At 53.3% G+C, this 121,896-nt stretch overlaps 4 protein-coding genes across 7 annotated transcripts; 2 read left to right on the top strand and 2 right to left on the bottom strand.

Annotated features, from left to right (window-relative positions):
* Nucleotides 1–869: 869 nt before the first annotated feature.
* Nucleotides 870–17,723, bottom strand: PPP1R9B (protein phosphatase 1 regulatory subunit 9B). Its single transcript, XM_033091049.1, has 10 exons — nucleotides 15,786–17,723; nucleotides 11,434–11,566; nucleotides 9,934–10,054; nucleotides 8,052–8,156; nucleotides 6,911–7,046; nucleotides 6,138–6,290; nucleotides 5,974–6,027; nucleotides 3,141–3,370; nucleotides 2,712–2,808; nucleotides 870–2,504 (listed from the first exon to the last, which is right to left on the bottom strand). The coding sequence occupies exons 1-10, from the start codon at nucleotides 17,157–17,159 to the stop codon at nucleotides 2,451–2,453; spliced, it is 2,457 nt and encodes an 818-aa protein (XP_032946940.1). The 5' UTR covers nucleotides 17,160–17,723; the 3' UTR covers nucleotides 870–2,450.
* Nucleotides 17,724–30,768: 13,045 nt separating this feature from the next.
* SGCA (sarcoglycan alpha) lies at nucleotides 30,769–41,184 on the top strand. Of its 4 annotated transcripts, none has more exons than XM_033091869.1 (11): nucleotides 30,769–30,927; nucleotides 31,857–31,976; nucleotides 32,080–32,234; nucleotides 32,399–32,471; nucleotides 32,785–32,983; nucleotides 34,226–34,388; nucleotides 35,078–35,101; nucleotides 35,392–35,600; nucleotides 35,828–35,854; nucleotides 40,529–40,725; nucleotides 41,051–41,184. In XM_033091869.1, the coding sequence occupies exons 1-10, from the start codon at nucleotides 30,891–30,893 to the stop codon at nucleotides 40,707–40,709; spliced, it is 1,188 nt and encodes a 395-aa protein (XP_032947760.1). In that variant the 5' UTR covers nucleotides 30,769–30,890; the 3' UTR covers nucleotides 40,710–40,725; nucleotides 41,051–41,184. The 4 variants fall into 4 exon arrangements, with proteins under 4 accessions (XP_032947760.1, XP_032947759.1, XP_032947761.1 ...); XM_033091868.1 differs by having other exon boundaries at nucleotides 30,770–30,927; nucleotides 41,009–41,178; XM_033091871.1 differs by lacking the exon at nucleotides 30,769–30,927 and adding an exon at nucleotides 31,237–31,369 and having other exon boundaries at nucleotides 41,009–41,178.
* Nucleotides 41,185–50,833: 9,649 nt separating this feature from the next.
* COL1A1 (collagen type I alpha 1 chain) lies at nucleotides 50,834–67,163 on the bottom strand. Its single transcript, XM_033090789.1, has 51 exons — nucleotides 66,945–67,163; nucleotides 65,258–65,452; nucleotides 65,098–65,132; nucleotides 64,958–64,993; nucleotides 64,769–64,870; nucleotides 63,913–63,984; nucleotides 63,610–63,654; nucleotides 63,415–63,468; nucleotides 63,190–63,243; nucleotides 62,622–62,675; nucleotides 62,436–62,489; nucleotides 62,050–62,103; nucleotides 61,917–61,961; nucleotides 61,747–61,800; nucleotides 61,587–61,631; nucleotides 61,349–61,402; nucleotides 60,995–61,093; nucleotides 60,864–60,908; nucleotides 60,668–60,766; nucleotides 60,486–60,539; nucleotides 60,213–60,320; nucleotides 60,081–60,134; nucleotides 59,708–59,806; nucleotides 59,458–59,511; nucleotides 59,271–59,369; nucleotides 58,635–58,688; nucleotides 58,423–58,476; nucleotides 58,254–58,307; nucleotides 58,096–58,149; nucleotides 57,564–57,608; nucleotides 57,370–57,468; nucleotides 56,989–57,096; nucleotides 56,437–56,544; nucleotides 56,178–56,231; nucleotides 55,906–55,959; nucleotides 55,577–55,684; nucleotides 55,435–55,488; nucleotides 55,260–55,313; nucleotides 54,967–55,128; nucleotides 54,774–54,881; nucleotides 54,518–54,625; nucleotides 54,358–54,411; nucleotides 54,131–54,238; nucleotides 53,659–53,712; nucleotides 53,439–53,546; nucleotides 53,046–53,099; nucleotides 52,611–52,718; nucleotides 52,236–52,518; nucleotides 51,911–52,101; nucleotides 51,371–51,613; nucleotides 50,834–51,249 (listed from the first exon to the last, which is right to left on the bottom strand). Exons 1-51 carry the CDS (start codon nucleotides 67,033–67,035, stop codon nucleotides 51,103–51,105), a joined length of 4,383 nt encoding a protein of 1,460 aa, XP_032946680.1. The 5' UTR covers nucleotides 67,036–67,163; the 3' UTR covers nucleotides 50,834–51,102.
* A 45,737-nt stretch (nucleotides 67,164–112,900) lies between these two features.
* TMEM92 (transmembrane protein 92) lies at nucleotides 112,901–120,569 on the top strand. The gene is made up of 5 exons (XM_033089180.1): nucleotides 112,901–113,047; nucleotides 116,446–116,471; nucleotides 117,312–117,386; nucleotides 117,519–117,714; nucleotides 117,921–120,569. The coding sequence occupies exons 1-5, from the start codon at nucleotides 112,979–112,981 to the stop codon at nucleotides 118,032–118,034; spliced, it is 480 nt and encodes a 159-aa protein (XP_032945071.1). The 5' UTR covers nucleotides 112,901–112,978; the 3' UTR covers nucleotides 118,035–120,569.
* The last annotated feature ends 1,327 nt before the right edge of the window (nucleotides 120,570–121,896 follow it).

Here is a 121,896-nt window from a genome sequence, read left to right as displayed (position 1 = left end):
ACTGCCACTGGGGGGTCTGGTAGAGGCCACTCATCTCAAGGTGTTGTCAGGGACCCATCAAGGTAACCTTGAAAGTCCCTGATGTTGGAACTTCCATTCCTTAGGGCAAAGGAGAATATGAGAATCTCCTTGGGTGCCAATCCACTGAACACAAGTGGCTTGTGCCTCAGTGCTCACACACACACACCAGCACTCTGAGCAAGGAGACGCTGGTGCTGGAAATGGCCACAAGCCTTGGCTCGCACTCCCTCCGCTTTCACCTCTGGGACTTTACCAAGGCTTATATTTGGAACCCTGGCATCTAGATTCCCAGACCCATTTGTGTCAGAGCCAGTGAGTTAGCAACCAGACCTGTTGGCACACAGCAGGGGGCTCGAACTATTTAAGGCCTCTCTAGTGGTCCCCTGAGGGATTCTCCAGGACCCTGGGAACAAAACTGCTCTGACATGTCATCTCCCACCCCAAATGCCACCTCAGGGAAACCTTAGATCCTTCATGTGCCTCCAAAGGATGCCTTGTGAGAGGAGGGCTGGATATCCCCATCAGGTTAGAGGATTTCTCCGGGGAGGGACTTGGGATTCACCTTCCCATATCTAACCCATCCTCGAATTCCATCAGAGGCCTTGTAAAAAGAGGAATGCAATACATCTAAGGAACTATCTAGAAACCCCAGTTAGAATGGAGAGAAAGCATGGGTGCTGATGAGGGCAATGGGAGCCGAGAGGGAGTGTGGTGGAACCGGAAGAGGGGATTTCTTATAAGGATCCTCAGGAAGAGCAGCACTAGTGCCAGGGATCACTGGGCACACAGACTGGCATCCCTGTCCCTCCCCCAACCCTCCTGCGAATCAAGAAACCAGGCAGCGAGGCTCTGGGGGCTGCTTTTATGGGGACGACCTGACAGAGGGCATGGTCCGTACAAAACCGGGAACAATACATACATATATATATATTATATACAGAGACGCAGTCCTGCGGAGGGCGGGGCAGGGGCAGCCACTGGCCCGACAAACCGGAAGCGCCCCGCAGTCCCGCCCACCTGGCTCCACCCCCTCCATCTGCCGGGGTGGAGGAGGTGAAGTGTCTGGGCTGGGGCGCTGAAATAGCCAGCTCTTTCAAAGGGGTAGGGACATGTCTGGGGACAGGAGGAGGGTGGAGAAATACTGATTGATGGCATGGTCTATTTACAGGGGACGAGGAGAAGCCAAAACAGATGGGACCGGGGTTGTGTGTTTAAAAAAACGAACAAAAACCCAGGTGAGGGAGGGGTAAGAGGAAAGGGCGAAATGAGAAATGGAGTCTGAAAGGGGAGGGGATCTGAAGGTGGGGGGGGGTGTGGGGCGGTCGGGGTCGGGTCTCACCTCCCTTGGTCAAAGCCCCAATTTGGGGTTAAAGTGGGGAAATGGAGTCGACTTCACTTAGAAAGCAGGCTGTCAGCAGGGCAGCCCTGGTCTCCAGAAAGATGAATAGTAAAATTTTGCCCTCCAGTCAAAACATTGGAAAACAGCGTGGGTGTGGGTGGGGTGAAGCTGAATCTGTGGTGTTAGTACAAGGCTTCCAGGTGTGGCCCAGGGCAGGGCAGGGCCTGGCTCTCAGAAATGTTCCCCTTGCCTAAGTCCAGGGTCTCTGCAGCCAGGCCCGCTAAGCTGACATCCTCTCCTCCCCGGCATTCCCAGGCTTAGCCAGGAAACTGGACCCCAAGAGGCCAGAGAACAGTTCCTGGGAGAGGTTATGGCTATTTGGCACCAGGGAAAGGCGGGGTCGGGGGGAGGCACAAGGAGAAATTGAGGGCTGCTGCCTCCCTTTTCCTACTCTCACTCCCCTTTTCCCGAAGGATACATGAGAAATCAGTGCAGGGCCAGACCCAGTTTCCAGGTTCTAGGGTGGACTCTCTCCCTCCAGGGAGGGGGAACAGCGATGAGAGGAGGTGTGGAGGCAACTCCTCCCAGAAGGAGGTTCAGAATGCAACAGAGACAGCACAAGATGAGGGAGGGAGAAGGGCCAAGAAGGTAGAATCTGAAGTTAAGAGGCCCCGGGGTCACCCAGGAGCCAGATGGGCAGGGAGCAGCCTCCAGGTGGTGAGATGTTGGGAGAGCCCCCAGCCCCATTCCAGTCCAGAGACAAAGGCTGGAGGTTGTAAAGTCTGGCAGTTTGGTCTGCAGGTCCTTGTGTCCATCCATCACCCAAGCCAGCCCTTGGCATCCCTCGGCCTCTGTGCCTCAGCCCCATGGTGCAAAACGGAGGCCATCTTTCCAGCCACCTCTGTCTGCCCAAGCCACCATAAGGGGGCCTGTGATATGGGCCCTCTGGTCCCTGAAGCTGGGAAAAGTGGGGCGGAGGGGTGGGGGAGTGGGGCACCTGTCCCCAGGCTGGTAGGGGGCGGGGTGGAGGACAGGGGAGAGAGGACAATGGGAGGGGATTAATTATTGTCTGGTCAAGGAATGATTCCTGTTAAGTAGAATTGGAATTCCTCAGTGTTTGCAGGTTTCCTTCCAGTTCTGAGATCTGGAAAACAAAGGGGAGAGGGGGTGAGGCCTGGGTAAAAGGCATGGGCCCTGTCCCTTCTGTCCCACTGGTGAGAAGATGACCCTGAGCTCTCAGCCAGCAGCATGACTCCCCCTCTCTCCCACCAGGATCCACAGAGTAGGTGCTAGATGGGGGCTTACCTGCTGCTTCTATCGGGTCCTCCCCCCAGGGCACCCCTGGGCCTACCTTGTCCAAGAGCTTGTCCATCTCCTCCTTCCTAGCCAGCTCCGACTCCTCTAGAACCCGGCGCTGTGCAGTCTCCTTTTTCAGGAACTCAATCTCCCTGGGATCAGCAGGGGAAAGACAGTGAGTGGGTACTGGTGTGTGGCCTGGCTCCCATCCAGGGCGTGTCAGGGCCCTCAGCCTTGCCCTCAGCTCCCCTTGGGCAGCTCTGCCCTCTCCTTGTTCTCAGGGCAGGGGGGCTCAGGTACTCCCAAAGCCTCGGGGTCTGGCTGTGCTGGCTCTGGTGCCCAGGTGCCCCCAACACCATGGGGCCCCCAGCTTCTGTGTTCCTCACCTCCCTACTCAGCTGGGGGTGGAAAGGGACTACCACAAAAGGCCTCTCAATCCTCCCTGGGCCCAGGACCCCCAGCCCTCAGCCCTCTGGCTACATACTTCTGCTGGTAGTCCTTGATGAGGCGCTTGGCCTTGCTGTACTTGCGCTCCAGGGCCTGGTACTGGGCCTGGGTCTCCCGTAAGTGCTCATCCACAGCCTGGCACAGGCTCTGGGCCTCACCCCAGTAGCCTTCCAGCTTCTCCATGCGCTCCTTGTTCTCCTCCACACTCTGCTCCAGCTGGGCCTTCTCTACCCGCCATCGCCCCTTCTCCTGCTCCAAGCTCTGCAGCTGAGAGAGGAAGGAGCAACCCTGGGTTGGTGGGTTGGTGGGGGCCAGAGGGAGCCCAGGAGTACCCCCATCCTGTACTGGGAGCAGTCTCTGAGTGATTCCTGCAGGGCCCACTGCCCCTCACCCCCACTACTACCTCCTTGGCTGAGCCTGAGACCTGAAACTGGAGAGGGACCTCAGCCTCAAAGCTCCCCAGGGGCCAGAGTCCCTGACACTGTACCACACTCCTAGAAGGCAGGAGGCCTGGGTTAGTTATTTACTGACTAGCTCTGTGACGTGAGGCAAGGCAACTTCTACCTTAAGCCTCAATCCTCTGATCTGTAAAATGGGAGTGATTCCTGCTTTGCCAAACTAACAAGGGCTATAGTGAGATAACAGAGGTTAAAGAGCCGGGCAGGTGAGGGCCACCACTGCCCTCTGTTCCCTCTCTGCAGCTCTGGCTTTACTGACCAGTCCCTGCTTCTGTGGCTTCCTGAACACTCCTGGCTCTCCTCCTAGCTCCCAGACCACCCCAGTGCAGACCTCCAAGCCCCAACAGCTCAGTTCTAGAGCCTCTGTTCTCTCTACTCACTTCCCAGCCCCCCTCTATGCACTCAAAGCCCCGAGTCCCAAGCTCTAGCCCAGCCTTGCTCCCACCTTCTCATAGGCACCATGCCCTAAACCCGACCCCGACCCACACAGACCTCTCCCTCCTTTCCTGTCTAGCCCACCTCTGTTCAAAGCTACCATCGTCTCACTGCCCCCCCAGTGCTCAGCCCCTGCCCGCCCCTTCAACCCTGTTGGCTGCAAATACCGCTTGTTCCCTGTGCCCCACCTACACAGGCCTTCCTGCAGATGCTCAGACTTGCCAGGTGCCCTCCTGGCACAGGGCATTTGCCTGTGCTGTTCCCTCTGCCCGGAATGCTCCCATCTTCCCACCCCTTGCGTCACCATTTCCCACTAGCTCACCCTGTGGCTCTCTGCTCAGAATGTCCCTTTCCCAGAGAAGTCTCCTACGAGTCCCTCTAACAGCACAGCACCCCCACCCCACAACCCGGATCACGTCCTGATGCTCTAGGAGCTCAGTAACCCTGTCCTCGCCCGCAGAGCCCTGTGTCAGTGTGGAACGGCCCATTGCAGAGACTGGAACAGTGCGTCACCTAGGAGGCACCTGAGATATATGTTTATAGACTGAAAGCATGAACGACCTTTCACCTGCCCCTTCCCTTCATGCTCTGCACCCACCCAGGAGCATGGCTTGTCATCAGGACCTCAGAAATGCAGCTCCAACCTGCTCTTCCCTTCCATACCCTCTGCCACACTCTGGGCAGCCCTGGCCCGGCCCTGCCACGATACCACCTCTAAATTAGCTGGCCTCCAGGTCCTGCCCACCCACCCCTGTGCCCTCCCACTTCATAGGCAGTGTGACTTTCCCCCTAATGGCCCCAGGTCCAAGGCTAGAGTCCTTAGGGGAGAGTCAGGACACTGCAGCTACAGCCCCCCCCAGCAGTCCAGCCCTGCTCACACTTGTCCCCCACAGGAACAGCTGCCACAGCACACGGGCCTTCTTCCAAAGCCAGCCTCCGAGCTCGAGCTTGTCTCCCTGCCAGCAATACCTTTCCTCTGCCTCAGTCATCTAATTTCTGCCTTCCCGAGGCTCAGCTTCACACTCTCCTCTCTCCATGCATGCTGGGTGTAAACCCACATGTGGGTGTGCACACACGCCTGTACCTGAGTGTACCGTGTTTGCACGGCCCCTGTGTACACCTGCCTTTCCCCACCATACTGGCCCAGCAGGGGCCCAATACAGACTTTTAATGTGAAATCTGTGCATCTCCATGCCCGCGCGAGTGTTGGCACCCAATGTGCTTGTCTGGGTGTCTGTGCATGGTACATATACGTGATTATGTATGTCATGTTTGTGTCACCATCTGGTAGCGTTAACATCAGCAGCACTGGGAGAAGGCACGTGTCCTATGACACTCTTCCTGTGTGATGGCCAACAGAGCAATCAGAGGGGGATCCACATTGCAGGATGATGCAGTGGGTGTGATGTCGTGTGATGCATGGGGGTCTCCGTGGTCTGTGTAGAGTGGGTGTCTGCGTGTGTGCCTGAGTGGCTTTGTGAGTACTATGTGCCTGAGGCCCAAGCCGGTGTGTGCCTGTGTGTATATCTCTGGACAGTTTGCATTTATTGCTGGGCTTGCATGTAGAGGACACAGGTGGAACAATATGAAAGTGAAGACATCTAGAGTGTAACTTAATGTGCTTCAGTATAATAGCTAGTAATTCAAGTTTGTATTGCACACCTGTGATGTGTCAGACCCCGTGCTGAGAACTTTCCATGTATTACCTCACTTAATCCTTACAACGATCCTATGGTGTTGGCACTATTATTACCCCATTTTTTAGGTGAGGAGACTGAGGCACAGAATAGCAACTGAGTGGTGAAGCAGATGGGTCCAGAGCTTGAGCTCCTAACACTACCCTCAGAGTAGCTTGTTTTGTACGTGCCTGTGGGTGGCGGGTGGTGGACAAGTGTCAGCATGTGCAGGTTTGAGAGTGGGGGATTGTCCCCCCAGCCCTCAGACCCCGTCCCTCCCCCACCCCATACACCCCCTCACCTTTCTTTTCAGCTGCTGGATCTCTGCCTCAGTCACAGCATGCTTGATCTGGAGCTGTGAGGAAGAGAGGCAGGGGCTCAGGGCCAGCGGGGGCAGGCAGTGCTCCAGGGCCGCATGCTGGCCTGCCTTTGCCCTCTACCACCCCAGAGACTCCCTCCTCCCACCTCCTTGAACTTGTGCACCAGCTTCTCGGGCTCCATGTCCACAGGGGACAACGCATCCTCATTCTCTGCCAGCTCGAACACCTCGATGGCCATCTCGCTACCCGGAAACGTGGGGCTCAGCTCCTCATCCTCATCGGTCGCATACTCGCCTGTCTGCGAAGGAGACAGGAGGCTGTGCTCTGTACCCATCCCAGCCTCCCTCAGGCCTGATGGCCAGGGCTTAGACTGGCAGCAGTCTGCTCGTGTCAGACTGGGAGCGAGCGACGCAGGGCTGTGGTTCATGCTTCCCCATCAGACCGGGGGCCATACCAGACTCATGGTTTGTGTCTTCTACTGAAGACGTGGCTAGCTCCCCTATAAGACTGAGACCCCTGAAGAAACAGCCTGTGCTTCCCCCCGCCCCCCCCCACACACACTGTGGGTCCCCTGAGGTCCGGAGCTGTCTCCTTCTTCAGATTATGTCCCCTGAGTTTAGGGGCTATGCCTTCCCCTTGGAGTGGGGGCTCTTTGAGAAACTGTGTTTTCCTTGTAGGACTAGAAAGCCTCTCTGAACACAGAGAATGTGACTCCTCCATCAGACTCAAGGTTCCTGGAGAGAAGGGTCTGCATCACCTCCCTCAGACTGGGAGCCAGGCCGGGGTTCCCCTAGGACTGGGAAAGGTGCTCTGGGCTTCTTTATAAGGCCTGGGAAAGCAGCAGACAGTGGATGGATGTAAAGCTCCATCCAGCCACCAGGGGGCGATGATGCTGGCAGCCAGGCCAGGTGTCCCTACCTCCTCGTCATCCTCCCCGTACTGGGCATATCTCTGTTCCATCATCTCCCGCTGCCATCGCTCCTGTTCCAGGGTCTGCTGAATTAGCTGGGCCACCTCGCTCTGCTCACCTGGTCGCTCCCGGCCAATCATAAACCTGTAGGGGCACCAGTGTCATCCCTTTTGCCTCTGTCCTCAGCTGGGTAATGCCACCATCCTCCCTGCTGGTGCTCCTCCCTCCACACCCAGGCCCTCCCAGGGGAGGTGAAATGAGAGGGCTGAGTCCAGAGGCTGCAGAATGTTAATAATGAATGGGGGAGCTGGGGGCCCTTATTGGGTTTCCTTCCCAGGAGAGGCAGAGGCCCACTAGCCCTCCTGGTCAGTTTTGGAGGAGGAGGTGATGGGGTTAGGGCTAGGGACGTGAGTTCAGGAGCTGCCAGTGTAGAGGCTCTGACCCCACCGCGGGTCAGGAGAAAATGAGGCAGGGGATGGCAAAGCTGACCCAGCCCGGCCAGGCCGGGGCTGTGGAGGGGTGTCTCGTGTGTGCTCCAAGGTCCTGAGCTTCAGGAAGGGGCGGGATGATGGTGACTGGAGATTAGGATGGAGAGGAAACAGTGGAACTTCCAGGCACCAGCCCCTCCTCTCCGTGGCCACCCACATCCTGTTTCTCTCCACCACCCTTTCCTGGGGGCAGTGCCCCTCTTGGAGGGGGCAGGGAGTGGTCCCTGAATGTTATGCCAGAGAGAGACACAGGGAGCTTCTAACACAACCCCCTTAGTGACAGGCCCAGGGAAGAGAGTGCTCCCAGGATTACACAGGGCAGGTGAGGAATAAGGGATGAAATGCCCTCGATGAATGAGTCAGGACAGGCAGAGGGAAGGAGGAGGAACCCCAGAGGCCAGTTTGGAGGTGCTGTGGACAGTGGGCCTTGCAGCCCGAGTGCTAGTGACCAGCAGTGGTCAGGCGCGTAGGATGGGAAGGCAGACCTGGGGCAAAGGATATCGGCATAGCAACTCCTGCGGGCAGAGAGGCAGTGGGACATCCATTATAAGTTGGGCCACCCAGAACCTTAACTGCATGTGGGCACTGGGCAGTGTCTGGATGGGGGCCGAGCCTCCCGCCTGCTCCCACTCGCCACTAGCCCTACCCTCCTGGCCCTTACCGCACTCGGCCCTTCGTGTTCCGGAGCACGGAGGCTGCAAAACTCTGGGTCACTCCCACCAGACTGGTTCCATCCACCTCCACCAGGAGATCGTTCACCTGGATCCTAGGGGAGGTGATACTGGTTAGGGGTTCATGAGGGGACTGTGGAGCTGGGGTAGAGGTGGCTCCCTTCCTATCAGAACCTCGAGGCTCAGTCCTCACAGGGACCTGGTCCTTTGTCTCCCTACATAAAATGCACGAGGCATGAGGATCAGATATCAGCCAGACCCACCTGTGGGCAGTGTGACATCCACAGAGCTCGTCACCGCCATGGAGCTGGGCACGGGCCCATAGCCCTCTAACCTGTACCCATCTGCACAGATCTGAGTCTGAAGATTTCCTCCCAATGCCTGAGAACCACATAACACACTCTCTCGTGTTCACACTGTCCCTCACGTTCCCTTCACCCTGACACAGGTGCACAGCCCCCAACATGCCCCAGCTGTGGCACTGGACGCCCTGTTCTCCACCAGAGAGAGAGATGGAGGTGGTCCAGCCTGGCCTGCCGAGGGGGGTGAAGTAGTTGGGGGACCTTTGGTCACCGCCTTCCTCCACTCCTACCTCCCTGGGAGCTCCAGGCCTTCTCTCAGGGCTCCCATGTGCAAAGGGCCTTTTGTAAGCAGCTGACCCCTACATGCCCCATGTGTGGGCACCAGCTCGTGGACACTCTCCACGTGCACACACACTCCCCAAATCACCACCATGGGACTATGAGAAAGGCTCTGCAAAGTCCAAACGAGGGAAGTACGTGACAGACCAGGGACTGTCATCTTCCTTTGCCCCGCCATGCCACCGAGGCTGCAGCAGGCAGACACTCCCTGAATGAGGCAACCCCACCTCTAGCAACATGACCCCAAAGTCACCCAGCTCTCACAGGGACACCCACTCACCTCTGGCACATGAAAGGGGTCTGGGTTGGGAGGTACCACCACAAGGGTCTCTGATGTCAACCTCCAACTTACAACCCTGAGGCGCCCTAAAGCCCGTCCCACTTCTCCCCTGTAATACACATACACAGTGGAGCAGCCCATAGAAGCACCAATGGCTGCCCAGGAGTACAGGAGGCCCTCCCAGAACCTTTTGACCGACACATACCTCCTCTAGCCTCAGATGCCAAACACAGGCACGCACGCGCGCACACACACACACGCAAGCAGCAGCTTCCACTAGAGGCACACCCCAACCTCTTTCTAGCCACACCACACACCTGGATCTCCTTTGCTCACGAGGCTCCAGCCATACCTGCCCACTACTGGTCCCCTGCCTGGAACCTCCTGCATATAAAAATCCTTTGGCCTAGCGAATTTCTAGTCATCCTTCAGGGCTCAGCTCCAAGATCACTTCATCCAGGAGGACTTCCCTGATACCTTTTTGTGCCTTCATGGCACTCTATACTTTTCCTCCATTTCATCATTTTCTGTGTGTCCATTTGAATGTCTGTCTGCCCTAGCACACCACATGCTTCCTCAGGGCAAGGCCCCAGCACTGACTGCCCAGGACCTGGCACCAGCCCTGTGACAGAATCCGGGACTGGATATTTGCTGAATGAAGAAAAGAATGCTCAGCTGTACTCCACCAGGCATACAGAATTCCACACCCATGCTCTCCCGACCACAGCCCCAGGACATACCCCACACCAGCCCCTGCCCTCGGCCTCCCTAGAACGTAAGTGCCGTGAGGCGGGAGGTTCCATCTGTCTTGTTCACTGCTGTCACCTCAGGCCTGGCCTGCACCTGCACAGGAGTGCTCCACGAACACCTGTTGTGGACAGGTTGTGAACACTCCACACAGGTGGTGGCCACCCCAGCGATGACAGCTGGTGGGGAGGGGGGAGGTGGTACCTGCCATCCCGGTGGGCTGCGCCGCCCTCAGTCACCGTCTTGACGAAGATGCCCAGCTTCTCTAGGCCCATGTCCGCCCCGGCCCCCATGCCAATGATGCTGATGCCCAGGCCCTCGGAGTCTGCGGAACAGAGGCTGTTAGAGGCTGGTGGCAGTGATGGTGGTGGTGAAGGGGGGCAGGGGGCAAGGAGCTCTAGCCTGGGGCTTGCAAGGGACAGAGTGAGACCCACCCTATCCCCCATTCTCACCTCAGGAACAGTCCCCATGCTTGGGGTGTCCCACAACTGGGCAAGGAATGAAGTTCTGTCCACCCCCTCTTTGCTGAGCCAATTAGGACGCTCCTGGGTCACTCCCTGCCCTTTGTCCACCCAAAGAACCGACAGGCAGGAGGACCTGCTGAGGGTGGCCTGGACAGCTGGGCCCGAGATGTGTGTATGCAGATGAGGGTGTTTGCAGGTACCACCCACAAGGGTCCCTGATGTCAACCTCCAACTTACAACCCTGAGGCGCCCTCAAGCCCGTCCCACTTCTCCCCTGCAATACACATACACAGTGGCGGCAGCAATGGGCTCAGTCTCTTCCTTCTCTAAGCATTCTCATCCATATTCACAGCCTAATGACCAAAGACCTCCTGCTCTTCTCAACCCAAGGTCCACTCCACTCGATAGCTGTCCCTGCCGGTCCCATGGGCCTCTGACACCCAAACTCACCTTCCCCCACAAACAGGCTCTTCCTGTCCGCCAGCCCCTCAAGGGGCCTGGGAGTCACCTGGATTCCTTCCTCCCCCTCGGAGCCTTTGCCCAAGCCAGATAACCACCAGACCTTGTGGATTCCACCCGCCAGGCTCTCTCAAGGCCACCTACTTCCCACATGGCCATCCTCTTGTCATACCACAGGGGTGTCTCCTCATACACTTAGGACGCTTCTCCCCACATCACAGCCTGGTGTGATCTTTCTAGAATACCTTTCCCACACCTTGTGATGGCTTCCAGCCCCTCGTAGAAAAAAGACAGTGTCCTTCATGTAGTCTCGAAGGGCTTGCTTACACACCCTTCTCCCTTGCACTGTCCAAATCCAGTCAAACCTGTCTTCTCTCTTTCCCTCCCCAGAATTCCTCCTCTTCAGACCTCAACTCGAGCATCACTTCCTTGGGGAGCCCCCTCACCCCCCAAGTCTGGTCAGGTCTCCCGTAAAATGCTGTTATAGCAGCCCCTCCCGTCCCTCCCTAGCACCTATTACAGCACATAAGGAGGTAGTGAGATGCAACTGTTCCATCAATGTCTGCCATCCCCATCCATTTCCCATCATCGGAGGGCCAACACACAGCCCAGGATGCAGCCTGCAGTGCTTTTGGGAACCTGGCAACTGAAGGAGCACACAGGAACGGTGGTGGGAGCTTGGGGCTGGACAGGAGTCCCTGTGGCTGTGGGGTGCTGACGGGCCCAGGGCTGAAGCTAGCACCAGAGAGGAGACCTACGCGGCCTGGCCCTGGCCTCTCACCCTTCTCCAGCTCCACAGGGAACAGCTCCAACCTCTCTACCCGCTTCTCCAGCTCGTACTCAGCAGAGGCCGCCATGGGATCCACGTCCTCATTGCGACGATCGTAGTCCTCGTTGGAGTAGGTGCTGAACACCTGGGGAAGGGAGCACTTGTCAGAGGGCCTGGCAGAACTGGTGTGAGGAGGCCGAGGGCAGGTTGTGCCACCCAGCGATGCTCCCTACCGACCACAGGCCTCCTCCGCCCCCCAGAGAGGTTCAGATAAGGCCTCCCTCAAGGCCTGCAATGATCCCAGCTTAGAGTGAAGGCCCTTGACCGTGGGGCAGGAGAGAAAAAGGGCCCCAACAGCTTTGCCCCACCCACACCGTTATTCTCTCCTGCAGCCCTGATGGCACACGCATGGCCTGCTGGAGAAGGAAAGGAAGGGCCACGCTGGAGAAATTGTCAGATTCCAGAACGCAGGTCAGAGAGAGACCAACAGACGGACAGAGAAACTTTCATGAAAGATGAGGACCCAGAGAGCCAAACAGAGGCAAGGATGGACCCGGACCGGACAGCAGGACAGCGACAGGAACAGGCTGAGCAGGAGGAGAGGAGAAGAGGAGGGGGGGAGAAAGAACGGAGATGCTGGAGGATGCCAGATGGGGAGAGAGGAGGGATCGGGTGTGAGACACAGGGAGGGGGAGGGGAGCAGGAGAGACAGGGATAGAGAGGCAGAGGGGCACAGCTGACCTGAACTTGAAGTTGAGGCCAGGGTGGAGAGAGGCAGGAAGTACCACCTCCAACCCCAATGGAGGAAGGGCAGGCCCTCCACCTGAGGTGCCCCTCAGGTGGCAGGAGCAGGGGAGAACACCAGACCTCTGTGGCCTTGCCTGCCCAGCCAGGCCTCGGTCTCCTAGCACCGCAGCTCTCTGAGGTTGGCCCCTACCTTCAGTGCACTGGGCCCTGGTGGGACGAGGATGTGGGGACCTGTCAGTCTCTCTGACACTGTCCACAGCCATCTCAGCCTCTGTGGGGGCCCCAAGGCCAGTCTTGCCTTGTTGTCCCATTCCCCTCCACTGTCTCCCTCTTCCTGTGTCTTTCAGCAAAATGGGGGATTCTCCAGCCCAATCCTCCTCCAAAGAACAGAGAAGATAGGGCAGGGACTCTGTGGGAGTGCCTAATTCTGGGCCCAGGCAGAGGTGCCCCCCCCAGTGGGAGGTTAATTAGCACCATTTGGGGTACCATGACGTGTTTGTGCTTCAATGCCTGCAGCGACAGGTTGGCACCACTTGGAGCCAAGTGGGGGCGAGGAAAGGTGGGAGCAGCTCTGTCAGATGGCTGGGCCTGAGGCCTGAGGAGCTGGAGTGGGGCCCCTCCTGCAGCCCCTGCCAGGGGCCCCTCTCCTCCAGGAGCGGGCCCCATGGGCACCTAGCAAGCAAAGCAGCACTCTGGTGTCCCAGGCTTTGTTTGGGCTCCTCTGTTTCTCCCCCCTCCTTTGCCCCCCAGGCTTACTCCAGGGTGAGGTTCACAGGATTAGAAGCACGGCTGTGGGGAGGGGGCTATGTGACCACTTAACTCATTACCCTCCGTTTCACAGTATCAGAGAAAACTCAGGCTCTTAAAGCTCGTTGTCAATTGTGCAGCGGTTGGACTGCTCTCCTGACATCTGGCCAGCAGCCTCCACGCCCCCTGGAGGGATGGGTCGCCCAGTCTGCACATGGTGCAAGATATCAGGTCCACTGCCCTGTGTTAGCCAGTGTCAGGCCAGGATGAGACTGCGCCCAGCTGGGCTCTGGTGAGCGGATCACCTGTGACTTTATCCCCATTGTACACATACCCCAGGCCCTAGGTCAGGAGCTGGCATGAGCCCGGACCTGACAAATTGGCTTTGGCCCACTTTCTGCATCTGAGTCCCCTGATCCTCCAGAAGATAGGGTTCCTTCATCCCTCAGTCTTTGTGGTGGCCTGAGTCACCAAACCCCTCCCCCCATCCACGTGTGCGCATGCGTGCACACACACACACACACACACACACACACACACACACACTGACCTCCAAAACACCCTCACAGACTGTCCTGGGTTTTGCCCTCCCCTCTCTTCTCGGCCTATTAAATCCTGCCCCCTGCAGGACACCCAGGCCTCAGGCTCAGAGGCCCGAGGACCCTTCACATTGCCCATCACTATGTGCCCAGCCTGTCAGAGGGACCAGTCCCCCTCCCCCAGGTGATAATCTGGAATTGGGTTCTCTATCCTTAGTAGAAACCTCCATAAAGGCAACAATGGGGTCATCAGGGGGACGCAAGGCCCTGGACTTACCGTGTTTCCCTGAAAATAAGACCTAACTGGAAAATAAGCCGTAGCATAATTTTTCAGGATGACATCCCCTGAACATAAGCCCTGATGCGTCTTTTGGAGCAAAAATTAATATAAGACCAGGTCTTATTTTCGGGGAAACACGATAGCATCAATGAGGGTGGGGGCAGGCAGGGAGAGGGAAAAGATGGGGACCTACTATCCAGGGCAGGGACTAGGAAATCCCTAGCAAGGTCAAAAGTCAGACACAACAAGGTGGCACCACAGGCCACTGGCTCCCACACTCGAGCAAGCGACAGTCACCAGGGAGTCAGGGAGCACTGCTCCAAATCATGCGCTATTTTTTACCTAAAAATCAGGGTAAGGTGTCAAATATAGACAGTCAGCGACTCAGGAATAAATGACCAAACTCCATCACTGAGGGGATCAGGTGGTTCAAAAAACTGGTGGTGGTGTGGGTAGGGGTCCTGACTCCCTCGGTGGTCCCCATCCTCTTCCTCAGCATCCCAAGAAACACCATAATACTCGGTTCCCTTCAGGATCTCATTGCTTCAGGAGGGGAGAAGGGTTGGGTAAGGACTTGTAAGGTGGTAGCTGGGAAAGCGGCTGGCCTGGCAGGAGTAGCACCTTGCAGGCCTCTTGCTGGGTGGGAGGTGGGCGAGGGCCAGAGGTTAAGATACTCAGGGGTGGGTGAGAGGAAGACTGGGCAGCTTCAGTGTCCAGGAGTAGTTATGGAAACTGCATGTAAACAGATGAGTTGGCTAGGGAGGGTTAAGGCAGGGTCCAGGCCAAGGACAGTCCAGGAGCCTGGCACCCCCTGCAGTGGACCTGGCGCTGGGCACCACTGATTCTGGAGTGGTGAGAAAAGGCCATCTAGGCTGAATGTGCTAGCCAAGAGCGGAGGGTGGAAGGAAGTGTGTGTGTGTGTGGGGGGGTGGCCTGGGGTTCTTTCCTCTCCCCAGGGCATATCCCTTCCCTACCACACACACCAGCACTGTTCTGAGGATCTCAGGGCACTGGCACAATCCACAAACCAATCCACAAACCCAGAGTAGTGGTGGGGATGGGAGGGGGGAAAACTTAGATCCACAAAGGGGGCAGCCCCCATCCCTCTTTCAGGGCACCCAGAGAATGTGGCAAGAACACTTGGGGCCTGCCAAGGCCATGAAATTCTGTCATATTGAGCAGCCAAGAGCAAAGGCACGCAGGCTGCTGCCAGGCCCTGTGGGGGGGTGGGGAGGAGGTTTTCCCAGCCCCACCCTGTGTCCTCCCAGCCCTGCTGAAGGCCTCACACTCTCAAGAGCCACACGAAGTGCGTGCACCAGGTGGAACCCAACACCTCCACCTGGCCCACACAGACCTCAGAGAACAGAGTCCCAGCACCTTCCTTCCCACAATGCCCAGTCACATGCCCCCAGCCCTGCTCACCCTCACAGAACTGCTTCCCTCTTTCACTTCTGCAAAGTTGAGGTGGGGGCTACAGACAGGATGAAGGAAGGGCTACAGTCCCCTGCACCTTCGTTTTGGGAAGTTCCTGGCTCCTCCCTCCCACACTCTATGCAGCTCCTATATAGGGGGAAAGCGGGGGATGTTTCTGAGCTCCCCTGACCCCTCAAGCCCAGAGTGGGATAAGGACCAACGTGGGGACGCTGTCCTGAAGGGACACACACATACACACACACACACCACACACACACACACCCTTCCCACCACCCCAGCCCTCGCTTCTGACACCTCTTGAGGAAGAATGTATGGGAAAGGAAGGGAAAGCAGGTGTCCCAGGACCCGTGGGTCGGGTGCGGCCGAGCTCTGGGCGGGGCAGCAGGCAGAGGAACCTGAGGGCAGGTCCGGGCAGGCCACCCACGTCTCAGGACTGAAAGTCGTCCTCCTCTGACAAACAGCTGGAACTCCCCCACGTCCCCCTCAGGGTGGTAACTTCTGCGAAGGGGGCTGGGTGGCAGGGGCTGACTCAGCCTGCCAAACTAGGCTGGCGAGGCGGGGGCGACAGCGTGCACGTGGCAGGGGCGGCGCGGGGGCGGGGAGGGGGGCTCACTTACTTGGATGGGTGCCGTACTGAAATGGATCTTCCGGCTCGGGGCCGGGTCCTCTTCCTCCGAGAGCCCGGGAATCTCTACGCACCCCGACTCCGGCTCGTAGGGGGGCTCCCCATCCTCCTCGTCGTCTTCGTCGTCCTCCTCCAGGGCACTGCCCCCAGAGTCCTCCCCCAGCCCACTGTAGGCGCTCACGTCCACCAAGTCTGCCTCCGAGAAGTCCTCCTTCTTGGACTCATCAGCCTCCTCCGGAGCCACGTCCGGGGCCCGGCCATTGCCCACCCCTCTCTCCGGCGCCGCCACGGTCGCCGCCTCCTCTTCGGAGGCCACTTGGGCCTTCTGCTCCTCCAATGCGGGGCTGGCTGTGGTTGCCAAGGTACTGCCATTCTCCAGGGCTGCGTGGACTGTCACCTCCGCCTGGATCACTTCCCCTGGTGCCGCCTCGGCCTCTGACTCCCCGCTCTCCTCCACCTCCACCGGCTTAATCTTGCGCACCTCCCGGGGTTTGGGGGGCGGTCGGGCGGGGGCCACTCGGTGCTGCGGGGTCTGCTGACCTCCGGGGCCGCGCTCTTTCTCCGCTGGGGCATCCCCCGACGGGGCAGGCGGTGGCGGCGGCGGCTGGAACACCCGGGACCGCTTACTGACCAGCTTCGAGTTGACCTGGGGAGCCCCGGCGGCCGCGGCCCTGGGGAGCCCGGGCCCGCGGTGAAGGCCGGTCCTCGAATCCGCCTTCTCAAAGACCGCGCTGAGCTGGCTGACGGTCGGCGACACGGCGTCGGCGTCCAGCTTGTCCAGCGCCTCGGTGCTGCCGTTGAAGCGCACCACGACGTCCAGCTTCCGGTCCTGCAGGCCCGCGCGCTCCTGCCTTAGCAGCCGCCGCGTCGCCGCCTCCTTGTCGCCGCCCGCGGCCGCCGGGACGCTCCGTTCGAACAGCTTCCGCGTCTCCTGTAGCCGGGACGGCGGGTGCGGCGGCGGCGCGGGCTGCGCGGAGGGCGCGGGCTTGGAGTCGAAGCGGCTCACGCGCTCGGACACGCTGGTGCCCAGCTTGAGCAAGGCGCTGTGGTCCACGTTCTCGTTCAGGCTACTAGCCCTTGGCAGCGACAAACGCACGCCGCGCTCGGGCGCCCGCGGGGCCTCAGTAGGGCCCGCGCCGCCGCCCGCCTCGCCCGGCGGCCCCGCCGTGGTGCCCATCTGCAGAAACATACTTTTGATGCGGTGGACGTTGGAGCCATATTTCTTGTGGTGGGCCGCCTTGGGTGCCTCGTCGGGCCCGGGCGCGTCGGGCGGCTTCAGTGCCTGGATGCCTGCCTCGTAGGCGCTGCGGTGTGGGGAAGCGCTCCGGAGGGGACCCCCGGGCCCCCGCGGCTCGGTCTTCATCATGGTGGGGGGAGCCGGGTTCGCATACCCCCGCTTCCCGCTCCCCCCCTCCAACAGGCGGCTGGCCAAGTCGGGACCACCGCCCCCTCCCCCGAAAAAAGAAACCCCGAAAGGCCTTTTATAGGCTCCTAGCAAAACCAAGCTGCCAAAGACAGTTAACCCCTCTTAAAAAAAAAAAAAAAAAAGAAAAAGAAAAAAAAAGATCTCCGAGCGCCCTGTGTGGGTCGCCTCCCCCAGTCAAGCTGCCAAAGACAGCCAGCCCCTCTTCCAAAGCCCGAGTGACTTGGTCCGGTCGCCCCCACCCAAATTAGAAAAGCGGCGGCGGGGCGGGTTGGACCGCGCGCCCTGCCCGCGAAGCAGAGGCGGAGGCGCCGGCTCACATCGTCCGAGGCGGTGTCAGTGGGGCTGGCAGCCCGGACGCCCCCAACCCCGGCCGGGGACCTTGGCTCTCGGGGGGCCCGGCACCCCGGCGCCCATGGCTGCTCGGCCGGCCCGGGCCGTTCCGCCGCCGCGCCACCCTCCCTCCCTCCCTCCCCCCCGCGCCCCGAGCTCCGGTCTTTCTCTGGCTCTGCCCGAGCGACCGCTGCCGGAGACCGAGCGGCTGCCCTTCTCGCCGCCGCCGCTGGGGAACTGGCACCTCTGGGTCCTAGAGGAATCGGATTTCCGGGGCCGGCGTCTGTGAGCCCTCCCCTTCCCCTTCACCGAGTGTATCCCCTCCCGGTCCCTCGCCAACAGCCTTCCGCTGACCCCAGACCCTGGCCAGTCCTCTTCAGTGCTTCCTTCCTAACCTCTGACTGCAGTTTATCACAGCCCACATAACGGCATCCCCACTAAATGCTGGGAGGAGGCAATCCAGCCACAGTGGTCTCAGTGAGACCCCTCTCCACCCCAAATGTAAAGGAAGATGAGCGGGGAGGGGCAAAGGATCATTTCCTTGAAGGTCTCTCGAGCTCCTTAGTATGGTTCAAGGCCATCAGCATCAAAATCGCTCTGCGCTTTAAAAATTTTTTAAATTCAGATTTCTGGGCCCTCCCCAAACTTTGTGAAGCAGAATCTCAGGGGCTAGGCCCAGGAATCTGCATTTTAACAATTTCCCACAGGGAAACTTTTGCACCCGTCCTCTAAGATGAGAAACCTTGGCCCAGTGTTGCTGGCCTTGTGGTGGAGGAGGAAGCGGACCGGAAAAAGGAGAAGGTCCTCATCACTCAAGCTGGCCTTTGCCCTTTGGAAGTCTGAAGAGGGTGTCCTGCCACCTGCAAGCTCTGCACCTAGGCTGGATGGGAGGGGACAGAAGTTGTCTTCCTGCCAGAGTAGGCACTCCTGCTTGTCAAACAGAAGAAGGAGTTTTGGAGGAGGAATTCTGGAGGCCTGGGGCCAAAATTTCAGTAGCTTGGGTCTCTGATCTAAAGGATCCTGGCTACTGTGTGCAAATGTGTACAGGAAAGAAGGGCAAAGGCGGCAGTGACCTACACATCCTCTGTCTTGGCAACTCAGAAAGCTGTTTTGATGCTCCCCCCACTCCCACGTACAGGGGCCTGGGGCTGCCCTCTACCCCTCCTCAGCTGCCCGGGCCTGGAAGTAGAGGTCCACACTCTAGACCCTGACAGGTCCCGATGCCCTGCTTCACTCCACAGATCCCAGAAAATGGTGAACAATGTGGACCCTAGGACCCAGAGAACAACTCAGGCACAAAGCCTCCCCCCACTCCCAGCTGCTTCCTGCATCTCAGGCCTTCCTGCAGCCTCAGCCTCCTCCCCCGCCCTCTTCCCTTCCATCCTCTTCCTCTTTTTCCCAATCTTCCACTCTCTACCCCACCCCCCAGAAGGGTGGTCGGAGGGAATCCTCCCACCCCTCCACTGTAGGGATGTGTGTGGGTTTTGTGGAATATACACCAGTTAGCACGTGCAACAGTGTATGGGGGATGGGGTGTGGGAAGCCGCCTGGGAACCCTGAATATTGGGACAGGGAGGGGCCAGGAACCACAAGACTGGATCCAGAAGCTGGCTTGCCAGAGGCTAAGGGAGAGGGAAGATTTGGGTTCTGAGCTGGAGCCGGAAATGAACCCAGCCCTTAGGCTTTCCAAGGCCACCTGCCTCTTCTTTGCCCAGCTGCCCAGGAAACTTACCCCTCCCCAATTTTTTGCTTTGGGATAGGACGGAGTGAAGACGCCAACCTCATTCTCCCCTCCCTCCGAACCCTTCTTAGATGACTGCTTTCAGGAATAAGAGTTAGGACTTGGATTTCCAATCTCAAGTCTGGGGCTTCACCCCCCCCCCCCCCCCAGGCCTTACAACCGCACTATGGAAGTGGGTGAGACAAATCTCACCTAGCTGGGGGTTGGGGGTTTGGGCAGAGAGTCCTCAGAAGCTCCGTGTGGATTGTAGGAGGGCGCAGGCCCCTGGGTGTTCTGCCCAGAATCTCCCACACCCTTTGGTGAGTCATCTTAACTGGTCCCAGCCCAAGGGGTCTGTGCCCACGCTTCTGGCCAGGTGGGAAAGCCAACTCCTAAAGGTGGGAGGAGGAGCTGAGAACCAGCCTTCAGGCCCAGGGACCCTGGGAACCCCAATAACATCTCCAGCAGCTCTTTGGAATGAACTAGAATTCTTGGGATGCTTGGGTCTCCCTTATCCTGAGACTTCCAGGAGTGAAACCCCTTTAATGGCTCTGGGATGCAGGGTGCTGGAGCCAGCCCAGAATTTGGATAACTGAGGCCAATGAGTGGGATTATTTTTTCATAGGCTCCTGATTAGCTCAGTGACACCCCTAGCCAGAATTCCCAAAGAAGCTTTTATGGAGCAATAAGTGCTTTGCTCCTTCCCAAGCTGGCTGGCCTGGGAAATGGGTGGGGAATGGTGTTATCTCCTCCATCCCTTCCCCGCCTCCCTGCAGCAGTAAATTTTTGGCCACACCTCACCACATCTGTGAGGGTAAGGAGGGAGGTTACTTTGGGGAGGATTACCAACCAAACTGCAGGGTTTAAACCTAGTTTTCATTCGCAGGCTGTGATCCTCACCTATCTGCTCAGGTTCAGAATCCCAGAGTAATTTAACTATTCTTTCTCTTTCCATTGTCCTTTGTGGAGGAGGCTTTGATGGCCAAGTTACCTGGTAGTCTCTGACTGCAAGTTCCTTCCTTACCTTTGCCCTGGAATAAAGGGTGGAGTGATTCCCAAAGTTGAGCCAGGAGATAAGCTGTCAGAGTTCAAATCTTGGCTCCACCACTTACTGGCTGTACGATCTTGGACAAGTCACTTTGCCTCTCTGTGCTCTGAGAGGATAAACTGAGGTGAAAGTGGCTGGAACACAGAAGACAGGGTATGTGAGGAAGGAGATGCTTTTCCCAGTCCTTGCTGAAAAGGCTAGAGGCTTCTATAGGAAGAGATAATCCTCCCCCAACCCTCTTCCAGAAAAAGCCTCTCCCTGTATTACCACCTACCCCCAAATCCGATGAGGGTCCTCAGTTACTGTTCCTTGAGTCTTGCTAGTTTCAAACACCAAGTGTAACTGTAAAGATGGGTGATGAAGTCAGGGAGAGACCTGATTTGTGATAAGTCCCAAACCCTCAGCACCCTGGGCTTAGGCCCCGGCTGGGTGCCAAGGCTGGCTTTTCTTCCTAGTCCTGGGGCCTTGAGACTCAGCCTCTGAAAGTGGTGTTTCCCTGGCCACGGTCATCTGAGCAGAGGCTGGCCTTCAGCCATTCTGTGTTGAGCCAGTGGTTCCTGCCCCAATCACTCTCCTTTATCTGCCTTCCTCTGCCAGGGACTTGGGCTGATACAAGGAGGCTGGAAAGTGTGTGTGTTTGTACACGCTTTATGTACCGAACTCAAATCCAAGATGTCCATATTGGAGGGCCTTTAGTAGCCCTTGGCTAATGCCTTGCCTTCCCTGGGGGAATGAGGAAGGCTGAGATGTGGAGAAGGAAGTAAATTACCCCGTTTTGGAGGAAAGAGAAACCAGGCTAGGGTTCACAAGGTCTGAAGTGAGTCCTAGTTCCACCTATTTGCTAGGTGACTGTGGACTAGTTCTTTCCACACCCTAACCTCAAATTCCTCAAAATGCTCAGTTTGGATGTCTGAGTGTGTTTCCTGAGCCTGGGCAATCCTGGACCTCCCCCACTCTGTGTGGAGTAGAGCAAACATAAGCTTTGAAGCTAGATGGTCTTTGCTAGAATCCCCAACCTGCCACTTCCCAGTTAGGGGACTTCAACAAATTCCGCATCTGTCAAATGGAAATAATATATTGACCTCATAGTGTTGTGAGGATTAAATGAGTTTGAAATGCATAAAGCATTTAGAACAGCTCCTGGCACCAAGTAGGAGCTTGGTGTTGGCTATTACTGATTGCATGCGTGTCTGAACATATGTGAGTGCGTGTGTACATGTGCACATGTGTGGGAGGCGTGGCTGAAAATGGGCATCAGTGTTTGCGTCTCTCTGTGTGTCTTCGTAGGCAGACCTGGGCCTCTTGTTTCCTTCTAAGGTCTATTATAGGAAATTCTGCAATATAAGCACCCCCTGCTTGCAGCTCCTCCAAATCTTTGGAATCATCCCTGGAGTGAATGTGACCTCCCTTCTCTACCTCCCAAAGGGTTTTTCATTCCTGATTCTTGGTTTCTCAGTCCCCCATTGCACCTGCAGGGAGAGGGGTTCTTTGAGGTCATCCTACAGTCGGGAGATTGCCTTACTGCCTGTGTCCTTCTGCTCTGCCCCGCTTTCTTTCATTTACCCTCCATACGTCACTCTAGTGCCACTGGGAAAGTTCCTATGCATATTGGAGATCCAGGAGGGAGACCAAGGAGGAATCAGGCTGTGAATGTGTGTGTTGGGGGTAGGGAAGGGGTGGGACAGAGGAAAGATTTCTCCAAATCATCAGTTGCTTTAAAAGAAAGCCTATATTTAGCCAGTCTTAGAGGGCCTGTAAATATGTATTTTGCAATGCAGACAGCCATAGCTGGGGGAGCTCCAGAGATATGCAGAGAGGTCAAAAGAAAAAAAAGAAATAACCGGAAAGATTGGGCAATATATTTTGTCATCAGCAGATTCGAAGAACTCTTTCTACTGCCTGCTCCAACTGCTAATAATACACATTCCTGAGTTTTGATGGTAGTTTCTGTTTTTCCTCTGTTTTCTGGATCTTGTGCAGTGGGTGCTGGAGGAGGAGATTGACTCTCAGAGTCACCTTCCTCCACCAGCCTTTGCCTCACCTGCCCTGGGTCAAGGGAAAAAGCATCCTGTCCCTGCCAGCTCCCCTCCTGACTTGCTCTGCCAGGCTCAGCGAGGCTGGCATGGCACCTGGCACAGGTGCAGCCTCTGTAAGGCCAGATCTCCAATCTCCCACATTCAACCTCTTGTACTTCACGTGGTTTTGGGGGTGAGGGATGGGGGAACAAATCCTGCCACTTCAGGGCAGTTCTACTTCAGAGAACTCTTCTTTCTAAAAAAAAATATTTATTTTTTACTTTATTATATTATTAATTTTTATATTATTATTATATTTTTACTTTTAGTTGGAAAAGTTTCTTTAAAAACAAGAAAAGTTCAGAGAATCACATAACAAACAGAATTTACAAATGCTAGCTAGCATTATGTCATTTTTGCTTCAGTTTCTTTCACATAAAAGAAACAGGACATGAGAGTTTAAACTGAAGCCCCGTTCTCCCTAGTCCCGTTGCCCACCCTACCCACTCTCACAAATTTGGAATGCATCCTTTAGAGCCCATACTTTCAAAATTATTACTTTTAATTGTAAAATATATAGAACATTTACGATTTTTACCATTGTAAGTGCACAATTCATTGGCATTAAGTATGTTCATTTTATCATGCAACTATCACTACTATCCATCTCTGGAACTTTTTCCCTCTTTCGATACGGAAACCCTATACCCATTAAACACTAACTGTCTATGTCCCTACCCCATAGCCCCTGGCAACCACCATTCTCTTTCCTGTCTCGATGAATGTAACTATGCTATGTGCCTCATACACGGGGAATCATCAGCATTTGTCCTTTTGTAGCTGGCTTATTTTGCTTAGCATAATTTCTTCAAGGTTCATCCATGTTGTACCATACATCATAATTTGCTTCCTTCTCAAGTCTAGCCATAATTTAATATTTTCCCTACACATTTAAGTATTCATAAAGTAGCACATAGTAATGTTTTCTGTATTATTAAAATGTATATAACGGCCATGATACTGTACGTATCATTTGTGTCTTTTTCTTCCCCATTGACATACTTTTCACAGTGGAGCCACATTGATACATACGGCTTTGGTTCCTTCATTTCAACTTCTGTTTATTATTTCATCATGTGAATACACCACAATTTATTTGTCATTTCTTTTACTGAAGGGCATTTGAGTTGTTTCTATGTTTTGCTATTATAAGTAGGACTGCAATGAACACCCTGGTACTTTTCTGAACCATCTTTAGAGTGCATACACAGGAGCAGAAAGCTGGGAGTATAGGGCAGATACACTTCCAACTTGACTGACAAACTGCTCTCTACAGTGACTGAACCAATTTATGTTCTCGCCACCAGCATTTGTACAAGACGTCTTGTCTGACCACATCCTTGCCAACATCTGCTCTTGTCAGACTATATTTTTGCCAATCTGATGGGTGTGAGGTAGTATCTCATTTGAATCTGCATTCCCTGTCTATGAGGTCAAGTGTCTTATGCTCATTGGCCATCTGGGTTTCCTCCAGGCAAATTACTTATGTCCGTATCCTTGGCTGTCTCTTGCAGCTTTTGATACAAGTTACAGAAAGCCCAACTAGACGTTGTTTAAGCCAAAAAAGAATTTCACTATTTCACACAACAAGTCCTACAGTCGGTTAATTCAGAGGCCCAACTGTGACCTCAAAGACCAGGTTCTTTCCATTTTTCTACCATACCTTCCTCAGCATGTGGGCTTGTCTCTTATACTGGCCCCATCATGGTCCAATAGGGCTGCCTCAGCCCCGGGTGTCTCCTGCAGACAACAACGTCCAGAGGCAGAGGAAAGTGAATTTCTTCTTAGTGTCTCTTTCCCAGAGGGCCCTCAGGAGATCTCCTTTCCAGTCTTGGTAGACAGAATTGTGTACATGTCCACACCTCAACCAATCATTGACCAGAGGAACTGAACTATCATGCTATGTTTAGACCAGTCACCATCAACCCCACAGGACTAGGGAAGGCCTAGCCTCCCCCAAAGCCTAGACCCTTAATTCTTGAATCACACCAGCGTTCTATTAGCAAGAAAGCAGGGGAAAGAACACCATTGGGGTGGTACTCAAAAGGTCTGTGCTTTCCTTATTGATCTGTAGGAGGTCTTTATATACTGGATACTAATCTTTATCTGTTTTATGTGCTGCTAACGTTGTCACCCAGGCTGTTGCTTGTCTTTTAACTTTGTTTATAATGTCATTGTCATAGCAGAAAGCTTTTTTTTTTTTTTTGGTAATGTAGTAAAATTGTTCAATCTTTTGTGAAGTGTATTCTTATCTAAGAAGTCTTTTCCTACCCTGAGATCTCCTACATTTTTTTCTAATTATTTTAAGGTCTTTCACTTTTAGGTCTTTAATCCATCTGGAATTAATATTTACGGATGGTGTGAAGATTTTTCATTTGAAAAGCCAAATGTCACAACACTTTTTGTTGAATAGTTTATTCTCTCTCACTGAATTGCAGTGCCACTGCCATCATAAATCAAATTCCCACATACACTTGGAACTGTTTCTGGGTACTCTATTCTATTGATCTCTTTGTCTAGCCCTGCACCAATACCACATTGTTTTAATTACTATCGCTTTCAAGTAAGTCTTAGGGACTTATTCTTTTTTGGAATTGTCTAGTCTCTTCTTGGTCCTTTGCTCTTCCATATGAATTTTAGAATCAGTTTTACTAGCTCTCTGAAAAATCCTGTTAGAATGGTTAGTGGACTTGCACTGAGTCGCTAGATTAACATGGAGAAATTGTCTTCATGATATGGAGGTTTCTTATCCCTAAAATTAATACATCTCTCCATTGCTCAACTTATTCCTTTTATAGCCTATAGTTTTTCTTCCCAAATATCTTTAAATGTCTTTTCTACGTTTTTTTTTTTCTGGGTTCTGCACAATTTTAATTTTATTGTGAATGATTTCTTTTTAAAAAGGTATTAGTTTCTAATCAATTATTGCTCGTGTATAGAGACACTGTTGAATTTTATCTGTACTGGGATGTTGATCTCTGTCCAGAAACTTTGCTGATCTCTCTTAATAATAACATGCCTAAGAATCTATTGGATTTTCTATGTAAATAATCACACTGTCTGCAAAAAATGTCCAAATTGTGCTTCTTTTATTTTCCTAATCCTTCTATTACTGAGTGGTGGCTTCTCAATCTGACTTCTCCCAGCCCTCAGGCTGTACCAGTGGGCAGGCCCTCGGCAACTATTGCCTTGCACTGTCAATTATAAATAAATAAAATAACCTTTTACTTTCTCCAGGGCTTTACAGTCTACAAAGCACTTTGGCGTCGGAATCTCATCCATCCCTATTACCCCCTCTTTACAGAGAGGTGTCCCAGTGGAAAGGGCATCTGGGCCCCAGAGACCTAGATGTGCAGAATATTGTTCTGTGGGACCTCGGACAGGCCCTCATGTTCTCTGTGTCTCCTGTAAGTTAAAAACTTTGGCCAGGGATGATCTGGTATTATCACTCATGACTGATGGCTTTGGGCGGCCACCAGGCTCAAGGAACCCCTTTGAGGGCTGAAGTCAACCAATAAGGAGGAGGAGGAGTCTGGGTACACTTAGGTCTTCAGGCTGGTGCTCCCAAATGTCGTGGGGGAAGGTGGGGAAATATAGAAATGTCCCTGGAAATCGGAGGGTTGAGATAGATGACGGGGAGGGTGAGGAAGAGGGCATTGTGTCCAGCCTCCGGTCTCCACGCGAGTTCTCCTCCCCGTTTGGAAGAACATCCTCTGGACCCGGAAGAGGAGGACGAGGAACAGCTAGAGTCTGCGGGTCCCCTCCTCCGTCGCCCCCTCGAGTCGCCTCTTCAGCACGCATCTCTGACGCGAATCCCCAACTCTGGGCGGGGCGCTCCGCGGCCACCCAGCCTCTCCACTCCCCCGCTCCGCCCCAATATTGCGCAGGCGCAGGTCCTAGCTGGGAACCAGCGAACGCGCCCTCTCGTGGCCGATTGACAGATCGCACTCTTTGTTGTTGCGCGGGTGGGGGGACGGAGAATGATGTGGGTGGAGTCTGGGAAGCAGATGCAGCAAGCAGATCACCATGTCGAGAATCCCTTTCCTTTGTCCCTGATGACAACATATAATCCCATGATTTAGATGCAGAAGACGAAAATATGGTCCTCAGAGATCAAGAGACAGGTCTAAACAGACCGAAGTGGGAAGAGAGAGTTGGGGAAAAGAGGTATTTATTCAATCACTCGCTCATATTCATTCTGCAAACATTCTTTGAGATGGGGAGAGACAGTGACAAAGGACCAGAGGAATTAAACTGAGACACTGACGGGCTGAGATCCGACAGAAAGCTGAGGAGACAGGTGTGGATGGCAAAATAGCAGGGACAGAGACCCAGCTAGCTGAGGGCAAGACTAGGATAATAGAAATAAAGCAGAAGCACGGAAACCCGGGCTGGGTTTGTGGGGACAAGGCTGAGAGAGGCCAAGATGCAGAGACCTGACCCTCCAGTACCCCACACGGATGCTCCAACTGGTGGGGACCAAATCGGGAGCTGAAGATTGGACAGCTTAGCACCAGCAGGGATATTGGTTGCAATAGATTGAAGAAGTCAAATATATGTAAAGCCATAAATTCATAATTATACTACTAATTTTAAAAAGTTAATTGGCCACTAGGGAACTAATTGGATGCTAGGGAACCAATTCATTATTTGGAAATTGGTAAATACAGGAACAGAGTCAAGCATTTGTCTTGTCTTTCCCACATGAGCTGTATGCCACTCAGTAACCAAATAGTAAGTGAGGGGCAGTTTTTCTGTCTAGAATTATTCCAGCTAATAAAGGAGGGAGTGATTGAATTTGAATGTCACCATTTAAAAAAACCCGAGGCACTGAGCATCAATGGCTGCTATGCTTCTGGATGGAAGAAGCAACACCACCTATGAAGTGGTCTTGCAGAAGAAAATGGAAACTATACCTGATCAGGACCCTTGATCCAATGGCAGTTTATGGGAAATAACAATTTACAAGACGTATAGAGGTCAGAGGAACACGTGAGAGAACACCATAGAGAGGCAATCAGCAAAACCCAGACTGTGGAAAACTACACAACAAATAACCTGGTCCTCTCAAGGCGAGAGAGAGAGAGAGAGAGAGAGAGAGAGAGAGAGAGAGAGAAAGAGAGAGAGAGAGAGAGAGAGAGAGAGAGAGAGAGAGAGAGAGAGAGAGAGGGAGGGAGAGAGAGAAGAGAGAGTTGGAGCAGGAATCTATAGATTTAAAGAGATTTAAAAGGGGCCTGTCAATCAGTTGCCACATGTGCACCTGATTTGAATCCAGTTGCCACATGTGCACCTGATTTGAATCCTGATTCAAATTGCAAAAACAAAACAAAAAATTTATGAGAAATTGGAAATTTGAACACTATAGATCTGACATTAAGGAATTATTAACTTTAAGGTCTATCATGTAATTAGGTATAATAATTGTGATTATGTTTAAAAAATAATTATTCTCTTTCAAAGATACACACTGAAATATTGACAGAGGCAATGAAATAGGAGGGGAAAATTGAGAGAGGTATAGGTGAAAGGAGATTGGTCATGAGTTGATGATTGTTGAAGCTGGGTGATGGATATATGGGGCCTTGTTATGTTATTCTGTATACTTTTGTTTTATTTAAAATTTTATAAAATCCATTTAAAGACGTTGTGACCCTCCTCCCTACCTCCAGGCCCCTATGAATAGAAGGTGCTGAGTGTTACAGCAGCAGGTTGTGATCCAGACTGCTCTGAGATGGGGAGGTCCCCTGGTCGGCCAGAGGAGACTTTCAGGGGACTTCCAGCTGGCTTCTGGCACAGTCTCTGGTTCCCCTGCTTTGGGGGAGGGGGAGAAGGATCAGTAAGGAAGGCTGGCTTCTGTGTGCCTGGTGGTACTGGGTTTGGGCACTGCCACCTTAAGACAGCTGAGGGTATGAGTGGGTGGCTCCAAAAATAGCATGGGAAGCAGCAGGGGGCAGGGAGGGAGTCACACGGAGCTGCTGAGGGGCTGAGGCCTGAGCAGCTGGCCGGGCTAAGGCACCTCTGCCGACTTCCCCAGAGCCCGCTGACTCTCCCTCTGCCTCCAGAACCTTTCTCCCTCTCATCTTCCATCTCTGAGAAGGCACAGAGGTGCCAAGGTGACTCTGGTACAAACACCACCCTGCCTAAGAGCCTGAGTGGACGCTGACTCTGGGATTTGTTGGCTCTCCAGGGACAGGTGGGGCTGTCAGGTGCGGAGAGAGAGGAAGGGACAGGGACTAAGTAACCTGCTTCTCAGGCACCCCAATCTATAGGCCAACACCCGCCCCTTCAGGCCCGACCCCGGGCAGGTCCCAGATGTCCTTGCCTGGGGCTGTTTGTTTATGGGGGTGAAGTGGCAAGGCCCTTTGTCTCAAGGCCAGGAGGGATGCTCACACAGGCACCAGGAAGTTTGGAACCCTGCACCTATGGGCTCCTGACTCCTTCTCAGAGCATCTTGGGAGTGTGCTCCTGAGCCTGCTCTGAGTGGGAAGTCCCCAGAGAGAAGGGCACCCTTCCCAGTTCATAACTGGGCTAAGACCCTTTGGCAAATGAGAGAAAGAAGGGGAAATGGTGCTGTGGATTGAGTCAGAACTGGGCTGAGTGCTTTACATGCATTCAGCTGGTCAGTAGTGTGGCCTTGGGGAAGTTATACATCCCTTGTGCCTCAGTTTTCTTGTCTGTGAAATGGGGACAATAATAATACTTGCTTCATGGAACTGCTGTGGGGTGGAATGAGTTACTCTATGTAAATACAGAGGATGCCACAATAATGTATACACATTTTAATAAAGGAAAAAACTATTAAAATTGTAATACAATGAATGATGCTAGCATTCATTTGATTAACACCGTCTTTTGAGCGAATGTCATATTACACATTGCTACCGTAACTCATTCAACTTCAAAAAGTAATACATAGATAACATCTGTTAAAATGTGTACATCTTTTTTTGGCACCCCAGGTATATGTCAAACCTTCAGCACGTAGCAGGCAGGGACTAGCTGTCATTATCCACCAGCATGCAAGCCCCACACTATCAGGGGTCTGCTCACCTCTGTATCATTGGGACCTGTTACACAGTAGGTGCATCGTTAATGTACTGACTTCATGATTTTGTGGATTCCACACACAAGAACACCAAGAGGTGAGGACTATTCTTGCCAGTTCATAGTTGTGGAAACAGAGCTTAGAGAGGGCAATTAACTTTCTTTTTTTTTTTTTTTTTAAGATTTTATTGGGGAAGGGGAACAGGACTTTATTGGGGAACAGTGTGTACTTCCGGGACTTTTCCAAGTCAAGTTGTTGTTCCTTCAATCTTAGTTGTGGAGGTGCAGCTCAGCTCCAGGTCCAGTTGCCGTTGTTAGTTGCAGGGGGCACAGCCCACCCTCCCTTGCAGGAGTCGAGGAATTGAACTGACAACCTTGTGGTTGAGAGCCCGCGCTCCAACCAACGGAGCCATCTGGCACTGGCCCATGTGGGAATCGAACCGGCAGCCTTTGGCATTAGGGGCACGGAGCTCCAACCGCCTGAGCCACCGGGCCAGCCAGGCAATTGACTTTTTCAAGGCCACATCTCCAGTAAGTGGTCAAGGTGGAGTCATTTCCAGGCCTGCAGGCCTCCAAACCTATGCCCCCAACTCGTCTGTCTCTTCCTGGCTGGTCCTGTCCAGGTCTCTCTCTCTTCTCATACCTGAGGTACACGCTGGGGGTGCTTGGTCTGTGGATGAGGGCTGGGTGAACGGGCACCCTCAAGTGCTGTTGAGGAAGCTGTCACCTAGCCCCGTGTACCTACTAATTGCCAGGCCCTGGGCAAAGTTTAGGGATCCAAAGATAATCAGAGCCTAGTCCCCGCAAAAAGCTGGGTGGTTGGGGTCACAGGGGCTAGGGGCCCCCCAGCTAGGCCTAGAGGAGAACAGAAAGGCTTCAGGGAGGAGAGGATGCCTATGCTGAGTCTTGAAAGGTGAGTGAAAATTTGCCTGATGGACAAGGGCAAGAGGGGAATTCCAGGCAGAGGGCACAGCTTGGGCAAAGCTGTGTAGACTAAAGAATGCATATCAGGCTGGAGGGCAGCAGAGTGAGGCCGGGCTGAAGCCTGGGGTAGTGTGTGTGTGTGTGTGTGTGTGTGTGTGTGTGTGTGTGTGTGTATAGTGGGGGGTAGAGGAGGGGATTCTAGGCAGGACGGCCATGTATAAGAAGTGCCTGAAAGCCACCAGCAGCTAGGGGACTCAGGGCAATGGGAGCCATTCGGGTTTTAAGGGGGCCCGGAGGTTGTCAGGCTGGTGGTTTAGAAAACACACTCTGGCCGCCAGGATTGGAAGGCCCTTGTCATGTGAGGAGGGTGTCCACCCTAGATTCAGTGTCTGCTCTGAGTGGGGGTGGCGGGGAGGGAAGGCCCCACTGGCTGAAGCTGGGCAGCTCTGGGGCACCTCCCCATTCCTCTCCCCACCCTCCCCCCTGCTTCTGTCTCTGTCATTCACAGGGCCAGCCAGGCTGAGGCAGCCATGGCAGCAGCACTGATCTGGATTCCTCTCCTTTCGGGCAAGTTGGGGCTTTCTTCAGGGAGAGGCCCAGGATGAGGGGGTGGGATTTAGCCGTGATGACATGGAAGTAAAGGAAGTTCCTCAGGGGACAGGTCTGGGGTGAGGCAGGGGTCAGAAGAACTTTGGGGTGTTAATGCTGCAGCTGGTGGGGAGGTGCAGAGAACTGGGGCTAGGAGCTGGGCCCTGGGTTGTGGGGCTGGGGGCCCTGAAGGATGAGGTGTTCTAGTCCAGAGTGGGCCTGACAGCACAGGCCCGGAGCATCATGGGCCTTTAATGGGCTGACTGGGCCGGCTTCTTTCTAGGCCCAGGCTAAATTTGGCCCTGGAAGGGTGCAGGGCCGGCTGGGGCAGGCCCTCTCCCTGGGCCTCAGGATCCCTTTTGCTCAGCTCCTGTTGGCCTCTGGCGCGGGCCCTGATCCCTCTGTATATTAGGCGAGATGGGTGAGTGGTCCCAGAACGGCTACCCTCCTCCAAAGGTTCCTTCCCTCTCCCTCACCCTTCCAGGCTTCCAGACACTCAGCATGGGAGTTCTTTTCCAAGTGCTCTTCTCTCTCTCTCTCTCTCTCTCTCTCACACACACACACACACACACCACCACCACCACCACCACCACCACCACCACCACCATACCCCTCCCAGTCAAACATCAGTTCCTGCTCACTGTGACCCCCAACTGGGGCCTAAAATGAGGAGTGGGGAGCTCCTGTGTATCCAAACCAAACTGAGCTCTGGGTCTCATCACTGATTACAGTGTGTGGCACCACCAGGGCCCCACCCTGTTTATTCCTGAGAGCGAGCAAAGGAACCCCTCCTCTCACACTATTCTCTTGGCCTCTCAAGGGCACGAAGGACGTGGTGGGGAAAGGGAGTGTATCCCGTGCCCAGGACTGAGGCTAGTCTGTGTTTGGGGGCTGTGGGGTCCTCTTAGGTCTCCTGACAGAGCTGGGGGTCACCAAGGCCCAGCAGACCACCCTGCACCCACTTGTGGGCCGCATATTTGTGCACACCTTGGACCACGAAACCTTCCTGCGCCTTCCTGAGCATGTCGGTGAGAGGGGCCTGATGGACCCTGGGATGGGCTGGGGGTGCCCGGCCCAGGGCTGGTAAAAGCTCCTATTGTGTCTTCAATCCCTTTTCCTCCCTTCCACCAGCTGTCCCACCCACCGTCCCTGTCACCTACCAAGCTCACCTCCAGGGACACCCAGACCTGCCTCGGTGGCTCCGCTACACCCAGCGAAGCCCCCACCATCCTGGCTTCCTTTATGGCACCCCCACCCCGGGAGATCGTGGACGGCAGGTCATAGAGGTACCAGCAGGGACCCCAGTGGGCGGTGTCATCTGTGGGTGTTCATTCACATTCGTTTACATGCCTCTAATTTGGTAGTATCTCAGTCCCCTTCTGCCAGGCCCCAGCTGGACCACTTTTCTCCCCTAATCCCACCTCCTGGTCCAATTCCCCATCCCCTCCAGGTCATAGCCTACAACCGGGACAACTTCGACACCACCCGGCAGAGGCTGGTGCTGTTGATTGGGGACCCAGAAGGTATCACCTATCCCGACCCACCCCCACCCTACCAGTCTTGGGGGATCTCCCCCGGAAGGGTGTGTGTGGAAGGGAAGGCTTGGAAAGTAGTGGGGTGCAGAGCATCCTCGAAAGCCTCTGGAGTTGTATTCTTGGCTGCTCTGCTGATAGTCTATGAGTGTTGCGGAAGGGCATTTGGGGCCTGTGATGTATGGGGTATTAGGGAGGAAGGAAGGTGTCTGAGAGGATTTGGGAGGAGCTTGGATCAGCGGAAGCTTGGGAAGGATCCGTGCAGGGCTAGGTGCGGCCTGAGGTACCAACCTGGTCCTTCTAGGCCCCCTGATACCATACCAGGCTGAATTCCTGGTGCGCAGCCATGATGTGGAGGAGGTGCTGCCCTCAACACTTGCCAGTCGCTTCCTCACAGCCTTGGGGGGCCTCTGGGAGCCGGGGGAGCTCCAGCTGCTTAACATCACCTCCGCCTTGGACCGTGGGGGCCGTGTTCCCCTTCCCATCGAGGGCCGCAAGGAAGGGTAAGCGTGCAACCCAGGAGGGCTTCGTGAAGGAGGAGGCGGCACCCTGCCTTCTATCTGGGTGCTGGGCACAGAACACGGGTCTCCTTAATTTCCAGGTGGGGCTTTACCTGCCTTTACATCTCCTCCCCACAGTTCTAGGTAGTTTTGCAGAAAACATCTCTGCTGCAAGTATTTTTTGCTGCAAATATTTTCGCCACATAACTAATTGGCCATAAGGCAATTTTCCCTTAAAAGATAAAAGAACAAAAAAGAGGGACATTAAAAAGGACATAATGAAACATGAAAAATTAATAACAAGAAAAGACTTGATTGTGAAAAATGAAAATACATTGTTTTTGAAGTCTTTGTTCTTAATATTATATAAGGAATTTTTATTTGTTGTTTCATCTTATTTGACACCACACATTTTCCTTATCTGCTAAAATTTCTCCTTCATTTAAGAGAAGTATCAGTTTCCAACTAAAGAATTGATAATTAATGCTCTTGAAGACTTGTGAATGTTATATTCTGCCTCTTTTACATTTGCATAGCTTGGTAAACTTTTGGTTTTGATGGGTGGGAGGGATGACTGCTCACCGAAGGATTTGCAAACTGAGATGTGGTCATTTTTTAGTAGAGTAAGCACTCTGGCTTTACACGTACCTTTGCAATTCGGTTCTCCACGTAGTTGTTATCATCCACGATTTTCAGACCACCACGTCTGCCTGACACTGTATGGACCATTATGAGGTTTAAGAGTTATATAACATAAAAATGGGAGTTCTGTGAGAACTTTGTCAATGGAGAAAAGAAACCAAACTAACAAAATTCATTAAGTCTCCCAGATGTAAACCAAACTGTCATCCAGTTAAATTGCCTTCAGGTCAATTAGTTATGCAGTGAAAATGCTTTCAGCAAAGATGTTTACTAGGAAACTTGCGGACACGCCTCACCACACCCATCTACACCTCCAAGCTTCACTCTCCTGTCCACTTCCTTCCAGCCACCCCTTCATCTCCTTCTTGCCCTTCCTGCACCCAAAACCTTTTCCTGAGCACCATACTTCCTGTGCCTCACGAGGACATAAAAGGTCCATCCTTCAAAGGACATTCCTGGGGGCATAAGGCCCCCCAGAAGACTAGACTGCTCTGTGTGCTCTCACCATAACTCCAGCTCTCAGGGCAGCCTTGTAACCCTCAAATCTCCAGTGCCCAATGACACCCTCCCAATTTGCTACTGGTGGTTTCTATCTGGACCCAGGGTGTACATCAAGGTGGGCTCTGCCTCCCCCTTCTCCACCTGCCTGAAGATGGTGGCGTCACCTGACAGCCATGCTCGCTGTGCCCAGGGCCAGCCTCCACTTCTGTCCTGCTATGACACCTTGGCACCTCACTTCCGTGTTGACTGGTGTAATGTGTCCCTGGTAAGGAGGGACCCTGGCTCCGGTGTGGGGGAGGAGGGGCACGGGCCTATCATAGTCTCCTCCCTCTCCCGTCTCAATCCAGTCCCTCTAGTTCTAGTTCTTTCTCTGGTTATCTGCATTCTCTCTCTGTCTTCCTCCCTCCCTCCCTCTCTCCCTGTCTCTCTTTCTTTCTCTTTCTCTCTTCTCTCTCTCTCTCTCTCTCTCTCTCTCTCTCTCTCTCTCTCTCTCTCTCTCTCCACCTCCACCTTCTCCCACAAGAGGGCGAAAGAGTCCATAACCCAGACAAGCACTCGCTCCTGAAGTCCCAGGGGTACCCAACCTAACAGCTAGAAAAATCACTCCCGCAGAGCAGTTCCAAAACTTTTTCCCCACCAAGGGCCTCTGTGTCACAGCTCTGTCGGCTTCCTTCTAAAGTGTCACCTAGCTAACCTGCCTACAGTAAGGAACAGATAGCTGTCACTCCCGTGTTATAAACCAGAGATGCTTACCACTGCTCTTTGGTTATTGAGCCGAGCTTTCTAGGGTCCCGAGTGTACTCTGTTCCTGTGAATTCACAAACAGCACAGACAGGGACTGGTAATCAACATTCGTGAGCAGTTGCTATATGCTCGGCACTATACATTCAACCTATTTTATCCTTATGACCACCTCGGGAGACAGGTTCCACTATTAACATTCCGACTTTACAGGTGAGGAAACTGAGGCACCTAGAGGTAAGTTATCCCAGCAAAGCACTTGTCTGAGTCAGGATTCAAACCCAGGCAGTCAGACCGTAGAGCTGTGCTCTAACCATTGTTCAGTCCTGCCTCTCTGAGAATTTCTCCCTGGCTCCTAGTCCAGTGCTTGTCCTGCTGGGTCCCCCGAGCTGGGAGAGGCAGGCAGGAGGAAACCCTGTGGTTGCATGGGGCAGTAGGTAGCGGCGCTCCAGAACCCCTGCCCTGTTTCCCTGGGGTCTCTGTGTCCAGCCAGTTGCTCGTGGGTCAGCCCTGGGCTCTCTGAGCAGGTGGATAAGTCAGTGCCGGAGCCTGCAGATGAGGTACCCACCCCAGGTGATGGGATCCTGGAGCATGACCCGTTCTTCTGCCCACCCACCGAGGCCCCAGACAGAGACTTCCTGACTGACGCATTGGTCACCCTCCTGGTGCCTCTCCTGGTAGCCCTGCTGCTCACCCTGCTCCTGGCCTACGTCATGTGCTGCCGGCGGGAGGGACGGTGAGTGTGGGGGGCAGAGGGCCAGGAAGGCAGTGTGGCTGATGTTCAATCTGTGGGATTCTTTGTGGCACTTGTGCTGTGTGGGGACCCAGACCCTTCAGGGAGTGGGGCACTCAGCTGGGAAAGGAGTGAGGGGCCCCTTTCTCGGTGGCTCAGGGCTTGGGTCCTCCCTGGCACCGGGAGAGGATTGTGGATAACAGTTAATCCCTTCCATTGCTTTTCCACAGACTGAAGAGAGACCTGGCCACCTCTGAGTGAGTAGGGGAAAACTGGGGGCTGGGTGGGAGCCCCCGTACACTGTCAAGCTGGACCCTCCATGAGTAGCATAGACAAACCAGATTATTCTGGGATGATTATTTTGGGGCCATCCTTGGCCTCTAAACTCCAGCCCTGGGATGGCTGGATGCTGGATGCCTGACCTAGCCTGGCCTGGCCTTCTCATTTTTTGGTCTCCATGGAAGAGCCTAATATGGGATGGGACGGGGAGGGGACCTACCCAAGCTTCATAGGTCTGCTGCCCCTGTGGGGGAAAGAATTTGAGAAGCAACTTAAGAGCCTTTCAGCATACACACACCCCCACACACACTTTGCTGTGAGTCAGGCACTTGGGTTCCAGGCCAGGTTCTGTCACACAGTTACTATGACCTTTTCTGGCCTTGGTTTGTTCACCCGTGATGTGGTTGGACTAGCTAACGCACGTGGATGCTTTCAAGTCCCGCCATCGCTTCCCAAATCCATCTCACCCTTATTTTGCCTAGGTTTCCCCCACTCCTGGCTTTACCGCTTCTCCGTGCTCCAGCCCTTTTCCTTTCCCACTCCCTTGAACCCCAGCGATTCCAGGAGGCAGGCGTTAAATAAGTTAGGCTCCTTTAATTCCCACTGCGCAGAGCCTGTGGTGGGCCTGGCCCCGCTGCCTGCTTGCCGAGCCTGCCTCATTAATTGCGGTGGCATTTGGCCACCCTGTGAGCCTCCTTGATTAGCCACTTGTGTCCCTGTTTGTGGCTCCGTGTCAACCTGCGCTGCCTAGGCCAGCACTGCCCAGACCAGTGCTGTCTAGACCGATGCTGCTTCTGCTGCCGTCTCTTGGTCTTGAGCTTGACGTTGAACTTGGAGGCGTGCTTCTTGCACATGCAGAAGGAGCCCCACGTCCCCCTGCCGGTCACCCGTTTGAGTATGCCCTTGTCCACCAGCCCTTTGACCACTCGCTTGAAGCGCCTCTTGTTGCGGGTCATATTGTAGCCTGCGGTGGTGAGCGCATTCCTCAGGAAGGTCAGGGACACGCGGCTGTTCACCCCCTTGTCTGCCATAACCCCCAGGATCACCTTGGATATGCTGGGCTTCCGGGGGCCTTTGGGGCAGGCATGGCACCCAGTCTCACTCTTGCTAGGGACTTCCAACCCACTGGCCTGCAGACGTGCACCCAGGGCGCTGTTTGAGGCTGAGGGCACCGTTGGGGGTGGCAGTGAAGTGTCTTCCTGCATCTCTCCCTGGGGAGGGTGAAGGGAACTGGACGCAAGGACCTCCAGGATGGCGGCTAGAAGTCTCCACTGGGTTGCTCCTCGGTGGGTGAGGTGGGTGAGGTGCGTCTCAGATCCTGGTTTTCCTCAGAGGCTTCCTCGTAGGGCGCTGGCCCAAGCCTTCCCCTGGGTGGCCAGGAGGAGGAGCAAGGATGATCACCCACAGCAGGCCTCCGCAGACTTGTGACTCAGGTGCAGAGGGTGGTCAGGTTATCTCTGTGTTGACCTCAGGGGGACATTGTGAGGCCACCAGAATCCTGTGAGAGTCACAGTGGCCCCATTGTTCCTGGGGAGACGCCAGATAGTGTGGGCATCTGACATGTCAGGTATGCTGGGAAGAAGAGCTGTGGCCGTGTGGGCCAGATGTGTGGTCCCACAGGTGTGTGCATGCACATGCGTTCTCGTATATGCATGAGGGCCACGTTTCAGGTTGTTCTGAGACCCCAGTTTTAAACCCACAATGTCCACCTCACCATCTCAACCCACCGTGTTGAGGAATAGAAACATTTTTAGAATCAGAATTATGCCAATATTTATGAATTTTTAGGGGGAATAAATTTCCAGAGTGAATACAATATAATTCCTTGATCTACCTAAGTTCATTTAATTCCTCAATCAACTTTCTATACAAAGCAATGAACAGGCTTTTTTTTTTTTCTGTTTTCATTTTTTTTTTTTGATAGAATTTTTTCCCATAGAGGATCAGTGATTTTTCTATGTAAATTTTACAAGGGAGATTTTTTCCTCCATTTTTTTGGCCTCTGCCAAATTTGATCAATTATATCTTCTGCCATTGAGATTGTGGATATTCTTTTCTGTTATTTCCACCACATCCAGCTTTCTTGGGTCAGTTTTCTAGTTCTGATGGAGTCAGGGATCTGCTTCCTCTCTCAATTTTGAATCAATAACCAATTTTACCATGTGTGACATTAGCTCTCGTTGGTTTAGATTTTGTGTTGTTATTTCTACAAATTCCCTTTTTTTTTTTGCTTCAAGACCTACCAGTTTTTAAATTATCTACAACTTGTGATTCTGCTGCCCTCTTTTCACTTAATGTCAGAATTTACTGTCTGGAAAGTCCCGCAGGCTCAGCAGCCCTTTCCTGTGGTCCGTGTGCCAGAGCAGGACTCCAGGGGCTGTGTGCTGGTGGCGGTGTGTGTGTGTGTGTGTGTGTGTGTGTGTGTGTGTGTGTGCGCGCGCGCGCGCCTGCCCATTCCTTCATTTGCCCAAGTGCTGATGTGGAAGGACTGTGAAGGAAGGCACCTTGGTTCTGGCTTCTGCTCCTGCTCTGGAAAAACATCCCAGAACATTTCTCCACCTGTGTGTGTTGCCAGAGTAATGAGACCCAGATGTGGGGCTGGTGGTGGGGGGGCCCATTAACTAAGGCCCTTCACGCACAGGGGCATTACCTGCCTGGCTGCACCCAGCCTTCAGCATTCACACATTTCTTGCTTCCTTTGCCCTCGGTCTCCCTTTTCCTGGGAATGGAAAAATTGCTTTTTGGAAAACCTGCTTGCCAAATTCCAGGCTCAAAAGCTCATTTTGACCCTCCCCTAGCCTTAGAGGGTGACTCTACCTCCTCCTGCCTGCCAGACAGGACTGGGTGCTACACCCCCCAGGAGGAGTGTGGCCCATTCAGCATGAAGCTGGGAAGTGCTTCCTGTACTCTAATCTCTCAGGCTCTACCTGGAGCCTGTGTCCCCTAGAGGTTTGGACATGGATGACGATCACTTGTCCTCACCCAGTTGATCTCATAACCTAGATGCAGGTAGGGTTGCTTCTAGCCTACCTGAAGCCCCACTCCTTTAAGAAAACCAATTCTTATTTGTAATGAAAAGTCTGGGCTGTGTCAGACCTGGCAACCAGGTGGTCTGGAAAGATGTCTCCAGGCTGCCAGGCTGGGCCCTACAAATGTGGGTGGGTTCATGTAAAAGGGCTGGGAATCGTGCTTCCACTGGAGCCCAAGTGGGCCTACCATAAAAAATAAAACCAGTGCTAAGAATAGCAATTAAAGGCTCCCTATACTAATAGCTACTATTTGCTTCATGCTGACCAGGAGACACATTCCAAGTGTTTTTCCTCTATTAACTCATTTAACTCATACAACAACTGCATTGTACTTGAGGAACCAGCACAACAGAGAGGTTAAGTAACTTGCACAAAGTCACACAGCCCGTAAGCAGTGGAACTCATATTCAAACCCAAAGCAACCACTGTACTACCCTACTCCTCAGAATGAACTAAAACTTGCCTCTGGACAGCAAAAAGCAAGCCCATGAAAATACCAAATGAGAATGAGTCTGAGCCTTCTGAGGAAAAACTAGAGCCAGAGTTCAGGAAGGACTTCCCAAGGAGTGGGCTGTCAGTTCGCTCAGCTGCTGGGATTTTAGGCCTGTTGAGGGTGGAGCCTGGTGCAGGCCTCAAGAAGACTTGGTCTCTAGGGGCAGCCAGTTACCTCAGTTGGTTATAGCAGGATGCTGATAACACCAGGGTTGCCAGTTCGATCCCCGCATGGACCAGTGTGAACTGTGCCCTCCACAACTAGATTGAAACAACTACTTGACTTGGAGCTGATGGGTCCTGGAAAAACACACTTAAAAAAATTTAAAAAGTTAAAAGTTTTTTTTTGAAAAAAGAAGCCTTGGTCTGAAACAAAGACAGGGAAACAAGACTCATTGTCTGGAGTTAATCTATGCCAGGGGCTGACGAGGGTGGGGTGGGAGGGCTCAAGGTACAAAAGGTGCAAAGGAAAGGTCTGAGAGCCAAAGGATGAGATGGTCAAGACCTGGCAGGACATGGGCAAACAGCTTGGGCAAGAGCTAGGAGGTAGGAAAAGGTGGAAGGAAAATGTGGAGGGTATAGGTTTGCCAGACTAAGACAGGGTTGGGGGAGGGGAAGAGAATTGGATGATCAGTAGTGGAAGAGAGCATTAGGAGAGGAAGCTGAGTGTTAGAAATGACCTAGAGGATCTTCAGAATATAAAAACAGAAAATAAAGCCCAGTGAATGCTGGCCTCTGGAAATACATATCCACTACGGGTATCTTAGTATCTCAAGAGCTCTTACCATGTACCAGGCACTTTTCTAAACACCCACTTAATCCCCACAACAATCCTGTGAGGTAGGATTGTTAGCCCCATTTTACAGGAAACTGAGGCATAGAGTGGTTAAGCAACTTGTAAAGGACACACAGCTTTGAATCCAGGCGATTTGCACCCAGAGCCCATGCCTCAGTCACTGGGCATTGAGCTGGCACTGTTTGTCCTCCCTTCACCCATCAGGTGTGTGAGTCTCCTCCCACATAACAGGTGGGGAAGACTGTAGGGTGGCTCGGAGGCAGTGCCAGGCTGCACCCCAAAGCAGTGGGGGCTGACTCCCAGAGCTGATGACTCTGCCGGCCATGTGCCCTCAGCATCCAGATGGTCCACCATGACACCATTCGTGGGAACACAGAGGAGCTGCGACAGATGGCAGCCAGCCGAGAAGTGCCCAGGCCACTCTCCACCCTGCCCATGTTCAACGTACGCACAGGCGAACGGCTGCCTCCCCAAGTGGACAGTGCCCAGGTGCCCCTCATCCTGGACCAGCACTGAGGGTCCAGGTGCCCAGGTGGGTCCAGCTGGGCAGTGTCAGCCTCATTTTGGGGAACAAGGTGGCCTCTGTCTCAAGGCTGGAGCAGGTAGTGGGGGTTGGGGAAAGTCAAGGGAAGGGCACACAGACCGGCCCACCCTACTAAGGAAGCAGTGTGGGGTGGGGCTGTACTCAGCTGAGCCAGGGCTATATCCCCCAATGCCAAGCACTCAGGGTCAGGCGTCCGGTCAGGGTGGGGAAGGAAGAGGAACCAGGGCCTGGACCTACAGCCCCCAACTCTCTCTTTTCCCTGCTGTTCCAGCTCCAGCCCTGGCCTCATCCTCCCCTCTGCCCCCATCACCAGGACCACGTCCTTCCTCCTGATTCTGGCTCCTGGCCTGATGGACCCTAGGATTGGAAGAAGCCGAGATGGAAGGGGAGCAGTGTGAGGGTATCTGGGGTAAGGACCCCCAGAATAAATACCTGCCGGTTTGTTCATCGATTGCTACCAGCGCCTTTGTCTCAGCAACCTCCCCCAGCACTCATTGCCTCTGTTGCCCCTTCTGTCTCCTGAGGAGCCCTTAGGGGCAGCCTGCGACTGCCATCCTGCCCTTTGGACTCGGCGTTTGGCCGTTTTCTCAAATTCTCTGGAAGAAAGAGGCACCTGCTGTATGTGGCCCTGATCTAAGTCCTCACATGAACCTGACAGCGGGGGATTACTGGATCATTTTATAAGGATACTGAGGCCTAGGGAGAATAAGTGACAAGGTCACAGAGCAAGCAAGTGACAGAGCTTGGATTCAAACCTGGCATGCCTGCCTCCACACTGCCTTCTGGAGGGTTGAGAGGTTCTGGAAGCAGGAGATCCAGGTTACCTGCCCAGATCCCCTGGAAGGAGAGCTCCTTTGATAGTTGTGTAGGGAGAGAATCCAATCTAGACAGGGAGAGAGAGGTTGGGTTACAGGACCCTGACTGCCCAGTCTCAATGCCCCCTTCCTGGTGGGCTCCTCCAGGGACAGGATGGAAGTGTCACCAGCTTGCCTTGGTCCCCATGTGAGCCCTGGACAGCTCAGCTGGCCAGGAAGGGACCTGAGTTTGTTTTTCTCATATGGCTACAACCAAAGCAGGCTGCGCCACACTCAGTTTCACGTCTGACTGCTCCCTTGGAAGGACAAGCTGAGAAGGGACACAGAGAAAGGAGGGAGTGAAAGAGCAAGGACTTATGGCCCAGGCCCCACGCCCTGGCTCCAGGTGGTAATTCCAAGAGAACCCAAACTAGAGCAGGCCATCAGCCAGATGTCCCTGGGCCTCTAAATCCCTTTTTGAGTTCTACAAACCATGCTTGGGACCGTCCACCGTGCTCGAGCTGACTCTCAATCATCCTTCCCCAACGCCCCACTCTCCACCTGGGCCTGGGGGGCTGGGAGATGGGAGCATGTGCAGGGAGTTCTCCCTCATCTGAGACGGGGGCCAGGCTTGGGGATAATGGGTTGGGTGGACCAAGTGGGGTAGCCCCCTGTCTCATGGTGGTCGCTCCTAGGCCAAGGATCCCTGAGGAGGGCTGAGTCTCTGAATACTATGTCCCTGTGTTCAGAAATGGATAGGCAAGGGGGTCACGAAGCCCCAAATTATCCTTAGACCCCTTTCCCTTTTCTCTCACTCCCCAGAATCCCCACCTTCACAATATGTCTTGAATTCATCCCCTTCTCACAGCCTCCACTCTAACCTTCCCAGTCCTGCACCAAGATCTCATTCCTGGGTCGGCGTGGGCTGCTGTGTGCTGCCGTGTGCTGCCAGGAGCGCTGGTGGCCAGCGTGAGTGGCCGGCAGCCGGCGAGAGCTGCCAGGGGCTGCTGTGAGTGGCCAACCAATGACCGGCAACCGACTGCCTCAGCCCGGGGAAGAGCGCAAGGCTCATAATACCAGCGTAGGCCAGGGAGCTGTGTCCTACACAACTAGACTGAGAAACAGTGGCTTGAACTGGAGTGGTTTTGGGGGGAGGGGAGTCAGGTAAAGGGGGAGAAGCTGAAGAAGGGAAAAAAAAAAAATCTTTCTGCTGGACCCTGCAACAGTGTCCCCATGCCTCCCTGCCTCTTCCCTGCCCTGCCAGTCTCCTCTCCAATAACAGCTGAGCCCATTCTTTAAGAGGGAAAATCAGGGGGTCTCACCCCCCTGCTCTCAACTCTGACCAGGTGCACTGACCGCATCCACCTCTCTGACCTCAGTACCCTGCTCTCCCTCACTCGCCTGCTCCAGCCACACTGCCTCCTAACACTCTCCTGTTTCAGGCCTTAGCCTTGGCTCTTCCCTCTGCCAGGAACCCCAGCCCCCCCAAATCCACACAACTCCCTCCTCACTGTGATCATTTTGGTCTCTGCCCAGATGGCAGTTCCTCAGAAATGCCATCCCCCTCCCCAGAGAGCCCCCTCTGCTGGGCCTGGGGCACCCTGCAGACCACTCCTCGCTCTGAGAAGATATGAGGTCTGACAATTAAGTTCGCGAAGTCATCCTAGAAAAAGCGCTACATACCTCATTGCTGCATATCACTATGGTCACCTTCGAAGTACTCCCCTTGGGAGGCTATGCACTGACGTCAGCAACTAGTCCACCCTTCAAAGCAATTTTGGAACTCTTTTTCTGGAATGGCCATCAGAGCTGTTGTCCTGAATGTCACCAAAACGTCTTCCTTTCAATATTTCCTTTCTCTTTGGGTAAAGAAAGAAGTCATTGGGGACCAGATCAGGTGAGTAGGGAGGGTGTTCCAATACAGTTATTTGTTTATTGGCTAAAAACTCCCCCACAGACAGTGCCGTGTGAGCTGGTGCATTGTCGTGATGCAAGAGCCATGAATTGTTGGCGAAAATTTCAGGTCGTCTAACTTTTTCACGTAGCCTTTTCAGCACTTCTGAATAGTAAACTTGGTTAACTGTTTGTCCAGTTGGTACAAATCCATAATGACTAATCCCTCTGATATCAAAAAAAGGTTAGTCACATCGTTGCAACAAGTTCATGAACTTAATTGTCAAACCTCATATGCTTCCTGCCCTAGATTTAAGTTCCAGGAGGGTAGGATTCTGTGTACCCCCAGAGGCTGCAGTGCCTGTACCCAGCAGGCACTCTGGAAAGATGTTCTGAAGGAATGTGTGAAGGGAGGCCGTCAGTCTGGGTTGCTGAGAGCTCTTAAGGAGATCGCTCCTCTCTGGGCAAAGAGGATGAGCAAAGGCCATTATTAACCAGTACGTTCTGGTCGCTTCCTGCTGGGTGTCCCGTACCCATTAGTTAGTTAGTTAGGGAATCCCATAAACATCTGTGGAGGCCAGCAGGGCCTCAGTGTTGGCACGGTGTATGTGCTCAACAGACAGTTGTTGCCGGAGTGGTTCTTTGGGTACCCACACCCTGCAACCACATGGGTTCTCTGGCAAGCGGGTGCCTCTGACTTCTCATTTGCAATTTCCTCCTTTCCCTGGGGGCTCCTCATCTGGCCGAAACCAGGAGTTGCACAGAGTCTGCCCAGCCAGCCTGCAGTCTGCTGGTGGCTCCTCCTTGATCCCTGCCCCCTGGAGGAGGGGTCTGCCTGCTCCCTGTCTCTGTGCTCTCATCTCAGGCCTCCTGCTCTTATTGTGCTGGCAAAGGTTGGGAGAGTTCAAGGCCAGTCCCTCTCTTCCCTCTGCTTCCCAGCGTTGCCTTGGGATCTTGGCAGTGCCTTCCTCCCAGATCAACTCCAAGGAGCACACGGGAGCCTGGCGGCCGGCCTGGGAGGAAGTGGCCCAGACAAGTAGCTGGGAGGATGGCGTGAGTGTAGAGGACAGCGAGCCGTGCCTGGGCACACATGCACGCACACTCAGCCGTCCCTGGCAGCACAGGGGAGGGCATGGAAACACTCAGCCCCACCCTATCACTGAAGGGTAAGATTCCATCTGGCAGTCATAGCCCCACCCCCACTCCCAGCCAAGGACAAAAAGCCAAAATGTTCCCCTACCTCCACCCTGAGATTCTACCTCACACCCCACTCCACCCTTTGCTCCTGTGGTCCCACAGCCAGCACTGTCCACAAGGCCCAGTGAGTGGCCTCCACCTTCACCCTAAAAAGAGCATCCACACATGGCCTGACTCTAGACATTTCCTTACCACCTCTCAATCGGTGAGGAGGATCCCTGCCAGACATGGGGACACGGGACACCGCCTACAGCTGGACGCAGCCCCCCGCAGGCACGCTCCTGCCTTATTCTTGAAACACACACAGCCCGTTTCACAGAGAGCGCCTTTGGTGCATTTGTTGGGGTTTGGGGTCAGATTGAGCAGGGCTCAAATTGCAGCTCTACCACTTAGTTTACTCATAGACTATGAATCATAACTGCTTCGGGCCATTGTAAGAATCTATGAGGACCTGGGGAGTGTCAGGTACCTAGCAGCTCCCAAACACAGAGACATGATTACACACAAGCTCTTGCGTGATCATCCCCAAAGCAGAGGTCCGTGGGGTCTCCCTGTCTCCTAAGATCCAGGTTTAAGTTTGCTTAGTTTCCATGGTGAGCCTTGTGAAGAGTTCAAGCTCTCCCTGTGAGTTTGGGGTGGGGGCTGAAATTCTCATGCTCCTGGGGACTGGTCTTCTGCCTAGCGCTGTGCTGTCCGGTGAGGCGGCTGCTGGCCACCTGAGGCCACTGAGCACTTGAAAAGTGGCTGGCTCAAATCGAGATGGGCTGCAAATATAAGGAGAATGGTAATATTGGGGCATATATTGGGTTAAATCAAGTATACTATTAAAATTAACTTCACCTGTTTTATTTTACATTTTTATTATGGCTGCTCGAAAATGAAAATTACAGCTGTGGCTCATGTTATATTTTTATCGGGCAGCACTGGTTTCATGGCTTTTCCTTTATGTCCACTCCAGATTGACCCAAACCCAGAAGTCAGCCCCTTTCCTTGCTTCCTCCAGAGCACCTGCTCACACCAGGCTTTTGTGTTGCGTATCAGAGTTTTCAGAAGCCTTGGGGAGTGGGAGGGATTTGCCCCACAGCCGTGAAGTCACCTAAAACTTGATTATGTGGTCTCCGTGTTCTAAAACGTGCTTTGATCTCCATTCACCCCATCTTTCTCTTCCTCCCACTGCCTCATGCAGAGAAAACCCCACTTTCTGCAGCACCTGCGTGCACCAAACTCACCTCCCTCTGGGCCTTGCCATGTGCCTCCTCTCCAAAGCATTGAAATCTCCTTGTGTGTAAGGGTTCGATTACCCTCCTAGACAAGGGCCAGCCTTCTTCCAGGGTCTTGCTTCCTGGTCCGTGGACATCGCGCAGCTCTACTTGGTACCCTCCGGAGCACACACCAGGAAGGGGACACAGAGGCACACTCGCTCACCAGCACGAGGACCCCACTGGCCCTAGAACTTCAGGATGGTTGTCCCCCTGCCATGCAGACTCTCCTAACACTTCCCACACTCCTCCCTGTTCCACGCACCCTCACTCATCCTCACCACACTGACAGACCTTCTGTCCTCTCTCATGCCTGTGCACTCACATCCTGAATGCTAGACCCATACATTCTCAGTTCACGCAGCGTCTTTTCTGCCGCCATGTGTGTGGGGAAGCTGTCCCCACATTTACAGACCCCCGGACCATCCTCAACACACTCATACATGTTTAGGGCCCCTGTGAACACAGACACATTTACTCACAGGTGGGTGGACCCCCAAACAGTGAGACATTCTCACCCACACAGACGGCTGGGTGGGAACCACCTCACTCAGTCACACAGCCTCCCCGGCTCACGGCCACCGTGCAGCCTCCTCCTTTGGCTCCTGGCTTTGAGAGCAGCCCCACACGTTGTTCTGCGTGCCCCTCACCCGAGGCTCTTACTCTCCAACCAGGAAGTTCTCTCTCAACCTTTCCCTTCTTTAACCTCACCCAGCTCCACCCAGGTAAGCCTTGGAGGCATCTGGGAGGCTGAGGGGTAAGGAGGGGAAAAAAAAAAGGAGGGAAAAATCCACCGTATTTCAGTCCTAGAAAATCCTGCCAGGAGATGGGATTACCTCACAAATGGGACCGAGGATTCTGAGAGAGCAGCAAAAATGAAAAATCCAAAGGGACCGAGGATTCTGAGAGAGCAGCAAAAATGAAAAATCCAAACGAAGCCTCATTCCTTTTTAGAATTTTCCATCTTGATCTGACTGAAAAATCATCGATAGGAAGTGGCTCATCTCCTCACAGAGAAGCAAATCTGTGTCCCTCAGAGAAGCTTTGGGAACGGCCGGCGCTCTGCCACCTCGCAGGGGGCAGCAGGGTCTGGGGGAGCGGGTCTGGGCGGCTGTATTTAGGGCAGCTGTGATGTCAGCAGAAAGGAAGGCTGGAGTTAGGAATGTGGTACAATGGCCCCTTTGTCCCCCTCCTCTCCCATCCTGCAGCCCTGCGCACACACGGGAACCACATTCTGGCTTCATGTCACGTGATACACCACGGAGCTGCACAGCAGGGCACAGCCACCACCGCAGCCCTGACATGCGGTGTCACCTCATGTGCCCTCGTACGTGCAGATGAGCATTCATGCACACACACGCTCATGCCCACACACGCTCATGCACCCACGGGTGGATTTGCACGTATGTCCTGAGGGGCGTAGTCACTCCTTTGCCTAAAACTGCGATGCTCAGTATTGTAGCCAGCAGCCACAGGTAGCTATTAAAGTTAATTCCAGGTAAATAAAATGTAAAATTGAGTTCCTCAGTCACACTATCCACATGTCAAGTGCTCCATAGCCCCATGTGGCTAGTGGCTGCCATAGGGACAGCACAGACAGAGTCCAATTCCATCATTGTGAAAAGCACGGGCCTGGAGCCTTCCACTGCTGTTTGCTCCCTGTGCGCTGGTTGGCAAGGGCTCTTCCTCCCACACTTGCTCGCTCCTGTTCACAATGGCACAAACAGCTCCACATTCTCACCGAGAAGGCATGCTTCTCTATCTCTCTAGGTTTCCAGTATCTATGCACGGCACCTTGTGCCCAGCCCTGCTTTGCAGCCCCCGGCCTCTGGCCTCAGTCATCTCAGCCTGGAGAGGATAACAGGGTGAAAGCATGACAGCGTACAATGACAACAATGTCTAGTATTAAGTCAAGAATTTTGTAGACATGGAGGGCTTTGGAAAGTCAGAGGGGGCAGACTTGGCCTGGGTGGGGCAGGGGAACAAGGAGACATGAGACATTTGAGCGTGGCCTGGAAGATGGGGGGTGAGGAAGCAGAGATAAAGGATGTCACTTCTGGCAGAGGGAGAAGCAAAAAAAAAAAAAGAAAAAGAAAGAAAGAAAGAAAGGCCTGGATGGGGAGGTGTGGTGCATATTTGGGAATTGCAGCCACCCTTTTTGGCCGGTGTGCAGGTGTGGACAGGAGAGGGGACAGGGAGAAGGAGCAGGTGGGTAGTGGCCAGGTAGAGCCTTAGATGCCAGGATGTTTTTGGACCCCCATAGGGACAGGTGAGACAGCTAAGGGCCCCAGAGGGTCAGAGGGCCAGATAAATGGGGGTTACCATGGCAGGTGTCAGGCAGGATTACCAATCAATCAATGGATGGGTCAATTGATCACCACATCACCAGGTAATTTACATATGAATAAGCCTTTCTTTAACTTGTCACAATTTCTTACCCTCTGTAGACTAATTCCCTTTCTATACTTTCCCAATTGTGGCAGAAGTGTTAATGATGAATTATTAAAGGCCATCATGAATAGCCATGACTATTTAATGACAGCCAGAATATGAGTATTACAGATACTCATGCCACCTGGCCTCCCCAGACTTCTTCATCTCTCTGTAGACCTGACAGAGGTACATGGGCCTCTCCTGCCTTTCAGGTTTAGGCCCTAAGACCGTGGGTGGGAGGCAGGGACTGCTGTCAACTTCTCCCTGTCTCCAGGTCTCTGGGCACCTGGTCTTCTCCAGACTTCTGACTCTCTGGATCCTCTGTCCCCTCAGACTTCACACTGCTGTCCCCCTTTCCTGAGATCTGGAAGCTGACCAGTCACCTTCCTCCTGGGGGCCTCAGGGTCTCAGGCAGACATGGAAGGGGTTGGCAGAGGGGGAGGGAAAAAGGAGGGGAGGGAAAAGAAGGAGGAAGGGGAAGCAAGGATTTTTTAAAGGATAAAGAATAGGCAGGGGGCAGGGGTGGGGCAAAACGACCTCTCCAGGCCACCCCATGCTCAGGGGGCCTCAAGTTTTGCTGCCTTAGAAGGCCAAGAGGGACCAGTACATGCTCAGCAGGGTTGGGGCTTTCCAGATCGCATCCTATAAGTGCCTTGAATTTAGCTCCCCAATGGCCCTGGGGAGACTCCCCCGAGGGCTGGGCAGACTCCTTCCCCTGGGAGCCCAGGAGACTGAGCACGAGGCGTTTCTTCCTCCCAGTCTCCTCAAAGGCCCTCAAGGAAGGCTCAGGGACCCTTCTTGTGCTGTACTGCCTGTTGCTTCTTTGGAGGAGCTCCGAGAGGGCAAGGAGGGGGGAGGCCAGATGACTCTTCATGTTTGCTCGGGGTGAGGCCTTCCGAGGGCCCCACGTATCCTCATTAGTCAGTCCTACCTCCCTCACCAGGGCACGGGCCTTCGAGTGCCTCATGGGCAGTGCCTTCCTATGTCCGCCGACCTGCAAGGTGCCCACAGCAGTGGAGAGGGCATCGAGAGGTGATGGCAGTGATAGAAGAAGGGGCATGAGGTTTGGGCAGCCAGGATCTGAAGGGAGGGGTGTGTGTGTGTGTGTGTGTGTGTGTGTGTGTGTGTGTCGCTGCACATGTGAGTTGCCTGTATGCACTGTAAGGGAGAAGAGGGTTTGGGAGACATGCAAGGAAGATTACATGAGAGAGGAAAGAAAATGGGTTAAAGCACAAGAAAGGCAAGAGGAAGGGGGTGGGACCATGGAGGGTGCTAGATGGGAAGGAGGAGGACCGAAGGGGCAAGAAATGAAAGGAGAGCCCCCCCTCCAAACCCAAGCTCCAGACCCAGATCTCCCCTCCCCACCCCGACCCCCCACCCCTACGCCAAGGAAGGAAATTAGGAGGCCACTGCAGATATGTTTGGGTCATTTCCACATGCTTTATTCCAGCAATCAAAATAATTAAAAACATCTCAAATTATTATACACATACAAAATAGGTACAGAGTCTCTTGCTTCCTCCCACCCCAGGGGGAAAACTGCTTTGTGCTTTGGGAAGTTTGTGCTCTGAAACCCAGGAGAGAGGACGCAGGACAGACTAAGAGAGAGGCAGCTGAGGAGCGGGTTTCAGAGAAGAGAGAGGTCTGGAGAGAGAGGCCTGAGCAGGCCAGAGGCAGCAAAGAGGATGGAGAGAGAGTGGCGCCATCTGGAGCCACGGCACTCTCTCCCCCATGTTAAATAGCACCTTTAGAAAATTCACATGAGTCCCCATCCACAAGAATAAAAAAAAAAAAAAACCAAAGAATTAAAAAGACTTTGAACAAAAAGGAACATTTGCTGGCCTGGGGGAGGGAGGGGGCGTCTCAACTTCTATAGCACCAGTGATCCCCACGCCACCCCACCCCCACCCCATCACAGAGATGTAGCACCTTTGATATAAAATGGGGAGCCCCTTCCACCCTGCCCGCATCCCGCCCCCATGCAGTTGCACCGGTGACACATATAGAGGTAGTCTTTCAGCAACACAATTACACAAGGAACAGAGCAGTCTCTCCCAGCCCACCCTGTTGCACGGGGATTGACATGTTTCCATTCTGTCATGGCCCCTCCTGACTTGCCTCCAAACCCGGCAGGGAGGGGCCAGTGGTCCCCTGGCATGCCCCTCTTAAAAAAAAAACAACGAAAAGGGTATGTTGCAGGGGCCAGAGGATGCCAGGTGGTATAAGTCTTCTTTGGCAGTCTGAGAACCCCAGGTTCCCCAGGGTTTGGGGGTGCTGGGTGAGGGGAGTAGGCTGGGAGTGTGGGGGCCACTTGGGTGTTTTAGCATTGCCTTCGGTTGCTGGGCAGACAATGCATGGTTTCCTGTGTCTTTTGGGGAGACTTAGATTTGGGGAGCAGTAGAGGGGAGGCCCCCAGAAGGCATGGAGAAAGGAGCAGAAAGGGCAGTGTTGGGGTATTATAAGCCCAACGGGCAGAAAAGGACTTACCCCCACATGGGTCTTCAAGCAAGTGGACCAAGCTTCCTTTTTTAAAAAGTTATTTATTTATTCTTTTTTTTGTTTTTGGTAAGGTTGAATGCGATTTTGGTTTTTGGTCATGTTCAGTTGGTCAAAGATAAAAACTAAGTTTGAGAGATGAATGCCAAGGAAAAAAAAGTTTTCCAAAGTCCATGTGAAATTGTCTCCCATTTTTTGGCTTTTTGGGGGGTTCAGTTTGGGTTGTTTGTCTGTTTCCAGGGTCAGGGGCAAGTGGGTTGGGTGGGAGGGAGCCAGGTTGGGGCGGAGGGAGTTTACAGGAAGCAGACAGGGCCAATGTCGATGCCGAATTCCTGGTCTGGGGCGCCAATGTCCAAGGGGGCCACGTCTATGATAGGCAGGCGGGAGGTCTTGGTGGTTTTGTATTCGATCACGGTCTTGCCCCAGGCTCCGGTGTGACTCTGGGGTGAAGGGGACACAACGGGAGAGGGGTGTCACCGCATGAGAGTGATGAGGTGAGGAGGACTGTGGCCTGCCTGGAAAACCAAAGCCCAGAGAGAGGGGGCCCTGCCGGGGACTCACCGTGCAGCCATCGTAGGTGACAGTGTAGGTGAAGCGGCTGTTGCCCTCGGCCCGGAGCTCGATCTCGTTGGAGCCCTGGAGGAGCAGGGATTTCTTGAGGTTGCCCGTCTGCTGGTCCATGTAGGCCACGCTGTTCTTGCAGTGGTAGGTGAGGTTCTGGGCGGCCTCGGTGGACATCAGACGCAGGAAGGTCAGCTGGATGGCCACGTCCGCAGGGTCGGAGCCCTGGCCGCCGTACTCGAACTGCAAGGGACAGGAGAGCAGTGTGAGGGACCTTGCTGGAGCCTCTGGTCCTGACCTCCCTCCCTGGAACCTCTGAGAGCATCCCAGTGAACCCCCATATCCGGAGGTGGCCTCACTTGCCCACAGGCACCCTATGTCTGAGCCAGTGTCAAGGACCCAGGAGCCTGTGTGTGCCAGCCCGGCTCTGTCTGTCGTACCCAGCAGATGACTAGCGCACCCAGAACCTTCCCTCCCGGCCCTCCTGAGCCCTCAGAAAGCCCATCTCATGAGAGTGGCTCCCGGGTCCAGCTCACGCACCTGGAATCCGCCGGTCATGCTCTCGCCGTACCAGACGTGCTTCTTGTCCTTGGGGTTCTTGCTGATGTACCAGTTCTTCTGGGCCACGCTGGGCTGAGTGGGGTACACGCAGGTCTCACCTGTCTCCATGTTGCAGAAGACCTTGATGGCATCCAGGTTGCAGCCTTGGTTGGGGTCAATCCAATATTCTCCTGCGATGGGACAAGGTGAGATGGAGTCAGGGGAGGTCTGGGAGGTGGGGCACACATGGGCATCGGAGTCCTTTGGGGCTCAGCACTGTCATGGCAGAAAGAGGAGGATGGACACACGGGGGGCAGGCCCTTACCACTCTTCCAGTCGGAGTGGCACATCTTGAGGTCACGGCAGGTGCGGGCGGGGTTCTTGCGGCTTCCTTCAGGGCTCCGGATGTTCTCGATCTGCTGGCTCAGGCTCTTGAGGGTGGTGTCCACCTCGAGGTCACGGTCGCGGACCACATTGGCATCGTCAGCCCGGTAGTAGCGGCCGCCATCGTGAGCCTTCTCTTGAGGTGGCTGGGGCAGGAAGCTGAAGTCGAAACCACCGCTGGGAGGACCAGGGGGACCAGGAGGTCCGGGAGGGCCGGGGGGACCCTACAAGGAGAGGGAGGAGAGTGGGGATTACCAGGGTCCGAGCGTTCTCAGGGCTCGAGGACCAAGGGCAGACAGGGTGGGGAGCTACGTACAACAGGACCGGCATCACCAGTGCGACCACGAGGACCAGGGGGGCCGATGGGGCCTGGGAGACCGTTGATTCCATCTTTGCCAGGAGCACCAGCAGAGCCAGGGGGACCCTGCGGGGGGGAAAATGGTTGGAGAAAGCCTGTTAGAAATCACAGGACCACCCCAACTCTGGTGGAGGTGCCCACCGCCCTCCCTCCATGGCCTCATCAGGGCTCGTTCCCAGAGCCAGGCCAGTAAACATTGTGGAGGAATAATCAGACAGGGGGCGGTCAAAGCCTGGGTAGGATTGTTCAGGACTCTTCTTCCTTTCCTTCAACCCCCGCCCCTCGACCCTTCTCCAGAGAGGTAAGGGACACCTGTGTCCCAGGCAAAAGGCCCTGAAGTGAGCCTGGGCTTGGGACCCATGAAGAGGAGATAGATAGAAGGGGGTGACTTACGCGGGGACCAGCAGGACCAGAAGATCCAGAGGGACCTTGTTCACCAGGAGAGCCCTGAAGGACAGATGCAAAGGCAATTCAGGCCCAGTGTGGATCAAACCTGGCCAGCAGCCTGGCTTCCCCCCTCGTTTTTCTGGAAATCTAGTCCCAGGGTGTCCATAGGCTGCGACCCCTCCCACGACCCTTCTTTCTGCGGCCTTCATCCTCCAGAAGTTCCTTGGAAATGTCCATGAATCTTCAGATCCCAGTTCTCACCAGGGAGGAGTGAAGATGACTATCCAGAGGGGGCCACTGACGCAAAGCACCCCTCCCCCCATCACATAGCAGGGCACGGGAAGACACGAGAGAAGACTCAATGGCAGCTGGGGCTGGGGAAGCACTGAGCATACTCACAGGAGGGCCGGGGGGACCCTGGAGACCGGAGAAACCACGGTGGCCCTTAATGCCTCTGTCGCCCTGTTCGCCTGCCTCACCCTTGTCACCACGGGGGCCTTGGGGTCCCTAGAAAAGAGGAGGGGACAGGTTGTTAGGTGGAAGGTCCATTAGCACTGAGGAGAGTAGTCCACATCTGGATAAGGTTCTGAGGACACGAGGGCCAGAGCAGGGCACTTACAGCAGGACCACGAGCGCCAGCGGGGCCGATGGGACCAGCAGGACCAGAAGGACCCTGGGGGAGAGCAGAGACAGTGTTAGGTCCTGGCCAGGGAGGCTCCAGCTGAGCGCTGGCACAGCCTGAGCTGCAGGATGACACCACCCCTCAGCCTCATCCCTCTGTCCTCACATCCTTTCCCACTATGTCCATCTTTCCTAAGACCCAGGTGAAACTCCATGCGAATTCAGGCTTCTTGTGAGCTGGGGCAGGTACCTGGGGACAACCCCACTCCTCAGGGGAGGTGGGGTACTGTTGGGAGAGGGGCCTCAAGGCTGAACTATGGCTCAGCACTTTCAGGGAGGCCAAGGGCCCAGACACCTTGCAAGAACTCCTCTCCTCCCCTCACCTAGGTCCATGTCGCCCAGGTCCATCTGCAGGACCCGAGATACCCCTGGCCTGACTTGAACCAGCAAGCTGGAGCCCAGCTACTTACAGTCTCACCGCGGTCGCCACTCTTGCCAGCGGGGCCGACAGGACCAGGGGCACCAGGAGCACCAGGAGCACCAGGGGGACCAGCAGGGCCAGTCTCACCACGGTCACCCTGGGAGGGGAAGGAGGGAAGTGCGGGTCAACCCCAGTGGAAGCCCAGGTCAGTCTCGGCCAGGCCGAGGCAGGTGACCAGCAAGCAGGGCAGTGGCCCTGGGGTTGCAACCGTCTTACCTTGGGGCCAGGAGAACCATCTCGTCCAGGGGAGCCTTCAGCACCAGGAGATCCCTTCAGAGAGAGGCAGAGAGGTAAGCATCAGCCAGGGGGAGGGAGGCACTGGCAAAGGCCAAAACAGCCACACTGAGGACACTGATATGGGCTGGTGACTGCTTACCTCACGTCCAGACTCTCCAGGGGGGCCAGCCAATCCAGGGGGGCCCATGGGACCAGGGGGGCCACGTTCGCCACTTGATCCAGAAGGACCTTGTTTGCCAGGTTCACCCTGAGGGAGAAGAAAGAGTGAGGCAAGAGATGGGGTGGAAGAGGAAGGGCTGGAGAGCCCACCAGGGCATGTACCACCCCTAGCCTGTGCCCTCCAAGTCCTGAGACAGTTCTTCTCAGCAGCCCCCGCTAGGTGAGGAGGCACTCACAGAGGGGCCAGGAAGACCAGGGAAGCCTCGTTCTCCTCGTTGACCGGGCAGGCCGACCACACCACGTTGTCCAGCAATGCCCTGAGGTCCGGGAGTGCCGGGAGCGCCCTGTGGGAGGCAGATGGCAGTGAGATGCCTTGCAAAAGCCAGGGACCACATCCCTGCCCTGGACTCCTCCAGAACTGGCACTTACAGCAGGTCCATCAGCACCAGGGGATCCTTTCTCGCCAGCGGGGCCAGGGGGACCAGGGGGACCGACTTCACCAGGACGTCCAGCGGGGCCAGTCTCACCACGGGGGCCTTTGCCGCCTTCTTTTCCAACAGGACCAGGAGGGCCAGGGGGTCCAGCATTTCCCTGGACAGGTAGAAGAGGAGCTGTCAGATTCCGTAGTATTCTGGAGCACCACCGAGGAGGCCTCAGTTGGTGACAGCCTGTGCCCCCACCCACTCCCCTCCAGCCGTGGCATCTCCACCATAGATACTCACAGAGGGGCCGGGGGGACCAACTCGGCCAGCAGCACCAGGGAAACCAGTAGCACCCTGGCAGAAGAGGACAAAGAAGTAGTCAGGAGGAGAACAGCCCCTCACCTGGCCCAGCCGCCCCTACCTCTGAATACGGGCCGGGGAGAGTCTCAGCAGAGACACAGAGTGAGATACTCACAGGGGGACCAGCGCTGCCACGAGCACCTTTGGGTCCAGGAGCACCAACGTTACCCTGTAGGAGAGCACAGAGGCGTCAAGGCCGAGCCAGTCCTGGGTCCAGGCCTGTTGGCAGCTCAGGGTCCAGAGGGTAAGATACTCACAATAGGGCCAGGGGGGCCAGCAGGGCCAGCAGGGCCAGCGGGACCAGCATCGCCTTTAGCACCAGCATCACCGGGTTCACCTTTAGCACCAGGTTGGCCATCAGCACCCTGTGGTGAGCGGAGGAGAGGGATATGCCAGCACAGTGAGTCGGGTAGTTCCTCAGGGCTGAACTAGGACAGTAACTCCAGGCAGGAAGATGCTTGAAGGGGAGACAATGCCCTCCTTGCCCCCTTTCCCTAACTCAGGCTGACACCTCTCTCCTCATCTAGTCACTGAAAGTCCCGGGTCCCATTTGGCGATGAAAACTGAAGGGGGTCTTGGTACTCACAGGGGGGCCAGCGAAGCCAGCAGGGCCGGGGGGACCAGGCTCACCACGGTCTCCCTAGAAGAAAAGGAGGCAAATTGGAGAGATGCCCTGACATGGGAAAGGTGGGTGGGGTAGGCTGGAGGGACAGGCGAGGAGAAGGGGTCCTCAGGAGCACTCCCCAGGGCTGGGGGGGGGGGAATGAAGGTGGAGGAGGGACAGAAAGAGGGTGAGGAGACAGTATGGAGGGAAAGAGGGGCCAAGAATGAAGCCTTAACAGGGTCTTGTGTACTTACGGGGGCACCACGAGCTCCAGTGGGACCAGCAGGACCACTAGGACCAGTTTCACCCTGAGAGGGAGGGACAATAGGTTCAGGGTCAGGGCCCACCCTGAATATTCCCGGCAGATGACCCCAGGAAAGCCCCCTCTCCCTTCAGGTCCCCCATCTTCAGGTCGCCACTCAGAATTATAGGACCTGCTTTCCCTGCAGAGCCATGCCCAGGCTTGCTGGAAAAGCTGTGTTAGGGAAGAAGGTGGGGAGGCGGCCACCTCACCTTGTCACCAGGGGCACCAGCGGGGCCAGGAGGACCGATGGGACCAGTCAGACCTCGGACGCCATCTTTGCCAGGAGCACCATCAGCACCTTTGGGACCAGCATCACCCTAAAGACATGGGAAAGTCTGAGACTTCCAGTGTGGAGCAAGGAGGTGACCTCTCGTGTCTTGCTGGTGTCCGGGACCCCTCTGCAGCTCTGCCCTGCCCCCACCCATGCCAAGGAGTAAAGACATTTTAGGGGAAAAGGTGCCTGCCTGCCCGCCTGAGGATTCTCTGGAACATAGGTTAAAAGGCTCTGCTTTGTGTAGAGGGATGAATAAGGGATCCCCCATCAAGGAGGAAGCCCCATCTCTTGTTGCCATGGTAACTCAGGGGGAGAGAAAGACCTGGACCACAGGTATAGGATTCATCAGCAAAGAGGCCAGCGAGGAAGAAGAAACAACTAAGGAAAAGAGGGAAAGATCACAAGGAGGGGACAGAGACACTGAGCGATCCAAAGTAGACAGAGAACGGGAACCACACAGGGCTCAGGGGAGGATGGTTGAACTTACTCTGTCACCCTTAGGGCCTGGAAGACCAGCTGCACCTCGTTCACCAGGCATTCCCTGAAGGCCAGGGGCACCCTGGCTACCAGGAGCTCCAGGAGCACCAGCATCACCCTATGTGACAACCAAGAGGACTGGAGTGAGACCTGGGGTCCCAGCAGTGGATCACAGCCCTGAGCCCCCTCTTAATGTCTTCCAGGCTTGGTTCTGAGGCCAAAGACAAGCGCCAGCTAAGAGGAAAGCCTCACAGCCTAGACCTTCAGGCTGCACCTGGCCCTCGCCCCAGCTTTGTCCTCCCACCCCTCCCCAACATCTAGGTGGCTTTGGTCACAGACAAGTATCCCCTGCCACAGGAGAACCAAGTCCCGGTCCCAGAGCTGTCCTCACCTTAGCACCATCATTGCCAGGGGCACCATTGGCACCACGGGGACCTGCAGGACCGGGGGGACCTTGCACACCACGCTCGCCAGGGAAACCTCGCTCGCCCTAGGAGGGAAGAAATGACAGGGCACATGATGGTGGCTCCAGAGACAAGGCCAAGCAGGGGGCATCTAGATGGGAGCAGCAGAGGTTCTACTTACTCTTGCTCCAGAGGGGCCGGGGGCACCAAGGTCTCCAGGAACACCCTTGAGGGGGAGGGAGGGAGGGACAGACAGTGAGCAAAGACCACCTGGACCCTAGAAAGCACCCCTGTCCTCCTGCTGGGGGCTGGCCTGGGGGTGTGTGTCTGATTAGAGACCAGTGCCTGTGCAGCACTGAACGAGGGTCATCCCTCAACTGTCCACTCCTCCTTGAGACACCTTCCCCTGCAACCCCTCCCCGCCCGCCCCCCCCCCCCACAACTCTAGGTTGAGGGAAAGTCACAGAGTAATCCAGCATCTCTAAAAGGAAGTCATCCAGACTAGCATCCATGCAGCTCTTTCCGGATCATATCATGCACAGGTGCAGCTCTCTGCTGCCCTCTGTGCAGCTCCCTGCATGATGAGAAGTCCTTCCTGGGGTTCCACCATGATCCCTCTAGCTGATGGGTATCTGATTAGCTAGGAAGGCTGGCCTTTCCTCCCTGCATGTACTCCCTGCATTCCTGCCTCTCTGGCTGCTGCTACCTCTTACCTGTTCACCAGGTTTGCCTGCTTCACCAGGAGGACCAGCTGGGCCAGGGAGACCCTGGAGGGGGGAACGGGGAGGGAAGAGGAAGGTATTAGAATCCAGAAGAGATCAAAGGGGAACCCACACCCCTCCCCCAAGCCCCTGACAGCTTGAGGCCTCACCTGGAATCCAGGAGAGCCAGCAGGGCCTTGTTCGCCTCTCTCACCAGCAGGGCCCTGTCAGGTGACAACGTGTTGGTCATGGGGAGGCTCAGGAGAGGGAGGGCACGGGCTGTCTCCCCTTTTCTCCTCCATGTGCCCCTCCTCAGGCCTCCCTATCAAGGGTACTTACAGAAGGGCCGGGGGGTCCCTGAGCTCCAGCTTCTCCGTCTTTGCCAGGAGCACCCTGTGGGGAGAGAGAGCAAAGAACTCAGGACGGTGAGGCAGCCGGAGGAAGAGAGGGCAGGTGGGCAAGGCCAGGGGCTGGGGGCTCCTGGTGCCCTGCTGATGGGCGCAGCTCCCCGCACCCTCTCACGCAGGGTGGCAGACTTGTAAGATACTTACCACAGCACCGGGGGGTCCTGGGACACCTCTTTCTCCAGCTTTGCCGGGCTCTCCCTGAGGGAAAGGGTCAGGGTTGAGGAGACTGAAGTGGGAAACCAGGGCCTCCTGGGTCCCTCCTGTTTACTTCAAGTGGCATTTTTAAAGGGATTTTCTTATCTCCCAGCTTGGGCCCTGTGGAAACGCCTTTGCTGGCTTCTACTGTGGTCCCCTAGTTTCTCCACCCAGAAGTGCCCCTTCAGGATCCTCTCTCCACCCTCTCGCCTTCCTTCTCCCTGTCACATGCCTGCGGTGACCTGAGCTGCAAAGGACTTTCATCTCCTCTGATATCTCCTTTTGAGCCTCAAAGAACCCCTAAGATTTGTGGGTGACTATCCTATAAAAGGCCCATCCTATCCCGGTGTGTGTGTTTGGGGGCAGGGGGGTACCAACAATACTTATTTCCAGGGATAGAGCAGTGGTAGTGGTGCCAGGAGCCGTCTCTCATTTTATAGAGAGGCTGAGGTCCAGAAACGGGCAATGAGTGGCCTGAGGCCACACAGCAAGTCAATAGCAGAGCTGGGCCCAGAACCCAGGACTCTCGCCTCCCAGTGTGTCTGTCTGTCCCTGGCTCTGCAATGCTCCTCACTGAATACTCACAGCAGCACCTTTAGGTCCAGGGAATCCCATCACGCCAGCCTGACCACGGGCACCAGGGGGGCCTGGAGGTCCAGGGCGACCATCTTGACCAGCAGGACCCTGAGGATGGAACGTACAAAAGCAGAGGTGAGAACAGAGGGTGGGCGGTCAGAAGAGCGGGAGGGAGCCCAGGAGCAGCGATACTTACAGTGGGGCCAGTTTTGCCATCAGGACCAGGGCTGCCAGGGCTTCCAGTCAGACCCTAAGGGGAGGCAGAGAGGTGTGGGTGAAGTGGAGGAGAAAGGCGATGGAGGAGAGGGGAGAAGAGTGGAAGCTGGGGTAGGGGACACTCCAGAAGGCAGATCTGTGGTCCTGCTCCAGAGGACCTCATCCCAGACCCCAGATGGGACAGGCAGGCAGGGTCCTGCACCAAGCTGGGCAGAGGGCTGGGGTCTCACCTTGGCACCAGGCAGGCCAGCTTCACCGGGGCGACCAGCTTCACCAGGAGAACCTTTGGGGCCAGCAGGGCCAGGAGATCCACGTTCACCAGCGGGACCCTGGTTGGCAGGGGGAAGTCACAGGAACGATTAGTCTCAAGTCTGAGTGTCTTTACCAGGGGCCAGCATCTTCTTCCTCCCAGGAAGGTTGGGGGCTTTGAGGGGCATTGTTGGAGGTGGGAAGGTCAAAGTGAGGCTGAGGGTAAAGAGAGAGGCCTGCAGCCCCAGCATGGAGCCCTGGGCAGTGGGGTGGCAGAGGGCTGACTACATCTGGAAAAGGGAGGGAACGCGCAGGGAGCAGCAGGCTCAGCCTCCAGCCACGAAGAGAGGTTACCTTGGGACCAGAAACACCATCTGCGCCAGGGAAACCACGGCTACCAGGTCCACCCTGCAGGAGGAGAGGAGGTCAGTGAGCTCAGACATCAGGCCTGGGGCTCGCACTGGGGGTGGAGAAGGGGGCACTTACACGCTCGCCAGGGGGTCCGGGCAGGCCAGCAGGTCCAGGTTCACCTCGAGCTCCTCGCTTTCCTTCTTCCCCAGCAGGGCCAGGGGGTCCTTGAATACCAGTGGGGCCCTGGAGAGGGCAGAGAGGAGGGGACAGCCTGTAGTGAGGGTCTGTCGTGGTGCCAGCTTTAAAGCTGGCTTGAGGCTGGGCCTCCAGCACCAGGAGCTTCCATTCTTCCCAGGATCTCCCTCAAGGGGCTCCCAGGCAGATGGGTTGAGCTGCAGGGGGACTTACAGGCTCTCCTTTGGCACCAGTGTCTCCTTTGTTGCCAGGAGCACCAGGTTCACCCTGCATGAAGGGAGACGAGTATGAGCAGAGTTGAGGGAGCTCAGTTGGCCTTGATCTTCATACTCCCCCGACAAGAACCACACTGGAGCCCGTGCAGAGAGGGGCAGAAGTAACAGAGTGGTACTTACGCTGTTACCCTTGGGACCAGGGGGGCCACTGGGGCCCTGGGGTCCAGAGGGGCCTCGGGCACCAGGGAAGCCAGGAGCACCAGCAATACCAGGAGCACCCTGTAGGAGGCAGAACAGGTTGAGCCCAGGAGTAGGGAGCACAGGGCAGGTGGGATGTGGGCACCAGGGGCAGCTCTGAAGCCTGCAGGACACTTACATTGGCTCCTTTAGCACCAGGTTGTCCATCAGCACCAGGGTTTCCCTGTGGCACAGAAAGAGTCTGGTGAGTGACAGGCAAGGACTCTGAGTTGGGGAGGAGCACAGGGACATGGAGGAGGCAACACTTACAGCAGGGCCAGCAGCACCAGCAGGGCCAGGGGGGCCGGGCTCACCACGCACACCCTGGGGACCTTCAGAGCCTCGGGATCCTTGGGGACCAGCTTCGCCCTGGATTGGAAGAAAGGACATGTCAGGAGTCATCCTAGGAGACCAACTTCACCTTTGGCTATGGGGGTGGGGGTGGGGTGGGTGAAGGGCAGGCACAGGAGACAAAGAATCAGGACTCCAAAATCAGAGAAAGGGTGTGGGGGACAAGAAGTTGGGAAATGGGCTTCTCTCTTGCCACTCTGGCTCTCTCTGGTTTGGGGAGCAAGGACGACTTGGCCTGTGGGAGCTATGCTCAGAGGAGGGCAGGTGTCTCACCTTAGCACCAACAGCACCAGGGAAGCCAGGAGGACCAGCAGGACCAGTGGGACCCTGCAAACGACAGGGAAATGTTGTTACCAAGAAGGAAGGTGGCAGCTGCAAGTCACACCCCGGGACAGAAAAGGTCTTGGGGTTCAGACCAACATGGCATACCCCCAGTGTCACCCCCAAGAGCTGATCGACACTGAGACCCCCTGCCCACTCCTAGGCACTGAAGTACAGGGTTCATACGTACCGGGGGGCCGGCGGCACCAGTGGCACCATCATTTCCACGAGCGCCCTGCAGGAGAGAGGCGAAGCCCCAGTTAGATCCACTGAGCATTGGCCAGTCCTTGTAGCTCCTGGGGAACCCCTTTCAGAGCCCAGGGATCCCCCAAGGGGTCAGGAGTACTTACAGCAGGGCCAGGGGCTCCAGGGCGACCTCTCTCACCAGGCAGACCACGGGGGCCCTGACAGCAAAACCAAGGGATGCCAAGTGAGATGGGAGACACACTTCTTTCCTTCAAGCCCCATCTTGCGCCTACATCCTGCCCCCTCTCTTCCTTCTAGAACTGGACACACTCACCATCTGACCAGGAGCTCCATTTTCACCAGGGCTACCAGGCTCACCCTACAGAGCAGAGAACAGAATTGGAATTCGTTCATGGTGGGATGGGATGGGGGAGACGGAGGACCACGACATTCAGACAGCCTCTTACCTTGGGACCAGCAGGACCAGCATCTCCCTTGGCACCATCCAAACCACTGAAACCCTAAGATAGGAACGAGAGCCAAGGTGAGACCCTGTGGAGAGGTTGGACCACCTTGACACCCACCCAGACCTGAGAAGGAGCCTCAGGAGGTCACCACAGCCATTCCCCTGTCTCTGAGCTAGATGAAACCCCAAGTGGCCCAAATCTCACCCAATCCCTTTATCGGGATTCCTTTCCCAATGGAGGGAAGTTCTTTTGGATGCCTACTCTCTATCCCTTGGGGCTTCTGCAGCTGACACCCACCACGACACACACCAGGATCCTTTGGGGAAGGGGCTGGAATAGTGGGATGACGGGACTTTGGGAACTTAGATGACTCAAAGGGGACTCACTCTGTGTCCTTTCATTCCAGGTAGACCAGCTGTTCCAGGCAATCCTCGAGCACCCTGGTGAGAAAGAAAAAAAGAAAAGAAAAGAAAAGGAAAAAGCAGGGTTATCAGAAGACACGCTATGGACACAACTCCCAAATGGAGCCCGAACACAGCACAGCTGGGGGCCGGTCGTACTATCCTGCTCACCTGAGGTCCAGGAGGCCCACGCTCACCTGGTCGCCCAGGCTTTCCAGCTTCACCCTGAGAGGGAGAGACAAGGCCTTCATGCCACTGGGCTGAAAAAGCGTGGAAGTTCTGAATCTTTTTGGAATTATTGAAAGTCAGGCTTAGGGGCCCAGAATCGTATCTCTGAATTTACAGCATATTTAAATCTACCATGAAACTCTTGTTTGGTGAATTATAATACCTTCCAAAGGAATTTCTGTTTAGTTCTGTCACCAGTATTTTAATCTCACCATGTGGAGAGCAAATCTGAGGTGCCCCAGAGCAGTTAAATTTAAGGAAGTCATTCACCCTGAGGGGTGGGGATGGGAATTGCTTTAAGGTGGCCGAGGTGAGGGGAGGAAGAGTCACTCCTGCTGGGGAGACAGGGAAAATCCCACAAAGGGTGAAGATCATTGTTCGAGGGAGAACTTGCCCTCCTGGGTCTGGGTATCACCTCCAAAGCTGGTGGGGCACTGGGGTGGAGATTATAGGGATTTAGCACATGGACACAGTGGGGATGAGATGGTATCTTCTTACAGCGGCTACTTACATCATCTCCGTTCTTGCCAGGGGGGCCAGGGGGACCACGGGGACCCATGGGACCCTAGAAGAGATAGGAAGAGAGGACGTTAGAATCACCAGGATAAGGAAAAACGAAGGGGAAGGCTGGGATTAGAAGAAGGAAGTAAGGAAGACTCCAGATGGGGATGGAGTGTCCCCATGTATTTGTAGAGGGAGTGTGTATTTGTATAGAGAGTACAAGGGGGACACTTACAGAGGCTCCAGGCTCGCCAGGCTCACCAGCGGGGCCTTGGAAACCTTGGGGACCCTGGAGGACAAGGAGAGAGGGGTGGGTTTAGAAGAGCAGGGACCTGCCAACCTTTCCTTCTCACCAAGAGACCTTGGAACACATTTCCTGCCCTCATCTCAATCCTCCCTCCAGGTATATGATGACATCTTAGATACTCACAGGTGCGCCAGGGGGGCCAGGGAGACCACGAGGACCAGAAGGACCCTACAGAAGAAAAAGAAAGGGAGGTCACAGTGACACTTCTATGGGAAAGGGCAACGTGGGTGTAGTCTTGCTATTTCCTACTGGTTCCTGTTGGGACCACTCAGTTGTCTTGCATCCTTGCAGGACTCTGAGGTCCCAAAGGTCGTCTTGACCTTCTGAGCTATCTCTGCTACCCCCATACGCCATCACTGGCCCATCTTGTCTGGATCCCCGTCGCCTCTTCTTCTGTCCCCCTCTCTGCTCCCCCTGGTGGCTCACCATGGGGCCAGGCACGGAAACGCCTCCAGTTGATTTCTCGTCATAGCCATAAGACATTTGGGGAGCAAAGTTCTAGAAAACAAAACAAGAGAGAGTACATAAGAAAGTGGGGTCAGGAGCTGTCACCAATAATGGGACAAACTGACATCATGTGCCTCCGGATGGGATGCACTCAGCAGGACTACATCACATGTCTGATAGTCCTGCCAAAATGCATCACCCGAATCTAATCATGAAGACACAGCCGACAAACCCAAAATGAGGGACAGTCTACAAAACCACCGGCCTCTCCAAAAAATGTCAGTGTCATGAAAGACAAAGAAAGTCTGAACAATGTTCCAGATGAAAGGAAACTAAAGAGACATGACAATTAAGTGCAGTGTATGATCCTGGATTGGATCCTGAGTCAGGGAAAAAAATGCTATCCAGGACATTACTGGATCATTGGTGAAATTTAAATATGGACTTGTATATTGTATCAATGTTAAATTTCAAAAAGGTAATCACTGTGCAATGGTCATGTAAGAGAACATTCTTGTTCTCAGGAAATACACAGTAAAGTAGTTAGAAGCAAAGGGAAATAATATTAGCAACTTACTCTCAAACAAATGGTTCAGAAAGAAAAATAACGGTAATTCTATGTATACAGAGACCGATAAAAGCAAATGTGACAAACTGTGAAGGGTATATGAGAGTTCTTTGCACTATTCTTGCAACTTTTCTGTAAGTTTTAAATTATTTCAAGATATAAAGTATGCCATCTACCAAAAAAACCAAACCAAAACAAAACAAAACGTGTGGGGGCAAGAAAGGAGCCACACAAGGACTTCCACGAATGTCTGGACTCTCTACTTACTCCTCCGAGGCCAGGGGGTCCGGGAGGTCCGGGAGGTCCGGGGGGTCCGGGAAGTCCAGGCTGTCCGGGGATGCCATCTCGGCCAGGGGGGCCAGAAGGTCCCTGGAGAGGGAGAGAGCAGGCGAGGGTGAGCTTAGGCCAGGAGCCACGCCCACCTCCAGCCCCAGCATCCAAGAGCGCAACGCTTACCCTTGGGCCTCGGGGGCCGGTGTCTCCTTTGGGTCCCTTTGGGGTTGGGAGAGAAGAAACAAAAGAAGCAGGATTAGAGAAGGGAGGACCATGGGGAGTCCCCACGGGAGTGGTGGCAAAAGTCGAAGGCAGAGGATTACCTCGACTCCTGCGGTTTCTTGGTCCGTAGGCGACACTAGGGGGAGAAGAGAGACGCTGGTTAGAGGCAGGGTTTGCTCTGACGCGCAGGCCAGAGCCGAGCGAGAGGCCCCGCCTTCCCCAGCCCCAGCCTCGGCCCCAGCCCTAGGCCTGGTGCCCTACCCTCGCCGTCGGGGCAGACCGGGCAGCACTCGCCGGGGGGCGCTACAGCGCCGGGGCAGTTCTTGGTGTCCTCGCAGATCACGTCATCACACAACACGTTGCCATTGTCGCAGACACAGATCCGGCAGACCTCGGGTTTCCATACTTCTCGGTCATGGTACCTGAGGCCGTTCTGTACGCAGGTGACTGGTGGGACTGACGCAAGAGGGGAAGAGCGGCGCTGTCAGCGACGCCTGAGCCTCCCACCTCGGGGCTCCAGAGACCCCAACCCGCCCGCCCGTCCTCTCTGTCTTAGAGACACATTTAGATTTTCCATTTCCCGCCGCCGCCTCCTCCCCCTTCCTTTCCCCACATCCTTAAAAGTTCATCTGCTCCTCATCAGCGCCAGTGACAACGCCGAGGCTCCTGGCCAGGGCGACTATAACTCTTTCCAGTTCTCAGGAATTTAAACAAAGCTTTAGGCGGGGGTTGTTTCCAACTCCAACCTCAGCCTATTGGTGCTGAGGCCAAGTGAAATAAAAAGCCATTGGGTGGGTGTGTATGGGGGGGTGGGGTGGTGGAGAGGAGAGAGAACAGGAGGGGCCCCATCAAGAGGGCTGCCTTCTGGGGAGTGGTCTGGGTGGCGACAGGAGGAGGTGGGAGGAGAGAGGGGAGGTCCAGCCCTCATTCCGCCCGGTTCCCCGGCAGGTGGGATGGCGTGGGAGGGGCTAGTAGTATGCGGAGGGGCTGATTGGCGTGGGGTCCCGCCCAGAGACTCGAAATGTACCCCCAAAGTTGTATATGCCATGACCTCCAGTGTCCAGACATCTCAAAAGCCCGTTTCCCAAGGCCAATCAGTGCCTCTGGGTCACTCACTCCTTGGCCAAAGAACCAAAAAGTCCATAAACAGTAGTAATACAGTTTAGTTGTTAACCAGTCCCACCGCGCGAGCGTCTACCTAGATGGCCAACAGGTGGCGGAAAGCACTAAGCAATTTCCCTGGACCGGTCACTTCTTTTAGCAGGGGTTACTCCATCCCCACATTTATTTTCCAGGTCTACAGATGGGGGTCCACTTTCGGCAATAACCCCCGTTTTCCTGCTCCAGCTCTTGCGCGGAGAAGGCTGGACAGGGGTGCGCAGTGCTCACTATTGATCAGCAGAGGGCGCAAGGACCCCGCCCTGCCCAGTCCGCGCCAAAGTTTCTCAAGCTCCAACCCGCCCACTCTCCGCGCCCCCTCCCCCTCAACCCAGCACCCCCGCGGCCCCAGCAACACTGTCTAGCCTGCAGAGAGGGCAAACAATCTTTCCTTATGAATCATCCCACAGCCTTCCTGATTGCTTTTACATCTTGGGCTCCAAATTCCCAGCTCGGCGCCCCCAGCCCATCTTCGACGTACTTTCCCCCACCTCGCGCTCAGACCCCCTTTTCCCGGGTGGTACTGCACCATGCGCGCTCAGGACTCCATCCTGTGCTAACCACGTCGCGCTCCATCCTCCCTTCCTACTCCTGGGGGCGTTCACCTCCATCCCCCCACCCAGGGTGCGCGCCCTTCTCTCCCAGGGTGCGGAGGAAGCGCCCTCGTCATCTTCCTTCCATCCCTGAGTCTCCGGAGCATCCCGAGTCTCAGTTGAAGTCGTAGACTCCCGAGACCCAGCGCAGGGTGCGACACAAAGTAGCCCTGGACTCCCCAAAGTTTGGGACTTACTGTCTTCTTCTTGACCCTCCTCTTGGCCGTGCGTCAGGAGGGCGGTGGCCGCTAAGAGGAGCAGGAGCCGGAGGTCCACAAAGCTGAACATGTCTAGACCCTAGACATGTAGACTCTTTGCGGCTGGGGTGGGGGTTAGCGTCCGCTCATGCGTGGCCTCACACTCCGCGTGCCTCCTGCTCCGACCCGGAGGAGAAACTCCCGTCTGCTCCGACCAGAGGCCCGGGCCCCTTTTATACCATCCCGAAGGAGAGCGGGGAGGAACCCGGCCCCTGCGAGAGGGGGAGCCGGTCGCCCGTCCCCCAGCCAATCAGAGCTGCCTGGCCCGGCCCCCAATTTGGGAGTTGGAACAGAGAGGGGGAGGAGGAGGGTAGGGAAGCGAAGGGAATCCACTGTACCTCTCCCCCCTTCGCGGCTCTGCTTCCCCAGCCCCCCAGCCCTCCCTGGGCCAGAGATGCTGCCGCAGGGGTGAGACTAGGTCCTCAATACAGTGTGGGCTAAAGAGTGGGTAGGGGCGCCCTTTCGTCTGTCTTCCAGTGACTCCCCCCAATCTGAAGGAACTGGAATTGGAGAGCTGAGTGGGGAGCCTTCCAAAGGTGGAAGGATTGGGGGGTGATTGGAAGAGGGGCCTCCTGGCCGTGCCTCATTCATCCTCCTGACAGCCTTGGCAAGAGCTATAGGATGGGTATGAAGCGGCCAGCTGGGGACCACTCTAACACAGAAGAACCAGAGAATTCAAAAGCTGTGCATGTTTACAGGTGTCTTCTGGTGTGGCTGCGCTGCGGAGTTTAGGAATGTTTGGGGAGCAGGTTAGGGATGCCTTTACAGACATTAAGAATCAGATACCTGAGGAGGATGCTGGCAAGAGAGCTTTTATTTGGAGGATATCAATTCTTCTGTCACACCTGAGTCTCCAACACGGACTCAAATGCTCTTTCCCAAACCCCAGGCATGATTGAGAGAGCCGGGGTGGGGAGCCTGAGGCACTGGGTGAGAAATTTGACTACGTGGTCTCTCCAGAAGGAGGCTTTGGTGATGAGTGATGAGGCAGCGCAGTGGCGGTGGCAAATGGCTGGGAAGGACCCTTCCACCCCAGCAGAAGTGAATTTGCATGGGGAAGGCCGTGATCACTGATGGCTTAGAAAAGGGTCTTGGGTTAGGGTCTGCGGTGCGTGTCCCGAGGGCCTGGTTAGAGACCCTCCTATCCAACTTAGTCAAACCAGAGAGAACTCAGGTGGAGGGCACTTGACCAGAGAGACGGTGCTCCTTCTAGGAACTGCATAAAGCCCTGTCTCCGGTTGTACCTGGACCCAGGGTTGGGAGCATATGGGAGAATTTAGCTGTCTGGGGGAGACTTGTATTTGGGGGTTTGGGATGGAATTGCAGGGCAGGATGAGTGACCTTGTTTTAAACGATGTTTCTCACTACCCCATCTGTTTCCTGAAAAACCAGGCTATTGCTCTCTGCCTCTGGAACCGGAGAGCATCCTCTGTACTGTTAAAGGATGTGGGGATCCCAAGAACAACAGGCTATGTTTGGGGGAGTTGCCTCTAGAAGCCAGCGTTCTCCCTTTTCCATGTCCCAACCTCCCGTCAGGGCTCTATCCCAATGCCAGGCTATCCGGGTCCTGGTCCTGCCAAAATCTGGGGGACCGAGAGAAGGCAATAGGGGTCCCTTTGCAGTGCCCTGTCAACTCCAGTCTCTCCTGCACAGCTCCCCCGCCCCCATCACTCTAGAGCTGCAAACGTGGAAGCGGGGAGTCCCTCCTTCCCCAAACCATCCAAGATTCCATTGCCTCCCCCCCTCTACACCCTCCCCCAGCTGATTTTGTGCAACGAAGGCAGAGGGGAAAAAAAGACCAAGGGAAGAGAAGGGGAGGGAGCCACGTCGGCCGTGGGCAGCCAGGATGAGCGGTGCGGGTGGGGCCGTGGAGGGGACTGTAGGGGTTATAATTAAAGGGAAAATATAGAGTTTCCAGAGAGGCAGGCTGGAGACGGCCATGGAGGGCTGGGCCTTCATCAATTATCCCCACCATGTGGCAGCAACTTGTGGCCCAGGATCTGCCCGGCCTAGTGCCAGCCACTGCAGGGCATAGGGGGGGCAAGGGGTGCTGAGGTGCTGAGATGGCAGTTTCTTCCACCTCCAGTATGGGTCTGGGACAAAGGGCACCCCCCCCAACAGGGGACCAGAGACTTGTTGCTCGGGTAGTGGTCAACCCTTTGGACTGGTTGTCTGGGGCAGGGTGTCACAAGCTTGAGGTAAGGGTTGGTAAGACCTGGCCATCGCCCTGCTAACTGAGTGTTGGCAGCCAAAGGACTCCTGCCTACAGCCCCCTTCCCGCTGTCCAGGCTGTCCCATCTTTGCTTTAAAGAAGAGATTAAGCCTCAGAGCTGTGGGTTGGGAATTGCTACATCATGGGCCTGGGGTCCTGAAGGATGTTCAGGGAGCCCTGGGGTGGGGGTGGGCTTTGTAGGTGTGGTCTGTGACAGACACCACCCCAATGTCCAGTTTCAGACCTCCAGTCTGGGGACTGCAGGCAGAGGGTTGCCAGGCATTCTTTACACGTGGCACAGAACTGAGGCCCAGGGCCTCCTCTGCCACTTTTTGACTTGAAACGCTTGGCGGGCACCCAGCCCGAAGATGTGTCTTTAATTTCTGCAGCATGACAGCGAGAGGAAGAATGTGTTTGGGGTCTCCTCCCAGCCTGACTGGGCCTCCTTGGCCAGGACTGAGGGCTTGAGAATGGGGGGAGGGTTGGGGGAAGGAGCTGGGCTGGAGAGGGGAGGAGACGCCACCTCATCTTTAGGAAACTCTGAAGCTCTGGCTTCTTGTGGAATGTAAGACTTTGTCCGGCATTTGGAGTGGGGGGAGCAAAAGCCAACATCTCCTTCCTCTTACCCCCAAGAAATGGTAAAGTCATCAGCACTTAGGGAAAAAAATTCCTCAAGAAGAAAAACAGAAAGAAGAAAGTGCTGAGCTCTGAGTTCTGTCCGTCTCCAAATTTCCCCAAGTGCCCTCCTTCCATGGGGGGGGGGAGCAGACCTATGCTCCCCAGTTCCCCCTCCCTCTGGAGTCCCTCAAGCCCCCAGCCTGGACTTCATGGTGTAGGAGAAGGGAGAAGAGGCAGCCCAGGTGTGGGTGCATCTGGTGAGCAGGTGGGTCAGCCCTTTCCAGCTGCTCTGCTTCCCGAGGTTCCATTGCCTTCCTTCCCCTGATTTGACCTTCCAGAATGCTCCTCTCTTCCCACCCTGGCCCCAGACTGGTGAGGGAGTAAGGTTCTCTAAGTGAGGGGTTGAGGAGAGAAGAGAAGAGTCTAAGAGTGAGACTGCAGTGAAGACCTTGGTTTTCAAGTGTCCTCATTACGCAGCCCTGCACGTTTCCTGTTGAGAGACCCTGGGGGCAGAGTCTGGGGACAGACCCCATGGTGTGTGGGCTCCTCTCTTTCTCCCTTGCCTCAGCATTACACCTTCTAGGCCCCTTGGTCCTTAGTCAAGTTCCTTAGCTTCCAGGCACAGTTCGCTCTTTCTATGCCTCAGCTCATCCCAAGTCCCTCTGCCTTCTGAGATCTCCCTCCAACTTTCATCCTTTCTAGGTTTAAAGGGAAGATGATGAGTTAGTTTGTCCATGTTGATTGTTAGGTGCCTATAAGACATCCAATCAGAACCGTGGAGGAAACCTTTTGGTGTCTTTGTCTGGAGTTCAGAGGAGACAAATGTGGGACCCCCAGCATGATGGATGGTGTGGACGGAACTGGTTCCAGAGAAAGCATGGAGGGAGAAGAGGTGAAGGGCTAGGACAGGGCCCTGAGGATTTAACGGTTTAAGGGTTTGGAAAGGGAGGAGGAACCTGCACAGGAGACAGGACAGGAGTGAGAGAAGTAGAAGGGCAAGGAGGAGAGGGATGGTGGGGTGTCATATATGCAGAAAGAAGAATGTTCTAGAAGGAGGGAGAGTTATATGCTGCAGAAATAATTCATATGGTAGGAAGGAAAATGTTCACTGGATTTAGCCACACGGCAGCTATATGTGAGCTGTTTAGGTGGAGTGATTGGCGAGGAAGCCAGACTGGAGTAGGCTGAAGAGTGAGTGAGAGGTTAGCAAATGGGGTCAGAGTGCAGCCGACTTGGAGGTGGAGCTCAGCTGTGAAGGGGTGGAGAGGAAGTAGACAGATACCTCAGTCTTCCTCCCTTCCTCCTCCTCTCTTTCTTTCCTTTACTACCTCCACCCCTGCTCCTTTTCCTCTTTCTGTCCTCTGCCTCCCTCCTCTTTCTCTCAGTGAGACTCTGCTTCTTTCTCCATCCTTCCCCTCTCTGGAACTTTTTTCGGGGTCTCATCGCCTGTTTTTGCGCTTCCTCCCTCTTTTCCGTTCTTCCCAGGTGACCTAAGCCCTTCAATAGCCACATCCAGGCCCCGCCTCGACCTTATTCTCTTCTAGATCAAGCCCTCAGTCCAGGATCTTGAAGAGAAGGTTTGCTTTGTAGCCCTGGCAGATCCTGCCCTATTTCTGGGCACCCCCACCTCCATTCAAGAAGGGGAAGCTTGGGGGCAGAGGAACCAGGGAAAGCATTGGGATGAGCTGAGAGAAATGGCCTGGGATATGCTTCATAGGTGACACTGGGACTGTCATGTTAACGCTGTTCGCCCAGGCCCAAGTCCAGCCACCTCACCAGGTCCCAGCCAGGTCCCAGCTGAGAACAGTGGGCTAGATGGGGATATTGTCAGACTTGGGGGTCCAAGTCTGCCGCTCTGCTCTGTGCTGATCACAAGTGTAGGGTCAACACCCGTTTTTCCTGCTGGAGCGTGAGCTACTGGGCAGGGACGTGTCACGGTCTCCATGTATGGCTCCCTCCCTGTATCTGGAGGCAGAGCAGCTTCTCATCAAAGGTTGAGTGAGTGAGTTAACTGAAGTGTCAGTTACCCTTCTCTGGTTTCGTTCAATACTCTGCTTGTTTTATCCCATTCCCCACTTATTTTCTTGTTCCAATTCTTTTATCTCCCCCCACCCTTAACCTTTTCCCTCTTCATGTATTTTTCTTCCTTTTCTTTGTTCTTTTCTTTCCCTTTCCCTCTCTCCTCTGCCTCTGGCCCGCTGTCCCTCCCCTCCACCCACACACTCCTTCTTCTCCCCCACCCCACCTCGGTTTCTCTCATATTCTCTTCCCGCTTCTCTGGGGCTCCATCCATCCTCTCTCCTGATGCCTGCGCTCCGCCACAGGAGAGTAGCAGCAGCTGAGAGGGGCGGGGCCAAGGCTTGCATCACGGCCAGATGTCTGGTGGAAGTGTTCAGGAGATAGACTCAAAAGTTCCTCTGAAGCTTGGATTATAAAAGTAAAAGAGTGAGGCATGGCAGCCTCTTTGATGCAGAGGCACCTGTTCAGACCCTGATCTCCTTCCTTCACCCCCACTCCCATTTCCCCCACAGATAAGCCTCAGCCACAGATGTCTGGTGTCTTCCACTTCTACATCAGCTACCAGTTCTTCCTCCTGGCAAATCTGGGATTCTAGACTTTCTGGGGTGGGGTGGGTTGAGCGGGAGGGTGAAGGAGGATCCCATCCTGCTCGCTTGTACCAGCCCTGCACAGAGCACCCTTTTGGATAGAGGCTGGCTTGGACGTAGAAAAGATCCAGAATTATTTATGAGACAGTATTTATACACTAGGCAATTTTGTTGGGCACTGGACTTTCAGTGTCTGCCTTCATGAAGCTTATGATAGACATGAATGAAATCACAGGTATAAATGTGTAATTGCAACTGTAAAGTTTACGCAGGAAAGAACACAGTGCTAAGTGGCAGGCTTTCCAGGGAGTCCACCTTAGATCTGGGGGCCCAGTAAGGCATCCTTGAATATATTGATGGATGAGTAGACATAGGTAGGTGGCAGGGAGGCGGGTTGAGGTGGGTATGATGGTACCACATAGGCAAAGGCCCTGGGGCAGGAGGGAGTATGGCAAGTTATAGATGCCCACGGAATCCAGAGAAAGCCAGTATAGTTGGAACACAGGAGGCAAAGTCTAGGCAGGCCAAAGAAGCCACACGAGGGATGTTAGTCTTTGTCCTTAGAGCTTCGGGCCCAGAGCGTCTGAAGCAGGAAGGGTCACAGTCACGTCTGCATTTGTAAAAGATCACCAGGTACTGGAGGAAAGCCACGGTGGAAGGGGGCTGCTGTACGCATTCAGGTGAGAGGTGATGAAAACTTGGACTAAGTTGAAAGAAAGGGAAACAGAAAGAAGAGGATGGATTCAAGAGTCTTTTGGGAGGCAGAGTTGACAGGCGCTGGAGTTGGACTGGACTTGGAGTGTGGTGGCGGCAGGAAGTACAGGTGACTCCTGGTCTTTTGATCTGAGAGACCAGAGGTGTGGTACCCTGGAAGAGAGGAGGCTGAGTGAGGACCTGTTTGGGGAAGAAGATCCTAAGTTTGGTGCCTACTGCAGACATTCTAGTTGACGCTATTCAATGGATGATCACTACAGACTTCCCGGGGCCAGCCCTGTGCTGAAGACAGCTCCTGACCTCAGAGAGTGGGGAGTCAGGGAGGGGAGTAAAATACACACAACAATGTCTCTTGCCCAAGTCAGCACTGGCTGTGTGACTTTGAGTAAGTTGCTTCATCTCGCCGAACCTCATTTCCCCAATCTGTGAAATGGGGTAGCAGTAAGAACACCTTGTTGGCCTGTGTTATGCTTACTACATGGAAGCCTCCAGAGAGATGCAAAAAGTGACAAGAATGCCAATAAGAGATAAGGCAGGTTTTATGGAGGAGGCTGCTTTGGAGCTGGGCCAGGGACTGCAGGTGACAGGCTTTGAATGAAGACACACACACACTCATTCTCCAGGGGTGGAGGTGGGAGAGCAAGAGAGAAGGTCTTGGGCAGAGGAAACGTGGAAGAAAAGGCTGGACAGGTAGAATGGGGCCAACTCCTGAGAGGCTTAGAGTTCTAGGAGAGGAATTTATAATCAACCTGGGGCTATAGAGCGCCAGTGGCTGCTTTTGAGCCGGGTGTGGCTGTGAGCCTTTTGCCAAGGACTTGCCCTGAGAACCTATATCTTGGTGACAGCAGAAGAACTCAAGTTAGAAGGCTTTGGCCTTTGTCGAGAGGGGGAGATGCAAGGAAAGTGGGTGGGACTTGAGATCTCAGATGAACAAGAAAACATGGCTTGGGAGCAGGCAAAGGGATAGGCCAGATGACCCCTCCAAAGTTGGGTTTCAACTTCTACTAGATTCCAGAACTTTACAGTCTTAAGGTGGGAATATCATAGAACAATAGATGTTCAGTTAGAAGGAAACTTTGAGCTCATTCAGCCCTGCCCTCCCCAATTTGCACAGAGGAGAAAACTAAATAAAGCCCAGAGAAGGGACATGACCTGAGAAAGGCACACAGCTGAGACTGAGGGGTCTGAGGTAAGATCCTTGCCTCATTTCAAGATCCTGAGCGGTGGTGGCTGGAGAGCTGGAGGGGCCAGGAAAGCAACTGTGGGTAGGTGGGGCGGGGGTCGACATGACACGGGGATTCCACAGAACACCAGTCCAGACCTGCGGGGACAGGGTGAGAGAGCTGCTCCCCAACGCTCAGCTGAGCCATGTGGCCAGAGGGGGAAGGGAGCCTGGTGGGCAGGGTGGAACTGCCACATGGAAGAGGCTTGATGGGAACCATCTGGCCAGGGCGGAGTGTGGGCTGCAGGGAGAGGAGGAGCAGGAGCCGGGAAAGAGGCCATGGTGGGCGGTAGATGGCGGGTGAGGGCTGGGAGTGGCCCGCCTGGAGGCCCCTACCTTCCAGACTGCTGCAGCCCAGACGCCTTCACAGCCATGGCCTGGCCCATCCAACCCGCTGACCTCATTCCCAGCTCCCCTCCCTTGCGGGGCCCCCCTCTGCCTGCCACGTAGTCTGAACGCGTTAGCTGCGTCCATTGCTTGGGGAGGAAGAGCAGACTGACATGGGTGCCCTGAGCCCAGAGCCCTGCCAGGTCAGGCGGACCTGAGGGAACAGTTGTGTCTCCTGAGCCCCCAGACCACACTGGGCCTCAGTTTCCCCTCCCCAGAATTGAGCCCAATAAATGGAGTGGACTGGGATCTGGGAGGAGGGGCGTGACGCGAGTTGGAGTGGGCAAAACCAAGGGGGGCTCTTTGGAGGTCATGTCAGCTGACCCTCGGCCTCCTCAGGGCAGGATGGGTGTTATTTGCAGGCTCAGGAAAGGGTAGAGGCAGGACCTCTTCCTGTTCTCAAACCATTCTCAGTAAAGGGAGCTCGCTGAAGCCGAGTGTGTCCTCTGTCTGATCAAGGCTTCACTGCCCTGCTGCTGGGGGACCACCATTCTTAGCGAGGGTGGAAGTGGGGAAGCCCATCGTCTCCCCTCCCCCAGGCACCATTCCTTCACTGCGGCCTCCAGGCCAGAGCCTCTCCTGAGCTCTGCCTCTTGACCTTCTGCCTCCCCCTGCCTCCCTTCCCCCCCTACACCAGGTCCTGGGTCCTCTCTCCAGCTGCCCCAGCTGAACGGGGGGCTGTCCCAGGCCGCCTCTCAGGGCGTTCCAGGCCTGTGAGTCATCGGGAATGTCTGCGCTGGCTGCTGCTTCCCTCCGGTGGCTGTGGACCCTTTTTCCCCTCCTCCCCCCAGCTAAGGGCAAGGGTGCCCCTCCCAGGCAGGGCCCTGGAGGAGGGGGAGGAAAGCCATGTCAAGACCAGTGAGGCACTGTTCTCCCAGGACAGCGAGGGAAGCGTTTAGAGGACTCCCTCCAGACTCCCCCTGCCCCTCACATATAGAATTTCCTGTCCTTTCCCCCATTTCCTAGGTGGGGAAACTGAGGAAGGGCAGGTGGGAGAGGGTGAGAACCTTTGCTAGGCTCAGGCTCCTCCCCACTCTGTTTTAGGGCTCAGCATCGCCAAACTGGGAAGCCGCCCAAGCCTCTTTCTAAAGGGCCCTCCCCACATTCTGGCAGGAAAGCTGGAGAGAGGCTGCTGCTTCTGCCACAGACTCCAAAGATGACGCGTCCTGGCTGGGGTGGGAAGTCCACGTGTGTAGGAAAGCGGAAGGCCCGGAGCTTGGACCCTTCCCACAGGGCCCCTGCACCTTGTGCGGCTGTCCCCGCATCCCCTCCTCCTCTCCTGTCTCTCCTCCTGGGCAGCCCTGTCCTGCTTCCTCCTCCTCCAGCCTGAAGAAACAGCTGGGGGTACAGGGGAAACTGAGAGGAAGGGCAGGAGTTGGGAAAAGTCCCCAATGCCCTCCTCCCCAATTGCCCTCCTGTCCCCCTTCTTCCCCCATCTTCCTTCCCCACAGCCCTGGCTTCATTGTCTAGAGACCAAGGGTCTAGTACCCAACTTGCCTAGTGACTGGGCATTTCCTATCCCATCGCAGAGCCTCAGTTTCCTCACCTGTAAAATAGGTGTCTGGACAGAAAAAGTCCCTACCAGTGGGATTGGTCTATAATTCTGTGACTTCCCAGTCAGACCGACAGACACTCATACACACACACACACACACACACACACACACACCCTCATGCCCAGTGACTCACATACTCTCACACACATCCCTTTACACACTCAAGTATACACTTTCACACATACATTTGCACGTGCACATGGCCCTCTGCTTGCTTTGGGTGCAGCAAGCCCCGGCATTTTCTATTTTCCTCTTTCTAACAGCCCTCCACTTCTTTTCTCATTCCTGTCACACCTCTCCTGCTTCCCCACCCCTTTACAATTTCCTCCTTCTGGTTCTCTTCCTCCTGAGGTCATTGGCAGGGTATAGGAAGAAAGAGTGGGATGTGAGATTTGAACTTTAGAGTATCAGACATCTGATCCTGTCCAAGACCACTCTCCCCACCTCCTCAGGTCTCTTGGCTCTTGCTGAGGTTCTGGGTGCGAAGGATGTGATAGGGGGAGAAGGACTAGAGCAGAGAAAGGCTTGCTCTTCTCCACTCAGCTGGGGATCTGCAGGCCGTGCCCCTCACTTCTCTTTCTGAACTTCGTTAACATTCACTTTCAAAATCTCTGTCCCACAGATATCCTGGGGCCTGCTTGTAAGCGTGATGATTTTAGCAGCTTGTGCTGGCTGCATTGCCCCAGGCGGCACCCTTCTAGGAACTTCCGCCTAAGGGAATCTGGTCAGAGCTCAGAAAGGACTGTTCCAGGGATGAGCTATCTGTTGGCCAGGAAAGGCGTGGGAACTGGGCAGCAGAGCGCACCCCTCAGACCCAGCCTGACTCAGGAATAACCACAAACATCTGTACCAGGATGTGCCATAAGCACTTCACATGGTTGAACGAATGTACTCCTCACAAAGCCCTCTGAGGGGAACATTGTAATTGTCTCCAGTTTCAGAAGAAGAGAGAGAGGCACAGAGAGGTTAAGTCAGTTGCCTGAAGTCACAAAGCTAGGAAGTGACTGAGCTAGGATTTAAACCCAGGCAGCCTGGCTCTAGAGCCCACAGGCTTAATCGCTACTCTTGACAGGTCCAAGAGACCCAGGGTGGATGCCAAGGAATGCCTTCCTGCCTAATCTGAAGAAGTGGCTGTTTGCACAAACATGCCACTTCATCTGTGTGCCTGTATGGGGAGGATTGCAGAGTCACATGGCTGGAAATTGGTCGCAGGCACCATTGTAGCTGGAAGGCTCTCTCAGGGCCATCTCCTCCCATTTGCCAAGGAACTTTTGTGAGCTGACAGCACTGCATGTCATCTCATCTAATACTCACAACATCTCTGGGAAGTGAGTCTAAATACCTCTATTTTACAGACAGAGAACCTGAGACTCAGAAGGATCAAGGCATTGCCTCAGAACCCCTTCCTAGAGCTGAGAGAGAACCCAGGTGCCCCAACAGCCAGATCATGCTTTTCTCATTGCCTTATGCGTCCCCTATTTACAAATCCACACAACCACTCGACACACGTAGCCATGTACAACAAACCACGTGCAACTGGGAAGAATTACAGCCCTCAGTCGTGTTTCAAGTGGTACTTTGCTCCCCCTCACTGACAATTCCCCAGGAAAGGTCTTGTACCCATTCTGCAGGTGCTGGAGATCCCCAGATAGGAAGTAGTGAAACTGATTAGTCCTGTGCCTGCCTGGCCTAGCCACAGAGCCAGCACTCTTCTCGTGGTGCTCTGCTACTTGCCACCCTCACTGTCATCCAGCGCAGAAGCACCCCTGCACAAACGCCATCCCCACCGAGCACGTATGCATGTAACTGACACAGGAAAATTATACCAATGATGCACCTGCATGGTACAGGCTAAAAGTCTCTTGGTGTTTTCTGTGTGCCAGGCACTGTCCTAAGGGCTGCACATGTGTTAGCTCACTGAGTGGCTACAAAAATCTTATGATGTAAGTTCTGTAACATCCTTGCTCTCATTTTACAAATGAAGAAACTGACGTTCAGAGAGGTTAAGTAATTTGCTCAAGGTCACACAGCTAAGAAGTTGCAGAGCTGAGATTTGAACACAGGATCTCACCACTATGCTCTCACCCTTTCTCTAATACTGACTGGGCACTATTCAATCAGTCGTCAGCAACCACTACTGACCACCCTGCTGTGCCCAGCACCACACAGTAGACGGGGGCTGTGCCTGCACTCACGCTCCTTCCTTCCCAGAGAGCCTCCTCCCTAGCCAGCGAGGACATGTGGATCTTGGCTCTGGTTAGCATTTGACACCTAGTGAGGGAAAATACTGAGGTGGTGCCAAAGCATGAATGGAAACACAGAGACAGGGAGATGCAAATGGGCTAGGACAGCGGGGGGCTAGGGCTGGGGCAGGGGCCTGGGCGGGACCATCTCTGTACTTCTGCCTCCGTTCTGGTCTTCGGCTCACATCTATTCTGTATCTCTGTATCGCAGATCTTCTCCTGGCATCTCTGGCTGATTCTGTCCATATATGTTTCTCTGTGCTTGTATCCATCTGTCTCCTGACTTTCCCGGTCCCTTCAGGTGCTATCAGCCCCTGTGGGAATGATGGGTCAGAGGCTTGGTCACCCCCCGTCAGAGTGGACATCAGGTCTGTCACAGGATCCTCCCCACTGGCCTCCTGTCTACAAAGGACCACAGTTCTCTCCTCCTCAAGGCTTTCTCCCAGACTTTCTCTGTCCCTGAATACTAATCTCTGCAGGTCAGCCTAGATATCTCCAGGCTATACAAGGTCTGACAATTAAGTTTGTGAATGCATCCTAGAAAAAGTGCTACACACCTCATTGCTGAATATCACTACAGTCACCTTTGAAGTACACCCCTTGGGAAGCCATGCACCCATGCCAGTGCCTAGTCTAGCCTTCAAAGCAATTTGGGAACTCTTTTTCTGGAATGGCCATCAGAGCTGTTGTCGTATTACCCTTGATGTCCCTAATGTCATCAAAATGTCTTCCTTTCAATATTTCCTTTATCTTCGGGTAAAGAAAGAAGTCATTGGGGGCCAGATCAGATGAGTAGGGAGGTGTTCCGATACAGTTATTTGTTTCCTAGCTAAAAACTCCCTCACAGACAGTGCCGTGTGAGCTGGTGCATTGTCGTGATGCAAGAGCCATAAATTGTTGGCGAAAAGTTCAGGTCGTCTAACTTTTCATGCAGCCTTTTCAGCACTTCCAAATAGTAAACTTGGTTAACTGTTTGTCCAGTTGGTACAAATCCATAATGAATCATCCCTCTGGTATCAAAAAAGGTTAGCAACATCGGTGAAACAAGTTCATGAACTTAATTGTATGTCTAGGATGTGTCGTGCCTCCCCTACAGATGGGGGAAGAAGCTGTATCCCTCCCATCAGACAGGGAGCTCTCAAGAGTAGGGATAATGTCTCTTCATTCAGACTGAGAGCTCTTTGAGGGCAGGGACTGTGTCTCCTTCACTAGATTAAGGTTCCTTGAAGGCATAACCTGGATTTCTTCCATCAGACTGCTGGCAGGGCCTGTGTCTCTTCTTTCCCCTGGATTTTCCTGGTCTCTAGCTCGGGAGGTATTTAGCAGGGATGAAGGGACTGAAGAATTCCCCACTCTCCATATCTCCCTCAAAATCCTACAACTTTTAATGCTTTAATGTTCACCACATTTCCACTCCCTCCTTTCCAGATGGGTCCTTACTTCCAGCTGGGGCAGCTGGAGATAAGGAAAGTCAGCAATACAAGTAACCAACATTCCACAGAGAAATCGGCAGTGGGCAGGGATCCTGTCCAATAACCAGTCCTAGGGATCCAAGCTTGGCCTCCTCCCGGAAGCCTTCCTGGACCAGCAAAGCCCACCTGTATTTCTTCTCATTTTTGGAAATATTTACAGTTCATCTGTCTGATGATTTTCTAGTGTTATTTTTTTAAAAAATAAATTTTTGTTTTCAAGTGATTTTAGGTTTACAGAAAAGTTGCAAAGAGAGTATAGAAAGTTCCCATGTACCTCTCATTCAATTCCCCTAATGTTAACATTCTACATCACCATGGTACATTTGCCAAAACTAAGAAGCCAATATTCGTACATTAGTATTAACTAAACTCCAGACCTTATTCGGATTTCACTAGTTTTTATACCAATGTTCCTTTTCAGTTCCAGGATCCCATCCGGGATATCAGATTGCATTTGGACATTATGTCTCCTTGGTCTCCTCTGGTTCATGACAGTTTCTCAGTATTTCCTTGTTTTTCACAAACTTAATAGTTTTGAGGGATCCTCGTCAGGTATTCTGTAGAATTTCTTTGTATCATTTTTCAGTAATGAAAGCTTTTCCTCAAATGAAACCCTGTGCAGAGTCCTGGTCTATGAGCAGATAAAAGTGGAGCTGCTCTGGTCACAGCAGCAATGGGGTACGGGGTGCCTAAATATGAACCTCCCTGGGTTCCCCTGAGAACTCTATGAAACCCCTGTGGTGTCACGGAACCCAGCTTGAAAACCATTCATTGAGGCCAAGCTCTGCCCAGGGCATGTTTTTTTTCCTATATACCCTGGACAGGTCATGATAAACTCAGGCTCACATACTTCCATCACTATTTTTTGAGGACGCTTTGATGGCTGGAAAGTCCTTCGAAATCTGCCCTTCTCCAGCCTCGGTTGCAGGCACATTTGGGGTGTGCTGCCCAGGTACCCACCGCAGGATTGAGACACCCATTTCTCTGACTGATAGGAATGTGGGTGGCTACTGGCTCCCTATCCCTCTCCAAGAATCGCTGTCAGCCAAAGGGAGTTATTTTGCCAGAGATCGTGCTACCTCTTCAGCGGCGGTCATTCTACGACTGGTTGATGTGAGAGTACAAAAGCCCTAACCCTTGTCTCAAGGGGGGACAACTTTAAAGGGCTACCTCAGCCCCAGAGCTCCTTGTGGATCAGCTGAGGTCTTTGTTGTGAACGTGTTGCACTTAAGGACCCCCCTCTGCCCCGCGTACTTCATTCACTCAACAACAAATCTCCATTTCGGAGTCTGTATCCTGGGAACCTGTCCCGAGACATGTAGTGTCAGGAGTAGTCTAAGGAAGCGGACTCTACACTAGGATTTTGGACCTGAATCATCCACTGGCCAGCTTTACATTAAATAAAGTACAAATGCTAGAACTGTCAGAGCAGACAATAGAACCTCAGAGAAACGGGCATACTAGAGTGGATATATGATGTAAAACCGAAGATCCACCAGATAGCTCCTAGAAGGTGATAGAACTATTGAAACGCAACCAAGTTCTAGCCTCGATTGCCCTGATTGGCCAGGCGTAGTATCTTTACTAAGGCAGATTCACACACCTGAGGTGCATAGTCTATGGCTACTGGTCCAGCACATGTATTATTTTTCATTCCTATCAAGAGGGAGGAGCAGAAACAATTTACATGCACTGGGGATTGACAGTAGTGTATACATTTAAGGTTTTGTCCCAGAGTATATTACTCTCCCACTGTCTGTCATAATATAGTCCGAAGGTACCTAGATCATCTTGACATTCAGCAGAATATCAGACTGATCTACTATTTTGATGATCTGCAGTTATCGTCATGTTATTGGACACGAAAAGCAAGAAGTGGAGGGAACCTTGCTAAGACACACGCATTTCAAGGAGTGGGAAGGAAAAATCCTACAAAGATTTAGAGGCTCATAACACCAGTGAAGTCTTTATGGGTTTAGTGTCTGGAGCATGCCTGGACATCTCTCCAGAAAAAAAAAAAATTATTGCATCTCTTATTTTTCACTACAAATAAGAAAGGACATCTGGTAGGCCTCTTCCAACTCTGGAGAAAACATACTTACACTTAGGAAAACTGCTCTGATACATTTACAGGTGACATAAAAGGCTGCCACATTTGAGTGAGACCCAGAGCAGGAAAGAACTCTGCAACAGTTCCAGGTGTGACCACTTGCACCATAGGTCCCGTAGACCCTATGGTATTTGACATATTTGTGACATCAAAAAGGACTTTGACATTTCAATAGGAGAATCACAATCTAGACCCTTAGAATTCTAGATTGGAGAATTCCATCTGCATTGGAGGATTATATACTGTTTGAAAAACAGCTTCTTGTATGCTCCTGGACCCTGGTAGAGGAAGAGGACCTAAAAAGGGACATCAGGTGACAATGTGGCTGGAGCAGTCTATCACGAGCTGGGTTCTGACAGACCCAACACGTTTCCATGAGTCTCCTTCTAACGGAGCTGCCCAGCCTTCTGGTGATTACATTGCCTAGCTAGCTCTTGAATGTCCCCGTGTGTGTCTATCAATGTTCCTCTTACTTAACATGTTAGCCAAAAACATGTGCTTCCAACTGGAGGTGGCCACAGACCAGAGTAGCAGGCCCCTCCATCTTACGACTCAAACAACAGACTTAATGACTGTAACATATTTCCTGAAGTGTGGTCCATTGACCACTGGTAGTCCATTAAGGTCTATGAGTGGTCCATAGGTGCTGGAGGTTTCCCAGGAAAAAAAGGATGGAATTATTTTATTCATAAATTTGAAATGCAAAATTAAGATGTTCACAGCAGTCCATTATGTTTCTAATCACGGTCCCATTCTTCAACATTTGCATTGGCTACAAGGTTTGAATTTGGTTGGTCTGTCTTGGCAGTTTGTCTCGGGTGATATATTTTCAAGTCATTTGTGAGTTTTGGTTATTACTTTTGTGATATGTAATATCGTCAACTCAAATAAGGAGTCAATGGATTCTAAAGTGTCTCATTAAAGCTTAAGAAAAGCGATGAAACTAGTAACCCAAATACAACTGGGAACAGTGTTATAAAAGTAAATAGAGAACAAGAATCTAATTCATAAATATGTAAATCTCTAAGAACTGGGACATGAATGATGATTTCGCACAAGCAGCCGAGATAGAAAAGTGTAACTATGAGTATGATACTGACTATCCAGCACTGGAGGTCACTGGACTGGCTCTCCATCCCCTCCTAATCCCCAGCATGTGTGTGTGTTATGAAACTGTCAAATAGTGGCATAAAGCCATCAAGACTTTCACATCATTTTCAAACACAGCACAGTGACCTTTCTGGTAACCATTAGAGTTTTCTTTTGTTTTCCTTTTTCTTTTTTTCCAGAACAAGAGTAAAATAAGCTTTCCAGGACAAAATTCAGAGATTCCCCCTACCCCCTCCTGTTTTTAAAGGCAGGAAGAAAAACAAAGCTACTTGAGCAGGTTTTAAAATTGCACTCCTTTTAGTAAAACACAGGTACAAGTAATACTGTCTGAGAAGCTTGTAAAACAGCCTATTAATGATGCATATTTTTCTCAGAGAGAATACAGAACCAGCTTTTGGCAAATTTCCTTTATCAAATGACAGCGTTGGGCATCACACAGTATCAGTGGCATACCTTACGAGAAAATAGTTTGCTTTTAATAAATCCTGCTATTTTATACTCCTCATTGAAAACAATAAAAGTTTCCTCCTCTAAGGTTAGGTTTGGACTCTCACAGGTATTGGACACGTTGCCATCTGAGCAAGCTGTTGAAGATCTTAGAAGTGGTCTCGATGGCATAACCAATGACTTAAAGAAATGGTTCTTTCTCATCTCTTTTTTCAAAAATTTGTGTGGGCCCATGTATGTGAAGTTGGTTAGAATCAATGATGTGTAGAGTCCAGACACACTTAACATATGTGCAGTTCACATCTCAGGAAAAAAAGCACTTAATAACTTTTAGTTTTTATCACTGAGAACAAATACTTCAGAAAAAAAGATTCTTGGCCTAAGTGATTATTTTGTGAATCATGGTATGAACTGAAAAGCTGGCTTGGCAATCACTGCTGAGGGAGCACCAGAAAGGGCACCCCTCCAAGGATGAAGGAAGTTGTGCCTAAAATCTAATTTCTATCTTTTTCCTGCTATTTCCCCAGCATTTTGGCAATGTCAGCTCCTGCCCCCCAGGACTCCTTCTCCCCTTCTCTCGTAGTGATATAATAATATTCCCAATTTTCAGCTGGATACATGACCACTCAGAATAAAAACTACATTTCCTCTCCTCCCTTTCAGCTAGGTGTCATCATGTGACAATGTTCTGGCCAATGGGATGTGAGCTGAAGTATGACTTTTAGGTCCTTATAAGGAGTGGGCACGCCTTTCCACTCCACTTTCCTCCAACTACTTCTTGAAACCTCATGTGGTGGTGAGCCACCCTGGACCATGCTGATGAGAGTAAGACCTAATGATAGCAGAACAATAAAATACAGGGAACCTAGGTCTCTGGACGAACTAATGAAGAAGAACCACCTTTCCAGCCCTGGACCACCTGTCTCTGGATTATTTAGGTGAAAGAGAAATAAATTGTGGTCTTCTTTAAGCCACTGTTATTCTTGTTCTCTATAATGAATAGCCAAACCTAAGTCCTACCGATATAAAGCTGAAAGAAACAGTGAAAACTGTGACCATGAGTCCATTTCATTCACTGAGTATACTTTTTAGCATCCTATGCAAAGACGAAGGCAGGAAGTTCAAAAGCCCACTTTTCCACCATGAGATATTCTAGCTATGGAGGGGAAAGTGTCCCACAGGAGTTTTGAAAAGAATGCTGAGATAAAAAAACTGTCTTCATGTCATTGATAATGCCACTCAAGACCACTTCTAAAATCTTAAGTGGCCTGCTCAGATGGCAATATGTTCAATATCTGTATTGCTCAGACATCACCAAACTATTACGATGTTTACTGCTAAGTATCAAGTTAGCAGAATTTCTTAAAACCAAACTACGGTGTGACTGCTCCATTATGAGAGTTTGATTCTTTCTCAACACTTAGTGATTTTTGTTTCTGAGCAGGAGAAAGGAATCCGTGACATATTATTAAGATTATTTGGAAACCACATCCAAATATTACATCAGAACTTAAAGAATTCTTTCTGAGGTCAAATTCAACCAAAGAGAGGATTATAGCTCCATTTGTCAGTCCCTTTCCAGGTGAAATACTCAGTCTTCTAACTTTTGGAAGCTTTGTACCTGTTGACCTAGTGTCTAAGAGAGCAGAAAATAGTCTTCAGGGAGAAACAGCTCTGTGATTTCTGGATTCTTCTTTGGTCTAAATCCACAACCATCTGAAAGAGCCACCAAACATTTGCTGTCATTTCTAATGACCTATAATTGTGGTTTAGGATTTTCTAATTTAGAACAAATAAGGAGTAAGAAAAGAATCTGACAGGATGTGAAAACTCCTTATGTTTCCTTATTGCCACACAGGGCATAAATACACTGGTGGACATCTCTCGTGCTAATATGAAGCAATTATCCTTCATATTACTTTAACAAAGATGCATTTTTATTATTTTAGAATTGTAATGTTCTTTTTAAATTTGCTTAAACGAGCATTGGTGCGTGAGCTCCATGCTCATAAAGGGATTTCTGATGTGAAGAGTGTGGAACATTCTTTCCTACTGCCTAAGATGGCCGCATTCCACAGCAGATAAAGAAATCCCTAAACAGAATCCAGAGAGGCCCCTACGACCTTGCAGCTCTGCTTGTCTGCTGCAGGCCTGTGTGCCAGCTGGACTGACCTTCCATCACAGCCTCTCCCAGTGGGTCACAAACTCCTGCTCACAATGGCCCATCTGCTCCATTCCAAGTCCAGTGTGGGAGGTATTAATGTTCCCGTTATACAGATAGGACCCAGAAGTCCAGGAAGCTTATCCCCAAAGTCCCCCAACTTGGGAGGGGGAGTAACTAGGACAAGAACCCAAGCTTTCTTATGCCCCCCAGAAAGGCTCTTTCTTCCACACTTAAAGGTCTGCAGACCAGCCTAAACCACAGAATAATAACTGTTAACGGTTTACTCAGGACTTACTGAGTCCCAGGCCCCCATGCTTTCGTTGTCTCCATCTTCACAACAGCGCCACAAGCTATATCAATCATTAGTTGTCTCCACTTTACAGATGAGGAAACTGAGGTTCAGAGAGATTAAGTAACTTGCCCTCTGTCGCATTGCTAGGGAGTGGCAACAACAACCTAAAACTGAAGACTGACAGTCGAGGGCGGATTTTTAACCTCCACAAAAGGCCTCTGCTTTGGGCTTGGAGTCTCCTCCTCTACAATCTCTTGATCCAGAGCTTGGATCCGAGCTGCTCTTTCCTTGGCCCTGCCCCACCACCCCTGCGAATCCCTCATCAGCCTCCCTACTCCTCTCCCTGCTCCACCTCGCTCCTGTGAAACCACTTCTCCCAAAGGCCAGGTGGTCCTGAAAACACGTGCCTGCTCCTTCCTCTCCTCTCTCTGCCCCCTACGCAGTGTCCCCCTCGCCTGGGAGGACTCGAACCCCCGGCCGCCCCCAGGCCCTGCCTCCCGGGCTCCCGTGCCTCTGCTCCGGGTTCTGAACTTGTTCCGCCTGGGTCGTGCCCGCCTGGGTCTCTCACGCGCTCCTTTCTCGAGCCCAGTTAAGAGGCCAGCTCCCTCCCTGTGAGCTCCCTGCCGGAGCAAGGCCCGGCTTCTCCCGGGTTTGAATCCTCCCCTAGAGGATTCCCGCCGCTCATCTCCACAACTTCCATCCACTTCCCCCGTCAGTCACTGTCCCCAGGCACTGCCGTAGACTCGTTTTCCTCGATGTCTCTAAAAACAGAGTCTTTTCCTGTCTGACCCCAGCCCCCTGTGCGTGGCCTGTACAGGTGGCTACGGCCCTCCCCCGGCTGCGCAGGGGCTCCCGGGCCTTCTGAGGCCCAGGGTCTAACCGGCTATGAGGACTTTGTGCCAGGGGCCCCTCCTCTGCCTAGAACATCCTGCTCCACCTACTGTATCAGGCTGCTCTCCAGCCTACCGTCCCTACATGTCTCTGACTCGTCTTTCAGGGGCTCACCTTGGGTACCACCTCTGCAGGGAGCCGTCCCTGACCACCCCAGCATGGTTCTCCCACAGGACCTGCACCTCCCCTCCCGGAGGCCACGCTCTGCTTGGCTGCTTGCCCTCTCCCATCCCACCCTCCAATGCAGTAGCTCTGGGAGGACGGATCTCCTCTGTCACGTTCATCCGGGATCCTAGCACAGTGCTTGGCATGTAGTGGATAGTCATTGAATCTGGTGGGGGCAGTAGAGCTCTTGAGATCTTCACTCGGTCTTAGACTTCCACTTCAAATCCCAGCCTCTCCTTTACTCAGTTGTGTGACTTCAGACAACTTACTACCTCCCTTCTCTGTGCCTGGGTTTCCTCACCTCTAACATGGAGATAACAGTAGGTCTTTTTCACAGGGTTGTTATGAGAACTTAAAACACATAGAACAGTGCCAGGCATAAGTAAGCATGCACTATATATTGGGTAATGTATAGTAATTATTCATCTTATTTGTGATATTAGTTTACTATTTCCTCTACATATCCCCCACTAAATAGCAGGCTTCTTGGGTGTGGGGTCCAACTTAATCCTGCTTCAATTCCTGACTCCCTAGAGTCCTGCCCAATGCATGACATCGGGCTGTCCCTGGGTCCTGCCCCAGGAACTGAGTATTCTTCTGTGAAGCTCCCCTCCTTAATTAGCATCTGACTCCTAATAGAGTTCCCACCCACTCCCCTCTCCTGAGGGCTCATGTGCCCCCAGAAACCTGGCCCCCTGACCACTCACTTAAGAGCAGTCCCAAAAAGCAAAGGGAGAGATTCTTTGTTCCATCACACCTCCCGTACCAGGGTAGATATGCCATCCCTCAGCCTTGTCTCAGAAAATCCAAAGCATAGGGAGCTCTAGAAAGAGCTATGGACTTGGAGCGTAGAGCCCCGTCCCCTAATCCTGGCTCTGCCACTAAACAGCTGTGTGACTTTGGGCAGGCCACTTCACCTCTCTCAGACTTACTGTCCACATCTGTAAAATGGGAGTAATCCTAGCCCTGCCTTTTCATTGGGTTGTCCTGATGTTCGATTGCACAAACCAAAGAGAGGGTACTCTGTAAACAGAGACAGTGTGGAGAAATGCAAGGCACAGTCACCATGAAGTTGGAAGTGGGGATCAGGACGAGGCCTGCAGCATCTCTGGTCAGGGCTGTGCCAAGAGTGTGGCCATTGGACTCTGGGCTGGGCAGCAAGCTGTTATGAGGTTGGGTTGATTGGGGATAAACCTAAGCCCAAGCTTTGTCCAAAATCACTCAAGGACTTCTGTTGGTCATTGTCTCCCTGCCACCTGCTCTCACTACCTTTCCCAAAGTACCTTCAAGTGCACCTAAAGGCCCCAAGACTCCTACTGAATCCTGATGCTCAGAGGCCCTGCCATGTCTGGCTGTCAGCTACAACTCTTTTCTTTCCTCCCCCCTCACCCACCCCTGCCCTGAACTCCAGCCCAGCTGAATTAGGAATTTCCTAACATTAGTCATGATTCCTTCAGTTACCAGTGCCAACAGCTTAATCCAAAGTGGCTTAAGTAGAAAATTAAATATATTTGGCTTATTTAACCAAAAAGCCCAAGTACAGCCGGATTTATGGGCTAAAATGGTATCAAGAAGAGTCAGTTTCTCTCTGATTTTTGCTTTTCTGTGAAGTGCCCTTTTGCCCCTGGACAGTCTGGCCTCATGTTGTGGTCTTAGGCTGTTCCAGGTTTATCTTCTAGAAGCTAAGAAACCCCTGGAGGAAAACATAGCCTCTTTCACAATAGTTTCAGAAAAAAAGTCCCAATGTTGACCTATATTGGGCTGACTTGAGCCCTTCCGTAAACCAATGGCGGATGAAATATGTTGGTTGACCTGGGCACATGCCCATATGCCCACTAGTGACTCATGAACCACGAGTGGGGGAGGGGCAGTTCCTCAAAATAAAACCTGGTTGCTGTTTCTGGAAGAAGGAGGAATGAATGCTGGGGAAGGCAGGAGTAATAGATGTCCAACACATTCGACCCCTGGGCTGCTAGCATATATACACACACCTATTTTTTCCTACACATAATATTTATAAGCTTTTTTGTCACTATTTTTTTCTTATTTGGAAATAATTTCAAATTTACAGAAAAGTTTCTGAAGCACTTGAGAGTAAATTGTCAACATGATGTCCCATCACCCCTGAATACTTTAGTATGTAAATCCTACAAGGACATTCTCCTAAATAACTGTAAGTCAACTCTAAAAATTATAGATATATTATCATAATTTATTCATGCTTTCACATTTGTCCCAATAATGTTCTCTGTGGCAAAAAGACACAATCAAATATCATGCATTGCATTTAATTGCTATGCATTTTGGGCAGGAATATCACAGAAGTGATGTTGTGTTCACAGTACATCTTATCAGGTGAAGTATGATTTCAATTTGTTCCATTACTGATAATGTTAACTTTGATATTTTGATTAAGATGGTGTCTTGTCTGTCTACTAGGTTTATCTACTGTGAAGTTACTCCTTTTCCCATTATAATTAATAAGTTTTTTTGTATGTGGGAAGATACTTTGTAAAGTACTGTGTAAAGTCCCATTCCTTATCCAAGCTGAACCCATTTTAGCATCCTCTGATGTCTCTTGACTGAAATATTTTTATTATGATTGTTGCCAAATAGTGATTATCTAATTCCATCATTCCTTCTGTTATTCTATTCAATGGAAAAGCTTTATCTTTTTTTCACTTATTTCTTCATTTATTTATATCACTATTAAGATTATTATTTATTTTGATGCTCAGATTTTTCAGATTCTGCCAGTTGGAGACTCTTCAAGCTGGCATCTCTGTCTTTTTGATTTGTCTTTGCTTTGGACTGAATTATGTCCTTTTGAATTTCATGTTAAAGCCCTAACCCCCGATATATTTGGAGATAGGGCCTTTAAAGATTTAATTAAGCTTAAATGAGGTCATAAGAGTGGGACCCTGATCCAAAAAGATTTATAAGAAGAGGAAGAAACTCTCTGACTCCTACCTCACTATACAGAAAAATTAGTCCTAGATGGATCATTAATCCATGGAGGACAATAGAAATGTGCCTTCAAAACACTGAAGGAAAATTATTTGTCACCTAGAATTTTATACCCAGTAAAACTATCAATCAAGTGTGAGGGTAAATTAAAGACCTTTTCAGGTGTTCAAAGTTTCAGGAATTATATCCCCTTTTACACACCTTCTCAAGAACCTGTTGGAAGATGCATTCCTAAACAACAATAGAATTATACAAGAAAAAAGATTTCAGGAAATGAGGAAATCAGATGTAGGAAAGAGGCAAAGGGAATTCTGAGGAGAATGGTGAAAGGAGATTCCAGCATGAGAGCTGTTCGTGGGGGCTAGAGAGCAAAGGGATTGGGATAGACCAATAGTCTGCAGAAAAGATTGCTTCAAGAAGAGGAAATTGATAGAGTACCTAATATGTCAGAACATCTTGACAGGATTCTGACAACTGGGGCTGAAATAGTGGTCATTACATAGAAAACTGAATGAACATCAGCAACAACATAGATGATAAGATAATTATTAACTCCAGGAGAACAAAAAGCAAAAGTGATCATAATACCCTACACAGCTCAGACACAAATAACAATGAGATAGTCATGATAGGGTAAACACTAAATATTGGCCTAACTAAAATTACCATGTAATAATATTGGGAAATTGGTGAGACTGGAAGTGTGACTGAGTGTGGTGGAGGGGAGGAGTTAAAAAGAATTAAATCCTCATATTCCATATTGGGAAGTCAAAAGAGAATTTCCAAAACTGAAAAATCAAAAACTGGCAACAAATGCTTGTTATTTAGAGATATGGGAAATTTCTCTCTCTCTCTCTCTCTCTCTCTCAAAAAAAAAAAAAAAAAAATCAGCTGCCCTGTAAATTGTTTGTCTCTTAAACGATGTACATATATATTTTTGGTACAACTTAAAACTACAACTAAAAACAAACTAACTGTGAACGGTAAAAGAAAAAGAGAGCTCCTAGAAAAAAACAATGAAGAATAATAAAAATAAATAAATTCACTATTTTAGAATTAGGCAAATAATTCTTAAACAACTGACTTATTTTAAGATTTTCTCTTTATCTTTGATTTTCTGTACTTTGAATATGATATGCTTAGGTGTATTTTTTTTCTGCAATTTATTCTGCTTGGTGTTTTAAATTTCCTGGATCTGTAGCTTGGTGTCTGACATTAATTTAGGGAAATCCTGTCATTATTGCTTCAAATATTTCTTCTGTTTCTTTCTTTCTTACCCTTCTAGTTTTCTCATTACATATATGTTATACTCTGTAATTGTCCTACAATTCTTGTATATTCTATTCTAGGGCTGTTTTTTCTCTTCAGTCTTTTCTTTTTCTTTTTGCTTTTTCATTTTGGAAGTTTTTATTGATACCCTCAAGCTTAGAGATTCTTTACTCAGCCATATCCAGACTACTAATAAGCTTAACAAAGGCATAATTTATTTCTGTTACAGTGTTTTTCATCTCTAGCATTTTTTCATTCTTTCTTAGAACTGCCATCTCTGCTTATTTTGTCCATTTTCTACTGTATACTGTCTACTTTATCCATTAGAACCTTAGCATATGTATTAGTCAATGTTTAGTCAAGGTTCTCCAGAGAAACAGAACCAATAGGATAGACATTAGATAGATAGATAGATAGATAGATAGATAGATAGATAGATATATGATAGATAGATAGATGATAGATAGATAGATAGATAGATAGATAGATAGATAGATAGATTAAAGGAATTGGCTTACATGGAGGCCTAGAAGTCCTATAATCTCTGTCTGCAAGCTAGAGAACCAAGAAAACCGGTGGTATAATTCAGTCTGAGTCTGAAGTCCAATAACCAGGGACCCAATTGTGTAACTCCCAGTCTGAGGCCAAAGTCCTGGAAACTGGGGCGGGGGGGGGGGGGGCCGGGGGGCGGGGGGGACTGGTGTAAGTCCTGCAGTCTGAATTCCCTAGAACCAGGAGCTCCAACATCCAAGAGCAGGAGAAGAAGATGGACATCCCAGGTCAAGAAGAGAAACAAACAAAATTTGCCCTTCCTTTCCCTTTTTGTGCTGTTCTGGCCCATAACAGATCGGACAGTGCCTGCCTACATCGGTGAGGGCAAATCGTCTTTACTCAGTCTACCAGATCAAATGCCAATCTCTTCCAGAAACATCCTCAGACACACCTCCAAATTTTGTTTTATCAGCTATCCGGGCATCCCTTAGCCCAGCCAAATTGCTGCATAAAATTAAACATCATAGCATATTAATCACCGTTGTTTTAACTTCCAGGTCTGATCATTTCAACATCCCTGCCATGTCTGAGCCTGCTTCTGACGCTCTGTCAAACTGTGTTTTCTGCCTTTTAGTAAGTCTCAGGATATTTTTTTCTTGATAGTCAGACAAGATGTATTTGGTAGAAGGGACTGATATAAATAAGATTTTAATAATATTGTGGTAAGGTGGGGGAGGGGAAGCATTCTGTCGTCCTGTGATTAGGTCTCAGTCTTTCAGGGCGACCCCGCCTCCGGCATGTGAACTCCACAAGCATTTGGCAGTCTCTCCCCACTGCTTAGGTGGGACAGGATGGCTAGAGTGGGCTGGACTTAGGTATTTCCTTTCCTCCAAATGGGCTTAAGCTCTGGTAAAATAGTTTCTCTTGAGGACAGGCCTTGTTAAGTAGAGAAAGCTCTGGTTATTTCAAAATGGTTACTTTTCTCCTCCCCCTAACGGACACATGAGGGGATTTTTCTCGGATATTTACTGTGAGAACCTTACAGAGCTCCTGAAAGTCAAACTCACAAAAGTGTGGGGTCCTCCTGAGACTTTTAACCTTCAGACTTGTCCACACTGAGCCTTCAGCAATTCATCAGTTATAGTTTAGGTGTTCCTTCCCCAGCACTGGTTCCTGCAGAGGTTTCTGTTCAGGTAAATTGTGCTTCTCTGTATCTGCCTGTCTGGCTCTCCACTTTTGGGGGCAGCCATTTGCCCTGTGATGGATCCAAGAGTTGTTGATTTTTCAGTTTGTTCAGCTTTTTAGTTGTTACGATAAAGTTACAACTTCCAAACTCCTTATTTGCCAGACTGGAAACATCTTCATTGTTTTTTCAAAGGATATTTTCACTTCTCTGCCAGTTTGCCAGTTATTTTACAGTACTTCAAACATGCTATTGCATTGTCTTGTGGTTTCCATCACGTTTGTGGAAATATTAGATGTCAGTCTTATGTCTTATGATAGCATATAGCTGGGATTTGCTTTTTTAAAAAGTCCAGTCTGATAATCTCTGTTTTTGGAGTATTTAGATCATTTGCATTTGATGTAATTATTAGCATGGTTGGATTTAAATCTACCATCTTTCTATTTGTTTTCTATTAGTCCCATGTATTCTTTATTTCTTTTGCCTGCCTTCTTTTGAATTAACTGGCTGTTTCAATATATTCCTTTTATATCTATTAATGTCCAATATCTATACTTCTTTTAAATATTTTTAGTGGTTGCTTTAGGGCAAGGGTCAGTATAGGAGCAGTGGGACATTGGATACTCACAGTGGGACTGATCCAGTAAGTAAATTTGTTGAGGGAATGGACTAGGTTTCTCACTGTTGGCAGAGAGTGTTATAAAGATGGAAAGGGAGAAAACTAGAATGAGCCCGAAGTCTGAGAAGCTGTCATAGTTCAGAGGAGCCTGAGGAAACATGATGAAATGTAATGCGATATCCCGGATTGGACCCTGGAACAGAAAAAGGACATTCGGTAAAAACTAAGAAAATCTCTCAAGTGTCCATTGATGGATGAATGGATAAACAAAATGTGGGATACACATACGAGGAATATTATTCAGCCTTGTAAAGGAAGAAAATTTTGACATATGCTACAATATGGATGAACCTTGAGGACATTATGCGAAGTGAAATAAACCAGTGACAAAAGGCAATTGATTCCACTGGTACGAGGTATCTAGAGTAGTTGTATCCCTAGAAACAGAAAGTTTCTACCCCGCTTCAAGCTATGCCCACCACCCCTTCCCCCACTTGGATGTGCTCATCACCTCAACAGGCTCTGACAACCCACACCCTCTGGACACCCTGCCCTACCCATCAGAGATGCTCTTTTCATCCCCCATGGCCTCCACTTTCCTGTGCTTGGTCCTCTCCCTGGTCAGATGTCCCCTTTACCCCCTCAGAGTCCAATCTCCCTTGCTGAGCTGGCCCCCACGGAGATATCCTTCTTATCTTTCCTGGGCTTCGACACCCCACACCAGGCTGCCCTTCTGCTTGGATGCACTCCTTTCTCTACTCAAACTCCGACATTCTGGCCAAGGCCTGAATGATTGAGCTTTGTCTTTCTCTTTCTCCTTCCTCCCTCCTCTGACTCTTCCTCCTTCCCTCCCTCCTCTGACTCTCCCTCCCCCTCCTTCCCTCCCTCCTCTGACTCTCCCTCCCTCTCCCTCTCTCCCTCCTCTGACTCTCCCACCCCCCTCTGACTCTCCCTCCCCCCTCTGACTCTCCCTCCTTCCCTCCCTCCTCTGACTCTCCCTCCCCCTCCCTCCCTCCCTCCTCTGACTCTCCCTCCTTCCCTCCCCTTCTGACTCTCCCTCCCCCCTCTGACTCTTCCTCCCTCCTCTGACTCTCCTTCCCTCCCTCCCCCCTCTGACTCTCCCTCCTTCCCTCCCTCCTCTGACTCTCCCTCCCCCTCCTTCCCTCCCTCCTCTGACTCTCCCTCCCTCTCCCTCTCTCCCTCCTCTGACTCTCCCACCCCCCTCTGACTCTCCCTCCCCCCTCTGACTCTCCCTCCTTCCCTCCCTCCTCTGACTCTCCCTCCCCCTCCCTCCCTCCCTCCTCTGACTCTCCCTCCTTCCCTCCCCTTCTGACTCTCCCTCCCCCCTCTGACTCTTCCTCCCTCCTCTGACTCTCCTTCCCTCCCTCCCCCTTCTGACTCTCCCTCCCCCTCTGACTCTCCCTCCCCCCTCTGACTCTCCCTCCTTCCCTCCCTCCTCTGACTCTCCCTCCCCCTCCCTCCCTCCCTCCTCTGACTCTCCCTCCTTCCCTCCCCTTCTGACTCTCCCTCCCCCCTCTGACTCTTCCTCCCTCCTCTGACTCTCCTTCCCTCCCTCCCCCCTCTGACTCTCCCTCCTTCCCTCCCTCCTCTGACTCTCCCTCCCCCTCCTTCCTTCCCTCCTCTGACTCTCCCTCCCCCTCCCTCCCTCCCTCCTCTGACTCTCCCACCCCCCTCTGACTCTCCCTCCCTCTTCTGACTCTCCCTCCTTCCCTCCCCTTCTGACTCTCCCTCCCCCCTCTGACTCTTCCTCCCTCCTGACTCTCCTTCCCTCCCTCCCCCCTCTGACTCTCCCTCCTTCCCTCCCTCCTCTGACTCTCCCTCCCCCTCCTTCCCTCCCTCCTCTGACTCTCCCTCCCCCTCCCTCCCTCCCTCCTCTGACTCTCCCACCCCCCTCTGACTCTCCCTCCGTCTTCTGACTCTCCCTCCTTCCCTCCCTCCTCTGACTCTCCCTCCCCCTCCCTCCCTCCCTCCTCTGACTCTCCCTCCTTCCCTCCCTCCCCCCTCTGACTCTCCCTCCTTCCCTCCCTCGTCTAAATCCCCTCCCTCCCTCCCTCCTTCCCTCCTCTAACTCCCCCTCCCTCCCTCCCTCCACTGACTCTCTTTCTCTGTTCTGACTGCCGCCTTTGGGAGGTGTCCTTCCTACTTCACTTGAACCCCCCAAACTGTGCGCTGGGCCACTGCATTTCCCCTACCTCCTCCCCCCACCCCAGGGACACTGACTTTGCTTGGCCCATCTAGAGGCTTCTAGACTGAATTGTTCTTGAAAGGAACAGAAGGAAGAGAAAACAAAAGAGGAGGAGGAGAAGGAAGCGAGCTGCCTGGCAATTGTTTTTGAAGGTGGACATGGTATGTGACAGGACGTAGAGGCTCTGGTGATTTGTCTTTCCCACAGAGAATGTTGTTGCCTTCCACAGCCAGACAGAGCACAGGTAAATCGTCTTGAAGCAATGAAGCTGGTCTAATGCCAGTTTGCCCTTATTCTTGGGTGTGGCTCCTTCCAGGGTCTCAACTATAAGCCAGACTGGAGCAGGTTGAGGAGTGAATGGCAGCTAAGACAGCCCTTATGAGAAGTGTGGCTGGGAAGGAGAGGCGAGAGCCAAGAAGGTGATTTGGGGGTTCAGAGGTATAGGGTGGTGAGAGATACTAGTGCGTGTTTACTAGTGTGTGTGATACTAGTGTGTTTGTGGGAAGGAGGCTGTCAAAAGGGAGGTGTGGCCAGCACTAGGAGAACTAGGTAGAGGCCAGGGGGCAGAAGAGTGTCCCTAAGCCTGGGGGGGAGGGGCTGGGAGGGCTTTGAACGGGGGGGGGGGGGGGGGGGGCACCACCTCACAGGGTGAGGAGAAGAAACACTAGGGCCTAGGGCCACCCGGGGTACAGGACTGCGGTGGGACACTGCCTGCCTGTCTGTGGGGCTGCTGTTTCCTGGAGTGGCTGGAGATGAGGTCACTGCAGAGAGGGCAATCCACAGTGGGGACAGGGGTGGAGAAGGAGTGGGATGCAGTGGGGCGACTACAGCTGGGGGAGGGGAGGGGGGCTTGGTGGAGGGGGGCAGCTCAATGAGAGGAAGGGAACTGGCTAGGGAGAGGAGGGCTTATTAAGTGGGAGGGGGCTCAGAGGTCCCATTTCCTTGTCTAGAAGGGAGCATCTGGAGCAGTGATTGTCCCTTCCCCTCTGATAATGGGCCCACAATCTCAGAAAGGGGAAGTGAGGAAACAGCCTCTTTGCTCATTCGTTTCCAGGCTGGGAGTGGGGAGCCTCGTGGTGGATGTAAGGAAGTGAGACTCCTCTCCTGCCCTCCACAGCTCAGTCTTTGGCCCTCGGGATCCTGGAGGAGGCTGGAGTCCTGGGTGGAGGGTGGGAGTGTGGATAGGGAAGGGCTGGGGGCGCACTCTCCCCCTTCCTCCATTCATCAAGAGGGCAGACAGGGGGACCAGCAGCCCCAGGCTGAATTTGTTTCTCATTTTGCTCTTGGCTCTTCTGGTGGAAAAATCGAAGCGCTCCCCTTTGTACGGCTGAGGCGAAGAGGGTGAGCGTGGCTGGGAGGCTGTCCTGGCAGGGAGGCTGAGGGGCAGGCGGGGCCTGGCTGGGAGAGCCGGCCCCCCTTCTCAGCCCCCTCTGCTTCTACGTGGCTCTCCAGGCCCAGGGCTAAGTCCTGAGGCTGAGGTAGGGTGGGGGTGCTGGGTCTTGGGAGGAGGCAAACGCTGGCTTGGTTTCAGCCTCAGGCCCATAACACCCTCTCTCTCCAGGCTTGTCTCCAAAACGGTCTCCAAAGGGTGATTTGAAGTCCCCTTGGGCTCCTAGAAGGAACTACAGGGAAGCTGCAGCAGAATGGGGTCTGAGTCAGATTGGAACAGGGCTTTTTCCAAAGGGGGATTCAAGCTGTGTGTTCAGAGGGATTTCAGGCAACCGCTGGGCATTTCCTGAACACCTGAGGACACGTAAAGTCCTTCTGTGCATTATCTGTGTCACACTCACAACCACCCCAAGCAGCGTTAGGCATCCCCATTATACAGGTGAGGACCCTGAGGCTCAGAGCCTGGAAGTGGCAGAGCCAGGATATGCACCCAGCTGTGTCTGGCTCATTGGATGGTGCTCTTTCCCCAGCACTGGAAATGCTGGAAAGCCTTTCCCCCCAGGGCCAGGAGCCCCCAGAGCAGCTCCTGGGGGCGCTGCCCAGTTAGGCAGACAGCCTTGCAGGAATCCACAGGGGGCTTTGGGACATTTCCCTGGTCTCTCCCACTGTCCCCAGATATGCCTGAGAAGATCTCCCCTCCACCCACCCTCCTCCTATGGAGCTCACATCGCTCCCACTCCATCTTTCCAGCACCCCAGTCCCTGGCCCTAGCCCCCTGTATAGCATGGTGGAAAGAGGAGCCTAGAGAGGAGCCCAACCACTTTCCCTCTGGAATCTGCTGCCTCTGCTTTCAATGGAGAAACCATCTGGAGTGTATTATGGGCAGTGGAGAAAGCTGAGAGCAGGAAAATGTGAGTTGGCCCCAGCGGCTCCTGTCTGCAGAAGAGGGGGCTCAGTGCTCTTCAGGGGATGGGCCAGCCGCTGCTCCCACCTACCCAGTTCCTGGACAGGGCAGAGGAGGTATATGCCCAGGAAAGGGTGTCCTGGGGAAGGCAGGGCTCAGGCCTCCAGACACCTCTGCAGAGCCCAGTTTGAAAATATTTATCTTACCCATTTCACAGATGAGACTGAGGTCCAGAGAGGGATAGTGACTTCCCTGGGGTCACACAGCAAGATGAAGAACAAGACCAGAGTCAGAACCCTTCTACATATACGTACATACCAATGGATGCTGCAAGTCCCCAGATTCTGGGTATGGGGCAAAAGCTGGAGCAAAGGAGCAGGACAGAAGCTGGAAGAGTTTTTTTCTCCCTCAGATTCTAACAAATGAAATAAATGGGCAAAAGCCAATAAAAACAGGAAGGAATAGCATTCATTCTTTTTGGGTCTCCTTTCCTTGCCTCTCAATCCCACCCCTGCCCCACATGCCACCCTTCCTTTGGGCCTGATCCCTGAGGATAGCTGGGTCCTGGGGTGGGGCCTCTAGGCTCTTCCTCTGGGTCCCAGGAGCCCGTCCCCCTCACAGGGCCCCAGCTCCAGACGTGGCAGGGGAGCAGGAGTGAGGTTTCTCAGCTCCCTCCCAAGTGCTACGCTGGCGGCTCCCGAAATAAAAATCAAATGTGGGCTTGGCAGAGGGAATGGGGTGGGAGATGCAGCCGGCAGCGAGCGGCGGCAGCGCTGGGGCTTCATTCTTTCCATTGTAACTTCACCTCCTAACCTCTGGCATTTTAATTATTCTCCTACCCGCTTGCTCTCTCTGGGCCAGAGGGTGAGCTCAGCCTTTCCTCTAGCCTGGGAGGGGGCAGCTGCTGCCTGGACCCCCAGCTCTCAGCTTGCTCCAGGGAAGCTGGGTGAAGGCCAGACTGGGGGCGCTGGCCTAGCGGCTCCCTCCTGCTCCCATAGACCCTGAAGGGGCCTGGAGAGGGCCAGGCTTCCAGGCATCCAGCCTGGCACCTAAGCTCCCATGTGTGAATCATTAAGTCTGCACACCCACTGCTCCATTTTATGGTGGCCACTGTCTTAAGCCAAAGCATCACCGGCTCACCGCCCATTTTGTGGACAAGCAGCCATGTTTAGCGTGGGCAGAGCAAAGCCTGGGACCTGAGCCTGCAGCTCCTGGTCCTACACTCTTTCCAAACCCAAGAAGAAGGCAAGAATGGCTCAGGACTGATCATTTGCCTCCTCTCCCAGAGTGTTCATTTTCCCCCCAATGGTAAGTGATTTAAAACGTTAGTTTGATTATTAAAACATACAAGGACATAGTACGGGGTAGGAAGAAAATGTCTAAGAATTTTTAAGAAGCTAGCCACCTGGGGCTGTCCATAGACGCCAGGGAGCTGCATCACCCTCCTGGGCCTGGCCATGAACGGGGGTGGGATGCTGGCCATCTCTGTCTGTGGCCAGTTTGTCTAGACTCTAGGCTGCCACTGAAGATGCTGGTGGGTACCGGTGGGCAGCCTTGGCCCATCCTGGGATGCAGAGGCCTTCTCTCAACCCTAGGGCTGGGGCTGAAGTTCTCTGCTGATTCTGCATGTCTCCTGGGACATCAACTTCCACAGGGTAAGCAGGGCAGATGGGACAGCCTCAACTCTGATCCAAGGGCCAGCACCCCAGCGAACCCCAACCAAGGCCTCCTGCTCCACCCCCAGACCCTAAAACCTCCCCAACCCATTGCCCCAGAGGCTCAGCCCTAAGGGTAGAAGCCATGTGTCTTCTTCCTTCTTGCCCTGTAAGTCTGCCCTGAATGAATGTTCTACCAACACATTATTCCTGGGCACCTACCTTGTTGGTGCCAGGCCTTGTTATGGGTAGTTACGGTCTCGGCTCCAGTGGAGCTGCCAAAAGTAAACAGAAAAGTGCTGTTCAACATGAGTGCTCTTATGGGGGAATTAAAGCGACGGGAACTCCTGATTCAAGCTTGGTGAGAAGAGCATCAGGGAAGACTTTCCAGAGTAAGTGACAACTAGGAGGCGTCCCGAGGAAGGGCATTGCAGGCCATGGGAACAGCACGTGCAAAGGCCCAGCGGTGAGAAAGAGCCTAGTACAGAACCTACAGGAGAGTGGAGGCTGCAAGGGAGTAGCCATGGCATGGGGAGCCGTGGGAGCCCTTTCGGTGGAGGCGGACGGGAGGACATGATCAAATTTGTGTTTTAGGAAGATTTCTGGGTGACGTGTGGAGGTTGGGTTGGAAAGGAATAAGCATAGAGTTGGGGTGGCCGCTAGGAAGCTGCCACAGAGGTTCAGGGGGAAGAGGCGGTGGCCAGGCCCAGGCCACTGGCAGCAGGGTGGACAGAGGTGTCTAGATTGACAGAGATTTAGGAGGTAGAAGTCACGGGATTTGGTGATCGATCAGCAGAGGGATAAGAGCTGGCTCCAGGTTTTTGTTTGAACTTCTGGCTGGCTGGTTTGCTGTTGAACATAGGGACTCTGACACACCTGTGAGGCAGCCAAGTGAAGATGCCCACCAGGCGGCCAGATATGTGGAGGTTCCCTGGAGAAAGCTTAGAGGAAAGAGGCCAGATCCAAACCTGAGGGAAGATGGTGAAGCAGAGCCTGCAAAGGAACTGGAGAAAGTGACCAGAGAGATAAAAGAGACACTAGCAAAGTACAGGGCCCTTGAAGCCCCCAAGGCAGGAGGTCTTAAAGAAAGCGTGGCTGATAGCATCAACGGCTATGGAGGTGAAGCAGGTTGTGGCCTGAGAAGGGACATGGGGTCTCAGGACCACAGGCCTTTGCCTCCTCTGACCCCCAGGCTTCCTTTTTCTCTGACCCCCAGCTTTGCCCACTCTCTGTCTTGTCTTACCCACTGTATGTCCCCCAGGCTCCCCACCCCAATGCCCCTCACTCTTCCCCAGTCTTTGTATCCTCCTCTTCTCTCCAGCATGAAGGCTCGTCATCTTTCTAAGGGAAACTTCATGCCATCCCCACCCCATTTGAGTCCTGGTTGCTCTCCCTGACTCCTGAAATCAGCCCCCTCCACTACCACCCATCACTTACACCTCTCATCACAGAATCACCCAGAATTCTCCGAACCTGGGGCAGAAAGGAGCACTTACCACCATCTGACCCTTGGGTGACTCACAGCTTTCTCTGATTGAGCAGCCATGGGTTGCCTGGCTCCAGGCCAGCTCCAGACAAGCCTGCCCTCTCCCCCGCGCCCCAGGGCTTATGGCTTAAAGGAGAGCAAAACAGTGACTCTAGCCCATGCATGTAGAGTGAGAAGAGAGGTCCAGAGAAAAAACTATGGGCATTTAGATCTCGCAGAGGGATCCAAGCAGGCTTCATGGAAGAGGTGACTCTGCATGGGGTCTTGAATGATTAGCAAGATTTGGTCAAGAGGCAAAGGGAGCACAAGGAATTGCAGGAGGAGGGAAGGTGGTGAGAAAGAGCATGGAGGTAGTAAAAGGGGTCCAACATTGGGGCAGTGGCCAATAGGATGGCTGGTGGCCCCAAAGAGTGAGGCCAGAGTGGGCAGGCGGCTGCAAGGTGAAAGGGTCAGATCATGTGGGCCTGGAACTCCAACAGAGAAAGCTTCAGACTTTGTGCACAGCTGCCTTTTGACCAGGGGCTTTGGGATCTGGTGCTGTTTCCTCACTCATTCATTCATTCACTTGGGAAATATTGATTGAGCTCCTACTCTGTGCTAAGCAAGTGCTGCAGATACAGCAAGGGACAGACTAAAGTCCCTGCCATTATGGAGCTAAGTTCCAGGAAGAGACACAAATTATAAAGTCGTAAACAAATAAAGACTAAAAATTAAGGTCATGATAGGGGTTGCGAAGAAAATAATGACCGGTCATTTGAAAGTAGAGCCTGTGTCCTGTCTCCCCGTCAGACTGAGGGCCTCCTAAGGACACAGCCCGACTCTCCTCCATCAGACAGGCTGCCCTGCACCTCCAGCGATGGACAGAGCCTGGAGCATCTGGGCGCAAGAGTTGAGGTGTCTCAGACAGCCCCCAGGAACGGCTGCTTCCCCAGCCCAGAGACTCTCCAGCAGGATCCTCTCTGCCCTCATGCTGACCATCACCTTTCCTCTCCAGCCATCATTACTTCTCTCAACCCCCAGCTGCTCCTAATGCCTGGTGGTGTGAGGAGAGCTGGGACCCGTGACGTGCACTCAGGCCTGGGAGGAGATTGGAAACTGTGGTCTGCTGCTTGAGGAGGCAGGTACGGAGGAGTCCAGGAGGGCCTCTGAGGGGGCCCCAGGGGTAGAGGGCAGCCAGGATCTTGGAAAGGATCCACCTTCCCAGCTAGGCCCCAGGGGGAGGGCTTCCCTCTCCCCCTCCCCATCCAATCCTCCACCCCATTAAACCCTTAAATTAACCTCAGCCCCACCCAGAGCAGGAGAGAGTGCCCCAAAAATAAATCCTAAATTACATGCTGCCTGGGGGCAACCACAACTCTCCTTCCTCCCTCTCCAGCAAGCAGACCCACCCTATACGCAATGCTGGGGGGCCTCCCGATGGGCTATTTATATAGCTCCCCTCTTTGCTGTCTGGCCTTGGTGTCCTTCAGCAAGGCCCAGGCAGGCTACACAGCTCTCCTGGGAGTTGGAAAGACATGGGGAGGCTGTGAGATTCTCCAGGAATTTATAGATCAAATCAGGATGCTTTGGGGTAATGCGAACAGTTACAATCAGGAAACAGCATAGATTGGATTGTCTTGGGCACCCTGGGCATCTGGGCACCCAGGAACGCACCCAGTCTCCAGCCTTCCAGAGTGCTGCCTGCCCAGGGCAGGGAGAGAGAGAGAGAGAGAGAGAGAGAGAGAGAGACTCTGTTTTCGCCCCTGGTTGCTGAGGGGAGTTCTGAATCCGGACACCCCCTCCCTTACCACCTGAGCAGAGTGAGTGTGAGAACCCCAGGCACAGGCGGGGAGCTGCACATGGCTATTTTGAGACCACGGACTTAAGCCAAGGACCTCCCTGGACAAAGCCACCGTCCATTCTGGAAACCTGGCTCTAACACGGCGGCTGCTCTCCTCAGGGATTAAAGAGAGGGGAGGGGAGGGCAAAGCCAAGAGAGACGAAAAGAGGAGAGAGTGGGAGATGGAGAGAGACGTCCACCCACAGAGAAGCAGAAATATGGAAAGAGACACCCAGCGATGGATAATGGCGGAGTGGGGTGGGGGAGGGAAGGATGAGGAGGTGCTTCCGGAGCCCAGGCCTGCCATTACTCTGTCTCTACCGTGTGGCACCTGTGGGCCTGGATGCCTGCCCACTACCCTCGGGCTCCTCGGCCCCTCTCCCTGTCCTCTGGGAGTGTGGGTGAAGGGCCTCCAGCCCCCCCTGGAGTAAGGAAGAGGCCCCTGCTCCCCTGTGCCCTGCCCCTGCTCAGTGCTCCTCCCCCTGCCCCTGGGAGCCTGCTCTACTGCCCCAGAGGCCTGGCCACCATCTGCCCCTCAGGGAAGCTTCATGGGGACCGAGGGTCCTCCTCCAGCTTGGTTGCCCTATGGGGGGCAGCTGTGAATCCAAAGGGACAGAGAAATAATTGCCCTCCTCTCACTTGGACTCAGCCCAGAGGAGGGTCGGAGAGAGGAGCTAAAAGGGGCCGGGGAGGGGAAGGGGTAGAGAGGCTGGGAGAGCCTGAGAAGGAGCAGGTCTTCAGGCCTGCGTCCCAGGAGGGACGAAGACGGCCAGGGATGGGGTGGCAGGTGGGTGGTGGTATTGCTTTGTCTGGAGGACCACGCACACATCCAAGCTCATATCTCATGCAGCTGATTTAGGGGATAGGGCTCAGCCCCTCTGGGCTCCACCCACAGACTGAAAAGAGGAAAAAGGATAGCAAGAGATGAGCTGACCAGGTCTAGCCACCACTGAGGAGACATATTTGTACTCACAGTTCTAGGTGCCAAGAACTGTGTTGGAAACCTGGAGGAGAGGTTGGTGCATGTGGGGTGGGGATAGAGGATTCCACCAACGCTGCCTGAGAGAGGCAAGGACCTCTACAGCAGGGGGGTGGGGGGGTTCAGGTCACAACAGCCTCCCCTTAGAGAAGGCGACATATTGTCTCCCGATTAAACTTGATTATCTGTCTGCTCACTGGGTCCCCATGACCCCCACCTGCCCAGAAAACACTGTTTATGGGGCCTGGGGCATAAAACCTGTCATTTAACTAGAGGAGGCAACACAAGCCACAGGCCGGAGCCAAGCCTCTATGGAGAAGCAGTGCCCAGCTCTTGGCAGGCACCAGCCCAGATACTTAGTGCCCTGTTTACACTGGCATGGGCGGCTGGCACAGGTGGGGCTCTCCAGGGAGCGGCCTGAGGCCTGGCCAACAGACCCACCTGGAGGCCAAAGAGGAGGCCAGGACAGAGGCTGTGCTGAGCTGGGGGAGAGGTGCACGGAGAGGCATGGAGCCAGCTGCACACCTGGTCCTCATACTGCAGCCCACAGGGCACAATCTCCCAAAGCTCAGCAGCCCCTCGGCTGCCCTGCAAGAGGAAATCACATGGGTATGAGGCAGCTCTAAGGATTCCAGAAGCACCCCCTCAGTACCCCCTTCCAGGAAGCAGGGAGGTTGGAGATGGAGGAAACTCCAGAACTCTGGAGTCCAGGCCTGTGTGCCCGAATGCGTCCCCATGTCCAAGGGACCTGCGTTCAGCACCCAAAGTCACCTGTGAGCCGACCACAGGTCCCCACCCAGAGCCACTCACTGTCCAGTTGCTGTCTCCATATTCTTTCTCTGTCATACAGACCATAGAGATCATACCCCCCCCCGTCGCCACACCCAACATGCACATAATCTTAGACGTGTCAGACGCACAATGCCACCCTCATGGGCACACAGTCTCCTGCACCCAGGCACCCTCCTTCCAGCATCGCACCCTTGAAGGGAGCCCGACAGGGGGTCTAACATTTCAGTCCTGAGCTTCTACCTGCCGTTCTCTGTCTCCGTCCTCCCTCCTCCCTCCTCGGCCTGCCCCTCTCCCCACTGGCTGCCCCCCACCTTCTGCCTCTTTCTCCAGTCTCTGGGCGACCTCTTAGCTGGGTCCCTTGCCCTGATGCCTCATTCTCTCCTCTCCACATCTGCACACGGTAGGAACCTTGAGGGCTGCACATCTGGGCAGCTCCTGGAAGCTACCACTCCACTGGCTCACAGGTTTGAGGGCTCTGGGGGCCCAGAGGAAGGGGAACAGCAGCTGGCAGTTGCTCAGGACTTTACTTCCCACTGCTCACTATCCCTACCATAGACCTGGACCTCCCACCCCTCCCCATTCCAGGCTGAGTCATCCCCACATCTGGAGCCTCTGCACATCTGGAAGAGCTGAGGCCTATGCAGACAGCTCCACGTGGACACCCCACCCCTCCCCCATAGCACATGTCACCCCAACCCTCATTAGCAGCTGGGATCTGGTTCCTCAACTCCCACCTAGGCCAGACCCTTAGTCAGCTAGTAGGCAGGCAGGGGTCCCAGTGACAGCCTCTGTGACAGGACATCCATTGGCCACAGGGCCCTCTCCCCAGTAGCAGTAACTGCGGCCACTCAGTGCTCACCCCACTGGGCGGACATGGCAGTGCTGGCCTTGGGGGAGGCCAGGCCCCGGACTGGAGGAGGCAGGCAAGCCAGGCGCTGAGGAGGCAGTGGTTTGGCCCAGCAGGCAGAGAGAGTTTATCCTGGCACCTGGCCCTGAAGCCAAACATCCTCCTCTAACCTTGCAGACACATCAAAGCGGCAGGGAAGGGGCCCTTCAGTAAAGGAAACCTGCAGTCCTGGCAGCCTGACAGCCTGGCTCCGGCAGAGGACCACCCTGTCCCACTCGGCAGCCGAGGCTCAGGTTGGGCACAGCAGTCCTGGAGAAGGTGGGCAAAAGAGGAATCTCCTACCCATCCCTGCCCCCACCCCTCCAGTGCTGCAGAGAAAGTGGCCATTTGCCCTGATTAGAGTGGCACAGCTGGCACCAGGACTTACCTGTGGCCCCCAATCCAGGGCTCCCAAACTTGCCACCTCCCACCTTGTAGGCAGCAGAGGCTGGGGGGGGGGTCACTTTGTGCCCCAGCCTGGAAGGGGAGTGTATGCTAAATTGTAGAGGCACCAACTTCATCCCCCAGGCTCCCTTGTTCAGCAAAGGACCTCCCCATGTGGACGAGGGAGGGGTGAAGAGGATAAGGGGCTTAGGGGTGGGGGGAACGAAACTTTAGAAACTAATAGAAGCTGAAGTGGAGTCGGAAGAGGAGAACTGGGCTGCAAGCCACGGGGCCTCTCTCTGGGGACAGCAGGGGCCGGAGGAGGAAGAGGGGCTGTGAAGCGCTAACAAGGGAAGGAGGAGGTGCTAACAGGGCCACTGGGGTGAGGGGGATCCTGGATCCAGCCTGGTAAAAGCTGGCCTGGCGATAAGGAAGCTGGGGGTGGGGGCGGTGGGTGTGGGCTGCCACATTAGCACAAGAGGCTAGGATGTGTGCATACACACGTGCACATGTATGTACACACATGCAGACACATTGCACACACCCACACATGTATGCGTGCACACAACTGAAGCCAAGTCTGTCCTCGGCTGGGGGCCAGATGATGTGGCTGCTTAGGGGAGCTATGATTTGTGGAATAATGTGATCTCTGCCTACCTCACTTCTACCGCCCCTCTGCTCACACTCATTCTTTGCCTGACTCCCAGGTCCCTAAGAAGTGATCAGCTTCAGGGATGTCCCGAAGTGTACCTTCGCCACTTTAGTCTGAGCCCCTCAGACCCTTTAGAGGCTCTCCCCTCAGTCTGCCCAGCCCCCAGAGGGGCTACTCTTTCCACTGGCTGCCCTGAACTCCCAGCTTATTTGGGACCGGGAAGTTCTTCTGAAGTCTAACCACAGTCCCCTGTAACATTTGGATCTGAGACAGAGGAATTCACAGCAGCGTGTAGTTGGGCCCCCTCTTAAGGGGCCAACAAGAGCAGAGCTGGAAAGTGGGAGTCCTAGGGGATCCCCAACCCATGTCTTCTCTCTGGCTACAGGGTCCTGTCTAGAAGAGTCACAGTGAGGGTGGGAATGGGACTGCAGAGAGGGAGGGGCAGCCTCTGAGAGAAGGAGCCCTAGAGGGAGGGGACCAGGGCTGGGGCTCTCAAGACCCTTAAGCTGGCCTTGGCGAGCCCCTCCCTCCTGAGTCTTAGTGGCTCTGCTCCATCTGCTGCCCCAGACAGCCATAAGCACTAGCTCAACCTGCCCCCTGACTCTACCCACAGCTTCTTGGAGGAGTTTCCCTTTCTACCACTGGCCATGCCCCGGAAACCTACACTTTGGAAGGATAATGGCTCCCAAATGCCGTTTTTGTCTCTGCTAAGCCTCGGGGAAGGTGAGCATTAGTTGAGTTCCTCCAACCCACTCATTAGGATAATAAGCTCCCTGCACCGTTAATTGGCAGGTGGACCACCTCCCTCCACCCTCCTGGCCCACAGTGTGGTGGCTCAGACCTGGGGTCAACTCCAGAAGTCATCTCCCCATCCTCATGCCCCTCACCCTGAGAATGAATGGAGGCTGGTGGACTTCAACTTCCAAAGAAATGTTTAGGAAACTCAGACCCCGGTACCACGACCGAGAATTCCTATTGGCAACCCAACATGCATCCCTCCCCCTGGAAGGCGGACAGTGAGATAAGCATTCCTTGCAGCACGCCCCCTGGGAGTGGCTTGATCCCTAGGGAGCCATCTAACTCACTTAGGGGGTATTGTACACTCAGGAGGGGCAGGAAACAGAAGAGGTGGATTCCCCAAACCACACAGCCAGTGGAGATGGGGAGACAGGTCAGTCAGCAACCCCCCCCACCACCACGAGAGACCCCCCCCAGGGACTTTGGGAATTCATTCCCAATCCTCTTGGAGAAATCTGGTCTCTGACCCCAGGAGGCCTCCAACCAGCTTCAATTCAGTGACAACAGAGCCAGTGTTTACTTGGAACAAAGCACCATGGGGAAATGAAAGCTGAATCAGAACTGGGCCAGCCCCCGCAGCCTGGTGGGAACATTAGGACATGTACACACATCTAGGGATTGAAGCCCAGAGAGAAAGCCTGGGTGAGGGTGAGCAGGAAGGGACAGTCACTTCTCGCAGGAAGATCCAAGCCCTGGAAGCCTTTGTGGAGGAGGGTGGTATTTGAGCTGAACCTTGAAGGATGAGTGAGAATTTGTTAGGTTTCAGGGAGGGGTCTGGAGACATGCTCTACGTGGAGAGAACTGCCCGAGCTGAGGAGAGGAGGGAAACAGAAAGGGTCGGCGTGTGGCTGGAGAATGTGTGGGCGGTACAGGGAACGCACATTGCAAGTCCAGGTGGGGGCTGGTCAGGAAGGGCCCCAAAGGTCTTCCTGAGATGGGTCTTTATTCAGGCAGATGTGGGGAGTCTCTGGAAGTTAGGGAGCAAGAAAATGCTCCCTACCATGGGCAATGGGTAGACTAGGCTGGAGGCCTTACGAAGATGGTTGTGGAGGCAGTGGCAGTGGGGACACCTGTGATAAGCACAGTCCCCAGTCTCCCTGGGCATTCAGCCTGAGGGAGAGGTGGGCACCCACCATGAGGCCGACATAGGGAGGGCTCAGCGAACAGCGCGGGGCCTGAAGGAGGGTACAAACCAGGAATAGAGGGAATTGCTCAAATGTCCGGACCCAGCACCACTGTCACATCGGTCCCCTGTGGCCCTGTAGGAGGAATGGTCACTACCAGCTGTCCCCCTGAGGCAGGTCTCCACATCAGCCGTCTCTGACCTAGATCTTGGGTGGAGCCCGGAGCCCTTAATGGACAGTAGAGGGAGCTAGTGAGCTGGTATTCTAGGGGAACTGGAGCTGGACTTCACTGCCTATCCAGAGGGGGACAGCAGTTCTCAGAGGGAAGCAAGACCCTTAATTCCTTGTCATCTCACTCCACATCTATGTGAAATGGAGAGAAGGAGCTCTGGGCCCCTTTCCTCTGGCAGGAATGAAACATTTATAGCATATTATTCATTAAACTATCATTTATTTACCATCACTATTCCAGACCCCGAGTGGCTTATTTCATCCTCATAATGACCCTATGTGATAAAGAAGGTTCCACCCCACCCTTCACAGATGAGTTTAGAGAGGCACAGAGAAGTTTCGTTTCTTGACTGGCCGCAGAGCACACCATAGTTAGTGGCACACTTACCCACATGACACAATACTGTCCCTTCAGGCAGAGCTGGGCTAAAGCAGAACATTCTGTTGGCTTTGAAAAGAAAGCTCCCAGCCCAGAGCCATAAGCCATTATGGGTACCAGGGTCTACCACAGTATGGTAGGGGTAGCGGGGGAGGGCTGAGAGGAATAGGACTTAGCCTGGCTCTTCCCCCTCACCCAGGGCCTGGCCCCTTGGGCTGGACTAAGCCAGGCTCGCGAGGACTCCCACCCCAGCCCTCAGTGAGGATTCGTCCACCCAGAGCAGTCGCTTTTCCTCTGAGGCTGCCCCTGGGTGTGGGGTCTGGAGACCTGCATGGTTCTTGTCCGGACTCAGCTCCAATGTCTCGTGTGACTTGGCCTTCCCACCCCTCTGAGCTCCAGTTGGCTCCTCTATGAAGGGGCGGGTAGACCAGCTGACCTCCCAGGAACCTTCCAGCTGGGCCCTTGTGGGATGCACAGACAATCAGTTTGTTCTTTAGTGAAAGGGCCGGGGAGGTGGCGAGTGAGTATGAAGACATTTGGACTTTGCTGCTCTTGGGAAACCCCAGATGGAATTTGGTGTGGAATCTAGAAGGACCCTCTAACTGCCTGAGGTCTCCGGGCCTCCCCGCCCCCTGCATGCCTGAGTACACACATGCGCATACATGCACACACTTCCCTTACATGGACGGTTGAACAGTCAACAGGGCCGTGTCCACGACCCTCCTGCCTTTACACAAGGACAGTCCCCTGTCTGCTCAGTCTAGGGCCCCATTTTGCTCCCCATCCACCCACCCACCCATCCTCACCCACCAAGAATGCTGGGGCCCTGGGAACCATGATGGATGCTGACAACAGGGTTTAGAGTTTTTGGCCTGGGCAGGGACCACCCACCTCCAGGCCTCTCACCCCATCCCATCTGCAGGAAGGAACATAGAAGGGCAGTTTGGTGTCATGAAAAAAAACTGCGGTCCCAGAGGCAGGTTCTAGAGGCTCTCTGGACTCTGCCCCATGAGCCTTACTTTCCCATTGGGCAGATGTGGGCCAGTGGGTGGAGTAGCTGTTCTCAAATGTCTGTTCCTATGACATTTTAGGGATGTGGATAGCGTTGTCAGATTTAACAAATAAAAATACAGGACACCTAGTTAAATTTGAATTTCAGATAAACAACAAATAAATTTTAGTATAAGTATGCCCCAAATATTGCATGGGACATATTCATGCTAAAAATATTATCCATTGTTTATGTGAAATTCAAATATAACTGGGTGTCATGTATTTTACCTGGCAAACCTAGATATGTGTCAGGTGGGGGCCAGAGAGCCAGAGGGGACTGATGCCAACCTCCTGCCCATCCTCAAAGCACTGGTGCCTGCCTGGTCCCTTTTCCTCAGCCCTCCCAGTCTCTAGTACCTACCCCTCAAGCCTTTCCATGCCCTCCTCAGCACCCCCATTTCACTCCCCAGGATACCCTCCTCTTCCAAGCTCACCCATCTTCCTCTCCCCTAAAGATCACACCTCTGTAGGGCTCCAGGCCTGGGCAGAGTAGCAGGGGATACAGTAGAGATTCCCCAGGCAGTGAGGCCAGAGAAGGGGCAGGAGGGCCCTAGAAGCCCAAGTTAGCAATCACTTCACTAAGGAGGCAGCAGAATGGGCACGCTCCAGCACTGTCGGGGTTAGGGCTCCCTTAGTAGAGGGGCAGGCTGTGTTCACAGCCAACTGCAGGAGAGAAGGAAAGAGGTGTCCCTACCCCACGCACATTCCCTTCTTCAAGCTCAGAATCACCAGGAAATGAGAATAGAGAGGGCATTCTCTAGAGCCAGACTCCAATTCCACTTGGATCAGGAGACTGGAAGATTCTGTCCTTAGGGGCTGAAAAGGGCCAAGAGATAATGAGAAACAGAGGGAGGGAAAGGAAGGGGGGGGGGAGAGAGACCAGGGAGAGATATACCAGGAGAGAGAGATCAAGAAGTCGGTGACTAAAACACATAGAGACAGGAAGACACAGGACCAAACCAGAGCAGGGAAATGGAAACAGAGAGAAAACCAGACTCCTCAACTGAGACAAACAGATTAAGGAAGAAATGAGAAACAGAGGGGCACACAGAAACACGGGGGAAAACCGCGTGGAGGAAGAAATGGGGAGAAACTGAAACAGGAAGACAGACCGAGAGAAATGCTGACGACAAGGAGAGGCTAAACGTAAGACAGATGACAATACTGGGAGAAATGAGAAACAGGAAAAAAGAGAAAGCGGTGAGAGAACCAGGAAAAGGAGCCAGAGGAGACCGCTGTCCCGTCATGCTAACTTGTGGATGTTTTTCAGTGGCAAAGTCAGATTTGAGACACAGCAGGAGACGTCTGACAACCTAAGAGCTGAGCATCTCCGGGAGCCCTCCCTCTTTCCTCAGGCCAGGAAGTAGCACCCCACCCACCATGTCCATTGCGCCCCCTCCCCAGGCATCCGGGCTCCATCACTCCAACTCCGGCACGGCATCCATGTGTCATCCGTGTTTGGGCGTCTGGCTCTCATTCTGAGCCTATCACCCTCCGAGAGGGCCTCCCACCCCGCCCACCAGCCAGCTTCCCCAAGAGAAAGCTTGGGGAGACCCAGCCCAAGGTCCCAGCCCTGCGCCCTTCGCTCCCGGGGAATCCCGCGTTGGGCGATGCTGCCACCTGCCGACGGGACCCTGGAAGTACAGCGCGCCTCGAGGGCAGGGGCGCGGCCCCTGAAGGTCGGAACCCAGCCCCTCCCGGCTGGAACCGCCTCCGCGGGGTCTTTCCAGGAATCCGGAGGGGCCTCCTCGACCGTGCGGAAACTCGCCTGGCTGCCGCCGTGCCCCACTTCGGGCACCGGGGCAAGTCTCTGAACCCTGGGGCCTTAATTGCCACTGTAGTCAAAAGGAGGAAGTGTACCAACACCTCTTCCCAGGATTTCAAGGGAGGCGGTGTGTGTGGGGGGGTGGTACACGAATGTACCCGTGCCGTGGTCCTGGTTCTCCTTATCAAGAAATCAGCCAGGACTCCCCTCCCTCTCTTCTTGGCCAAAAAACAAATAACAAACAAACAAAAATTGTGGCTGTGTGTGACACCTCCCCCCATGCAAACTCCTCAGTCCACCTCAAGACCTTCGCTTCCCCTCCCCTCAACCTCTACCCCAAGAAGGTCAAGGGGGAAGCTACTTTCAGTGGTCCGGCTCCCTCCGCCTGCATCCTCTCTCTCCCCGCCCGGCACAGCACTCCCTGCCCTAAACCTGGGACCACTTAGGGGTGGAGTAGTAGTTGGGCTTGGGAAGGGGTAGCTTAGCAGTCTTAAACTGACCCCATAATTTTTATCAATTAATCTCTGCTCCTTCCCAATTCCCAAAACCCAACCCGGACCTCTTACCGTCCTTTTCCCTCCTCCTTGCTGCTCCAAGTCCGGCCCATCCTGGTGCATAAGCTCCGCCCCCATCCTGAGGCGGGCCCCATAGGTGGAGAGACGTGGGAAAGGTTGCGGCCCCGCCTCTCCCCTCCTCTCCTTACACACGGAAGCTCAGTGGCCCCCAAGCAAGGATGTCCGATGCCTGGGTCCTCCGCCTGGTAACCACCTTGCTGCTCGGCCTTCTGGCCGGTCTCCAACAGGTGAGCGCTCGGAGGTAAAGCTGTAGAACTTTCAGGGCCCTCCCCGTGTGGGTCAGGGGCCTGCTTCTGGAGCCGGGTCGCCACCTTCCATTGTTAGGATTTCCTCGTGACCACATGCTATTAGCAACTTCCTTTCTCATTTTGCTGGGGAGCTGGAGGGGGGTGGGCAGCGGAGGGACCGAAAGTTCCTTCAGCCTGGGGGAACTGTGTAATGACACTGGCTCTCGCCCACCACCATCTGACACCTAGTGTCTCTCTGTGAGTGGGGACTTCGACCTTCACGTTAGCTTTGACTAGTCCTTCCCGCTCCTTCCCGCTGCGTAAGAAAGCGGGGACTATTTGAGACTCAGGTCTGGACGCCTGGCCAGCTTGTCTTCCCAGCTCTGTTCCTCGAGTGCTGGGTGACCTTGGGGAAGGCCTGGCCCTCTCTGGACTGTGTTTATTTACTTGTGCCCTAGGGGAGAGGAGGCTCCTTAGTCCCTTTCTAGTAGGGGGGTAGGATTTGATCTGGCTGGGGTGACCTCTGAAATTGGTGATTCTGACAGTGGGCAGGCATGCCCTCATTGCTCCCTCCCCCAGTGATGGAGCAGTTCTATCCAGTCCCAGAGTGGGAGGTTATCCTGGAAACGGACGTGAGTCTAGAACACAGAGTTTTAAACTTCTGTTTAAGATTTAGGGGAAGTCCCAGGCTGGCTCCCCAGAACAGGGCATGTTCACACGACTGTGCTGACTTTCCGCATGGCTCTGCACCCGAAGCCCTAGTTCTTCTCAATCACTCGCCCATCGGTTTGTGCCAGCACGAGGCTGAGCATCTCTTGTCGATTCCTCCCAAGTCCAGGGGGCAGGTGCTGCCGATATCCCCAGTTCACCTGAGGTACAGTCATGCACCACTTAACAATGGGGGTGCTTTCTGAGAAATGCCTCGTTAGGTGATTTCGTGTGTGAACATGGAGAGCACTTACACAAACCTAAATGGTGTAGCCTGTTGCTCCTAGGCTACAAGTCTGTACAGCAGGGTTACTAGAGGGTGACTGTGCTAAACCCTGTAGGCAACTATAACACAATGGTAAGTGTTTGTGTATCTAAACATAGAAAAGGTGCAGTGTAAATATGGTGTAAAAGATAAAAAAAAAGGGGTATACCTGTATGGGGCACTTAACGTGAATGGAGCTTGCAGGGTTGGAAATTACTCAGGGTGAGTGAGTGATAAGTGAATGTGAAGGCCTTAACTGTCCACTATTTTAGACTTTTATAAACACTGTACACTTAGGCGACACTCAATTTGTAAAACAACAAAAGATTAAATCAAGTACAAGAGAAAATGCAGTCAAGAGACGCGGTAAACATGAGATGTATGAGACGGCTCTGGCATAACACGGCTACTGTTTTACAGCAAACTTTTTATTATAAGTAGAAAGAGTCGCTCTAAAATAATGATAAAAAGTATAGTATAATAAATACCAGTAACATAGTCATTTATTATCATTCTCAGTTATTACATACTGTAAATAATCTGTGCTGCACTTTTATACGACTGGCAGTGTAGCATCACCACAAACGCGTGAGTACTGCTTTGCAACATAGCGTTGTGATGGCTATAACATCACTAGTCGATAGGGATATTTCAGCTCCATTATAATCTTATAGCGCTGCGTAGTATGCTGTCTATTGTTGACCAAAACGTGCTTATGCAGCGCGTGGCTGTAAGCTGAGGTTCCCCAAGATCATCCTGACAGTTGAAAAAACTCAGGCTCTGGACCACCTCAGACAAGACTGCCCCCTTGGCATGATGGGGAGAGAGAATCTAGGAGAAGATCTGCTAACCCTTCCGAACAGGAACTCAATACTAACTTATTCAACTTGTTCATATCTGTCCTGCTTAGCTGGGGGTGAGGAGAGGGAGGAGGGACAGAGTCTGGGATCTGAGGGAACAGGGGTGGCCGCTGAGTGCCTGGACCCCTTGGTCTGTCCCCAACTCTGCAGTGGCCCCTCCATGCTGTGTGGCCCTCACACTCTCTGGGCCAACCTGCCCCAACTCCAGTCCCCAACTTGCTGCTCCAGTCCCCACCGGCCAAGGCTTGTGAGAAGCAGGTACTCATACGGGACTGAACACGGAAAGCGGAAATCAGTGTGACTGCTGTTGCCTGTCATTGCTAGTCCTAGCTTTACTGTTTGTTGTTGTCATTAGCAATTGAAATGTTACTGCATTATTTCTAGAAAAGGTATAAAGAGAGGGTAGTCTCACCAAAGTTGGCTTCTTACTCTTGAGTCCTGGTTGTTTGTCCCCAGGAGGCTGGGTGACAGATACCCTGCCATTCCCCACTGTGTTCCCACCCCCGCATTTCTCCTCCCCCCCACACACACACAGTCTGGGAGAGGTCCGGAAGAAATGAAACCAAGTAATCAATGAGTGATCTTTCATTCAGTCTGCGACACTGTGACTGTTGGGTTTTCAACAGTGATGAAACAGACCAGAATCCCTGCCCTGTGGAGTTTACATTCTTGGAGACAGATGATTAACAAGACAAAGGGAAACATGTCATGGATTAGATGTTGAAAAAAGCTAGGCAGAAAAATTAAGCACAGTGAGGGCAAGGGCAGTGCTTTGAGGCAGTGGATGTAATTTTTAAATATGATGGTCAGAGAGGGAGGTGCTGGAGCTAGCCTTGCAGACACCTGGGGGAAGCATGTTCTGAGCAGGGCTTATACACGGAACTGCTCCCTGTTGATTTGATTAAATTCTTGACAGGTGCCCCTCAGAACTAGTGCAGAAGAGGTGGGGAGGGAGGAGCAAGTTCCAGAGAGGAGGATCCAGGCAGCTTCACGGAGCAAGGATCCCCCGAGGGAGGGATCTGAAGGATGAAATGGGGTTCAGCACGCCATGAAACATGGGGAAGAGGGCCTGCTCCTGCACGCAGGTGTAACAGCCAGGTGTGGTCAGGGAAATCCCGGTGGGTGTGTGTGCAAGAGGGAGACAGGGGAGAGGTGCTAAGGCTGGTTGCTGGGGGTCTGGGCCCCAAGGGGCCTGAAGGGGGTTCCCAGCAAGGTTGCCAGTGATCAGACACATGGAATAGGAACTCGCCTGCAGGGAATGACCCGGGAGGACAGGACGGGAGTTGCTGGCATCCTGGAATGTAGTTGACAGAAGGTTTACAGACCTGGGGAGGACGGACTGTGGTGTGTGGAGGGGTGTGGTAAGGAGAGGCAGGAGGGCTGGGGGCCTCCAGGTGGCAGCTGGGGCTCCTGGTACTGACCTGGGGAACATGGTGGAGTGAGGTGGAGAGCAGGCTTGGGGAGAATGCTGCTCCACTGGGGACCTGTCAGCATCTAGGCAGCATCTGGGTGGAGACACCACCCCCGACTTATGACCCCTAACCTCTGCCTCTGTTCTTCCACAGACTGCAGCCAAATGTGGCCTCTTCCTGTAAGTCTGGGGTTTGGGCTATAATTTGCAATCTGGGGAGGAGAAACCCCAAATCCTGCCCTGCCTGCCTTTATGGAAAGGGGTCACCTCATCCATCATCCTCACCCACTCTCCTTCTAGCCAGAAACCATTCCCCCACTCCCCCACCCAGACAAGGAGACTCTGCTGCTTCCTCTCCCCACCAGCTACCCCAAGGGCAGTTTCATACTTCTGGGCCATCTGAAGTCTAAACCCCCTCCTTCTTACTGTATGTAGTCAGGCCATCTCCCCTCTGAGGAGACCCCTGGGAGGTGGGGAACAGTGTACCACGTGAATATATCAATGCCAGGAAGCCTGAGCACAATATGGGGTGGGGGGCTGAGGGGCATGCTTCTCTGGGAAGAAGAGTGTTTCCACCCAGTCAGCACTGGATGTGCCGGGAACACTCTCTCCTTCCCCCGTCCTACTCTGTGGGTACCAGTAAGACCTCGCTCCTCCTCGTGTTAGCTCCTGGATACCCCCCAGTGCCCCATAGGGTGATGTAGCCACTATAACACTCAATCCCCACACCTGTCCAGTCAGGCTGACATGACATTCGTTATACCCATTTTATAGATGAGAAAAGTGAAGCCCAGGAGGAACATAACTTGGTACAAGTGCACAAGCCACTAGTGAGGTGGGCCTGGAACTCAGGTTCTGATCCCGGCTCCAGGTTCATCCCACTGAGCCCAGAGGTGTCCCCTACCCTCAACTCGCTAGGGGTATGGCTTATGCCCTGAATGTATGGGTGCGTTTTGGGGAGGCTGGCATCCTTCTAGCTCCCCACCTTGGTACCAACAGCCTCTCTGCCTCCATCCCCAGTAACTGCCCCACAGGATTCAAATGCTGCGGTGACAGGTGCTGCCAGGAGTACGAGTTCTTCCCTGGCCTCTTGAGGTGAGCCCCCCACGGGGCCTGGTCCACACAGGCCAGGACTGGACTTCCTGCCCGGGGTTGGTGTAGGTCATGGGAGGGAGAGATGCTGTGGGACTGGCCCGGCCTGTCAGGCTGACGTGGTTCTCACCCCAGGATCTTCCTCATCGTCTTCCTCATCGTCATGCCCATCTTGTGCATTTGCGGCCTGACTAAGCGCTTCTGTCGCAACTACAGAGAGCAGGAACAGGACCCCCCAATGGATCATGAAAGGCCTCCGGAATGGCCCTCCATTGCCCCCGCAGAGAGCGTCAGGGGACCCATCCCTGAACCCCCACCCTCCTACAGCGAGGTAGGTATCTATTCCAATCCCTGCTCTACTTGGCCTTCTGTCTGTACCTCCCTATTGTCCCAATTTTTAGAGCCACAGGGACAGTGGAGGGCCTCCTTACCTCAGGGAGGGCTCTACAGCCAGCATTACGTCACTTCTGTCCCTGGTGCTGGTGGTGGCCAGTGCTAGGTCCTAAGAAACCTCTATGTCCCCTCCTTTCCCTGCAGATTATTCTGAAGCCCGTCCTGGGTCTGCCTCCCACCGAGCCACCCCCTCCCTACAGCTTCAGACCTGAAGAATATTCTGGAGTCCACAGGGGCTTAGACAACCCAGCCTTCTAAGTCCCCTCCTGCCTGGAGTCCAGCCTCAGCCACCACCTCCCCAACGCCTCCTGGATCAAGCCAGAGACACCTGGGATCTCTAGCACGCCCCCGCCTATCCTGTCGCATCGCTGGCCATTCTTGGCTTTAACTTATTGCTTTTCCTGCCCCCGTTCCACCCCCACTGTCTCTCTTGCCCCAAGGGCTGGGCTGGAGCAGCAGTGTCCATCCCCTCCCTCGCCACCCGCAGTCCAAGTCTGAGGCTGACAAGAGGAAAATGTCAGCAGTTGGAGGTGCCGGAGAATAGAATGGGGTACTGAGGACCGTTCATGGAGGCATGCAGAGCTTCACCGAACAGCCAACTCAGATGAAGGGTACTGCTATACATGGAAGATCGGACTACAAGTCCATCATTTATTATTACAGAGAAAAGGCACGTGGCAGAACAATAGCCTATGGTTTCCATGAGCTCCGAGCCCCCTTTGCTTTTGCCCGAATAGAGAAGACCCCATTCGACCTTCACCTACCTTCCCCCGCCCACCGACACTCACTAAATTTTAGCTGATTGTTGCTGAGAGTCTGCCTCTGGCTGTGTGGGGAGGTGAGCCCCTGGGGGACTAGAGGGGAGAGGCGGTCGTCACTGTGCCCACCATTGGTGAGTCCTTTGGGCTGACAGTGTGTTGACAATGAGCATAGGGGGACAGTACATCCCTGGACCACCCTCTCGGAGAGGATCTTTACAGATGCTTTCACCTCCAGTCCCTTGAGATCTCTGGGTGGTAAAGAGCCCGGACAGAGAGATGGCATGGGGTAGGAGTGACCGTTGTGTCTTCCCCACCCCATCCTCCCATTGCTGTCGGGGATAGACAGAGCTCAGCTCCCTTACGCTCACCATGGGAGAGGGAAGTGGGGAGCCTAGCCATCTGTGGGGCAGGGCCTCTGGAGACCTTGATCCGCCCCACCCTGGATTCTCCTGGAGGGAGGAGAGGAGAGGGCAGATCCACGCTTTTCTTCCCGTCTTGTGTGATTCTGGGGCACCACCTCCTCAGCCCCATCTGCTAACCCCTAAGAGGAAAGAAGCATTCACCATTGCAGCACAGCGTCTTCCCAGGGAATCGGTCCCGTGGGAGCCTGCAGCAGAGCATGGAGCTGGGAGCCTGGCATGGGGCATGCAGGGTGAGAGAGACCCCCCCAAGCCAGTGTCTCGGGGGTCAGGCAGGGCTGGGCTCCTCCTTTGCGCTCTGACCCCCTCCCTGCCTTTGCATTGTTCCCCTGCAGCCATGAATGCTGGCCTTCCTCCCCAGATAGAGGGCACAGCAGCAACGCTGGCCAAAGCTCCTGGGAGGATGAGAGATAACACTGGCCCTGGTATGCTGGCCAGGATGGCACCTCCAGGCCTCTCAATAACACCCAGCCTTGGGGTATCAAGACTCAGGCAGGTGTCAGGGCCAAGGGGTGCGGGAAATGGCACAGCCAGCCCCAAAGATGTCAGGAACATGGCTGTCTGGCTGAGAGTTCCTGCTGCAGACAGGACCCCAGAGGGAGAACATTGGTTACCGACCACATAGTGCCAGAGTTGGCAGTAGAATGAGCCCGGCCATGGAAAGTTTCCCTTCCATCTCAGGGATTGATAAGGGAAGGAGCAGAAGGAAGGCATGTGGGTGCTTTGTGTAAACCTGGCTAGCTCCAATGAGAAGCCCCAGAGCTGGTATCGTGTCACTGGTATATGCCCACCCTAGGGAGCATGTTAAGCAGTGCGCTTTGCAGACCTGGAGAAGGAGGTCACCCTCAGCCTGGACGCTACCTTCCTTTCATCCAAGATGACATGGGGCCTTTAAATCGTCCCAGCAGCAGCAGAGTGGCCTGGAGGAAAAGGATCTCGTTCCAAAGCCAAGTGCTGCTGGGACCTGGTGGCAGAAATGGCTAGTTCTATGGCTCTGTGTTCACTGTTGGTGGGAGTGGACATAGCGTAAGCTTCCTCGAGGGCACATGCGCAGTAGCCATTCATGCCGCAGGTATTTACAAAGATCCTACTATGTTTCTGGCACCATGCCTGGCACTGGGCATCCATTAAAATTTAAAATGCGCGTGACACAGCCATTCCACTCCTAGGAATATTCTTCACAAATGCTCATGCAAAAGAGCTCAAAGAGATGTCCATTGCAGCATTCTAACTGAGGGTAAATGAAAACACCCTAAATGTGCATTGACAGGAACCTGTTAACTATACCAGGTCCATCCACATTGTGAACACTGCGCAGCCTCCAGAAAGAATGGAGTTGGATCTGAAACACCAACCTGGCACAATGTCCATCATTTATTATTATAGAGAAAAGGCATGTGGCAGAACAATAGCCTATGATCTCAATTTATAAATATAGACCACGTCATACATAATATATATACATATATATAAATACACATATGTATGTATGTATATTTTTCCCTTTGCAAATGTATAGACAAGATCTAGAAGGATATGAACCAAACCACACACACGACACTTTCAACAGTGGTTGGCACTGTGGGATGGAGGGATAGAAGTAGCCAGTTGTAAGGAAGTTTTTTATTTTGTGTGCTTTGTCATTGTATTTTTTTTTTACCACAAGCAAGCATGGCTTTGGCAAATTTAAAAAAGATTTCTTTAAAAAATAAAAATAAAAAAGATTTCTTTAATGGAAAATACAGCCGCTTTAGAAGCCATGGAAGACTTATCTTGGGGAACTTTGATCGATGACAGTTCATGTGTTATCAGCTCTGCTATGTGGACAAGGCTAGATGAACGCAAGACTTGTGGTATCACATACCATGTATGCGACCCAGGGAATAGATACTTGATGGACATGGGAAAGCCTAGACACCCACCAGACATGTGAGGACATGTAATGCCCGTGTGTCAAACCTATGCAGGACTGTGACTGACAGTATATATAAGATGTCTGGCTGGCTGGCTGGTTGGGTGGATGAGTACTTTCAAAATGACTGAGAATTCATCCCTTTTGCTTGGTTTAGCAGCTCAAACCCAAAGAATGAATAATGAAAGATGGACTCGAATGAGTGAATGAATGATTGAGGAGTGAGTGAATGAATGAACAAATGTGAAGACCTGCCACCAGACATTTGTAAAGACACAACTTCGTTAACATCAAGAAGGCACTCCTTGTGCCTGTGGACTTGAACTTCTGTCTGCAGGGGACTCCCCAGACGACTGGAGAGTGCAGGAAACACCGTGAGGCAGGGGGCCTGCTGGGGAGGGGGGGAGGGCCTCATGCTCCAGGGACTGAGTGAAGAGAAGACAGCTCTGCTGCAGTGGGAAGCCGGGAGCAGGATGACACCAACAAGAACTCAGCCTGGGGACTGAGATTGAGAACTCCAGCCTCCAACATTGTAGTTTCTGCACCCGCCATCTCCAGGTCTCAGTTTCTCCTTTTGTACAATGAAGAGGTTTGCCCCTTCCAGCTCTGGTAGGATGTAGCTCTCTGTCTCCCAGGTTGGGAGGGACTAAGGAGGTAAGAGAGTTCAGAGAACTTTGACTCCTACTGCCTTTTCTCCACTCCACCTCAGCCACACATTCAAATGCATATACCTGATATTGTCACCCCGATAATCTCAAACTTCCCACACCCTGAATATCACCTCCTATTCTTCCCGCTCAGGTACTATATTCACCTCATGCCAGCAATTCCCTGAGCCCACGGACACCTCCAACCCACTGGCCTTAGCCCTTTTGCAGTGCCACCAGGCAGGTCCTCACTGCCCTCCTTATCCAGCTTGGGATCCTTGATCCATCCTGATAATCACTGTTCTGCATTTAACTATTTTACTCTTTTCTCCATCCATCATACTCACCTGGCAAAACCCCAGACTCTGGTTGGAACCAACT

Source organism: Rhinolophus ferrumequinum, chromosome 21, assembly GCF_004115265.2.
Source record: "Rhinolophus ferrumequinum isolate MPI-CBG mRhiFer1 chromosome 21, mRhiFer1_v1.p, whole genome shotgun sequence".
Lineage (NCBI taxonomy): Eukaryota > Metazoa > Chordata > Mammalia > Chiroptera > Rhinolophidae > Rhinolophus > Rhinolophus ferrumequinum.
Note: the sequence above shows the minus strand (reverse complement) of the source record. Positions and strands in the feature narration are given on the sequence as shown.

Excerpts from the sequence above, each read along its gene's own strand:
- PPP1R9B (XM_033091049.1), bottom strand. The coding sequence starts at position 17,159 with ATGATGAAGACCGAGCCGCGGGGGCCCGGGGGTCCCCTCCGGAGCGCT. Across the intron at positions 10,055-11,433 it reads CCCTGTGGAGCTGGAGAAGG|ACTCCGAGGGCCTGGGCATC; the intron begins GTGAGAGGCCAG and ends TCTGTTCCGCAG. Across the intron at positions 6,291-6,910 it reads ACGGGGAGGATGACGAGGAG|ACAGGCGAGTATGCGACCGA; the intron begins GTAGGGACACCT and ends TCTCCTTCGCAG.
- SGCA (XM_033091869.1), top strand. The coding sequence starts at position 30,891 with ATGGCAGCAGCACTGATCTGGATTCCTCTCCTTTCGG. Across the intron at positions 30,928-31,856 it reads CTGGATTCCTCTCCTTTCGG|GTCTCCTGACAGAGCTGGGG; the intron begins GCAAGTTGGGGC and ends GGGTCCTCTTAG. Across the intron at positions 32,984-34,225 it reads ATCGAGGGCCGCAAGGAAGG|GGTGTACATCAAGGTGGGCT; the intron begins GTAAGCGTGCAA and ends ATCTGGACCCAG.
- COL1A1 (XM_033090789.1), bottom strand. The coding sequence starts at position 67,035 with ATGTTCAGCTTTGTGGACCTCCGGCTCCTGCTCCTCTTAGCGGCCACC. Across the intron at positions 60,909-60,994 it reads CTGGTGCTGCTGGCCCTGCT|GGAAACCCTGGTGCTGATGG; the intron begins GTAAGTGTTGCC and ends TCTGTGCCACAG. Across the intron at positions 57,609-58,095 it reads CAGGCAAACCTGGTGAACAG|GGTGTTCCTGGAGACCTTGG; the intron begins GTAAGAGGTAGC and ends CTCCCCCTCAAG.
- TMEM92 (XM_033089180.1), top strand. The coding sequence starts at position 112,979 with ATGTCCGATGCCTGGGTCCTCCGCCTGGTAACCACCTTGCTGCTCGGC. Across the intron at positions 113,048-116,445 it reads TTCTGGCCGGTCTCCAACAG|ACTGCAGCCAAATGTGGCCT; the intron begins GTGAGCGCTCGG and ends GTTCTTCCACAG. Across the intron at positions 117,715-117,920 it reads CCCCACCCTCCTACAGCGAG|ATTATTCTGAAGCCCGTCCT; the intron begins GTAGGTATCTAT and ends CTTTCCCTGCAG.